Below are 128,602 nucleotides of genomic sequence, written 5' to 3' on the forward strand. Positions count from 1 at the left end.
AGCACTTCTCGACGGGAAGGGTGAACAATTGAACGAAAGCACTTCCGGCAATTTCCCGCAGGGGGACATTTCTTTGTGTTTTTCTAGACGTTCTCTTGACAGGGTCAATTTGGCATTTGCAGGGTGTCCACAAAACAAAACAGGCTTACAAAACAGGATTCCTGGAAACAGGCTCACTTAGAGCCATTGTACCAACACCACATATCCACAGCACTTATCCATGCCCACAGGCGAACAATAGAGCGCGCAAGTGCGGATGATGCACGGTCGTAACAGTCCCCTTCGTCTCCGCAATACTTAACTAGAGTTTGCAATTCTTCCAGACTTTCAGCTAGCAACACAATATCGTCTACATACATCAAACCGGGGAGGCGCTGCTCTACCGCCTTTCCACCTAATCTATATGACAGGTTAAAACCTAGGTTACTGTCTTGTATCCTCCGTTCCAGGTTTATCATATAAAGCATGAACAGCACCTGTGATAGAGGACAGCCTTGTCTTAATCCTTTGCATACTTTGACACCCTCCGTACTTCTTATCCCTTCCCACGTAATTTCTACTTTGTTCTCCCGGTATATTTCCTGTAGGAACTCTATTATCTCATAACCGATACCTTCTTCTTTTAATATATGTTCCACAGGAGTTCCATGCTTACGCTGTCGTACGCCCCGTTTATGTCCAGGAAGGTAAAATACAAAGGTCTATTTTCTACTCTAGATATTAAGATGCATTGTTTAAGCTTAGATGATAAGCGCCTACCATTTCTAAAGCCGTTCTGAAGTTCTCCGAGTATCTTGTTACTTTCTACCCATGCTTGCACCTTTAATTTCACCGCCTGCATGGCTAACCTGTACATAACAGATGTTATGGTAATCGGCCTGTAGGATTGTATGTGCATCCTGTCTCCTTTCCCTTTATAAATCAAATTCATTTTACTCTGCCGCCAGCTGTCCGGAATTTGCTTATTCGTTATGACTGTTTCCAGAGCTTTTAACAACGTTTCCTTGCTTTTTGGACCGAGTTCATTAATCAGCTTGATCGGAATTCCATCTTTTCCTGAAGATGTGTTTTTGGGAATATTTTTTTCTGCCTTTATCCAGTTTAGATTGGTCAGTTCTAAGCTGCTTTGTATTCTGCTACCTTGTGTTGCTTCCTGATTTGCGGAGATCACCGTATCGTCGCTCTTAAATGACTCGGCTATAACTGATGTAATGTAGTTCACTGCGTTGTCTCCCTTTAAACAATTTCCCTCGTTATCTTGAATCCGATCCTGCTTTCTTTGATTCTTCTTCCCTAGCCAGCTTATAGGGCTCCAGAATTTTCTTGCTCCGCCTCTAGAGGCATCGTGTATGTCAGCCATCGAGCGATCGGTGGACTGCCTTATTTTACTTTGGACGAGGGCCTGCACCTGAAGTTTCTTTTGTCGATATGATTCCCATTTTTGGTCGATTTCCTCCTGAGATACCTGTGCTTTCTTTGCCATTCGGTGTTCCCTTGAAGCAGCCCGTCGTTGTTCACTAGCTTCCCTGATTTCCTTATTCCACCAGCTCCGTGGCTTCCTCTATCCATTCCAGCGGTTTGCTACTTTAACCTCCTTAATTTTCCTCCTTATGAGTAGTTCTACCTGTTCATAATCCCAGTCTTCCATGGGGCTTTTCTCTATTGCTTCCTCTATGTCTGCTGCTATCTGCGCTATTTGATCGTCGTTTAATTTTGCGTTTACGGTTTGTGTAAGTTCCATTTTTCTTTTCATCAAGGGCCCCATCTGCAGACTAATACATTTATGATCACTTCCCAGATTACACTCCCCTTCTTCGTCTATTTCCATTTTTCTGACCTTGCTATAAATTTCCTACGACATTAGGCAATAGTCAATGGTAGTCTGCCTGTTGCGGAATTCCGACGTGATTTGGCCTTCACATTTGGTGCTCTATTTACTATAACTAGATCGTGTCGCTCACAGAAATCTAGCATTAGCTTCCCGTTACAATCCGTGTATCCATCCAGATCGTCGATGTGGCCGTTCATGTCCGCCAGTAGAATAAAAAAGTCGCAGTGGCGCCATCTCGCGGCATCCATGCGAAAACGAGCCGCCTGCGCGTCGGCGTTCGCGCCACTAGAATATCAGTGTACGTTAAGGTCCCCAGGTGGTCGAAATTATTCTGAAGCCCTCCACTATGGTAGGGTGGCTAGAAGGGGGAGAAGGAATTAACATTTATTAGGCCCGAAATAATTCGGTGTTGCACGCAGGGCACCAGACGGGGCGGTTTTCTAGTTGCGGGGTTCATGTGTTACCAGCAGCTTTTGGCGCCTGTCTGTCAGTGCGAGCTGAATCGATAGGGCGGGGCTGGATAAAAAGGTCTCCCATCACTCAAGGGGTTGGGGATTGGGGGTATTGGCGGGAAGGGGAGGGGAGGTCTTGAGTTTTGTGCATTCTTCAAAAACGTGCGGCAGGGTGCCCTTTTCTTTTTTTTTTTTGTAAAAAGTACACGGACAAGGACGCAGGGTACATGCGGTTTATCTGCACGGGAAGCTCAAGTGATCGGTCGAAATTACTCCGAAGCCCTCCACTACCCCCCCCCCCCTTTCTCTCTATCCACTTTCACTCCCACCTTCATCCCTTCTCTTACGGCGCGGTTCAGGTGTCCACAGAGCAAGTGTGACAGATACTGAGCCTTTCCCTTCCTATGAACCAACCAACCAACCGCCTGCGCTCGACACAGGATCGTCTGTTGTTGCCTGTTGAGACTGGGGTTTGGTTCTGGCAGTCTGCACCTTTCCTCTCAGTACATCCGGGTAATCTCCCGAAAGCTGGTAACCGGATGCGGTAGCTCTTCCGGCTCGTGCTCGCCCAGGATTGGCGGAGAGGTGTGATGGACGTTGCGCGCTACCCTCATGGAGAGGGGTGGCCCTCTGAGCGTGACAGCCGCTGAGGCCGAACGGAGCGCTGATTTATTCATGGGAAGGGAAAGGCGCGGTAACTGTCTCACTTGTTTTTGTGGACACCTCAACCGCGCCGTAAGGGAAGGAAGGTGGGATTGAAAGGGAGAAAGAGGAGCCGTAGTGGAGGGCTGCGGAGTAATGTCGACCACCTGGGAATCTTTAGGGCGATTTTTTTAATCTACACCAGCTACACCAGTGCAGCAAAATTGATTGTAGGTATTGAAGATTTCCTACATTGGTGTAGCGGGTGTAGGTTAAACAAATGGCCCTTTACGTGCGCTGACATCGCACAGCACACGGAAGCCTCTTCGTTTCGCCTCCATCGAAACGCAGCCGCCGAGGTCGGATTCGAATCCGGGTACTCCGGCACAGTAGTTGGGCGTCTTACCGCTGCACCACCCCGGCGGGGCAAAAAACAGAAACAAAACGGAGCACTGCAGTCTGGGCCGCCGTCAGCATTTCGGTGGAGACTTGAAAGCGTCTAAGGAACGCCATGCGACAGGAGCTTTGGTGTACCGTCCAAACACACTTGCCGCAGAAAGTGTATATTTCGCTTGGTGTTGCGACTGAAGGAAAATAAAATGCACGGGCCTGCTCCTCCGCTGCCTCGTGCGGACAGAAGAGAAAATAGAGAGGAAAAAAAAAGAGAGAGAGAAAGATGCGCGTTGCAACAGGCGTCATTTACTACCGAAACGGTAGCTGGTGCAATGACGGCCTACAATTCAGATAAAAATGTGATGACCTGCTGGCCCACGCCACAAGCGGCCGTGACCTACCTGTCTCAGCTCCGTAGGGCCAGGAGCAGCCCCCTTGATACGGCGCTTTTCCTTTCCTGTAAACCTATTATAATTATATGTAGCACTAAAGCGGATTGATTGATTTATAGGAAGGGAAAGGCGCGGTAACTGTCTCACTTGTTTTTCTGTGGACACCTCAACCGCACCGTAAGGGAAGAGAGGAAGGTGGGAGTGAAAGTGGAAAGAGAGAAAGGGGAGCCGTAGTGGAGGGCTACGGGGTAATTTAGAGCACCTGATATCTTTAACGTGCGCTGACATCGCACAGCATACGGACGCCTCTTCGTTTCGCCTCCATCGAAACGCAGCCGCCGTGGTCGGGTTCGAACCCGGGTACTCCGGCACAGTAGTCGGGCGTCTTACCACTGCACCACCCCGGCGGGGCATGTAGCACTAAACTGATTTAAAAAAACTGATTTATTTATAGGAAGAGAAACGAACGCCTTTAGAAGGCAGAAAAAAGAGAGGAAGGTAGAGGAAGGGTAGGTTTTCGTCATTCTCCTCCTAAAGGGGCACAGTGACATTCGTCAGGCCGCTAATTCCATTCAACCTCTAGGTTTTTTGCACCGTACCGACGCCAGTTCAAAAAGAATGACAAAACTCGGCTCACGGAAACGAGAGTTATTCGGTTTATAAAATTCTAAATACAAGATAAATAGAATGGTGCGTCTGAGTTGGTCTGAAAGGGAACCGTTCTCCCATTTTGCTCTCCAAGCGCCCGACTTGGGCGGAACCTATGAGAAACTCAGCTTTTTGCTGACGTATCGGAAGCTTTTCACCATGGTTGCCTGTCCAACTCAACCTGTAGCCGCGCTTTTTTAGCAGCATTGTTATCATGGTAACAGCAATTACTTGTACTACATGACTGCTAAGGTGTCGGGTTTTGCATTCCAGTCCTTGTTTACGCTGCCGATTTCGCCATTATGGCGAAATTCGCCGCAACGCCGTTTGTGTGGCAGATAATGCGCATTTCCTTTCTTGACAACCAATTATTAAGCCAGGAAAACATACACCTCCGGTTGGCGTGCTACACTGACCACGACATTGTTTTGCCAAACTGTTACAAAGTGTGATTCATATCCAACGCCATCGCCAGTAAAAGCGTCATTTAAGAAGACCGTCTCTCTCCGAAGCACGTGCAGTGTGATTTGGAAGCATTGCCGCTTAATTAACAGAAACAAATAACATGAAGAAATACTAGCCAGGCATCAAAGTGCATACAAGAAAAACCAGATGCGCAAAAAGAAATAGGCTGGACTACCAACTGCTTATTTGATTACTTGCTTATTTGCAAAATGGGGCTCAAATATATAGAGGCACTCAGTCACAGGACTTTTTCACAATCGCCATCACAAACTGCCTTCGTGGAAGCACAATTAAAATTCATTGAAACCATAATTCTACCTTCGCTTACCCAGTTATCGCTACCTACTTGTAATATAACACTATCTATGCAAAGCAGCGTCAGAAACAACCAGTTATACGCAATTCAGTGACAAAACCTTTTCCGCATGGGTATTCAACCAGAAATCAACGCCGTGTATAACGGGCACACACCTAACAAAGCCTGGTGATTATAAAACAGATTCAATGAACATCATTTCCTTACTTCGTAAGGACAGAACAGTCACTACAGCACGCATCTCCTTTCTTTGCTATCAGAAAGGCTTCAAGGACTTCCGCGCTGTTTTATTGCGACTTGTGCCAAGAATATTTGTACTTTCAAGCACCGGCTCACATATAGACTCTTCGCAATGAAGGGGCACATCAGATCCTGTTTCATTCTTTATCGATTTCGAGTACTCCAGTGCTGTGTCGTTAATACAACGACCCGTTTGGCCTATATAGACCTTGCCGAAGGTCAGTGGAACTTCAAAACCACACCGACTGCACATTCCACAAAAGGTTGGCCATGCTTCTTTTCGTTCTGGGGCTTCTTTTTTTCGACCGATGCGTGCGCACAAACCGCTCAAATTTCCCGGGGCAGTGAAGACGATAGGCACATATCATATTTGGCAGCAACCTTTTTCAGGCTGTGGGCGACACAGTGCGTGTAAGGAACCACATTTGGTCTCCCTTGAGGAGGTTTAGCTGTGAAGCTTTATTCCCTTTTCATTTTTGTAGCAGGATCTCTGCTATTGCAGAGACAACAGAGCACGAGAAGACTGCCTTTTGAAGTCTATTAATCTGATTATTAAAGCTATCCTCAACCATGTGAGCGAAGGAGTTAATCAGCGTCGATTCCAAGCAAAAAGAAGCGATGGCCCTGTTTACCGTATTATAATGTGTGAAAGAATAAGGCAGCAATTCTTCCTTTGCCCTGGGGAAATGCATCTTACAGGCATGCCCTTCAGAAAAAGTGATGTTAATGTGTATTAACTGCAGGCAGTGTTTCTCCGCTAACTCATGGGTAAAAGTAAGGTCTTTCCCTTGTTGTCCAAGCAGGCTTAAGATCCCTTCTACATTGCTGACTTCCGTCAAGTGACGGGTAGTACTTAAAATCACCAGAACACCTAAACATCCGCAGGACACAGCCGTTGTGAACAGAATACGCTAAGGCAGGGTGAACATAAAACAAAAATTTATTACACAGCACTGGTGCAACACAGGAGACCATGCAAATTTCCTTTTTTTTGAATGAACACCTCTGTTCCAAAACACACAAAAGAGGAGCAAAGGTAAAACTCTGAATGTGACAGGAAATATTCCACACTAATACCTGATGTATTCTGAAAGGCTTTAACCTCATTAAGATCAATACACTCACGTACTGCCTCAACCATTTCTGCCTGTGGTACGAAATAGAATAAATCATGAATATCAATAGAAAACAAAAACCCGATGTTCGTTTGTTCTTTGAAAATGCAGTCACATCTGTCGCATGCTTGGTAGCAAAGGGATCATTAATATTAAGCTTATTTAGGTTTCCGAGAAGAAAACAGCTAATCTGATGTTGATATGAGTCACGGTCGCTGACAATACATCTGAAAGGCATTTCGAGCTTATGCGTTTTAACAGGAAAGAACAGCTCCAGGTGACCCTTTTTACATTTGTTATTACCGTTCCCAGTCGAAAAAAACTACAAAACTGTATGAAAAATACGAGAAAATATCCTGTAGTTCTGTCGTAACCATCAGATTTTTCTGTAGTTCTGTAGTACTTTTTTGTAGTTCTGTATCGTTTCTATACTATATTCTGTTGTCTGTAGTTCTGTAGCACTTTTCTGTTGCAACTACAGAAATGTCCGATGTAACTACACAATGTTCTGTTGTCACAACAAGTTTCCCGTCAAAAACCGCACAGAAATTCTGTCGTAACATCAGAAAATTTTCTGTAGTTTTTTCTGACTGGGTTGGCTAATCTGATGAGCTGCATATCCTTACCCATATCTATCCCTTCTGTCTTCACGCTTCATGCTTGTCTGCTCACTTGAACAAACTTCTTTGATACCGCTAAGGAGGCCTTATTGTTGTAGGTTGAAACTGTCATGCCCACGAACCCTACTTCTTCATCAGCTTAGTAACCGCAGGCAGTTCTTTTCTAAGTAGCTTACTATTCGTTGCCTACAGTCCTTTAGTGAAAGGCCCTTCTTCTGTGCAGTCCTCAGGATGCTGTCCATCTCGTCCTAAAGGCACCTCTCAGCATTTTCCCCAGCCTTGTATACAAGCTTCCTGCTTAAGGCAAGAACTTCATGCGCAGGTATCCTGAGTGGGATGCTGTACTTCGTCCCTTCTTCAGGGTATTTGCTATATCGTCAGCTATGTTTGCATTGTCAAGGTTCTCACGACTGCAGTGTTGCACAGATGATTTTAGTGGCTTCCTCGGCAAAACAATCAAAGCATCCTACCGCATAAACTCTGTAGTTTGCGCTACAAGTCTTCTGAAAGTCTGCATTCAGTTAACAACGCTCGAATCTGAGACACCGGCACAACACATTACTCGAATCCAGTCGTACAAAAACCTCACTTGTCTCAAGAGCTCCGACTTCTAAATGCGGCAGATGGGCTTCACACGGCGGAGAGACGGACGAATCATTTCGAAGAAGGGATAACCTCAGCAGGAATAAATCCTTTCCGTAAACAGTAAGAGATGACTATTGTACGGCAGGTTGTAAATGTGATGTGTAAAATGCGAGTATGTACTTGAGCATAATGGGTTTTTAGACACCACTGCGCGAGAAAGGTAATTCAATAAAACACGTTGTTGGGCTAGTTGGTGCATATTGCATGAAGAAAATAATCTAACTAAGAACGCGCACAAGAAAATACAGAGACGCAGAAAGAAAAAGGCTGGACTACCAACTGTTTATGTGCAAGATCGGGGCTCAAATATATAGAGGTGCTCAGTAACATGACCTTCTCATAATCGCCATAACAACCTTCCGCCATGGAAAAAATAATACATTCATCCTAACATCTACCTCCGCTTATCCACTTATCGCTACGTGAGTCTAATACAACATTACCTTTGCTAAGCAGCGTCAGAAACAGCCAAAGTCATACACAATATAAAGAGTGACAAATCCCTTTGCACATGGGTATTCAACTATAAATCAACGCCATGTAGAACGGGCACACACTTTATATAACAAGGCCTGGTGATTATAAAACAGAGTCAATGAACGTGATTTCCTCAGTGCGTAGGGCAACACAACAGTCACTATATAATCCATCTCCTTTCATTGCTCTCAGAAAGGCTTCAAGAACATCACGCGCTGTTTTACTCCGACTTCTGCCAAGAATATTTATATCGTCAAGCAGCCGCTTATTATAAAGTATTTGCAATTATGGGGCAAATTAGACACGGTTGCATTCTTTGCCGAGTTTGTGTGCTCCAGTGCTCTGTCGTTAATAGAACGACCCGTTTGGCCTATATAGACCTTGCCGCAGGTTCGCAGAACTTCATAAATCACACCTACTGCACATTCCACAAAGGGTTGGCCATGCATTTTTTTTTTCTGCTGGGCCTTCCTTTTTCACTCGATGCGTGCGCACAAACCGCTCAGCTTTCCCGGGGCTGAGAAGAAGACAGGCACATCATACGTAGCAGCAACCTTTTTCAGGCTGTGGGCGACACGGTGCATGTAAGGGACCACTTGTGGTCTCCTTTGTTGAGGCTTAGCTCTGGAGCTTTTCTTCTCTTTCGTTTTTTGTAACAAGGTCTCTGCTACGGCAGACACAACAGAGCACGGGAAGCCTGCCTTTTGAAGTCTGTTAATCTTATTATTAAAACTATCTTCAGCCATTTGAGCGCAGGACTTGATCAGCGCAGATTCCAAGAAAAAAGAAGCGATGGCCATTTTTACCGTCTTGCAATGTGTCGAAACATAAGGCAGCAATTTATTTATTTCCATGCCCTTCTGAAAAACTGATGGTAATATCCAAAACCTGAAGGTTCTTCGGTAACTCATGGGTAAAGGTAAGGCCTTTCCCTCGTAGTCCAAACAAGCTTAGGATTCCTTCTACACTACTGGCATGCGGAAAGTTACGGTTAAGAAGTTTCACTTACCTGCGGCAAGGTGATATGGGCCAAACGGGTCGTTCTATTAACGACAGAGTACTGGAGCGCTCAAAATCGCTTAATTATGGAGCCGGGTATAATTTTTCCCTTCATTGCAAAGAGTGTATATGTGAGCCAGTGCTTGATGGTATAAATATTTTTGGCAGAAGTCGCGATAAAACAGCGCATGAGGTTCTTTAAATCCTTCTGTTAGCAAAGGAGATGCATGATGTAGTCACTGTTGTGTTGCCTTAGAATATAAGAAAATTACGTTCATTGAATCTGTTTTATAATCACCAGACCTTTATACATGGTGTTGATTTATGGCTGAATACCCATGTGCAAACGGGTTTGTCACTGTTTGTATTGTGTAGGACTTTGGCTGTTTCTGACGCTGCTTTGCAACTATAGGAGAGAAACACTTATCAGCAACCAAATTATTATTAGAACCCGACGTTTCGGGACCAACTCGGTCCTTTCCTAAGGGGCGACTAAAGTTCGGGGCCCGCAGTAGCTGGCAGCGGCCTACGCTTCCCATTTCTCCACACGCGGCGAAATCCAATTGTGTACGCGGTGCGCAGTGTCCCCGGTTTCCTGTTCATTGCTGCAGCTGTCAGCCGGATGAACCATGACTCGACGTGGCGTCTTTTGAAAGGGTTGGTCTCCGCATCAAGTACGCTCACCTCGTCAAAGGCTATTTTGTGGTTGGCGTGTTCGGAACGCTCCACGAGGGGGTTGCTTTCCGAGTTAAATTGACGGGCGCCATTTGTGTGCTGTACAATCCGCCCACGGAGATTTTTCGTTTCGCCGAAATACGAGTCCGGGCACTCGGTGCACGGGATTTTATAAATAACGCCTGGTTGTTTTTCTCTGAAGATACGGTGTTTTGGTAGTGGTAGAAAACAGCTGACTCTTAAGGCAAGTTTGTGCGACACACAGACATGTTTGCAGGATGCGTGCGAGCGCCTCACTGGTGCCCGCCACGTATGGGAGCACAATGCGAGGGCGCTTCGTCGTTTCCGTGCTGACGGACCCTCCTGTCCTGCTAGCTCGACGGCGAGAAGCACGTTAAATAAAGGCGCGTGTGTAGCCATCCTTCTTCAGATCGGCGAAAACGGCGGCCTCTTCCGCTTTTCTCTCCGCCTCGGAGGAGCAAATGTACTCAGCTCTCCTCAGAAGAGAGGAAACCACGGAGGCCTTGTGCGCAGCGGGGTGGTTTGAATTGAAATTTAAGTAGCGGCCGGTATGAGTGGGCTTCCTGTACACACTGAAGTTTAGGTCTCCTTCTTGTCTTGAACTTAGGACGTCAAGGAATGGTAACTGATTGTCCTTTCCCCGTTCCAAAGTGAACTGGATAGAGCACTCAACCGCGTTCAGGTGCGCAAGGAAGTTTTCAACTTCTGATTTTTTTTATGATGCAAAAGCAGTAGTCGACGTACCAAATGAAAACTTTTGGCTTCTCTTGGAAAGACTGGAGAGCTTTCTCTTCAATGGCCTCCGTCGTTAAGTTGGAAGCAGTAACCGAGATCGCGGAACACATAGCCGTGCCGCTTGTTTGTTTGTAAAATTCCCCTTTGAAGGAAAAGGCCGTGCTATTCAAGCAAAACTCCAAGAGCCGGCAAAGTTCTTCCGAGTTCAAGCTTGTCCTGGCACCGAGGTCAGCGTCCGCTTCGAGGGCTTGCTTCGCTGCGGAGACGGCACAGGGCACAGGAAAGCTGGTGAAGAGCAAGACCACGTCGAAAGAAACCATGCACTCATCTGCTTCCAGTTGTACGTGGGAAAGAAGTTCGACGTGGTGGCGGGAGTTGCGTACGTGCGTCGATGTTTTGTCTGTAAGGGGGGAAAGGATTCGATGGAGATAGTTCGAGACGGCTCGGAGTGTAGAAGAGGTGAAGTCAACGACGGGGCGAAACAGAATTCCAGGTTTATGAATTTTGGAGAGTCCGTAGAATGTGGGTGCCGAGCCGTTCCAGCATATCAGGCGTGAGTACACGTGTTTAGACTGAGGGTAGCGTTGGAAAATGGAAGCCAAAAGCTTGTTCATTCTGGTCTGAAGTTGAGTAATAGGATCCTTACTTAATTCGTCGTAAGCTGCGCTGTCGAGGAGTAGCCTGACGTTTTGCTCGTAATCCTGTCGGTCGAGGACTACCGTTGAATCTCCTTTGTTTGCCGGCAGAATGACAATGTTCTTGTCCCCGCGGAGTTCTCTTAGAGCTGATATTTCTCCTTGGGGGATGTTCGCTGGTTGGCGGCCGGGTAGCTTGGACAGGACCCCGATCACCTTTTGCCGGACCTCTTCACGGGCGGCAGGCTCAACGTGCCTCATACCATGCTCCACGGCAGCAATTAGTTTTGGGAGTGGCGGCACCATTCACGTGGTATTGAACCCGTGGCCTTTCGCAAAAGCAGAAGTTTCGATTCAAGATAGGGGTCTCGAAGAAAGATTTGTGACAAAGTTCGAAACATCACTAGGTGGTCTATTTGCCTTGTCATTTTACTGTCGCAACCAGGAGAGTTTCACTGCGTGGGAAGATGTCTGTTTTTAGGCGTAGGAGGAAGAGACACTATCGGCGAACGATTTAAGTGAGTCGAACACATCCGATACTCGATGTTCAAGCTGCCGACGCAAGAAGAACAGGTCCAGCTCTTTCTGCCTCAGGAAGTCATGGCTCTCATGTATCCTTGCGTGCACCAGTCGTCGTTCAGCTTGGGAGATGATCTTCTTGCCTTCCGGTGTGTGTACTGGACGCTTCAATCGGAGGCTTTGTAGAACCAGCTGCATATCACGGCAGGTCTAGGCAAAGTCCAGGTGGGTCCTGTATGCGGCCATGCTGCGGGAACAAGCGACGAAGCGTTTGGACAGCTGTGCAGTCTGCTGGCCGAAGTCGAGGCGCAGTGACTTGAACGAGGACATCTTGGGCGGAACTCCTTTTGGTTGGGTACTTGAAAAAGAATAGAAACACTTATCAACCAATTTATTTATTATAACCCGACGTTTCGGGACCAATCGGTCCCTGCCTCAGGGGCGACTAAAGTTCGAGGCCCTCAGTAGCTGGCAGCAGCCTACGCTTCCCCTTTCTCCACACGTGGCGAAGTCCAACTGTGTACGCGGAGGGTAGTGTTCCCGGTTTCCTGTTCATTGCTGCAGCTGTCAGCCGGATGAACCATGACTCCACATGGCGTCTTTTGAAAGGGTTGGTCTTCACATCAAGTACGCTCACCTCCTCAAAGGCTATTTTGTGGTCAACGCGTTCGCAGTGCTCGGCGAGGTGGTTGCTTTCCGAGCTAAATCGCCGGACGTCATTTTTGTGCTGTAAAATCCGCCTACCAGCGTTCTTGTGCCCTGTGCCGTCTCCGCCGCGAAACAAGCCCTCGAAGCGGACGCTGACCTCGGTGCCAGGACAAGCTTGAATTTGGAAGAGCTTTGCCGGCTCTTGGAGTTTTGCTTGAACGGCACGGCCTTTTCCTTCAAAGGGGAATTTTGCAAACAAACAAGCGGCACTGCTATGGGTGCCGTGATCTCAGTCACTGCTTCCAACTTAAGGATGGAGGCCATTGAAGAGAAAGCTCTCCAGTCTTTCCAAGAGAAGCCAAAAGTTTTCATTCGGTACGTCGACGACTGATTTTGCATCATAAAAAAATCAGAAGTTGATAACTTCCTTGCGCACCTGAACGTAGTTAAGCCCTCTATCCAGTTCACTTTGGAACGGGAAAAGGACACTCAGTTACCATTCCTTGACGTCCTGATTTCAAGACGAGGGAGAGACCTAAACTTCAGTGTGTACAGGAAGCCCACTCATACGGGCCGCTACTTAAATTTCAATTCAAACCACCCCGCTGTGCACAAGGCCTCCGTGGTCTCCTCTCTTCTGAGGAGAGCTGAGTACAATTGCTCCACCAAGGCGGAGAGAAAAGCGGAAGAGGCCACCGTTTTCGCCGATCTGAAGAAGAGTGGCTACACACGCGCCTTTATTCAACGTGCTTCTCGCCGTCGAGCTAGCAGGACAAGAGGGTCCGTTAGCATGGAAACGACGAAGCGCCCTCGCATTGTGCTCCCATAAGTGGCGGGCACCAGTGAGGCGCTTGCACGCATCCTACGCAAACACGTCTGTGTGTCGCACAAACCTGCCTTAACAGTCGGCCATTTTCTACCACTACCAAAAGACCGTATCTCCAGAGAAAAACAACCAGGCGTTATTTATAAAATCGCGTGCTCCAAGTGCCCGGCCTCGTATATCGGCGAAACGAAAAATCTCCGTCGCCGGGCTTTACAGCACAAGAATGATGTTCGGCAATTTAACTCGGAAAGCAACCCCCTCGCCGAGCACTGCGAACGCGCCGACCACAAAATAGCCTTTGAGGAGGTGAGCGTACTTGATGTTGGTTGGTTTGGTTGGTTTGTGGGGTTTAACGTCCCAAAGCGACTCAGGCTATGAGAGACGCCGTAGAGGAGGACTCCGGAAATTTCGACCACCTGGGGTTCTTTAACGTGCACTGACATCGCACAGCACACGGGCGCCTTGCTTTTCGCCTCCATCGAAAAGCTGCCGCCGAGGCCGGGATTCGATCCCGCGTCCTTGGGAACAGTAGTCGAGCGCCGTAACCACTGCGCCACCCCGGCGGGGTCGTACTTGATGTGGAGACCAATCCTTTCAAATGACGTCACGTCTTTTTTCGGTTCATCCGGCTGGCAGCTGCAGCAGTGAACATGAAACCGGGGACACTACCCTCCGCGTACACAATTGGACGTCGCCACGTGTGGAGAAAGGGGAAGCGTAGGCCGCTGCCAGCTAATGCAGGCCTCGAAATTTAGTCGCCCCTGAGAAAGAGACCGAGTTGGTCCCGAAACGTCGGGTTCTAATAAATAATTTGGTTGGTGATAAGTGTTTCTCTTCTGTTTCAAGTACCCAACCAGGCGGAGTTCCGCCGAAGATGTTCTCGTTCAAGTATTTGCAACTATAGTGTTGTATGACAAGTAGGCAGCGATAACTGGGTAAGCGAAGGTATATAACTGGTTTCAGTGAAGGTTAATTGTGTTTCCACGACGGAAGGTTGTGATGGCGATTGTGAGGTCATGTGACTGAGCGCCTCTATATATTTGAGCCCCGATCTTGCAAATAAACAGTTGCTAGTCCAGCCTCTTTCTTTCTAAGTCTCGGTTGTTTCCTGTGTGAGTCTTCTTGGCCGATTAGTCTTGCTTCACGCAATTCACCATTTAGCCCCACGACGTGTTTTAAGGAAAATAACGTTTAATAATTTAGACACAGCAAACACAGTCCATAAAAATGTCCGCTGCTGGGCGATATTCCGTGATTAACTGAAGTAAACCATCTGTAATTTTCCTAGCGAAAGCTACACTGCGCTAGCATTTCAAGCCCTCAGTGTGGCACCGTACCACATGACCGTTGCCTAGCAACTGTCACAATGTATACACCGAGAGCTAGGCCAGGAGTTGGAGGAGAAAATAAGATAAAGGAAAAGAAGGAAATGGAAAAGAACAAGAAGGCGAAAAGACAAAGAATAAGAGAAAGAGGAAGACAGGTAACTCGGTAGTTGGTAGATGCGAACAACATCGAGTTGTTAGGACAGAAGGTTCGTTCGAACGTTGTGACTGCGGCACATTTAACCCAGGTGTCCACAGAAAACATCGCTTCAACACTGACAGCTTTCTCCCTATCGCTAGGCTCCAGCCATTCTTAAACCCCATAATGTTTCCATCCTGACGAGCTTATATTACATTCTTGGTGACATTAAGCTATAATCTGTGGTCGTTTGCCTATTAGGTAATTCCCACGTCATCTGGCCTTCACAGTTGTTTCTCCATTAACAGTAACTAGGTTATAAACTGCTCACAGATTTCAAGCAACAAACTCCCATTGCCGTCGGTGTATCCATCCGGATTCTCCGTGTGTCCATCACATCACCTTATAAGACTAATTCGGCCCCGCCTGCAAACTGTTTGATATCTTCACCGAAACATTCGACTAGATTCCTGGTTTATCCCGTCTTTAAATTGGCTACCCCCAGCCATGGCTTTTATTGCACTTAATAACAGTGACGCCTGGTGTAAGGCATAAAGAATATGTAGATGACAGCGAATCGCATCTCCCATCAGATACTTCTATCAGTTATTAGAACTGCGGCGTTTGGAGTGAAGACAACAAATACCAATACATGATGACCAGAGAGCGGCTACAGGAGGAATAACAGGCAATAGTCAACAGTAAAAGATTGCGGGATCTCACCATTCGAAAACCCAATAATTCTCAATTTTAGCCACCAAGAAAAGACATCAAGAAAACGCAGACATATACATTTATTCAACACGAGAGAGTGGCGCTTGGGTCTGCTCGATTCAGGCAAGCAATTAGCGCAGCCGCGGGCCGGCGCTGTATGGTGACCGTGACAGCTGAAGGCTCTCTCCTTTTTTTTTTCTGTTGAGATAATATACAAGCCAGGCAGTAACTAAAACATGATGCTTATGCCGCTTGTTCATCCTACAGCAGTCCCTGTCACAGCTCACTGCTATGTTTAGCGATGGTTTGAGGCCATGGGAAGAGGGTAGCACTGGAACGTTTTCCCGCCGTTCACTATCATCGGGAGAAAAAAGAGTTGCTGGTTTCAAGGCATCACTATATACGTGGCCAAGTCCACTTGTGCTTCAAATTCTTCGTAATGAACAGAGTAAGCGGAAGCCCAGCTGTTACTTTCGCTTACGATGGTTAGCTGGAACAATGCTTGAATGTGTGAAAATTCTGACTTTTCTGATCAAAGATTCCTGGAAAGGTTAGACACTCGTTGTCCTGAATGCATCTACCGTGATAGTCCGGCAGGGGCGAGAACAAATGAAGCCCAGCAAAAACCAAGAATGCACAGTAACGACGTTGATACCAGCTGTGAACGATGCTTTGTAGACAGCGTTTCACTGCATAGTCGGGCATAGCTTACATCAATACTCTAAGTGACTTATCTTCGCTTCTTTGCCAGCACTGATGACTCGCGTAAGGCTTAATACACAATATCTTGAGAATCTGTCGCACGACCTCCAGACATCAGCGATTCTTCAAAATCACTGGTACCCCTGGCGCTTTCTCGATCTCATCCGCATTCGCTGTAGCGTGGATTCCAAAGTATATGATGAGAAACAGGCAGAACCCCACGGCAAAAAATATCCTCGCGACAACGTCCATCATTTCTGGCGTTGATCTTGAATGTTGCACCCATGACCAGATAGCATGTTGCAGTGTTGATGTCTTGGGTGTGGCGGAGGTGCGTTTACTGTCGACCTAGGAAAAATAAAAAGAAAGACATGATAATTTTAATTTGTTTTCCTTCCCCATGTTTCTGGCATTTGGCGGTACTTTAATGACAGCACAGACGATAACGCGGGAGAATAAATTCGCTGCCGTTAATTGTTTGGAGATATCAGACAATGAGTTTTATGTGCAGAAATTGGCTAATGATCAAGTCTCCTCCCCTCATTAAATAAAAAATAACTGTGCCTAATGCAGTTCAATCATTATTTGCGACTACCAGAGAACGTGACTGATTTTAGGTGGACAATTAGCCTGAAACACAATAGTCCGCAGTAATATTGTATCAGTATATCATGCATATATAAAATGACAATGCGAAAGAGAAACACATCGAGAACTCCTTGGCAAAAATGCAGTGCACATAAGCTCGAATCACGAGGTTGCGTTCATTGTTTACATGAGGAAATGAGTTTGCTGCCATGATGAATAGCGGTGAATGATTTTTAGAATGATTTAAACTAAACTTAATCTAGAGCCCTGGGCAGGTAATGCAGTTACGCACCTTTTTGGCACTCTGCGTGACGCGGAGAACATAGTCGGTGGCAGTCATGTAGAGCAAAATAAGGAAGACGAACGTGAGGCAGAACGCCGTCCACGAGTCCACCGCCTTGGTGTACGAAGTGTGCGGGAAATCGTATTGATTCATACTGCCCACCAAATTGTCCATGACCAGGAGAGCGACCATGGGCGCCAGGATGCGCACTTCTGTGTTCGTACTACTGGTCCAGAGTGCAGCCCAGGAGAGCAGCACGAGCCCAATGCTCGGAAGGTAAGCTCTGACCATGACCTCGCCGGGATGGCGCTCGAAGGTGAAGTCCACCTTGAGGCAGGTGTACTCGCCTGCGTAGGACACATGAACACAGAGCACACAAGTACATAGCAACAGGGCTCTCTTTTTGTCGGTGCTTTATGAGGTAATCAACAATGTCCAAACATTTGGAGCTCACCGCGGTCGTTGACGGAGCGGAACCGCTGCCGAGAGGTCTTCTCTACTATGAATGTTTTTTGCTTGTATAGGGACTGGGCCGCTTGTATCGCTGCCGCGGGGGCACTCACAGTCTAAGAATTTTTACACCTTCAAAAATGTAAGGCTGATACCATATGCGTTGAACAGCACTGCTTCACGGTGGAATATATTTTGCGGTTCGAATGTCCTGTGTTTGGCGTCGAAAAGCGGGTGTTATGTTCTGTGGCACATGGTACTCAGGTCACTCTTGACGCACCCTATAACTTTTAGATCTAACTTTCTCTTTTTCTCATATACCCCTGTTCTATTTCTCACTACGCAGGGTAGCCAACTTGAACACCCTGTTGATTAACCGCCTTCTCTTACCTCTTCTCGTCTCTTAAACGCGTAGGGTGCTTGCCCTGAAGCACTCGAGCGCCCTTTTTACATATAAAAAAGTGCAAACATTTTTACTGCGCATACTGAGCGTAAGATCCTATCAGAGCGAGAATATTTTGTCTTTGGCCGGTGCACTCCTGGTATTCATAAGCACGCCGATAATAGCACGATAATGCTGGAAAGCACTATCGTTATGGCTGCAATCGCGAAGGTGTACAAACTATTTTGCTCGTTAGACCAATTTGCAATCACATAGTAAGTGAGCGCTGGTTAGCAGTTACTCCAGGGAACCAGGTAACACATCGTTACAATAATTAATTTTGTTATACTCTATCCTGAAGCGATGGATGCCGAGAAATGTATCCAGTTCAGTCCACATCGGTATATGATGAGTGCAGAGCAGTTGGACTCTCTGCACCTCTCTGCAACTGCAGAGCAGTTGGAATTATCATTTGCTTCGAATTGCAGTACGTCGCTGCGACGTTCGCTGTGTCTAGCAGAAAATACATACCTGTTGACGTTGTGACGTTGCAGTAACCAGTTACAAACTTCGTCGCAGTGAATTGGTCAATATGGATGTTTCTGGCCACTTGAACATTGTCTCCTTGTTTCCATATGAACGCAACGTCATCGGCCGTATGACCATCTGGTAAAACAAATGCATCTTGCAGAAACAGCTTGTAAGCACTCAATTTTGCTTTCGAGAACACCCATTGTGTGCAAAACGTTCTGTGAATCAACCGTGTTGGACAAGTGGCAACACACTTTTAGCTGTCAAAGTATACGCTATCTAGGAATTCGGGCACCTCAAACACCAAAAACCGATATTTCCTCGCAGACATGTAGTTTAATAGACTTACTCCAGGCGCTGACTCGGAAAAACTTCATTGCTTACGCCGAAGCATAGCAGAAAAACAAGCTTCTATCGATCAAATTTTGCAGTGCAGGGATAGGTGGCCGAGTGCTTCGTGTTGTGTTACTTAGCAAATATATTTCGAACATTCCGTTCATTCGGCTTTCACTGAATTGAAACGAGCACCTAATAGCAAAAAATAGAAAATTAGAAGATATAAAAGTGCTATTCCCTGCACACATGTTTACATCAATGCCGTATTAGCTACTACCTGACGTGAATTTGTACCTGTGTAGAACAAAACAAAGGTGATATTTTTGTTCCAAGTATGTACTTATTTGCCCAAGTCAGTTCCTTAGGGACAAATATATAGACCTTTGCAACGAGGGCCTCCTAGGCGCCACCATATTGCTCGCTGGGCTGTTGTGTGCACCTGACGTCAACACGGTGGAGGCGGCAGCAGAACCGGTTTGCAACAGTCCAGAGAGGAGGCGTTTCGACAACCTCCTCGCCCGATGCAAAGGTCTATAGAAGCCACTAGCACCAGTAAAACACCACTCAGTGGAGCTGTAAAATGTTTCGAGCTTATCATTTCACTATATCACTTGTGCTCGCCATTTGATTTCATTGTTTAGTGGTCTTTATTGTGCTCTTTCGATGTACAGCTGCATTAATGAACAAAAGCAAAGGGCCAGAGAAATCGACCGTAAATGTACTGATTATTCCTGATTTCCTGTTATGCAACACATTTCATACTCAATAAGGAGCTCTACGAGCTACGTAGTTGAGTTATTTCGCTAAACTGTGCCAATACCCTCTATCACTACGTGGTTAATTAGGCGGTCTTGTACCATGGGACCTCTCGCTGTATATTCTTGTAAGTTGTTTTTTGATTAAAAAAATGAACTTACAACTTCAACTTCAACGTAAAGCTTCATCTTTTCTTTCTAACCATGCTATATATGCTAGAGCAAAGGCAGCGAAAACACGCATTATGCGGTTTGAGAAATAAAAATAAGAAAATAAATCTGGTGCATGTACACGCCTCCCGTATCTGCCGTTCCCACGCATGTCTGTGTGTATCAATTTAGCGCCTGACTGCCATTATAATGCATCACCTAGTCCATCTTCTTGCCCTGTACTGCAAGGATGCTAATTTGAAACTGAAAAATATCTTACTCATACTACACGTCTTACGCCTTGGTGTTCTCCGTCAACCGTTAGCTTATACTGCACCATGGAAATTAATCATCTTCAGCCGGATGCAGGACGCAGGCCTCTCCCATACTCATCAAATTAACCCGTCCTTGTAGTAGCTGTACCCACTTGACTCCCGCAAAATTCTAAACCTCATCCGCCCACCTAACATTCTAACGCCCTCTATTAGGCTTTCTTTACTCCGGAATCCAATTTAGAAATTAATACGCAGCCATAATGAACGAGCCCGCCATACACTTCTGTCGGGGTTTTTTTCCGTTCAGCCGTTGGAACATCTGAAATGGGATGCAGGAGGTTGAAGCAAGATGGGGAAATTTATTAAAAATAAACATACGACTTGTTCTGGTGTAACATCGACTGCTTTGTGCAAAGGCCCCAGCATTATCAAAGCATCTGAAAACTAATTCCAATCGGCAATGGGAGTAGGTTGCTTGCATTCACACTCCTGATGAATGCCAGCTTCTGGTCGAAACGTCGAGTCTAATAAAATGTTTCTTTAAATGAAGCGTACCCTTCGCTCTATAATTTTTTAAGCGGCCAAGTACGTTAAATGTTCTCGCATCCTATATATATATATATATTGTCACGTTCTTCGGGGCGTCAGGAAAGGAAGAAGAGGCTGGAGAGAAGAAGAAGAAACGGAAGACACAGTGGTGTGTGCTGGTGTTCCTTGCGTGACTCGCAGCGCTTTAGACTACCAATAAACACCCCCGTTACGTACTGAGTACGTAACAATATATATCATGCCCTCATCTGCACGCTTACTTTCAACGAATGTCTTTATATATATATATATATAAGCAGATCAATTAAGGGGAAATGAGGGTGCTCGTAGCGTTGGGGATGGTACTTTATGTTTTTTTTTTATGTTTACTTGGATAATCACAGAAATTAGTAATGTAATCTGTTTAGGGGAAAGATATTTAAACACAAAGTAGAAGAAAAAACAACGTGCCGATGGTGGGAACCGAACCCACGACCTCCGAATATCGCGTCCGGTGCTCTTCCAACTGAGCTACATCGGCCGCTGTCCCCCCTGCTACTTGCTTGGGTATTTATGTTGTCTGTATACGAACCTCGAGAGTGTTCACCAGCGCCACCCTCAACCATAGCGGCGGACGTGAAACGTCCTTTGTTACCGCCAGCGTCACATAGAACGTGATCAAGAGCGAGGGCGAAAGCTGTGCTAGAACCCTCTTACGCTACCTATGGCTTCAAGACTGCCAGAACCGAGACCCCCGTAAGCTACAAGCAGATCAATTAAGGGGAAATGAGGGTGCTCGTTATAATACATGAAGGAAAGAAGCCAACAGTCGGCGAGGCCAAGGAAAGCGTTGGGGATGGTACTTTATGTTTGTTTTTATGTTTACTTGGATAATCACAGAAATTAGTAATGTAATCTGTTTAGGGGAAAGATATTTGAACACAAAGTAGAAGAAAAAAACAACGTGCCGATGGTGGGAACCGAACCCACGACCTCCGAATATCGCGTCCGGTGCTCTTCCAACTGAGCTACATCGGCCGCTGTCCCCCCTGCTACTTGCTTGGGTATTTATGTTGTCTGTAATACGAACCTCGAGAGTGTTCACCAGCGCCACCCTCAACCATAGCGGCGGACGTGAAACGTCCTTTGTTACCGCCAGCGTCTCATAGAACGTGATCAAGAGCGAGGGCGAAAGCTGTGCTAGAACCCTCTTACGCTACCTATGGCTTCAAGACTGCCAGAACCGAGACCCCCGTAAGCTACAAGCAGATCAATTAAGGGGAAATGAGGGTGCTCGTTATAATACATGAAGGAAAGAAGCCAACAGTCGGCGAGGCCAAGGAAAGCGTTGGGGATGGTACTTTATGTTTTTTTTTATGTTTACTTGGATAATTACAGAAATTAGTAATGTAATCTGTTTAGGGGAAAGATATTTAAACACAAAGTAGCAGAAAAAACAACGTGCCGATGGTGGGAACCGAACCCACGACCTCCGAATATCGCGTCCGGTGCTCTTCCAACTGAGCTACATCGGCCGCTGTCCCCCCTGCTACTTGCTTGGGTATTTATGTTGTCTGTATACGAACCTCGAGAGTGTTCACCAGCGCCACCCTCAACCATAGCGGCGGACGTGAAACGTCCTTTGTTACCGCCAGCGTCACATAGAACGTGATCAAGAGCGAGGGCGAAAGCTGTGCTAGAACCCTCTTACGCTACCTATGGCTTCAAGACTGCCAGAACCGAGACCCCCGTAAGCTACAAGCAGATCAATTAAGGGGAAATGAGGGTGCTCGTTATAATACATGAAGGAAAGAAGCCAACAGTCGGCGAGGCCAAGGAAAGCGTTGGGGATGGTACTTTGTGAACACTCTCGAGGTTCGTATACAGACAACATAAATACCCAAGCAAGTAGCAGGGGGGACAGCGGCCGATGTAGCTCAGTTGGAAGAGCACCGGACGCGATATTCGGAGGTCGTGGGTTCGGTTCCCACCATCGGCACGTTGTTTTTTCTTCTACTTTGTGTTTAAATATCTTTCCCCTAAACAGATTACATTACTAATTTCTGTGATTATCCAAGTAAACATAAAAAAAAAACATAAAGTACCATCCCCAACGCTTTCCTTGGCCTCGCCGACTGTTGGCTTCTTTCCTTCATATATATATATATATATATATATATATATATATATATATATATATATATATATATATATATATATATATATATATATATATATATATATATATTATATATATAATCATGCGCCATGACAATTCCAGATGGCTTATTATATATGAGAAGGTCGTATGAACTGTGTGGTGCGACTTTGGTGCGTGACCTGCTGTGGAAATGCGGCTCATACGTGCCTTTAATGAGCTTATATTGCACTGTTCTTATAATCTTTGTGTCCAAAGTGTAAAACAACTAAAGGCACACTCACAGCTTTCTATCCTGAGTCCACACGTCTGCCGGTCGAAAGGAAAGTCCGTAAAGTCCATCGGACATGACAGCTTCAGCGACAATCTGCAGAAAACAATAGGCAGTTTCTGTACAGTTAAATACCCGTATCCAGTACAGCCTTTCGTTATTTTGCCCTCTAGGAATTACCGAAGTAACATCTCAGGTAGGCTTTGCATGCATTGGAGCTTGGCTGCCACAACTTTGTTAAAATATGTCTTATCCTTAACTGATTTTTTTAGCGGTACTATCATCAGCATTTGTGATGGGTACAAAGCAACCATAAAAATATTGATTAATATTCCGAACCGGCTCAGTCAGCGGCCCTCATCTGCATGCTTACTTTCAACGAATGTCTTTTTAGAATCATCATGGCGACGCTACAGTTGAGCAGCCATATATGTCCGTTTTACATGGGAGAACATAAACCACTATGCACCGCATCGGGAAAATTGTCCAATATTTTAGAACGACAGGAGCAGAAAGAAATGGCAGAGTTTAGTTCGGGTATACATGAAAGAACACTACAGACTCATAATAAGCCTATTCGGCTATTTAGAGCGTATGCGTGTTACTAACCGGTTTGACACCTTATACCTGTGGGCATCACCTTTTATTTTGGCCCCTGCGAGAGAGCGAACCTTCTTTCAAGTGTCTGCCGTTGCCTGACCCCTCATGTCCGCAGGCCTTCACAAAGAGTAGGGTGGTGGAACGATTACCCTAGCGAAAAACCCTATGAGTCACAATAATCTCATATAGATTTCCCATACTAAACTCGTATAAGCCTCATATAATCTCAAACAGTTATCATACAACGTATGAGAATTATATGAGATTGTATGAGATTTGTATGAGTTTAGTATGAGAAATCTATATGAGGTTATTGTGACTCACACGATTTTTTTCGCTAGGGTAGTCTCGTGGGTGGCACTTTTTGCCATTTTGTCTAGGTGGTCACGGAGAGCAATTGAGTGCACACCGTGGACAGTATACAGACTGAACGAAGTGCCATCAGTGCCTGTTACCAAGCTTTGAGCGACATCTCTAACACTGAAACCACTCCCTGCTGTGCAACGAAGTGAAGCCAACTTAGAGATCATAATCGTTCTGTGTCCTGGCTACTTTTCGCTGTTGCTTGCAGTGTATTTCGCTGCTGCAGCTTGGGTGTGAGCTAGCGAAGCGGTCTTGTCCCTAACCTCTCCTGAAGCCGCAGTATTAGGGCGCCCCACTTTGGGCGGCGGAACTTGTGGTGTCTACCGCTGCATGGGGGAACGCGCCTCCAAGCCAGTCCCAAACCATTTCAACTAAATCACTACACGCAACAGCGAGGAATAACCTTCAGACAGAGTTTATTATTATGCACTTCTCCCCTATCCCTCAAATTTCCTTCCTCACCAACCATCGTCGGAAGCAGGACTATGGACTGATTAGTGGTTCCCAAATTGAAACAGCTATCTCAGTATCGAATCCACACGCGCCCAACCGGTCAAGAGGCTGGGTTTCGAGTATTTGAAGGAAACCGACGGACTGCTTGAAAAGGAAAAACATCAGAGACGGTTTTTGCTTGCAAATTGATAAATGCGTGCGGAAAAGCTAATCCTCACGCTTTCTGGCACGGCGAAACTCCTTAGCAAACTAAATTATCAGTCCAGGCTGCTGTCCTTGTTTATCGGCAGATATGCGTTGAAGCCGAGTACGTTAGTAGCAACTCAGAATCTAAGCAAGTATGCCAGCGATTTTGCTAGGAGCGCTAGTGGTATAGCTCTTTTTATTATTATGTAATGATATTTAATATCCAGTCTTCTTGTCAAAAGTAGGCAAAAGTGCACAGCGGTTGCGGTGCACAAAAGTGCACAGCACATGTCCACCCTAGACTTTTACTGTTTTGCACTTGAGTATGTTATTTTTTTCTACGCTACACCAGATGCTGGAGTCAAGCTCATGAGGAGAACTGTGACGTATGCTGACCAAGCTGCCATGAGTGACATAGATATAAAGCCAAGTTTAATCAAGCCTTGAGAATCCGCTTGATTGGCCCTGCAGCAGCATGTCGAGCTAGAGATCCCAGGGTCCTGGAAGACTGGATTTCGGTCATACCCTACCATCTCAGTATCGAAGCCCGATTTGGCAGTGCTTTTCATAAGCTTGACCGGCACTGCAAATTTAATAACGATTGTGCACTTAAACTGCAGCTCCTTCCGCTCTCCACAGCGCTTCAGCTAATGGCATCTTCCGATATTCATTTTTATTGGTTGTGGGACTAATTTGCTTAATCCTGCCAATGCGACATCGTCGGGAGCAAGCCGATTAGCTGCAACTTAATGAGAAGTCATCGATCTCATTGGCTAGAGGAGCTGCTTTGAGAAATAATTACCGCTGTGGCCTAATGAGTGCAAGACGTGCTCGCCAGCGGCAAAGGTGCATACCTCGCGCATATATCAGGGCTTACAATACACGGTCATACCTGACGCTGTAGAGGACGGTGCCGTCAGGGTATATGCGGGCCAGTACGTTGGGTTTCAAGAGGAGATGGAAGCGCCCATTTAACTCATTAGTGAAAAATGGGTCTGGCAACCACAGCCTGGATGGGTCGTCCACTCTGACGTGCTTCAGCTGACCGGACATGTCGCCGAATACCAGTCGTTCATCTTTCCATCTCTGGCGGAGCGTCACCTGTACGCTGTACTCCTGCGCGCAAACATGGGCGAGGCTGTTTTTTGGTGCAGTAACATAGTAGGGTTTCCCCTCTACAATCAGCAGCGGTCTTACTCTTTCTCTTATTCACTTTCGGAGGAATTAATATTTGTTCGCAGCTGCCATGCATTAATCGCTTCTAATTTTAAAAGTTTACAGCGCACCGCTCGAACTACTAGAAATCAGCTGTCGTCCGAGTACAATCATCTGCTTTCATAAGGAATGTGTCACAAAAGCAGGTCATGGGAAGAACAGTACGAAACTGGTGTTCTTGCTACGTCGTGTCTTCTCGTGCCTTTCTCGTCGGAACTACATAGCAACTGGCTTATGTCAGCCGACTTCTGAACAACAGAACTCATCGTTTTATTTCTCTTTTAATTACGGCGGTCTTGAAATCAAGTCCGCGACAGGCAAATCTGGCCGAATATATAGACAACTGAATAACGTTTAAAATGGCGAGAATTGGGCCTAGTTGCTCCGCGTTCCGTGGTGTTGTGTTTATGGTCGTTCTAGGTGTTAGCGTGGTGAACCACTATGATTAACTCTTGTAATGGTCTTAACTCGCTCTTTTCTTATCTTTTGGTACGAAGCAACGAATGCACGACAGAAGACTTGCCAGTTTGTTCAATCGGGGACAAAAAGGTAATGAATGCTGTCGAGAACAAGCGACTTTCATGTTCACAAGCAGCGATTTTTGAAACAGTTGGAGAGACGTTGGCGCTATATCTAAAGAAGCATTGTGTAGCAAGGTGAAAAATAGTTACCTGACATAGCTCAATAACTGGACAAGTGGCGAACTTAAACTAAGCACTGCTTCTATATAGGGAGGCAGTATCATATTTTAAATTAGAAGTGCTTCAATTTCGTAGCTGAGCGCTGTTTTTAAGTTCTTCTAATGACAAATGGGGTTCCAAATACCGAATATTACAAACACGCCTTTGAAAGCTCGCTTAGGAGACTGTGTGTGATAAATGAGATGGCCACGCTTCGCCTGGTATTGTCACCAAAACCTGGCTAATTGCTTGTACATCATAAAACATAAAGACCCTACTTTCTAAATGCGGACGACGCCATTTCATTGATTTGCAACGCCAGAAATCGAAGTCAATGCGGTTTCAAGTGCATACATTTTATACTCCATATTTCCACCCCGCCGAGGTGGCGCAGTGGTTACGGCGCTCGACTACTGTTCCCAAGGACGCGGGATCGAATCCCGGCCCCGGCGGCCGCTTTTCGATGGAGGCGAAAAGCAAGGCGCCCGTGTGCTGTGCTATGTCAGTGCACGTTAAAGAACCCCAGGTAGTCGAAATTTCCGGAGTCCTCCACTTCGGCGTCTCTCATAGCCTGAGTTGCTTTGGGAAGTTAAACCCCACAAACCAAACCAAACCGATATTTCCAAATACGATGGGAATTAGGGAAATCTAAAATCTATGCTCACCTTTGAGATATACGCCCTCAAAGCCGAGCTCGTAAGGAAATATTAGCTGCGGCAATTAGTGTTTATGGTGGCAACCTGGAATGCTTCACCACTCTTGCTGCAACTGTCCCTTAGAAATGCTCAGCCCCGCATGGCTCACTTGTTGTAAAACGCTGCTACACCCGAAAGTGAAGCGCCGTCCACGCTCGTCGTTCTGCGAGCGTCGGCCTCGCCGGAATTTCCGTGTGAATACAAAGCCACCCGCTCTGTACTACCAGGTCTGCAAAGCGTCTCGAGCTACTCACCGTCTGTCAACATATGATTCGTCATGAGATGTCACTCAAGTGCCTGTCCAGGAGGTGTTTGGCCTCGAGGGTACGTTTAAGCTGCTAGTTTGGCGATAATGTCTAAAAAAATAAACTTGGCACATTGTTTGGTACTTACCATTTTCTTATCGTCGATGTCACTTATGGACCGGAAATACACGTCATTGCGGACAATCACAGGGCCTGGAATAAGAACACGAAAGTTTTAAAGGCCTGACCAAAATCGAAGAATCGTTACGTATTGGACGAGTTGGTTCTTCATTGTGTATTACAATTTCCGTACACAGTGCAGACGGGAACTAGAAAGGGGATACACGAAGGTGTCTGCAGCTATTGCACCTCACTCGAAATGTACCCGAGGTATCCGAGGAGAACAGCATTTTCTTACTTATATCGAAATTGTATTTAAGTAATGGCACGCCGGTTCTTCCAGCGGACAATGCGGTAAAGAACAGCCTTCTGGAGCCAAACAATGTTTCTGGTCGCTCACTTTGGCTTCAAGCTTAGGTCCATTACTGAGTCAGCCTCAAAGCTAAAATACTCAAAGTTCAGGAATGGCATTGGGAGGACTGCGCGGAAGAGAGGAGCAGGTGTTCTTTTTCGTCAGGTGAAGACGCTGAGAGACAGCCCGCAGCTGTCAAATTCGGCAGAAACCTTCAAGCTCCGTTCAGAAAAAAAAAACGCCGTCGCCTCATGGTCGGCGTGTCGCAAAATCTAAGTTACATGTGACGTGACATTAGGTGCAATCTGACTAATTTAAATAAAATTACGCACGATTTCCACTTAAAGATAATTTTCAAACTTTTCTACCTTCACTATAGCGTGAGAATTCACTATATCGCGAAAACGCACTCTTGCCGCAGCTTGGCGTTAATACTTGTGAAAAAATCGTGGGCTAGAAGCCAGTAAGATCAAAGTTCAGAGTACCTAAGGTACCATTTCAAACCACTGATCTCGACATATTAGTTGCATTTTTATATAAATTTCTGCTTAAACGAACCTTTTCTACAGCACCTCAACCTTAACTTATTTCCTACCTAGCTCCATCCTCTCCGTAATTTCAGCTTCATCGACGGGCCACCTCCTACAGACGCGCTCTTTCAGCCTTCAAGTTCCATCAACTTCGTGGAAAGGCGTTCCTCGTTCTTCCTTATAGCACGACCAACCAGATTGTTTCCCTCCTGACTGATATCATCTTCCTTCGTAGCTTGTTGGGCATGCTTATTTCTGCGCCTTTCATTTTCTGCCCGCTAGCCTTACAAACATTTTCGTAGCGGTTCCAATTTCGTACATATCTTCAACGCAGGTTAGTGACGGCTCGTACAATTCATGTCTGGTATAATCTTGCAGTGTTATCTTAACCTCGTGGTTCTTTAATTATTCCCCACTGACTCAACAACCGCCACGTCCCCGTTAACACCAGCTTCTACTGCATAGCACGAAGAACGGAAAAATTAATGAAACAAATCTTAACACTACAGTGTCTTAGATCACCTTTTTCAGACCACCATTGCTTTAAGACAACCGCTAAAACATACAGACAAAAATAAACAGCGTTTGTTTCTAGTTGCAGAACAAGATGGCCAGCTTCTTTCTTCGGGACACAGTAAAAAGCAAGAATTTTTTTTAGTGTTATTATTTTCGTTCACCAGGGAAGAGGTCATCTTTTCGTTGAGTACCTTCTTTTACCATTGCTGTTATCACACCATGCAGTCAATAAAAAAAATCTTCATTATCGATGAATATTTAAAATAGGCGGCGATAAATAAGACACAAATGATATTAAAGACCGCGGTAATTGTACTTCTTTTTTTTTAATTCTTAAGTTATGCATGCCTGCCTTTTTCTCGATGTCTAAATAATCATTATTATTTCTAATTGATAGCATGGTGGCTCTGGTGGAGGATGTCTTGAACATATTCAAGGCGAAGAATATATAAATCATTTTTGAAGTAAAAAAAAATGTAAATCGCTGCTGATCCACAAATGGCAGGGGTGCAGAAGGTATAAGCACAAATATTTTCGACGATATCTCTTGCCATTGTCATGTTCCGGCCCTCGTTACAATCTACTTCAGTTCTCGCACTAAGAAATGTTTGTTCATCATGACAAGCTTATGAGGCCGAAGAGCATGATCCCAACCTGTAGAGTCGTTTGTCCCTGCTGGCCGAAGGCGCTTGTCGTACTTCTCCGGTTTCAGGAAATCATTCAACATCCGGGCAGCGTAGCCTGCGACGTTGTCCCTGGCACGAGGTAAAGTCGTAGATTAGCCGCATGTGTTCTGATGGTATTTTACGTATCTAGAGGCACACTAAAATTTCTCAGTCTATTTTTAACTACATTTTTGTCGTGGGTTTACGTTCGTTACTTAAGCGCATTCGGGAGAGCAAACACAAGCGATTATGAGGGGGCGTGGCATTTAGAACTACCTTCGTTGTTAATGCAAGAAATGTACCAAAAACTTTCAGCGCCGTGAGACATTTTTTGATTAGTTTAGACACACATTCTATATTAAGCCAGTTTGCGTAGTAGCTGAGTAATAAAAATTAGCGCGCTCGTGAAGACCATTTGTAACATTTAAGTGGAGAAAGGCAGTATTGTTATCCACATATTGATAAACTACTCTTTCATGCAAGAAAGCTACTCCTTCTTCCTTTCAATACATATCACTGGTAAGAATAAAATGTAAATTCAAGCACGTACGTCTTCATGAAGAGGTTACTTACAGTTACAACTGTCAAACTTTACGCCATGTCTACACAGACAAATAGAGGCTTTTAATGCACTTCTAGTCTTAGGAATTCACTTCAAAAAAAAAAACAAAACAAAACTGAATAATCATTTTACTGTTGTTGACCACGGACTGCGCATAGGTTGACAAAAGATAAATGGAGAAAAGCTAAGAAAGCCCAGGAAATAAAGAAAAAACTTTAAAATTCATTTCCACAATGCCAATACCTTCGATTCAAATATTCGAAGGACTGAAACCTGAGAAAATAAAATTTGATTTCCTCACTTGACATGTACGTTTATCGCATCGTGGTTTGCTTTTTTTTTTTTTTGACGAGAGAAATTTGCCCATCGCAACAAGCGGCAGCCATGGTCCTGTAATATTTGGTTTTCATAATGATATAATGCGGTGGGACCTCATAGTGATAAACCCAGCGCTATTCTGGATGTTCCGAGACCACCTAAATGCGATACTGTCGTTATTGACGACGACACATCAAAAGCGAATAAAGTTTGAACTCTAAGCAATATTTTTGTGTTTTCTTTTATCACTGGACGAAAGAAGAGGGTCACAAAAATGTACGAGATATAGGAATGAAAATAAAGTAAGAATGAAATATTTTGCAAAATTCCAACTCCTCTTTGCCGCTTACCCCTTAATGAAGCTGTTTAAAACTGTGTGAACTGCGGAGCGACAATAAAAATCTAATTTGTCACGTTATTTTCATGCGCTTGCTGAACGAAGACCTTCTGAGATGACTGTTCAATGGTGCAAGAAGTTAAAACACCTCAGTGCAGATCAGCAAAAACTATGTATTGGCACAAGCCAATATAGGCACCCTGTTCTACCGTCGCGCAAGCTGAAAGCGAGAGCTGTATGGAAAGAGTCCTTACTGGGCGTGGCAGACTTCAATGAAGACAAAACATGAGGCGATGTAAATAACTTTCTTGAAAACAGACTTGCAGTTTGGAGGATTCATGTTTACACAACGAAGCCTGGAAAAGGAAAAGAAAAACTGTTACAAAGATCGCGGTGGAATGTTTGGAGAGATACGGCTCCGTTTAACGAAACCAGCGCGACGGTTAAGTATTCTGAAGGCAGGAGAACATACATTGCACTCATGACAGTCACATCTCTTTATATATGTAATTACCGCTAAAAAACACATGCAAGATTTACTGCGCCTTGCGTCAACACCGCTTCATGTGGCAGTGTGTAATGATGATAGAACAATGAAGCAGCACTTTGCTTTTCTAGTTGACCGTTTTTAGTTGTGAGCAATTTTCATACCGTGGCAATAGCTTCCTTTAATAAGCTTAAAGGTATGAAAGCTAATGAGGTGTGTTAAAATGATCCCTCCCTCCTGTCAGAAAAGTCTTGCGGAGTGTAACGTGGCTCAAACTGATTATAAAGTGGGAAAGCGAAGCTTTGCAATGTATACCATGGTTTTGATTGGAGATTTTTTTCATTGAGAGATAGCCACAGAGTTTTGCAAAGCGTTAAACTTATTTCGATTTGGGGGAAAATAAAGACGCTGCACCCGTCTCCCTTCTCGTTGGACGTCTACATCTACAATAAAAGCGTACAAGTAGAGAGATATATGTGGTCGTTTGGAACTTCTCTATAGTAAAACTAACCTTCTTCTTGACTAGCACGCGCTTTCCGAATGGGAAGAGGAATAGTATCACTCCATTTTGAACTCTGCACAAAGAACAGTCGCGTCACAGGTTTGCTACTAAATTACTTATGTATTTGTCGCCACATCCTGCTACACGTTCCGCTCAAGCCACAAATGAGGCAAGTAAGATTTTCGCCTTAAAATAAGAACAGATCGAGCTCACCACTCGCGCTTGCGGAGGAGTCCGCGCCGTGAAGGAGACCGGCGATGAGCAACGCTGCCGGAGCTGTCGTTCTCTTTCCGAGGTAACAAACCCTCTCCTCCCAGCCGCCACTCTTTGCTTCTTCCAATGCTCGCCTGTCCAGCTTTGACCCTGCGCCAAGCTCGAGGCGCCCTCGGGCGCCCTCTTTTCTCCTGTGGAACATACTTCTAGCACTTACTTCTTTATAGCTTTCAAATGGAGGCAGCGAAAACTGCAGCCAATCGTTGTTCCTCTTCAACGTTAAAAGATGAAGTGGTCTTCCTTTATGTTTGCTAGAAGAGTTTTATAAGCAACTGTCGTCTTGTCGGCTCGGCAAGAGTGTGCAGCCTTGTCCAAGGTTTCCGCTTCCTTTCAGCTGCAGCCCCTCCGGCCTTTTTGTGCTCTCTGCTTCGATTCTATTTGGCCGCCACCAGGCTTTGGTATACGGCTTTGCTTTTCTCCCCATCGCAGGGGCTCTACTCGGAGGGCACAGCCTGTCGTAGCACAAACAGGCCAGGCGCTTTAATATAAACCGGTGCTGCTGTTTGCGCTTCAGCTCCAAACCTGGGTCCAATTTACAGCGTTTGGACGTAACTGTATGTATGCACTCCGGCCTGTAATAACATTTATTTATTATTTATTTATTTCTAATAGTCCTAAAGGCCCTCATGGCTGAGAGCATTTCACTCTATTTCGGTATATAAACGAGAAAAATTGATAATTACGCAATAGATAGCATATATATATGCTGCTAACAAAACATACAAAAACCCTCTTGTATTTCTGTACTTCATCGCAGCGCTTACAACGCACCGTATATGAATACAAAAACAAACAAACAAATAAACAAACAAACAGCGATTTTAGCATGAATCTTGGACGTGCTTTAGTGCGGAACTCTCAACTTGCAGTACTACAGGAACGGGTGCTGAAATTCATGTTGAGGGGCTAAGTGTAAGCCCTTTTTGTTGTTTTCATTTTGTTTTGTTCTCTTATCTCGACACAATTTTGAACTAAGATATTGCGTCTTTTCTTCGTTCGTGGTCTGCAGGAAACCACTCCAGAACTAATAATTATGCGTGTTATAGAGGTTGTGCAAGGTATTGCTTAGAAATAGACAGCGTAATAAAATATCTTTGTGCTCGCTGTTTTTTCCAGTTTCTTCAATCCGTGTTATGTCGTTTAAAAATACAAAGCATGTTGGAGCGCAGCTCCAGAGCAGTAACTACGCACTCAGATGAACCCTTCCGTCTGATAGAGCCAGCTCATAACAGACTTGAAAGGAGTGAACTCAGGAATTTACTACACTTTAGTCAATTTCACTGGTTCGTGCTGGTCAGCGTATAAGACCACAAACAAATAAAAAATTAGGACAGAGCAGGCGTGCATTTTAGTATTCATTTTTATTTCAAGAGACGTAAATGTGGGTTACCCATGTGTTTATGTCCGGTAAAGAGGTTGGGGTAAATACACATAAGTCTATAGAGTCCGCGTAAAAATTGCGGTTTCCTTTCGTTTTAGACTATGTGTAGCAAACAAAATTCAATAGGAACTACCGCCAACTGAAAACATCATGTGGACACGTAACCTGCCCACATCGAGATCTCAACGTCGCTCAAGCACATATACTTCGTAGTATGAAACACTTATTATTGCTTCCAGAAAATTTCATTTCTGTTTTCTTCTGGCCGTCCTGTTCCAACTACCATGCTCCATATGGCAATTACGGATATTTCTCCTTCTCCGGTCCTGTCAATCAGTCCAGTCCTTGCCTCCCCTCCCTTCGACTCCCCTCCCCATGGCTGTGGTCGGAAATACTGGAACATCAATTTGCCGTGGTCAACCAGGCGTAACGTGTGTTGAACTCTTAATCTGCTTTCGAAGATACTGTCTCACCTCGCTCTTTCTTCTCGCTACATTCCGCTTCTGCTTTCTTTTCGATAAGCGCGGGAACTTGACGAAATGGTTGGTAGCAAAGTAGTTGGGATTGTGTGATATGTTCTTAGAAATGTACAACTGTGTTGCGCGTTTACGCATTCGTAATAAAATCCTCTAATATAGAGTAGATTACAGTGACATTTACCGCTACCTAAAAAAAAAGTAGGCAATAGCACTGACCAGCAGAGAAAAAATATCCAACAAGCAGTGCACCAGAAAACAAAGCTGATTGAGATATTGACACATGTAGACTTGATAATGTCACTGAGTTGAAGCATGCACGTTACCAAAACTATTGCCTTATGACACATGCGATAAGCTCGCACGTCACTAGTCTCATATAGCCCGGAGCCCCATGCAGAGTAATGATGTCACACCGAATGGAAAGCACCTACACTGGCCTTCGTTTGCTCGCCATCAGCGCGTTGCCGAGTTCCCTTCTGTTGCTGCATCTTAAACCACAGCACTTCGGTATCCTTTTTACCCAGAATACGTCAAGTTATGCTTGTTTTAGGTAAATTGAACGAACCTGAATAAAACTACTTCGTCAAGCACGTCACACAGCCGCTGCGGAAACACCGCGCCATGTCAGCTATACTAGAGCGAGTGAACCATCCATGCTGGAGCGTGGCCACGTGATTGTAAAAGCGGCGCGGCGCCGTAGAGAGAACAGCTGCGCTACTTTCAGGTTTCTAGTGATTTTGTACTCTGGGCCACCAATCGCCGCCTAGATCTCTGCTTGAGAAACCACTGACACGGGTCTAGCATGGTAGCGCTCTCAAGATTTCCGTAACTTGTGCTTTGTAAAAAGGCTTCTCTATTCCAGATTAGCCGTGAGGCAGAGCGAGAGATAAAACTACGAAAACGAAAAAAAAGGAGGGGGAGGGAGGAATGTCAAATGTAGAACAAGCAGCATACTATATCGACTTCTATACAAAAGTAAACTAACCTTTCCTGCCTGCCTGCCCTGCCCTGTCCTGCCCTGCCCTGCCCTGCCCTGCCTGCCTGCCTGCCTGCCTGCCTGCCTGCCTGCCTGCCTGCCTGCCTGCCTGCCTGCCTGCCTGCCTGCCTGCTTGCCTGCCTGCCTGGCTGCCTGCCTGCCTGCCTGCCTGCCTGCCTGCCTGCCTGCTTGCCTGCCTGCCTGCCTGCCTGCCTGCCTGCCTGCCTGCCTGCCTGCCTGCCTGCCTACCTGCTTGCCTGCTTGCTTGCTGAGGGTGCAGTCATAATCCGCGAATTGGCTCATTCATGCGGCAATTTGGGGCTCACACCGTAATTAATTACTAAAAGATGTAAGTGTACACCAAAGCACTCACGTGCCATCTGCTAGAAAAGTACCAGAAAAACGCAAGGTTAGGCTCTGGCGCCAGTCGCAGTCGAGCGCGCCCAGCTGAGAGGGAGACGACACGGAGGCGATGGGGGCTCAGGAGCCTGTATACAGTTCGGTGCGGGCAGTGAAGCGCATTCGAATCGCGTTTTGTTTTGCCATCATGGTACTAAAGCGGCGGCGGCGGCGCATGCTTTCGTGCGCTGGCCGTGGCCAGACTGAACATAGTGTTGCTAAAGATTTTACTAGCCGGAAATAATTAAGTTTGACTAACACGCTCGCATAACAGCATCATAAAAGGTACCGCTCTCATAAAGTTGTGCTCTCGCGAGAATGTAGGCTTAATTGGGTTTTCCTTTTAGTTTTTAGATCACAAGAGTAGCGGGAAATAGCTCAGCAATGATCAACACAACGACAACCCCTCCCCTCTTTCGTGGCGCACGCGACGGAATGAAACATTGCACGTGTCGCTCTTCATATGCGGGAGCTCTTGATTGCTAAAGCAAAGTCTCTCATAACATAAGAATAATATGCTTGTGATTTCATGCTTAAATAATACAGCGTGAAGAACATCGATTTCGCCCTTCTTGACAATGTTTGACGAAAGCCCGAAGCAAGTCCACTTCTCCGAAGATCATTAAAGCCGCTGTTATAGTGAAGGCTTTTCAAAGAAAAAGGAAGATATGCAAATAAGATCTTGCTTCTCCAAATAAAAACTCCCGCCGACCACCGTCTACGGCGTGCATGTAAGCACATCAGTGCAGCAAATACCGGGAGCAGCAAACGACGTGGGGATGATACGTCGATGTGACACCAGCGGCCAATGGTTGCCAGACAAGCAAGCTGGTTTTCCAAATAAAAAGAAATTAAAAAACCTGTTTTGTACCGAATAAGCTCGAATTTTGGGAAAATATAATTTTACGTGCGTGGAGTGAAATTATGTTCAAATTTTAGCTGTCATGACACCTAGAAGGAAACGCCACCGCGTCACCGTCTATTTCCAGTCTTCTTTTTGGAGCGCCCGCAAATGCCTTCAGGTGTAAAGCGACTCCCCAGAGCACAACCTGTAGATTGCGGCTTCATTCTAGCTGATTATCCAAAATGGTAGCCGAATTACGGTTGAAGGACAGTTCGCACTGTCGACAATCATTAAGCCAGACTCCTGAAACAACTGGCCTTGCCTGAAATTAGTGACAGGCGACTAAGTCTGGTTCTTGTCAAAGTAGCAGGTCATAACCGACAACACGCACATCGATATAACATGATTATTTATTGACATGAGAATAATAACACTTTGATGCATGCGAATCGAGTGCCATTTTCAAACGGTCACAAGTATCTGTATTGGCATGCACATATTGCCAACGTTTGCACTGGGCAAGTTGGTATTCAGCCATCTTAACGTAGATGTGAAGCTGACAAAATAAAAATGGACAGCGTGTGCTTTCCCTTCGTATTCTGCTAGCGCACCTTTACGTTAAGATGACCGCGCATTGCGCAGCGGTTAATATTAGTGACGGCCGCTACAGAACGCACCCGAGTTTCGTTCTGTGAACGCACTGCACATAGCTTGAACACGCCACATATTTGCGTGCTAGGAGTGAACTTCCTTGAACACCAAAATTTCTATTAAAATGCAAGCGTGGTGCCACTTCGGACGTATTGTTCGGGCGGTATCAATATTATCTAGGCCAAGCAACGGCGTTCTGGTCGACCGGAGGCACTCTTGCCGTCAATTATGGTGGTGGTGGTGATAAACTTTTATTGTCCGGAGGAGGCGACACCGGAGCTCCGGCACCACTCGCGGGCGTCCAGGGAGCCCGATGTCACCCCAAGAGGCAGGGGCTAGTAGACAAAGCGGTTCGCCGCTTCGGTTGCCAGACGGACAATGTTGGCCTGTGTCGCCGTTTCTTCGCTATGAAGCGCGGTCTCCCATGCTTCTTCGTCCTGGAATAAATTGTAGCCCGGGGAGTGGCTGCACTCCCAGAGGATATGTTTTAAAGTTCCTATATCGCTACAGAATCTGCAGAATTGGTCCTCCGGATTTCCAGTTTGCGTGAGGTATCTCCATCTGGGAGACATGTGGTTCTTGGCTTGCAGGTGGCGCCAGGTGACTGCCTCTGTGGATGTGAGGGACCTATCTGTGGGTGGATATTTCCGCCGTCCTAACTTGTAGTGCTCAATGACTTCGTTGTAGGTCGCGAGCGTCTCGACCTTAAAGTTAGGTTGAGGCCGGCGTCCCCCCCGGATAATGAGCGCTCGGGTAAGGGCGTTGGCCGCTTCGTTTCCTGGTATGTTGGTGTGAGCGGGGGCCCAGGTTAGGGTGATCCCTCTGTCTATGTTGCTTTTCGATAATATGTTCAACGCGTAGTGTGATATTTTGCCTTTGCAGAAATTCCTTGTTGCTGATTTGCTGTCATTGATGATCACCTTCGGCTTCGTACTAACGCACGCTAGGGCGATCGCCGCTTCCTCCGCTGCCGTGGCGTCTACTCCGCTTGTATATATCTTGCCTTGCTCTATTCCGGACCCGTCGACTACCACCGAGACAGAGTTCCCGTCATCGTCAAAAGCGGCGTCTGTGTAGGCAACCATCTCGGGTGGCATTCTGCTTAGTTTTGTTACCAAGTGTTTGGCTCTGTGCTGGCGTCTTTCCTGATCGTATTGTGGGTGCATGTTCTTGGGTATCGATGAGATCGTGAGGGCTTTCCTAATTTTGGACTCAATGTGGAACGTCTGGTGTTTAGTGCCTCTGTTCCCTTGTAGTCCTACCCAGCTTAGAATTTGCTGCCCTGTCTCAGTTAGACCTAGCCGTTCGAGTTGCGCCGTTCTCGTTGCTTCCGCTAACTCTTCCCATGTGTTATGCACCCCCATTCCCTCTAGTGCCAGGGTTGAGGTCGAGATTGGGAGTCCCAGTGCTCGTTTCGTGCATTTCCTTATTATGGCGTCTAACTTGTTTTTGTCTGCTTTTTTGATGTTAAGGAATGGGGTTGAGTAGCAGATCCGACTCAAGACAAAGGCCTGGACCAGCCTCAACTTGTTCTTCTCCTTCAGCCCTCTACCTCTGGCCGAGATTCTTCTAATGATGCCTACCACTTGGTTTGCATGAGCGTCTAGCTTAGCTATAGTCGTGGGATTGTTTCCTGTTTTGCTTATGGGCATGCCCAGAATTCGGATCTCATCTACTTGCACAATTTCTTTCCCGTTCAATTCTATTGAGATTCTGGGAGGAGATGCGTTGGCTGTCCTCGTCCGAGGCCTGATGATTAGTAGTTCCGACTTCGTCGGGGAGCAGCTCAGCCCCTTATTTTTGGCATGGAGGTCTATGATGTGGGGTGCCCCTGTTTCCTAATTTAATCTCTTCCGAGCTGAGGCTCTGCATATGCAGAGTTGCTGTTCTGTCTTTGAGAAATGATTTGATGTAATCAAAGGTCCTCTTCCCTACGCTAATCTCTGACAGGCCGTCAAGGATTGCCGAGTGGCTGACATTATCAAACGCTTTGGTTAAGTCTATGCCCAATATTGCTCTTGTATCTTTGGTCTTTTGTTTGTCTATTATATCGTGTTTGAGCCTTAGCATGGTATCTTGAGCGCTAAGGTGTGGTCTGAAACATACCATCTCGTGGGGCCAGATGCTGTTTTCTTCCGCGAATCGAGTTAGTCGCGTCTGAATTACCTTCTCCATTAATTTGCCTAGACACGAGGTCAGTGAAATTGGCCTGAGATTTTCTATACCCGGGATTTTGCCCTTCTTATGGATTAAAATTATGTTGGCATGTTTCCAGTGTTTAGGGACGTCCCCGGATTCCCAAACTTTGTTAAAATATGCTCTAAGGTGAACTATAGAGTTGTCATCTAAGTTCCTAAGCATGCCGTAGGTTATCTTGTCTGGCCCAGGTGCTGTGTTTCTTTTGAGGTCAAAGAGTGCGGCTCTGACCTCTGCTACTAGAATGGGTTCGTCCAGTAGCGGATTCTCCGCCCCCTGATATTCTTTATCCACTGCCGGAAATGCGGGGCCTATATATATGTCTTTAAGTCGGTCGATGAGCTGTTCATCGGTTCCGTCAAATTTGTACCTGGCCTTGATTTGCTCAATGTCGGCGTGGGTTTTGGTGTTGGTGGGATCTATGAGGTGACGCAGCATCCGCCACGTGTTGGGATGGCTCATATTCTTCTCTAGCTCCTCGCATTTCTGATCCCACCTTTTCTCTTCTAGTTTGAATGCGTAGCTCTCTATTTCTCTATTGTGCTCGGCTATTTTCTTCCTGAGCTTCCTGTTCCATCTCTGGCGCTTTAGCTTATTCTCGAGAATTGTTTTTCGGTTCCACATATTTCTAAGTTTGTTGTCTAATCGGAATGGGAGGTCATCTCCCTCTATTGTTTCGGTGGCCTGTTTTACGTGTGAGACAACGGTTGAAGTCCACTTTATTACGTTTCCGATTTCGCCTAAGTCTGCTGTTGATCTGATATCCCTGAATTTGTCCCAGTCAGTTGCGGTGGCCTGTTTTGAATTGTGTATGGGCACCCCTAGTTTCCTATCAATTTCGATTTCGATTATAAAGTGATCGCTGCCAAGATTTTCGCCCGTGTTCTTCCACGACGTTTTGCCCGTCCTGTGTCCTAGTGTTAGGTCCGGTGATGTGTCACAGCAGATGCTGTTGCCCGTTCTGGTTGGCTCGTTCGGATCCGTGAATAGCGAGAGTCCTGTCTTCTGAATCGCTTCCCATAGCATTCTACCTTTCCTATCGATTTTGGAGTAGCCTCATTCGTGATGATTTGCGTTAAAATCCCCCACTATGAGCAGAGGGCATGATTTTGCTGTCCTCAACGCTTTCTTAAATGTCGCCTCAAACTGTGCCTTTTTTGTGACGAGGGGGGCTATAAGCGTTCAGGACGAATATGCTTCCCCTATTCTTTTTGCATGTGAGAATTTCTACGAGTACGGCCTCCACTTCATCCGTACTTGCGTCATGTTCAATTGCCGCAATGTTATTCTTGACTAGGGTGGCTACTCTAGATTTGTCCCCTCTTCCGCTGTCGAATGTGCGATACCCTGAAATTTTGACTGGGGGTTTTCCTGTTTCTTGTAACGCCACAGCAAGCGGAGGCTCTCCTTGATTTAGAATGTGCTGTTGCAGCAATGCTTTTTTCTTTTTAAAGCCCCTGCAGTTCCACTGCCAAATTATGGGCCCTGTCTGCTCCATGATGAGTGAGAGAACGGGGCTTCCGGCCTCGAGGGATGCTTCGGATCGGGATGAGCTCTTTCTTCGCCTCCTAGCACGGTCAGAATTGAGTTGATTTGATTTGTTAATGCCTGGACTTTGTTATCTATGATATCGCTTAGCTTGCTTAGTATGCTTTCCTCGTGTTCCTTGAGGCGTGCTTCTAGTTCGCTCTCGTTAATGTTTTTGTGCACCTTTTTGTTTCTCTCGGATTGAGCCGTCTCATGATCCTCTGCCTTCCTCTTTGCGGTGCCTACCATATCTACCTCCATGCTGCCCTCGTGCTGCGCCTGTGGGGCGGCTATTCTTTGGACAGGGGTAAGCGGTCTTTTTTGCGCCGCCTGCGTAGCTCGCACTGTAGTGTTCGTTAGCTGCCCAACTTGCTCTTTGAGTTGGTTTACAGTTACCGTTAGAGTTTTAATTATTTCTTTTAGATAGCGATTTTCCTCATCTCTCTTTTCTATCTCTTTTTTAAACATATTGGCCTGTGCCTCTAATTCTGGTGTCATATCATGGAAGACCGCGCTTGCGAAGCTGACAGGCATACCAGAGTGGGTCCTCTTTTCTCCTGGTTCCCGCAGGTTCGGCCAGTGGGTCTGGTTGTCTCTGGGTGGCGGCTTGGGTGCGCTTGTGTCCCTGGACTCGGATCGTTGTTTTTTGGCCGCAGGTGGAAGCATGACCTTCGTTGGAGGCCTGCCTCTGCCCGTGGTCGCTCCTCTCTTGTCTTGTTCGACCCTAGCCTCGGCCTGGGCCGCGTCGCGTTGTTTAACCCAGTGAGGCTTCCTGTAGAGTTCCCTGCATGTCGGGTTCCCTAACTGATGCTTTTTCCCGCAGAGAAGACACTTCGGTTCGCAGGCATGCTCCTCTGGCCGATTTCTTAGCCCGTAGCCTCGGCAGCGGGTGCTGGTTGGATCTAGGCAGACGTCTTGCCTGTGCCCAATCATGCCGCATGCGGAGCACACGTCGTACTTTTTCTTATATAGGTTGCATGGAATCCATTGACTGAAGAATTTTACGGCCCTTGGTACTTCCAGTTCTTTGAAGTTAATGATGACTGTTTCGGACGTTCTTCCTTGTCTTCTTACAGCCGTATACGTTGGGTTCCGTGGGTTGTCCAACGCCTTGTGTATTTGTTCTTCCGTCAACTGCAGATTAATCCCGTAGATGACGCCTTTGCCCCCTCAGGCATCGCCGGGTGGCCAGTCCTTTCGACATCTTCTTCTCCGACTCGGATGTTCTTGATTTTGGCGAAAGCCTCTGCCCTTTCCTTGTCCGGGGTTGATATTAGGATCATCTGGTTGTTTTTGTTGAAGACAATGTCCTCTTCTGCCATGGGGGATAGAACGGCCGCCTCCAGTATAGCGTCTCCAGCAAAAACCCCCAGCTTCTTCTTTATGTTGTCGATTCCTCCCGCTGGTCGTAGGACAATCTTCTCTGTTCCCGATGGTAGGCGAACTTGCAGCTTGTCGACCATCCTCTCTGCCATGGCTTTGTTTTTCTTCAGGTTTAGTGTTTTTCGTTCCCTTCTTCTTGCTAATACTTCTGCCACTTTTTCCTCTGGAACGTATCTGCCGCCTATGGAGCGGCACCAGCCCCCTTGGTCTTTCCCTTTATCGTCGAAAGCGCCGACGTCCATCTTTTCGTCGTCCCCTTCGCCAGCGTTGGGAGCACTTTTTTCTTCTTGATTTGCAGCAGACAACGTTGACTGTTCGTCACTTCCGGTAGTTGCCGCGGCTGATATGGCTCCGTTTCTTCTTTCTGCTGGCGTCTCCGCCGATGCTGCAACCGCTGCCCGTGGTTGTGTCATGTTTGGGCCGGCGCAGCAGCTCTGCGAGCTGCTATGCCGTTGCGTTCCCTCGGTACTTCTCTGTTCTGCCGGCGTCTCCGCAGACGCTACAACCGTTGCCCGTGGGGCCTCCATGCTTAAATTCTTCGACAGCAAGCGGCCTCAGGTAGGGCCCGCGAGGACGCGGTCGGCTCCCTAGGCTTAGCTCGTCGAAGCGTCCGTTAGGCTTAGCTACTCCACGAGCGACGCGGGTCTTGAAAAGCCAAAAAATGGCGAATAAGAGGTCCACTTGCCCAAAATTGGTGTCGCCGTGGTCCTTGCGTATTCCGCCACTTGATTCGGAGAACAAATCCAGGTGAAAACTTCGAAAAGCTGCCAAAAAAGTCGAACGTACGCGGAGCCCATGTGAAATGCGTCCGCTCTCTTCGGCTGCATGCAGCGCCTCTCTGCCGTCAATTATAATGTTAGCGCAACGTTTTATATAAAGATGCGGGATCGAATCCCGGCCTCGGCGGCCGCTTATTGTAATCTTAGCGCAACGTTTTATACAAAGATGCGGGATCGAATCCCGGCCTCGGCGGCCGCTTTTCGATGGAGGCGAAAAGCAAAGCGCCCGTGTACTGTGCGATGTCAGTCCACGTTAAAGAACTCCAGGTGGTCTAAATTTCCGAAGTCCTCCACTACGGCGTCTCTCATACCCTGAGTCGCTTTGGGACGTTAAACCCCCCAAAACCATAATGGCAACGTTTTATAGGTTTCACGCCCCCTTAAAGGACGCTGGATGACTAGACAGCGAGTTCAGCGTTCACGTACGTAGAAGGGAGACCATTCGCGCTTATCAGCGCGTGGATTCAACGGATGCCGGCACGCCGCCTACTATGTCGCTCCGAAGATTCCTGTGTGGTTTCTTGAATAAAGGCCATTCGTGGACCGACATACAGAGTGCTCGTACGTTTTGCTAATAATGGGCGGCTAGGGTATGTGAATGCTCAGCACGATGCTTGAGAAAGGTGCATACAACCTAAGAAAAAAATCCTTAGTGACTCATTCTCGGTGTTCCAAATTCGCTAACAGCGTCTGCGTTCGCAGAACAGCGTAATGATTTCCATTCAACAAAGAACAGTTTGTACGCCTTCGCAGGATAAATGGGCGTCAGCGTGGCTCCTTTGACAATTATAATGATGCGTCCTTCGAGTGGTGAGCTGGACACTTGTGCAATAGACGGTATGAATTCATGCAACCAGAGAGACCCAATTTTCCCCTTTGAAACAGTGTTGATTAGGTGGCACTTCATAAGGTGAACTACATCATTTAGAAACCACACTGAGTGTGCCAATATCACACCAATACCACCGACGCCCACTGTATTCATTTAGCACGCAGGGTAGGCATAAACAAAAACAGCACATACATATCTTCGGGAACGTGGGGCCACAAAGTGTACAGCAGGAAACAACACTCAGCCGATGGCGAAGCTCGGGAGAACTAGGAAAAACTGCATTGCAATGCCACATAGCAACAGCTATCTGAGATCGAGATCATCATCATCATCATTAGCCTGATTATACCCACTGCAGGGCGAAGGCCTCTTCTATATTTCTCCACTTAACCCGGTTCTGTGCCAGCTGCATCCACTTGACCCCTGCGAACTTCTTAAACTCATCCGCGCACCCAACTTTCTGCCGCCCCCTGCTACGCTTTCCTAATTCCCTTGGAATCCAGTTTGTTACCCTCAGCGACCATCGGTTATCCTCTCTTCGCACTACATGTCCTGCCCATGCCCATTTATTCTTCTTAATTTCCACTAGAATGTCGGTAACTTCAGGTATTTCTCTGACCCATTCTGCGCGCTTTCTATCTCTTAATGTTACCCCTACTATTTTTCGTTCCATAGCCCTCTGGGTTGTCCTCAAATTAAGTTCACCAAGTAAGAGATCATTATATTGGTGCTCAATTTTATCTACATGCATGTGTCGATCTCGATATTCCTGTCGCTGTCGCTAGATGAAGTTTCGATGCACTTTATCTGAGCACCGCGACAGGCTACGTGCTGTACATCGCTTTTGCTTACAACTGTACGTACCGTCTTTGCCGAAAGTAACCAGGCTGCATGTTTTCCTTCTCACGTGTATTATAAAGCCAATAAAGATTCCCATATGATCACAACTATAGTAAACGAGTGAGGAAGGGTGCTCGCCTTTACACTGCAGGGATATAGAGCTTCGGAAGTGTTATGAATTCGCTACCACATGGCTGAGAAGCAAATCCTGCAGCCTGGTTACTTTTGACAAAGACGGTACATATACGGCCAATCCCTGTCAGAAAAAAACTACAGAAAATTTGTTGTTGTTACGACAGAATTTCTGCGCGGTTTTTGACGGGAAACCTGTTGCGACAACAGAACGTTCTGCAGTAACGCCAGAAAAGTGGTACAGAACAACAGACAACAGAAATATACTACAGAAAAGTACTACAGAACTACAGAAAAATCTGACGTTTACGACAGAACTACGGAATATTTTAACAAAACTTCTGAGATGAAGTTAGCGCATGTCCGGTGTGTTTCCTCTCTTGTGTGCGTGTTCTTGTGCGCTTGTATTCCATTTCAAAACTACAGAATATTTCCAGTCGAAAGAAACTACAGAGAAGTTTCTGATGTTACGACAGAATTTCTGTGCGGTTTTTGACGGGAAACCTGTTGTGACAACAGAAAATTCTGTCGTAACATCAGAAATTTCTGTAGTTACAACAGAAAAGTGCTACAGAACTACAGACAACAGAAATATACTACAGAAAAACTACAGAACTACAGAAAAGTCTGAGGGTTACGACAGAACTACAGGACTTTTTGTCGTATTTTTGACACAGTTCTGTAGTTTTTTCGACTGGGTTTTGTCGTATTTTTGACACGGCTCTGTAGTTTTTTTCGACTGGCTATTCGCAGGAGTATATGGCGGCCAGATGAAATGTGCGCGTGAATAACAAAAAAACAAAAACAAATCTGTTACTTGTCACTACACGCAAAATGTTTCATCACGTGCACAGCACAAAGTCGAAAAAAACTACAGAAATGTGTCAAAAATACGACAAAATATCCTGTAGTTCCGACGTAACCATCAGATTTTTCTGTAGGTTTGTAGTGCTTTTGTGTAGTTTTGTAGTTTTTCTGTAGTCCATTTCCGTTGTGTGTAGTTCTGTAGCACTTTTCTGTTGTAACTACAGAAAGTTCTGATGTTACTACAGAATATTCTGTTGTAACAACAGGTTTCCCTACAAAAACCGCACAGAAATTCTGTCGTAACATCAGAACATTGTCTGTAGTTCTTTCCGACTGGGACATACAAACTTCGTGTCTTTCTAATGCTCAAATTCGCACCTGAAGTAGATGTGATGTAATTCAGGAGCGAGAAAAAACAAATAACCACTTAAAGGCTCGCCGACTGGCTCGCTATAAGCACAAGTGGCAAGAAGGAATCCAAATTCTATGGTGTCAGTAACCGTGTGAGCATTTCTCTGCTCTGGGCCTCTGGACAAGCAGTGACATGACATACTGTTTATAAGACAACCGCTTGCCGTCATGAAAAGCTTCAGACATCAAAGTGTCCTTGTGTCGAAAAGCCATCATGCGTCACGTCACGGACTGCAGTGAAACTGACATACGCCTAAATATAATTTTTGCAAATGAAAAGCCGGCGTATTTCGAAAGAAATTGAACTTTGCAAAAGAATTGATTTTAGGTATAGAAAGGTATCCATAGTTTAGTCATGATACCAAACCACTACATTTGGTGCCCAGTCGCGCACGCTACTGACTAGTGAACGTAGACAGGTTGAATGGACTGAGGTAGAGGAGGACGCGCGGGGGGGGGGGGGGGAGGGAGGTATGTGCGTGGTTTTGCCTTATTTGGGGCTTAGCGGAGTAATACGGACAAACAATAGCGACTGGCTCTGAAAACACGCTGAAGGGAGCCATTAATTCTATCGAGACATGCCGGCCTTCCTTTAGTGCAGGATTACAATTTTGTAGCTCCACAGGCTTAAACACAGCAGATCGATGCGGCAGTAGAGGTAGTTTCAAATTTCTCCTCCAAAACGTGACTATACCTATGGACAACTTTCAAATTGCTTAAGGATTCTGGCAGCTTCGAGCAGCGGCTAAAAAACCTATCGCCTGTTTTTGTCATTGTCTCATAAAAGTATTTTGAATTATTCATATTTTATTTGTTATTTACTTTTTTTAATTATCAATTTCTTCTACGCACTGGTTTGTTTACAATTGTTTGATACTCCACCTGCTGCACTCATTTCGATGACAGTTGCTCGTGCATTTGTTGTGACTTAGGTTTTGTCACGTTGTAGCTCGGACGCAGTTTACATTAGTGACCGCGGTCGTCAGCGTAGTTCTTAAGAACAGTAATTTTGGCCACAGCGGACCGCCGTTACTTAATGCACATTAAACGTTTCACAACTGGGGAGATTAAAAAGCTCTGCATTCTTCCAGACCACCAGAGGCTCTATTGCAGGACATGCCACAAACTGCTCCGATAATATTTACGACGAGGCATTTGGAGCTAGGTTACCCTGCGTCGCAGCATGATTTTTATCGGTGTCTTGGGGCTAATCAGTACCGTCTGGACGATAAGTTCCATGGGATCTTCTACTCGTGAGCACGGCAGCAGTTCGTACCTCCTGAGTAGCTTGCACAGTGCAGCCTTTAGTTCCAGCAAGGCGAACCGGTTGCCAATGCAAGATTTTGGCCCTATACCAAACGGCATGTACGACCCCGGATGAATGTCTTTCGACGCTTCGTGAGCAAATCGGTCCGGACTGAAATGGAACGGATCGGGCCACAGTTGAGGGTCGTGATGTAGGTGCCAGACCGGTGCAAGCACCTCGCAGCCAGCCGGGATGAACTGTCCGTGAATGGTGGTGTTGACGCGGCAGTGGCGTGACACCAAGAGAATCACAGGAGGGTAGAGGCGAAGGGCTTCTTTGATGAACCTGTCAAGACTTTCGAGCTCTTGTAGCTGTCCGTAATCGAGGTCCTCGTCTGCCGGGTACCTTTCGATCAGCTCCTGGTAAGTCTGGAAAGAAAGGGACAACAAAAAATCATGAAGCATAAGCATACTAACGTATCTTATAGAAAAATAGCAAAAGTGAAATAACGGCCTGGGCCAGCTTTCCTCCTTATGACTTTGTTCAGGACTGTACCAATTGGCAATGTTATAGGGAAAGTATGGCTTTCACTCTCCGCGTCTTAAGCAGATAAAAAAAAGATAAAAATGAAAGATTCTTCGATCAAATTTTCCTTCAGAGAGTGTTGTGTGCATTTTCGAAAGAGATTCATCGACCCATTCTTCCCTTTCTCCTCTGCCAGAACATGCACCCTGCTCAGAGAGTGATTCCCAGGTTTATCGCTACCTCGCAATGGTAAGTACAATAATCTGTGACCGAAATTACAATTCATCACAATAGCTTCCACCTGGATGTAAGCAGGACATATTATTGCTTTATTGTCTCTTCGAGACACTGTCACTAGTATCTCGAGCTGGCGCGGCTATCAACTGGCTTGCAGTCGGACCTCTACAACCCTTTAAGCAAGACTTAGCCATAGCCAGCGTTTGTTCGGAGGATAAACTTTTCAAGTGCTCTAAAGTTTTTGTGTATTTATTCTTGCATAGTGCAGCCTTTCACATGAACGAAAACAGCAAATGTGCTGATCTTAGGGTTCAGCAAAATGGAATAACGAACGTCTGTAAATTATGCATGCATAAAAAAGATCGGTTAAACAACCCTCATGCGCAGCCGTTCACGTGCTTTAAAGGGCCACTGTCCAGGGAAGGCCCTTTTAAGAAAAGGAGCCCAGTGTTTCGATCAGGTACCGGAGATAGTCTGTGCAAAATTCTACAGCGACACGCGCGCCGCAAAGCATCGAAAATACAATTGAAAGCTCCCTCATGCTCTCCTTTGAGAAGCCAGCTTCACCGCTTCCTGCGCTGGCCCGACGGACCCCGATAATGACGTACGTACCGGGAACGACGTCCATTGGTCCGTCTCGCTGACTGACGGGAGAAGGATGGGTGTCTACCGCTCGCAGCGCGCTTTTCCCTCGCCACGGCCAGGTTGAATCCAGCGGCGCGCGCTCCCTCGACCGTTTTTTTTTTTTTTTCGCGCTCGCGGAGAGCCACGCCCCACCTCCCGCCAAACGCGGAGGAGGAAGGGGAATTTGTATTGCGGAGGCTAGACGACCTCGGGCAGGAGAGTGAAAAACCTTTGCGAGGGAACGGAAGGAGAGAGGCAGGATAGAACCGGGTGATTGCGGTGGCTGTAACTGCGTTATTAGTTACTCTTTTCAAAAACATTTTGCGGCCTTGCGTTCCAGGGGCGAAGTCTCACAGTCACCGGGGAAGAAAATATTTTCGACCGGAGGGTGGACAGTGGGCCTTTAATTACAGAAGCATTCTATGTGTATTTTTCGAAACCCAACGCTCAGTAAAGGTAGAAAAAAAAATAGTTACGCGGGTAGCGATGTGACCGGCCTTTCCGAAGAAACGGCAAGAGCACGCTTCAGAGCTGCAATTAGTTTGAATGACTTGTGTAGGGGATGGTAAACATTGCTGTATTGACTAGTAAGGGCTTAACATATGTAGATTTGATTTGCCAGGGCTGTTAATGCGTTCCTTGCAGCTTCTTAATGTGTCTGTATCACTGCTCAAAATCCTAAGTAAGATAAGCAACTGCAACATCTTGTAATCATCGAAGGTTTGGCTTCAGTAAAGTAGGCAGCTGGGCCAATTGGCAATGTTCCATGTTGAAACGGCGCACATAGAACACAAAGACACAGAGAAGAACAACACCGATAGGAGCCCTTCTGTCGGTGTTGTTTTCTGCGTCTTTATGCTTTATGTACGCCGCTTTAACAAAGTTTGCCTTGCAGAAGCGTAAGCCAGGCGATAACCGAAATATTTTCGCTGTTATTAATGCCATTTTAGCCCTTCCGCGTGTTTCTCGTCAGGGTCTTACAATAATTTATTCGTACATGCGGGGGCAGAAAAATGAAGAAATTACAAGATAGTCATACCACCGATTTCATGTCAGAATATACGACACGATCAACATACTGCAACAGGCTAGCTAATTGCTTAGAGAATCTATTACAGAAAGAGCTTCCCAATAAAGAATAATAACACAAAGTGCAAAGCTGTCTCCGAAATTAAAACAGGCCCCTAATTAAAGCATCTTGAAAAAAAAAATTCAAAATGTTGCATCAAGTTATTGCGCCAGGGTCGGAGAGTTGTTAAGTAGTGTTAAACCTATCCCGGAATTCGATACACACCAGCATACAGCGAGATTTTCCTCGCGGAATTTCGCACCTAACAGTGATTCTTTCATGCATACGAATAAAGTATTCTTGATATCGAAAATCTCAGTTTTGTATGCCAACGCCAACTCATTAAATAATGTTCCTCAGAAGAATGATCTAATGTGTTTCGCAAGCTGTTTGTAGCAGTAAAAAAAAAATAAAAAATTAGGTGTACATTCAAGCTCCGCCAGTAAAGGTATGGCACAACAGCAAGTGCTCTCACGGACGTTTTTTATTTTTTTTTTATGCAATAAAAAATTTCGCAATTATTTCGCAATTTATTTTCTCTTAGAGCGTGCCTTGAGATGGCGTCCCCGGTACACTCGGATGCCGCTTATTGCATGTGTCCCAGAGTGCGTTCAACAGAACGTGCTTCTTGCGTTCGATGCAACGACGATGGACTCCGCCATTAAGGTACGACTAAATAGCGTTTAACATATAGGGATATTGTTTTGTTTTTTTTTTAGATTCAGTTTGTTATTTTTTATAGAACGATACTCACCATCGGCAAACATTGTTATTCCATTCTGAGCATTATGACATCTTCGCACCCTTCTTTTTAAAATGTTTCTTCGTTCAATTATTTAATTATGATTTGATCAATTAAACACACTAAATTTTCTCAGCTGCCATAATCAAGAATTAGGTTTTAATTCAAACCATTTGACATCTCCGAACTGATTTTCCTATTCTATATTTTTCATTACTTCAAATAAAATTGATCATTAACACGCTAACGTTTCTTAATTATCATCCTCAAGCATTCCCTTTTGATTCTGAGCGTTTCAACACATTTGAGTCTTCAATTATTTGATTGATGAATTACACACTCTACAATTCATTTTTAGCCTCAGCTAGCATTGGTTTTTCATGCAGAGCAGTTTGATACTTTTGAAGCCCTCTTTTCCCTATTTTTAATTTTTTTAGGTATTTCAATTTCTTTGCCCACCAAATATTTTAGATTTTCAGTTGGCATCATCAAGGATTTTTTTCTCATTCTGAGAATTTGGCGCCTCTGAAAACACGTTTTCTCATTTTTTTTCTATTTCATTTTTAATTCATTATTAAATGCAATAATTTTATCAACTATTTATTGCCTATCAAACAGCAATCAATCATCAGCCAACAAAACCACAAACTGCCACTATACTGTTTTTTCCCACAACCCCCGATATATATATATATATATATATATATATATATATATATATATATATATATATTATAGGAAAGGCAGAGAGGTTGGCCGGAATGGTTAAAATCTGGCCTACTACTTTGCGCTGGGGAAGGGGAGAGGAAAGAGAATCATGATGGGAGATGATGCAGGAGAAGCCATATGAACATATTGTCAAGGGATGACAATAAAGGCACGGCAACTTTCCTTACAAGCTCGAGTCAAGTCCCATCTGTTTAAGAAGACCCTATCAAACACTGTCGTTTTATGCTTCTTGTGAAATCCCGCGCCACCATTCATGCTTGCTACATAAACTTCGTTTAGGCGTGGCTTTCACGCGCCGCTAGTTGAATTTAGTTGGACAAGCGGACTCACCGGAATGCTCAACTTGTGGCATCCCTGAGACTGGGGACCATATATTATCGGTGTGCCCAGAGTATGAGCGTGAACGTAAAGTGCTATCCGCTTCCTTGAAACATTTGGACTGGAGTCTTCTGTCGGAGGAGCTGCTGCTGGGCGCGTGGAAGGACAGGGAGAAGGGTGTATATGCAGTGCGGGCTTTTTACCGTTTTTTATGCAATCCCCGATTATTCACGACATGCTATGCTGATAACAACTACGACGCTGATCGCTTTTAGGGTGAATGAGCTGTATCAGTTATAACAGAAAATGATCAAACACATTCAGCACGGCGCGCACAACGTGGTTGCTCTCTCATGGCTCCACTGGCAGCGGCCCCGAACTGCAATAACACTGTCATACAGTTTACGCCATCCTAACTGGCCCCAATCGTCCTTACATTTTGTAATGCTCCAAACTGCTTTTGAAATACAGCACAGATAGGTAGTACGCCTCTGCCCGTGTTTTAAGTTTAATTGTAAAGCTTTCCTGCCAGTAAAACTGTCATTTTCTATCAGTTGCATGGATCATATTGGAAGGCAGCATTCAGTGCTACGACTCAGCCGCGGTGCTCTGTACTAAGGCTAAGGAATTGAGATCTTTATCTATGCCTATATTTATGGGCTTTTGCGACATCGCCCAGATGTAGCTGCGATTTCCGGCCAACGTCACACCAAGCTTTCTAGTACAAAGCATGAAGCACAACAAACACTTTCTCTGGTTTAATTTTGAAAACTTGGTTAATTTAATTGAAGACCCTATAGGCTGTGCCCCATGACATCGACGGTTCTGGAAGCCTGGAAGAACGCCAACTTTATCCTAATCCATGACAAAAGGGATGCTAAGTACTTGAAAAATTACAGACCAATCAGCTGACTAGTCCCTACGCACAAGGCATTTACCAAGATAATCGCTAATAGGATCAGGGCTACCCCAGACTGCAACCAACCAACGGATTAAGCGGGTATTATAAAAGCGTACCATGGGCATCGATCGTATTCATACTATAAGCCAAGCGATAGAAAATTGCTGGAACATAACCATACCCTACACATAGCATTAATTATTTACGAGAAAGCATTTAAATGAGTCGAAACCTTATCAGCCATGCACGCATTGCGAAATCAGGCTGTAGACGAAAAATATCTAAAAATACTAGAATATACCTATAGTGGCTGCGCAGAAACCATAGTTCTTCAGAAGAAAGTAACAAAATTGCAGTTAAAAAGGAGTCAGATCTCGCCAGTGCTATTCACAGCTTGCTTAACGAAAATATTCAGATACATGGAAATAGAGCAGTTAGGGATCAGGTTTGATCAAGAATATCCTGGTAATCTGCGATTCGCAGACGACATTGCCTTCTTAGTAACTCAGGGGATGAGTTGTAAACGATGATTGATTTAGATGGGAAAAACAGAGGGGTAGGCTCAAAAATTAGTATACAGAAGGCTAAGCCTAGGAAAGGAACAACCGTTTAAAGCAAACAGCTAAGTGCTGGAAGTGGTAGGCGAATATGCCTGCTTAGGACAGGGCAGATCCGCAATAACTAAAAGAGTAAGATAGGGATGGAGTGCATTTGGCAAATACTCGGAAGATTATGACTAGCAGCTTAAAACTATTGCTCAAGAGAAAAGCATATAACAGCTGAACCTTACCTGCGCTCACCTACGGGGCTGAAACGTGGAGGCTAACTAAAAGGGACAACGGAGAGGGCTATGATATGCAAATGGTAGGTGTAACGTTAAGGGACAGGAAATGCGCAGAATGGGTCAGGGAAATAATTTGAGTTATTTACATTCTAGTTAAAAAAGAAGTGGATATGGGCAGCGCATGTAGTGCGAAGAGAGGACTATACCGATGGTGGCTTATTCCAAGGGAAGGAAAACGTAGTAGTGGCGGCAAAACGTTAGGTGGCGGATGAGGTTAAGAAGTTCACAGGAATCGGTGTATGCAACTAGCACAGGACAGAGTTAATTGGAGGAATATGAGAGAGGCCTTCGCCCTGTATTGAGTATAATCAGGCTGATGATGATGACTTCGCTATGCAATGAATAAGACCTGATGGCCACGGGAGTAGCTTTTAGGTGCCAATAATTGGTTGGAACTCTGCCTGGAACCAAGGCAAAGTAGAGAGAAAAATGCGTATCATTCTAACCAAAACAGCCATTGAGAGAAAGCTCACATTTCAAGGCCTGCTGCGTATCTACAGGTGACAAGGTGGGGAAATATTGATGCTGTGGAACTCTCGCGTGTTCTTGTTTCTCAGTTTTTGAGTCTCCGGAATAGGGAAATGTGAGTCATATAATTTACTAGGAAAGGTTTAAAAAGGTAGCTTTTTCCTCTTCTTGAAAACGTTAGGCTGGCCAAGTCCCGTTGAGTTAATTTTAGCTAGAATTATAAATACGTCTAGCGTTCTAATGTGATAGCCCCTTTGAGTGGTGTTACCTTTTCCTGCTCCAGAGGATGCTGTGCCATAAGGTGCAGGATGAACGACAGCGTGCTAGCCGTGGTCTCGAAGCCAGCGAGCAGGAAGAGTAAGCTGTTAGCCAGCAGCGTCTCGTCGTCGATGGGTGCACACACGCTTGAATGCGGCTCCGGGCTTTCCTCACGGCCTTCGTTCTATCCCCGGCAGATACACAGAAAGAGGGAGGGGAGAAGACCAGATTACTTTCTCCCCAGGGCAGCCTTTTCTTAGACATAGTAAACGATTCCTCTGGTTTTATAATGAGGAAAGCACTAAACGAAATAAGCTTATGTCCAGTGCATGCAGGTAAAAGCATTCGATTATTTCATTGGTTGACCTGTTTAGTTCAGAACCAGCTCGCAGTCACAAAAAACTGCAGAACTGTGTACAAAATACAAGTATTATGTAGTTTCGTTGCAAAAGTCAGAATTGTCTGTAGTTCTGTAGTACTTTCCTGCAGTTCTGTAGTCTGTTGTTCTGCAGTACTTTTTTGTTGTAACTGCAGAAAATTTTGATGTTACTAAAGAAATGTATTGTTCTCACAACAAGTTTACTGTCAAAAATAGCACAGAATTTCTGTTGTGACAGTAAAAACTCTACTCTAGTTTTTCCCTTGCCATGATTTATGGCGGGCCTTGGCCACCAGAGTAAATCGCTGCGTTCACCATAACGATGCTTCCACACCTCCTACTGCTTCTGGTGCTTCTCGCTGTGGTTATGGAATGAAGACACTTGGCATGGGCAAAGGTTGCCTTTTCCAAGAACAGTTCTGCTGATATGCATTCAGCAAGACGCTGTCGCGGGCACCACGCACCGATAATACCGTAATCATCTGTAAAACTGACGCGTTTCGTCGTTCTGTACCACAAAATGATAGAGTCGCTGAAGTTTGGAAAACATGGCGTATAGTATTTCCCGTGCTACGGATCACTCTTTTGACCGCAAATGCTCACTTCTCAATCTACATCTCACAGGGCAAGGTCTTACGCTTACTGTTGCGGACATGTCGCAGGCTACGCCAGCCAAGAAGCAAGCTAATCTAGCTTCAGAACTAAACATAGTCCCCCTATGTTCAGTTCTGCAGCTAGATTAGCTTTGCTTCTTGGCTGGCTGAGCAAAAAATGAATTTTTTAACATCACTAGATTTGTCTCACTGTACTAAATTTTTTGTTTACTTCAATCCCTCAGGTTGCCTAAAGCGCATTTTGATGACTTTACCACAGAGTCGTTGTAACGTAACCTCTTTGCGCTCCTGATCGAGTTATTTGTTACAGTTTATATGTTTACCTGTCGCTCTTGTGTTTCTTTCTTTTCCGTTATTCTTATTCCCGCGTTTGCAAGTGTTTGGTTTTTTTTTCTAAGCGTTTTCACTTAAGACATGGCTTAGATGCGGATTTATATTGCCTGAGCATTATATATTTTCTCACTGGACCCCGTGTTAGTCCTTGGCTATGAGTGAAGGCTGTTACCGTACACTTTGTGCTGCTGCTAATAGGTATAAAGAAAGGGCGCCAGAAGGAAACTAGCGAAAAAGCAGATTAAACAGCAGTGCTATCACGTACTTTTTACTCGTATTTTTAATCAATTGTATATAGGAGGCACTCGGATAAGAGTATGAGGGCGCGAAATTGAACGCCTCAAAATGTCATAGATACGCATGCAGTTACCGCCAAAGAGGAAATAGCGAATGGCGCGGATACCAACTGAATAGAGATTAGTGACGTAGGATATCCTTCTACGATTTCTCTTTGTTATAATCAAGCAGGTTATAATAGAGGAACCATTCCAATGCATACTGGCCTGCATATTCATTCAGGGCAACGTTAAGAAAACTGCGAAAAATAAAACACGTATTTTTAAACGTTTTCAGTACAGTGTAAGCCTTGGTTCTGAATCAGCAAAACAAACCTGTTAGGAAAGGCAGCGCCATATGATGTTGAATCTCCATTGCAACTAAACAACCAGTAGCAGCTGAGCTTAGAAACTCTCAAAATGCAGTGCAGCCTTTATTGCATGGTGCATAATTTTATTTGTGCCCGCCTCTTGAGGCAAAGAAAGAGTAGCATTTTAACGTATTTAAACTGAGTAGGAAGAGCGAAAGCATTTTTGCGGTGATTGATGCTGACGGAGACGACGACGTACATTGCACAGCCATGTTCGCTGGCTGTTCAACACGCTTAACACGTGCGGCAATTGACTCCGATGTATACCTACAACATTCCGTTCTCGCTTTCCCCAAGAAATTTCTGGGGCTCGAATCTGCTTCGAGGTTTCCTTTTTCGCCCTAGCTCGGCATGTAGAAGTGACAGCATCTTTGGTTGGGTTTTCAGTGCGAAGAAATACTTCCCCATTATATGTGGTGAAGTGAAGGTCAAGACAGCTATTGCCCGTTACAGGACACGTGGGAAATGGCGTCGCGATTGGATGGGCCAATCACGACTAAGGCACAAGACAATTTTATTTCTTGGCTCAGACGCACGCGTGGGTCATCTAGCACTAACACGAAACTTCACTACCGGTCACTTGCCGCGAACGCGATGCTAGGCACGATGCACAAGCCGCAACAGATCAGTGGTTAGGCGCGGCACCCACAGCGGCAGACGAAGCCATGTTGCCCGACCCTACCATGCGTTACGGCGCCAGGAAAGTTTGCCACATTTTTATTACCTGCCCACGATTAAAAGGCTGTTCGCGTTCTGCACATGCTCTCCAGTGTCACGCTAGTCTCAAATTGTCCCAATTTATAGGGTCACTCTCACTCTCCATAGACTGATTCTTAATAGCAGTAATTTTTGCACAGGTGTCCTACTGTTATGCTCGTCGGCGCTACAGTGATAGGATTCGCTCGACAGCAGCGACTCGCTGTAAGCTGGAGGTGGCTCTTCGGAGCTGAAAGCGAGAACTGGCGAGCTATACCTGTGCATCCAAGAGGAGCTGCAGGATGTCTACCCTCCGGCCGCTGCTGAAGCCAGTTGCAGAGGCAGCCTTCTGAGAGCATCGGCGAGCCTGGACGACGCTACGGACATGGTCGATGATCTCCCAGGTGCGCCTGTGGGGGAATAAATAGCTTGAAGAGGCTGTCCAACAATCATAGTAGTAGTAACCTCGCACAAAACCGTGTATCAGGCTTCACCAAATTCAACGTTATGCTGCTATAATACAGCGGGTGGTTAAGCTAGTTGGTCGTACATGGTGGAAAACACAGTGGAAGAGACTACGACACAGAAATGCAGGAGAATAAAGAGACGAAATTTGCTGCTGGTTGATGAAGTGAAGAAAGAAGAATGTAAGCGGGTGTAAATAATTCAGTTGTCACGGCTGCATCATCCTTGGTTGTGTGTATGTTTTTTTCTGTGTCGTTTGTTCTGCTGTGTGTTCCATCATTACGCTGCTAGCACATGGCACTGGTGAATAGTATGACTGGACAATTATAGTCACATTTATAAGCAATGATTAAGGGGGCGTTCCTTATTAAACTGCAACATCTGCTCCCCCCCCCCCCCAAAAAAAAAAAAAAGAGAGGTCAGAGATATACTGAAATGCGAAACGTGTGGAGTCTTAAGAACCTCCGAACTGTCTACTCCGTAAAGTTCACTCGTTTTTCATACCTAGTTTGACAACATGGCCTTATTCGGCAGCAACACGTGTTTTCGACCATTTCTAGAAACTCAAATGCGTTGCTTTTTTCTGTAAAGGTCGGCAATGAGATGGTGCTACCTTAATGCCCTGTATTAGTAATAGCCACGAGAAGCTGGTGAAGTTGCTCTGTCAGTGGTTACAAAGCAGCAAAGGGCGAAGACTGTCAGACACAGTACTTTTTCCCGAACCAGTTTCAGGCTGCAGAAGTCAGTATTTTGCAGTACCTTGCAGGTTTTAGATCCTATTTACTATGACAATATTCTTCTGCGCAGCATGTCCTAGCAGGTGATCGACAAGGAGCTGCTTGTTGGCTTAGTTCGAATTCCCTGAAAGGCAAACATGTTTGTGGCATTGAAAAACAGTGCAGCCTAGTGCATCATTCTTCCTTTTTCAGGGACCCGTTTATTGTAATCTACGTGTCGTCGAGTCCACATGAAAAAAAAAAAACAGTTGCTGCTGTGCCTCGACTGTAAAGCAAAATCTGAAATGCCGCAGTTCGCTCTTGCTGAGTTAACTTTGCCTGATCTAGTCTCGCCATACATATCCGGAACAAACTATTAATGATGTGGAGCTTTAGTATCAGTAAAAGCAATACGCTCAGCGACAGGGAACTAGGATGGTCAAGGCTCTTAACTGGGCTCGTTGGTTGTCATATCCGGAAATAGCGTGTGTACTGTCCCCCTACCTTTGTGTGCGTCCTCCTTGTGCGCTAGCATCTATGTAGGAGCCAGGACAGGTGCTCGTCACTATACTGTAACTATGCGGTTTGTTGTCTTCAGAAAATCCGTACTCAGCGTTTTTCGTTATGGATGTAGCTGGTATGAAAAGCCTTCAAGAACCTAATTGCTTTTGTCGTACACCGGTTTACCATTGGCACCAGCAGGGTTAGGTGGCTTCCAGCGGCTTCTGCCACGAAGAGCAAAAGGCAACTATACAGGGCTAATAGTTGATTTCATATCATACAGCGGCAGCTACATGGGCTCGCAGCAAGGTTAGGTAAACATTTCAGTCTTACTCACACTTCTCGCGATCATCTAATCTACAGCCCACCATAATACCCCCTGTCCCGCTTTATTATGACCCAGTGTTGCCGTAACGTCATTTAACAGTAACGTTACAACACTCTGGAGTGAAGCGAGGACCTAGAGCAGATCTTTTCATCTTAATTATTGTTCACTTCGCAGTTGTTTTGTGTGTATATGTAGAGGGAGAATATAGGTTTTCATTAACTACCAGTGCCTGACCACGTACGTGGTAAAAAGGGGTAAAGCAGAGTCTTTCATCACGGAGGTTCGCGAGACGAGGATGGCTAAGTGCGCGACGCTTGCCTCCACATAAGGACGCACTCTCAAACATGGAAGATCCCCGAAGATGCAGGTGATGCAAAACTCTGCATAGACACGTATTTCTTTTTTATAGCAGTGCTAAAATGCAGCTCCCTGGAATGTTTCTTTAGGGGTTGTTACGAAATCTCTGGAAGATTTCTTTACGGTTTTCAAGACCGCTTTTGCGGCGAATACGTGCGGATTCGCAAGCCTGAATCCCGTTTAGTATGAGCTGATCGGGTGCCGCTGTGAAAACGCCGGTAGGCGAGAGAAAAGCTAGCGGTACCTGTAGTGCAGTGTTCTGGTATACATCCAGGATGCAAAACGTCCCAGGACGGGGAAGGCCACAAAACTGGTGGCGAATGCGGTCTCAGCCTCGTACAGGATGCCCCGCAGCAACTGCGCCAGCGGGTTGTTGGGCTTCTTCTGGCCGTCAAGCTGCACAAGGGTTGACCAGGTATATTTGCACACTGTTAGGACCGGAGCAGTGCTCGCAGGCATCCCCGTACGTTTCCTGAATCGCTTCATCGATCTGTTAGGCAGCTGTCACAAGTACGCGTAGCCGGAACAAGGCGATAGATCTGTTCAGCTGTTATTGCCCAATACACATCTAGCGCCCTCTTCTTGAAAAGTAGGGCCCGACAAATAACGGGCCGTGGCGTTGTTTCGAGCAGTCCACGGTAGTACATTACGCCTGTAATGGCGGGCCCGCTTCGATCAAGAGACCCATGGTCTCAATGCGCATCATTTCGGGGTTCTTATTCATGTTAACTAGGAAAACGGCAACGCCACGTTCTTCTCCGTTTTCTGCTCAGACATTTCAGCCCAGTGCCCAGTTACTATCTTTGTTCAGTAATTTGTACAGGTGACACTTGCAACCGCAATCGGAAATACATCATTTGCAAACATCTGACACCTGGCCATTAAAGGGGCGGAATCCGGCTTCTAGCTAACAGCTAATATTTCAACATACCTTTATTATTGAACTTCATTTCCCAGACGTTAAATTATAATTCTTCGCCATTTCAGCTCATTCGGTGCAGTAGATATTTTAAAAAGGAATTGTTTTATTAATTCAAAAGTAGCTTCCTGGTTTTGAAACCATTGCCCGCTGACATCACAACGGCATATTATCCCCATGTCGTCTGCTATTCGCGATGTCGGCTGCACTCTTGCATACACTCAGTGGACGGTGGTCACTGAGAGCTTTTTTTTTTTTCTTAAGCAAAAATATTTTTATTGCATATTCATTTTTTTTCCTTTGAGAAGGCTTCACTATATTATTAATCCTAGTGATCCTCGGAATTTATTTGGGCTTCCGCCTAGAAATTGTCGAGAGGGCTGAATTCAATGAGCTCATGCTGTGTAATTTAAGCCTACAATCAGAAGCAAATTATTTGTACGTTATGGGAGTTTGCTTGTTTTAGCAACAAGCGTTCCCGCATATAAAAGGTACATGTCCAACGCTTCCTTCTACACTGTGCGCCGCGAAAGGGGAGCGGTTGCTGAGCTATTGCCCGTCGCTTTTTCGGTCTAACAACTAAGAGGAAAAGCCAAACAAGCATACGTTGACGCGAGAGCATACCTTGCGATATTAAATGAGCAGACATAACTTTTGAACCAAGCGGTAACTCTTGACTTGCTGTAATATATGCGCATGTTAGTCAAACTTAATTATTTTGGACTGGTAAAGCATTTTTACAGAACTATGTTCAGTGTGGCCACGGACAGCGCACGAAAACATGCGCTACCGCAGCCGCCTCAGTCCCGTAATCGCAAAACCCAACGCTATTCGAATGCACTTCACTGCCCGCACCGAACAAGAGCCTCCCAGCTGCTGCTGACCCCGACAATCAGGAATTACGATTCATTCCTGCCTACTATTTCAAAGATATCGCTCTGCACTAACAATATGGCGATAGTCTTTATCCCCACCCATGTAAAGGCTTCAAAGTGGAGGAGCAGCTTCTGTTCTGTCCTTATGCTAATACTTTGCTATGCGCCCGGCAACTCTGAAACACTTTGACCCTTTTTTCTCAGGCAGCTGTCCGCACTGTGCGCAGTAGTCTTCAGAGATCTACCACATGGTGTGGGCCTGCCCATCCATCCATGCTATCTCCCCTAACCCCAACCCCACCCTGGAGGACTGGGAGGCGAACCTGCTTGGCTGCTCTGAACTTCAAGCCCAAAAGGCCTTGGTGGAGCGCGCCCGGGCAGCGGTCGACGCCACTGGGGTCCCGTACTAGGGACTGCACCTAGTGCTTATGAGGACCAGCACCTTAAGGGTTGATCCAGTCACACCTTCCTGTATATACTCATTTCGAGTTATTAAAGGACTTTCCCCTCCTCTTCTCAGTCTAAATCTCGCCTCACCCCAAAAGCCATATGCGCCGATTGCGGCCGATTCCCGAGCATATATCGTTGCGTTTTTCTAGTGCTTGTCCAGCAAATATGACTTCTGAGTGCTTCAACGTAAATATACACCATTTAGTATTTAGTGTGTGAGCCTTAAATTCTCGTATGAATGTGCCGATTTGCGGATTACGACTGCGCCCCAGCCTGTTTGTTTAAATAATAGATTTTGTATGTGACTGCATGTGGGCTGCTCGTTCCCGTGCATGAAAAAAATTGTATGAGGCAATAACCTCACATTTTCTCACACAATCTCACTCAATTCACATACGAAATCACATACAAGTCGTGTACAATTGCATAAGGTCTCATAGGTTCTTGTACACTATCATAAATTATGTACGATATTTTATGATAATGATGTCCACCGTATGAGAGAGTATGCTATTAGATGAGATTTTATGAGGTTATTGCCACGTAGAACTTTTGGTTTTTCAGTATATCGCACTGCACAAAATCCAAGTTGAGCTAGAAATACCAAACCTATCCATTTTTTTCACACTAGTTGCACCTTTATTTGTTTACAAATCGCTGCAAGAAGCACCGTGGGTACCCCCGCCTGCGCCGGGTACCCACAGGCGGCGCCGACAGCTGCCGGCTGCGCTCGCCAGACGTGGTCGATTCAACGCTTCCCGCTCAATGTGTACGCACTTTGTGATGTACGTAGTCGTCTATTTGGGGTCCACTATACTGCCAGAACTACACTAAATGGCCACATGCAGTCGCTAAAACTTGTGAATGCACGCTTCGTAATTGCCTCAACTCTAGACCCGAACCCCGCTTACTCGCGCTAGGCCTACTCGTCGCGGAACGGACCGGCAATTCGGTGACGACTGAAATTTCTGGCCAAGGCCATTGCTAATGGAAGGATGATAAATATAAAGTGTAGTTGGCTGTTTTCTTTTTTTCCAAAATGGTTAAGCTACAGACAGACAACCCCAACTGTTCAGGCAGTTGACTCATCGAGTGTCAACTTCTCGCTCGGCTTCCGATCTGACCAAAACAGATCGGGCGACCGTCCGCTGGTCAGTTCCTTCGGTGTTGCGAGGAAACCAGCCACTATGGTGATAGGCGACCTTTGGTCGTGCTGGCGTTGTCGCTGGTGTAATGCGACAGATTAATGCGTCGATAAGCTAAGGAGCCTAACCGCACAGACTATTGACTTTGACCGTACATTATGCTGAAGAACACATAACTTTATCTATATCGCTTTTGTCCAATAACATTTTCTTCAAGAACTTCAGCATGAGGTACGATCCCTGTGTCAATCTTCCGCAAAATAAAAAGAGACGTGTCCTTTGATATTGCAGCCTGCGTTTCAGACGACGCTACGCTGCCTATTATCTGTGACATCACAATAGCATTTCAAAATGGCGGTCGCTTTCAATGTGAGGAGTTTCCTAATTCCGATTTCTATCGCGTTTTTGAAATATGCTCCCCTGGCTAAGCACTAAAACTTCGCGAGTAGAATCACAAGCCTGCATATTATTCACAGAAATAAAACAATGGCAAATATTTTATTTATATTATATCGAACGACACTGGTCATCGCCCCTTTAAGCCCTTCGCTCCGAACAAGACAAAATGGTGCATCTTCCATATGCAAGAAATCTAGCAAATTTACAAAGAGCCTTGAAAACATTTAACGAAGATGCTACCATCACTAACATAATTACCAAAAGGGGACGCTCCCATAGTCCTCTTGTGGCCGGCTTCCCTTTCAGCGCACCTAACGAAGCCGGCTTTGAGATAGTCGTGCTTTCTGCCAAATATTTGAGGCTTTGTACACGCAACACCATCTGGTGGAGACGCAGTGCATCGAGCTCAGAAGCGAAAGGGCAAGAGTGTCCCCTCTCATTGGTTATGTTACTCTATAGTATCAGCCTGAAGAACTGGCACCACGACATATTGCATGAGATCGTGTCTGTCAAAGGTGATGAAAACATGATCAAAAGTAGAGTATTAAAAAGCGCTACAGAAGTAGCAAATAAAGTGCGCAGCGCAGGGTAGTCGGGTATGTGGTCGTTGCAGCTCAAACGTTAATTAGTAGAGGTTTCCGTCAGCTAGGAAAAAAAGATGTCCCAACAATCGGCATAAAAGAGCCCATTAACGCATGACCAGTGCCCACGGGCTAGTTGCGGGATGATGTGGAGTGAGCGGATGTTCAAGCATGGAGGAGGCCTTTCGCAGGATCATGCCGCAGATAACGTGTCTGTAAATAGTTGCAAACCGGGGCGGATAGTCGTCGCATGCCTACTGAAAAAAAATATGAGGCAATAACCTCTAATTTTCTCACACAATCTCACTCAATTTACATAAGAAATCACATACAAGTCGCATATAATTGCATAAGGTCTCATAGTTTCTTGTGCATTATTGCACAAGAAACTATTGTGCATGTGCATTGTGCATGTACGATATGATAATGATGTGCACCGTATGAGAGTCTAGGCGACTAGATGAGATTTTATGAGGTTATTACCCCGTAGAACTTTTGGTTTTTCAGTAGGGATTGGTGCGTCTATTTGCATGGCGGACAGTTCAGTCTAGGCCAGCGGTCACGACTCTTATAGAGATGCGGACACCATTGATAAAATTAATTCCCTAGCGAGTTAGGAGCCGGAAAATAGGAAAACATAACAATAAAAGCAATAAATAAAACTAATAAAGTAACGATGCTAACTATCAATATAACGAAAAATACAATCCAAAACAACTTGTTGCAACACCACACTCTCATCCTTCGTGGAAACGATAACCGCGCGCAGTGTCTTCTGCTGAAACTCTTATGGTTGCCACTTCAGAATGGCTAGGAGAAAAAGCTGCTAAAAGAGTGCAACTGAGAATACCCCTGTAACGCATCCTGGACAAAAAAAAATAAAAAAGATACTGTAGGCAAGTATATAGCAGACACGGCGCCTCGCTCTTGAAGGCAGATGACGTCAGCCCAAAGTTACAACACATTCAACGGTTGCCTGTTCTCATTTTGAGAAAGAACGCATACCATCAAAGGGCGAGGTCTTTTCATTATTTTTTTTTTCAAAACGTGTCTTGCGGTAAAATTGAGCCGTGAGGCTGGAACGTGGTTCCGAAACTAAGGCTGAAATTTCTGGAGCCGATGGGCCATATGGGGCGCGCGGCATGCGGCCCGCGGACCGTTTGTTATAAATCCCTGGTCTAGGGCGATGCATTCCGCTTCCTCAGGTACCAGACGTCAAGGACCGCCTCCACTACGATTGCACATGACAGTGGGATTCCCACTATCGCGGTGAATCACGGCGTTCGTATCCAGAACATTCAAGCGGCCCCCGATTTGACCGATCTCGCCGACCGATCTACGCATGCGCCCGTTTTCCGGAATTTGCACCGCCGCCATGTTAGTTGTAATTGGCTGGTCAGCGAGCGCACATGCAACTGCACTACATCAACCTCCGCTCCAAACGAACTCACCGCATATTTTTCGTACTCTACCACCGAGAAACAAAAATTCATTATTTTACAAAATTTGTTATATGCAGGGCGAACGTTCTACGGGTACTTCTGTTTCTTTAGAGATATAGAATGCAGCTCGCTCGGTCGCAAAGCCGTCATTTGGTAATTTTTAATCATGTAAATTTGTGGTTCTAGCGATTAATCATCGGTTGGTCTGACATGTAATGACGAGTAAAAGAAATTACTGTGAATAACTTTATTGACGAAATAAAGTAAATGGTTAGAAATGGGTTCAAAGGTATCAAAATGCTCAGATTGAATACGCAATGCTTGATGACGCTATGCAAGAAAATTTAGAGTGTGTAATTGATCAAATATTTAAAGTTATAGAAAAATATTAGAAAAGTTTTCAGAGATGATAAAACGTTTAGAACGAAAATTGAAATCGTTTTATGAAATGGAAAATCCATTAAAGGGTGCCAAACTGTTCTAAATTCTGTTTCGACCATCTCAGTTGTTTAGTTGATCAATTAACACCTCTAAATTTTAATAATTAGAACCTTCAAGCATTTTAATTTTTCCCAACGTTCCAATTAGTTAATCAAGTATTCTGTAAATTTCCTTTAATTAGCATCATCAAGCATTAGTTTTTCATTCTGAGCATTTTGACATCTTTGTGCCCTGTTTTTAAAGATATTGTCATTGCTCTAATTCATCAAATAATTCATTAAATACACTGCTTTCGTTAACCTGTAATCGCCTATAACACGCCAATTGTAGCTCAATAGAACCACAAATTGCATGATACGATATTTTCGCAGCCCGATTATTTATTACGCGAGATGTCGACAGCTACCGCAAACTACGACGAGGACGCAGGCAGTTTTTCGATCGCACGCAGCGTATAATTTGTCACTTAATAAATAAAACCAGTCATTTTCCCTTGAGCCGTTGCTATAGCATATAGGAAAATAACAGATGAATTTTCCCAATGCACTCTGGCAAAGTCACGAGTAAAAACCGTCCCGAAACGCGACACATAGGCACTCCGTGCGTTTTAACGTTAACTGACGTTTTATGAAAGGTTGAGCTGCAACATGGGTTCCGAGGGTGCCGTTGTCGAAACGATAGATTCAGAGATTGCGGGACGACGAAAGTCATTGAGGTTTATTTCCTATTTTTACGTGGTCACGTGTATGAGCCTCATACGTCATAATTTAGTTCAATGTTCATTTAAGCGTCGTGAGCCTCACCTGCCATGCCAGCGCGCAGTTTGCGATGACGTCCAGGGACAGTCCCTGCGATGTCTGCATGACATCGACAGCTTCGCCTCTCTCCGCCTTGCCGTCCAGTACGTCCATGAAGTCACCCACGCATCGGCTGATGATTGGCGTCATCAGCTTCATTTTAGCGGCGCTGAAGCTAGGGTTCAGCACTGTTCTCACGTGCTTCCATTCTTGTCCTGAATATGTTCCAGAAGTAGAGAGCAACAAGACTGCCTTGACATACCTACACAAAAAACCGCATCATCGGATCTTTTTTTCAGCGCACGTTAAAGATCCCCAGGTGGTCGAAATTACTCCGTAGCCCTCCACTACGGCTCCCCCCTTCTCTCTTTCCACTTTCACTCCCACCTTCCTCCCTTCCCTTACGGCGCGGTTCGGGTGTCCACAGAGCAAGTGTGACAGTTACCGCGCCTTTCCCTTCCAGTGAACCAATTTAAGATTTAAGAACCGCTGGATGGCGGCAATGACTCTACTGCTGCGCATTTGAATTGTGGTGCTGGCGAAGACTCTTGAGAGTCCTTGAACTGCCAGAAGATCAAATCAGTCGATATTGTCGACCATAAACTCTGACTGCTCATTGGAGGGTCAAATTCTAAAGTTAAAGCTCCGCTACTTTGGTGACCTGATGAGAAGAGAGGAGTCGCTGGAGAAAGATTTGATGTTGGAAAAGGTTGAGTGTCGCCGGAGAAGGGGTAGGCAGCGAACGCGATGGTTAGATGGCATCCTCGAGGCGCTGCAGATGAAGTTATGTGATGTCAGGAAGATAGTGAGAGACCGGAAAGCGTGGCATGACATGGTCCATAGGGTCACGAAGCGTCGGACACTACTGAACCGAACTCAACTGACTAAAAACTTATAAGTTTCTTCACACTATTTGAGATGACCCTTAAGCCTAGCTTATCAAGCTAGTGCAATGATCGACGAACACGTGCTCTTTGCAAACCATTGGTCGAATGAATTATCACCAGCAGCCTTACAGCACTCACTGTAGAACAGTGGTCATCCCAACCAAAGATCAAATAGGCAATTAGCCTGTCGTGTACTACTTGCGACAGGCGAGAGAAAGAAAAACACTTCATTAAAGGTCAAATAAAACCTTACAACGCCGCTCAAGCACGTAATAATGAAAAGGCATTTTCGCATATTCTCGATTAAAATACGGCTTGCCTAGACAATTTCACCTCACACTTAGCCAGAGCGGCGTGAGTTTGATGATGGGCACAAATAACCCGATGCAAATGGTATACAGAATTTTTAAGAAAGTATCAATGAGAATGCAAGGACTCTGAAACATGATCCCTGAAAACTGAATTACATTGCTCTTGCTCTGGAAACATTCGGTAGAAGTAGAGCTAGTAGCAACGGTGCATCACAACTAGCAATCTAAGCTCGAATAAGCGTACAACTGCACACTCGTATCCGGCTTCCTTAATTAGGCTCTTCATTAACGAGACCCAGGTACGTATGCACTGTCTGAGATCCGTTCACAATAACACTCAAGCGCTTGAACGGATTACCCTTGAGGGTGATATATTCATCTGTTGGAAATACCGATCAACGCAGTTGCCTTCTGTACATTCCGTGAACGCGGGGCTCAAACATTGCATGTAAGAAAAAATGTCAGGATATTTTTTTCTTCTTTTATAAAATGTAAGAATTCAGGAAAGCACCAAAATATTGACGTTCCATCATTTCCAGCGTCACGGTAAACATTGCGTCACAATGTTGACTCAATATTTTCATTCGCAATACAACTAACGTATTTAAATGTTCCTTTTTACTTACATCATGAATGGTTGGAATGATTTCTGTATGAAATCGCTCAGCACCGTAGACTGCACTGATAAAAGTAGCCTTGATCTATGGAATTCATTGCTTTTGTATAATATATGTCATCAGTGCAAAATATTCTTAGTTGTTCCGCAGTTTATTTCTCCTCCTGCGAGGGCTCAGAAGGACTGCTGTAGTTTGTAAATGAAAGTTATAAATGAATATGATAAAGGAAGAAATCGTATATAGCAGCGAATGCCATAGCTCTACCATTGTTCAAAATCTGTTTTCAAAACTGCTTTTCAAGCAGTCCTTTAAGCCTCCAAGTTCTCACTTGCGCAGGTTCTGATTCATTTCCTGGCCTTAAAACAGGCTTCTTAGCGCCCTCGAAAATCTGAACGCATGTGTGATTCAGTGAAGACCACCTGTACCCAGTGAGGCCCTGTACCTTTCAAGAAGAGCAGCATCTTGGTGTACGGTTTGACATCGAAGGCAGCCCTGGGTCGATCGTAGAACGCACTGGACTCCTTGATGAAGCACTCCTTTATCATGTCCACGTCACTCACGACCAGATACGGAACGGTGCCCTTGTAGAAACCGAACACTTTGCCGTACTTGGCAATCCATTCTTCCATCACCTGCGTTCGTGCATTTAATTTTTATCAAATGCACACTAGTGACATAGGGTAGAAACAATAGAAAATAAGGTTAGTTGCCCTGTTGATACGTTTCATTTGAGTTCATGTATTGTGGGACATATGAACCGTTTGAAAATTACATAGAAACCTAATGTAAAGGATGTAGACTGCATAAAGAAGTTACGTAAAACATATAGATATCAACAAATATCTCCATATCATGTAGAATTCATATTACCATATTTCTCTACGATCGCCTCATATGGAAACATTAAGCGTTGTAAAAGGCAGGCGCCGTTTTTACTATTCCCGAATGGCTAATCGAAAAATAACGCTTCGGTATCGTGCTGATTTAGATCCCTTCCCATGTACGGGATTTCTTGCATGAACATGATGATGTAGTACAATATCTGTCCTGTACATCGCCACGCGAATTTTAAATTTTGTTTTCTGAGGCCCGGTGAAACAGGACAGTACACGAACTAGCCTTGACGGAACAGCGTGGAAGCTTAGAAGTCTTTGTTATTAAAGAAAAAGTAAAAACGAACACAGGTATCTAGGCTCCAGAACAAAACCATGAAGATCAGGTATAAAATTCGCTGAAAGGGTGGCTCACAAAATCCCCTTCTTACACGAGCGCCCCCACATATAGGACAGAACCGACGGTATGGGAGAGCTAGCGAACATTAGCGAAATGCAGGAAAAAGTTACAAGAGTGCCTGGCTTACTCACAGTAAAGCGCAGCCGTCCTGCACTTAAGTTCCTTAATGTGAACTCAGGGCCCATTATTTTCGTTTAGACGCTTCGGCCTATTCTTTCTCTTTTTATCTGTTTTGTTTAATGATGCCTTAAAAACCTAGATGAAGCAATTTCGCTTAGCAGACTCTTAAAAGTGTGACAACTGAACTTCACGCAGCGTTCGGTGAAAGCTCGTTTCCGGAATACTTATTTGGGTCTCAGTTATCGTCTCTGGCATAGGATTCGGCGACGTACACTACTCGTTAATTTCCCCTGCTCACGTATTCGCGGTGAAGACCAGTCTCGCAGGAGCGAGTTAAACGGGGAAAAATGCTGAACAAGTCGGGCGCAAATTAAAGCTTCGGATATAAGCGTAGGATTCGGCACCATGCCGATAACGGCTCCTGTCGCTGGCCCCACGGCAGATTCTTCCTGTACTCGTTCAATTACTGCCTTCAAATTTTTTGCGTCTGTTAACCAACACACGCTCATTTGCATGCAGTCACAAGCTACCATATTACATAAGCTACCACCAAAAGTATATAGCTCGTTATAACCCAGCCGTATGTGCATGCGCGGACTAGGGGAGCATGTCTAAATTCCGATCCGAAGGTTCTGCAAGACTATTAAGGAACCGCTGGCACGATAAAGTCCGAGCTAAGTCCAGACTTAAACGGTGTCTTTAGTAATTAAGACCAGGCTTCTTTAAGATGTTTCGGTTTCCGAACGCTTCGGTTAGGCTCGGGTTCACCAGAGTGGCATCCCTGATGCCCTCAGCAACCACTTGGGGCATTTTAGCTCATAACACAATCTTATGCCGAAAAAAGCAATGACACGCAGCGCAAAACAGGGGACAAGGTCAACGCATCCCTCTATTTCTCTAATTTCTCTACTTAGTTACATGCGTCGTTGTGTCTTATAACTAAGGCGGCACTAGAGTCGTAATCGTGCAAGAGACTTATTCAAGTCAGGACTGAAGCCCAGTCTCGACTTCAGTCTTAAGCGGCAATGCTAGCGGCCTATCCTTTAAACTCAGTTAAGTATGAACTTAGCTAAGACAGTCGTAAGATCGTTTCGTTCAAATGGGCCCTGGTGTCACCCTCCCGTCTCAAAGGTAAAGCCAGAGATGGCAGCACCCGCCACCTCGGTGGAGTCACGTGATCTAATGACGTCACACAGCCTGACGACCAGCCAGTGCATGGCCACGTCACCAGTCAGCTGCCACCTGCCACAGCCGTACCGTGATTTTTCGCTCACAACAACGACCAAATTGGGTTTTATGAACAACGGGGCGTTTAACTCTGCCGTGTTAATAAATAAATTACAATGGTTCAATGCTGCTGAACCAAATATTCAGCGAAAGCATTAGCTGCGGGTGACCGAGCGTTCTTCTCTTTTTCTTCTTCCTCAGCCTACATATAAAGCCCCACTTTAACCAACCCATATGAACGTGACTTAGTGGCCTATAGAGGTAACGTGAATGCAGGCTCCTAGCAGGCTGATTCTGCGTAACCGTCCCATGTGAAACGAGAGACCCAAGTTGGCAGCTCCTGCCATCCCGTGTGTCACGAGGGATGTGACGTCACAGCGTCACGTGGGCAAGACGTAACTGCGGCCGGGTCACGCGAAGGCATGGAAGTGCGAGTAGTACTGCTTTCGCAATAAAAGTTTTAACTAAACGCTCCGGCCTAATTACAGGGCGATGCTTGAAGCGCACATGTGCTTGGGACGAGGAGCCTCGTACTTGTACCTTGGAAGCATACTTATCCTGCTCTTACTGTTACACCGGAGACAGAGCACGTGGACAGTGTGGCTAAACCGGGCATACGATGTGCTCGTAGCGTAACGTGGCCCTGTGTTGCGAAGGCTATGAATGGTTAACAGGGCCCTGCAACGCTATTTGAGCGTAGTATAGTACGCTCAATCACTAGGTTCTGTTGTCATTAACAGTTGACAAAACGAAGGAAGGAACCTACAGTCGCTCTCAGAAGATGGTGGAGATGATGGATAATGGTGGCCTGCGCCTTTTGAAACTAACACTAATATCCGCATGACCGTATGTCGATTAGGAAATGGCTATTTGTCGAATTTCTTGCACGTCATACAGCTGCCATTGCTTCTGGCACTACCTCGTCGCGCGGAATTGCCGCCTGCCTTTGTATCCCGGTCCTGGGGCCAAGAAGGTTGGGAGGGACAGAAGTGCCAGTTTTTGAGAGTCCGACAAATGGCGAGAAGGTAGGCAAAAACTTGAATATCCTGAAATCAAAATTTGACAGCGGGTTAATCAGCATGAAAAAGGCATGCTAAAAGCATGAAAGAAAACTTTATATGTGGGCAAGAACCCAATCGTGTTTGTGGCTGGACATAAAGTAATATTCAAGTGTGGTTTATCTGAGCACAAGCTGATTTAGAAGCCGTTTGTGGCTTTTCAGAAGCACATTGTGACTTTGAGCGCGGTTCAAAAAGCGCACTGCTAGATCAGAAATTTCCTACCTGTACGGAACGAATATGAACGAGTACGGTCCAGGGCTTCTCTAGCAACAGCTAGACAATGCCGGTGGTGCCTACTAAGTTATTTTGTTGTGATTATTGTTCGTAGCAATGCGGGTACTCCTTGAGGCATAGCGTAATTGACTGGTCGGCTAACCTGGCCAAGCGCCCTGCGTGACTAGCACTTGCAGGTTGCTCGAATAACATTTTAGTGCGGACAGACACAAAGGCGCGACGAAACAACTCTGCGGCGCTGTTCCTCGGAAGGACATCCTTGTTTGCGGCGAAATGAAAAAAAATTGTTGCCAACTCTCTAATGGTGCGGGTGCCCTTGGGCAAGCGTGATGCGTGCAAAGCCATTCTCACCGGCGACATTCCGACCGCTCCTTGTTCTTGTCGCATTCGTGGGAGCGTGTCTTAGGTGTTTTGAAAAACCCTCAGTCGTCTTGTTCGCACTTCAGCTTTGGCGCTTTAGTGTGTGTTCAGCTGTCACAGCCCAAGATCGCGCAGTAAACCATCGCTATGGCGCTGTTTGCGTGGCTCGTTCCACGGTCGACTGCTGATAATGGCGCTCTCAGCGTTCGCGCAAGCTTTCTATAGGCCATAGCGCGGAATGAAAAGGAAGCCAGCCAGCCATTACTGGGCCTAGTTAGTGTGGTTTTGTGAGATCGCATCGACAAAAAATTGTTCAGGTCTTTACCCTGAAATGATAAATGCGGTAATATTCTAAAGCAAGAAATCCGCTAATGTTGTCTTTGTAAGAATTGGAGCGAAACGTAAAGCTCCGCGTGGTCTACAAAATAACAGTAATTTTTAAAATTGCTTAAGTCGACCACTTGCAACCTGTGAGTGCGACAGCTCCTCGCGCGCCTTTCTGTTGATGTAAATTGCATTTTTGGATGCGCCCATTGATTGGACGCTCCTAAGTTACGCGGGTGGGGCACAGCACTGTGGTTTGTTTTCTTTATTTTAGTGCGCGCCGACGTGCGCTGAGTTGCGGAAAGGAAGGAGAAGCTTGATTTTCGATCGGTTGGTATTAATGCGGCTAGCTGAAAAGGAACCTCGAGTTGCGAATAGTGGTGGTGGACTACAGCTTCCTTATGTGGGCTTCTCAGTTTTAGCGAACATCTTTTCGTGGTCCCTTTAAGGCCATATATAAGCAGCGATGCTTACCATCGTTCATTCTTGCTTCGCACTAATGAACATTCAGCGTACTGGGCTTTCATTTTTTCGTATATCTGGGTGTTTGGCGTTATATACTTTGGGAATTCCACATTCTCCTCGCCCGCACGACGTGACGAACATCTCTCTCTCTCTCTTTCTCTCTCTCTCTCGCTTTCACGTGGAGCTCTCATCTTCCCCTCCCGGCCTCCTTCCCCCGGAGCTACTGCGGAATGGGCGGAAGTCAGAGGGACTGCTGTCGCGTGCCAAGCACATCTCTGCAGCGAGGAGACGACGCGACGACGGAGCGCGCAGATGCTGCTACCAGACCGAGGAAGAACATTGGGCACTCCCAATAAACCGCTTGCCCCCAGGCTGTGCCGTCGTTCTTCACGACCACTGCCGGCTATGGCCCGAGCTTGAGGTGTGACTCTCGGCTCTGAGAGCAGAGCCCAATTCCCGTAGAAACCCCACAATACGTTGGTCTTCTCCTACGGTCCAATTCGTCAGAGCATTGAAACTTGCTGACCGACTGAAGAACACTCACGGCTATTCTGTCCTTTGTGAGCTGCATCCAGTTTCCAAAGAGAAAATCGGGCTCCGGGCCGTCGATGCCGAACTTCCGAAAGAAACTGTGCGCCCGGCGACGACCGCTGATCCATAGCAGTAACCAGGTGGCCAGCAGCGCGGCCAAGGTGGCCAATAGAATGGTGACCGCTGTGCCTTCCATCTGCTCAGGGCAGGTGACGAGTTGAATCCCATCCACAACACGTCAGTGGCAACTGCGATAAAGCAACGAATGTTCAGTCAGCTTACTTGGCTGTTGTTGGTAGTGCGGTGCCCACGCGTGGCCCCAAAATCTTTCACCGAAAAAAAAAACAAACAGAAAGGCCGAAAAGAAGCATTGCTCGGTTTTTCGTTTCTGTTGGAAACGTTTTTCACGCACTGAAAGGGAGTGGGTCATCGTTTACATCGAACGTTATAATTTAAAATGACTACCACAGCTGCAATATTAGTGTTACGTTTAATCAGGTAAAAATACAAAACGTACTATACGAATAACACATTAAGCCACTCCTCTCCTTTCGGGCCATTTTTCCTTTAGGGCAGGAGTTTTAAAGCTTTTTTTGCTCAATAAGCCCCATGAGCAAGCATGGCAGTAATTGAAAACAGTAGTGGAATTACTGTTTTTATTTACTTTTCCCGACAATTTGTAATGCGATGAATTACTTTTCCGGTCTGGTAATTTAGTATGTTGTGACATAATTTTTGCAGTAATTTAGCAGCAAAAGTAGTCATTTCCATTCGAAATTGCTTTCAATAAATCGAAACACTGTTTTTTCAATAGACAACTTTATACAGTGCCGTGATAGCAGGAAGCTGAAAGGACAGATATGCATGAGATCCGGAGTTCAAAGCTAAATGGAAGTGCGCAGTGGCACTCTCTGTTGTGTCCGCTTAGGCACAGTGGTGTCTGAGTACACTTTTCACCGCAGCGCGAGAAAGGGTGGGGGTGACTAGAGACAAAATCTGTGGGGTCCATGGCGTGAGCATTGCTATGCCTCCGCAAGGTGCCGTGGTCGATTCTTGGGATCAGAGAAGCAATAAATAACCTGGCTTCTTCGGGTCCTTCAAAGGGTGGTGACAGCTCTTGGCCAGCAAAGTGATGGGTTCGCCGCATAATTCACGAGCGTTTGACCATGCTTCTCCTTTTGTTGTTTTGTTTCCGTTACCTGCAGCCAAAGATGATTACCTTTCTAATAGTCTAGCCAACTTCTTAAATCGCTATCCCAGCAAGATCTGTGATTACATAAATCATAAGCCACACAAAACACCGGAGCCTCTCAAAAACAAAACCTTGAATTCGCGACCGACCTAAATAATTACTTCCAGTCAATTTTCACAGTTGATGACAGCAACCACCCGCCCTTAGACCAACATGATGGAAAGTTGGAAGACCGCACAATCACCAAGACCTGAATCTGGAACCGCTTAACTTTTGACCTTATGAAAGGCGTAGGTCCTGACAGCTTACTCAATATTTTTCGTAATAGGTAGGCAGAACTGGTAGCATGATACTTGTATGCTATATTTAAGAAATCACTATCAACTGACATCCAACCTAACGAATCGAACACGAATTAATTATCATATACAAATCAGGCAGTAAAACTGATGTTTTCAACTTCCACGTCTTCTCGCTAACCTGTACAGCCTGTAAACGTCTTAAGCATATAATAATCAAGCACATAACAACGTTCCTTCAACGCAAACTTTGCATGCTTTCACCCATCCAGCATGACATCTTAAAAAGAAAAGAACTGTATAAAGTCACTCAGCTACCTGAACTAATAAACGACATATACTTCTGCATTAACAACCAGAAACAAGATGACCTCATATTTCTAGATTTGTCATGGCATTTAGACCAGGTATCGCGCCAGAAACGTATTCACAAGCTAAGGTACGCATTAGGTAATGATGTAATTGTCAGCTGGATAGAACACTTTCTGGCTAGCTGATTACAGTTTGTAGTTATCAATACCAAGCTATCTGCACCAGTGCCAGTCACGTCCGGCGTTCCCGAAGGATCTGTTCTGGCTCCTATGCTACTCCCAATCTTCGTTAATGTTCTGGCTTCTTGCTTCGGTGTAGACATCAGTCTCTTTGCTGATGACTGTGTATTATATTAAAAATTCACTTTTTCGAAGACCATTTAACACTAAACAGCTCCTTGCTGATGGTGTCAAAATGGTGCACCCACTGGCAAATGTTGCTAAACGAAAAACAAAAATCAGCTGTGTTAAGAATAACAAGGAAAAGAGAACGTTCACATTTCCAATATCGTATCAATTAGGCCTTTCTGAAAGCGGTCCACGAATACAAAAGCATTGGTGTGATCCTGTCACAAAGATTTAGCTGGAACTCTCATACAAGCAGCATCAGATCTTGCGCCCTAAAACGACAACTATTGCTTAAAAACAAAAATCAGCTGTGTTAAGAATAACAAGGAAAAGAGAACGTTCACATTTCCAATATCGTATCAATTAGGCCTTTCTGAAAGCGGTCCACGAATACAAAAGCATTGGTGTGATCCTGTCACAAAGATTTAGCTGGAACTCTCATACAAGCAGCATCAGATCTTGCGCCCTAAAACGACAACTATTGCTTAAAAGACGCCCATGACACGCACCGTCTAACGTAAAATTACTAGCATAAAACACGTTCATTATATCCACCCTTGAGTACCCTAGCATCATTTGGTCCCTGCTTACTGAAGAACACATTCACAAGCTGGAGCGAGCGCAAAAGAAAGTAGGTACATTCATTTTTAACAAATGCAAATGAACAGATTCCCCTACTCAGCTACTTCAGAACGCTAGCATTTCAACTTCGAAAACAGAGTCGAACTAACGTGTTCGAAGTTCGTGTATCAGCTCATAAACAAGCCGGGTAACATAGATTCTTCAAGGTGCATGAGATGTGATACAACAAGAACCACAAGACATAAACGTTCAAAAACATTTACCGAACAAGAATTTCACACTGACTGATTCAAATTTTCATATTTCTTCAGAGCCATAAGGCAATGGAATAACCTAGGCCTATCATTTCGTAACAGCACATCAATTGATAACTTTGTTTCATTGCTTGCGAATCCTATATGAGATATCATCGTAAAAACGAAATCCAGTTTCATTACTATTGCCTGAAAATTTTTCTGCCCTATTTCTTTTTTTTTTAATTTCTAAATGTATAAATATTATGAATATATGTATTTGTAAACTCATTCTCTCCTTTCGCGTTTTATCACCCTGTTATGCAAACCGCTACAAGTTAATTGTTCGCACTAATATGCTGCCACCTGGCGCGTTACAGTGTGTTAGATGAGCCAGACAATTTTATACCCCTTCCCTCAATAATGCCGCATGGGACTGGTAGTATTTGTAAATAAATAAATAAATAAATAAATAAATAAAACATGACACGTGCTCTAGGAAAGGGGGGTGGAATAATTGTTTGGGACGGAATATGGCGAGAAGGGGAAATAATATGCTAGTCGCGTCTGGACAGAAGTTGTTTTGTTCACTACATTTACTTAGTTTTTGCATAGATGAAAACTAGAAAGTAATATAATGTAATTGAATTACTTAGTGGAAACAATTGTATGCTAATTTTCTTACTTTTGGGAGGAGTAATTAGCCATGTAGTATATTTGTTTATATATTTATTTGATACATACATTACCTACAATAATTAATTAATTGTATGCTGCAATAATAAATAATTAATTTAGTAAATAGTGTATTATTAATTATGAAATAATAGGCCTTGTACATGGCGCTATGCCGCGAGCAATGAACAGAACATCCGAGGCTCACTCACAGCATCTGTTCAGCACACGCACGAGCGTCGGAATGAGCGTTGTACAGTTGTCGCCGTCTTTCTTGAGCGTCAGGTCCTGAACATTCTAGAGCCGAATGCCTGTCCTACTAATTTCCCTCAACGAAAAAACGTCATCCTGGCGGTTTAAAACGATGTGTCGTAGTATGGTTTCAGGCGTCTACTGCGTACTACTTCATGGCTGCGGCGACGGTGGTAAATGAAGAGCGTAAGGGATTCGATGAGGCAGTTGGCCGGGAATATTTGCTTGAAAATACGGTAGGGGCCCTGATACTTCCTCAGACGTTTTGAAGAAAGGCCGAGTCTGGAAGAAGGTACCCATAACCAAACCAAAGGTTCTGGACGGTAAGCAGGAAGAAGTTCAGATGTATCCCGGGTGGTTTTCTGCTGCTTCTGGGCAGGAGAAGTGAAGGACGGCGCAATCTGACGGCATTCATCAGCAAAAGTTGCTGCTTGGGAAATAGTCGTATATTCGGAAGAATCCGGTCGGCATGGAAAAATCGTTTCCATGATACAGGGCTCACGGCTGTACAGGACGATGTATGGCGAGAATCCGGAAGTGACAGAGTTATATAGGTGACGAATGGGGGAACGCAGTCCCAGTTGGAGTGGTCACAAGCAATATACATTGCTAGCATGTCGCCCAGAGTGCGATTGAAACGCTCAACCATCCCATTTGTCTGCAGATGGTACGCGAAGGTTCTGCGGAAACCGAATTTGTATTCTTCAAGAAGAGCTTCTATAATTTCCGATAAGAAGGCGAGGCCTCTGTCACTCAGCAAATCTTTGTGAGCCCCGTGCGAACAATGATACGATGGAGGAGGCAATGTCGTGGTCTCTAGCCGATGACAAACGTGTGAGATGGTCCATTGCAACGCTGATCTAGCGATTTCCGGCTGATGTCCTAGGAAGTGGGACGTAGAGGTCAAATCTAACGCGCTCATACCACTGGGCTGGATACGTCAGCGGCTGCAGAGAAGCGGCGGGTTGGCGAGGTCGATTGATTTCACGCTGACATTCGGGACTGGACTGAACGAACTGGCAAGCATGGCGGTACGTCCCAGCCTGCAGTAATGTCGCTGTTGCAGGAGGGTGAAGGTTTTCAATAAACTGGCCTGGGCACACTGTGGATTGTCGTGGTAGCGCAAAAAAATTTACAAAGCGCAGGTGTGTTAGAATAACAAGCAGCCACTTTCGATCATCCAGGAGGTAATTCATAGAATCAAGGAGCTCGCCTCTGATGGCGATATGGTGGGACTGGCGATAGAGAGCGCGGGAACGAGTTCGTGACAAAGGGCCAGATAAGCGCTCCAGGATTGAAGAAACCTATTAGTTTTTGTGCTGCCCGGAAGTCATATCGGTGGGTATATCGGTGGGATGCGGGACGTATATAGGAGTGGCTTGCAGTGGAGAATGTGAGAGGGCATCAGCATAGGCATGTGTACGGCCAGAGCAATATACGATGTTTCTGTCATATTCTTAGACCTTCAAAGTCCTACGGGTCATTCGACCGGAGGGATCTTTCAAAGGCAGCCAGCAGAGGGAGTGATGATCGGTGACAACATGAAAAGAGCGGCCATAGAATTTGACTGTTGCCCAGAGGATGGCTAAAATTTTTTTGATGACGGAATAGTTAGCTTCAGCCTTTATTAGGGTACGATTAGCATAGGCGACAACGTACTCGTCCAAGCTAGACTTCCGCTGAGCGAGGACTGCACCGAGGCTAATGCCGCTGGCATCAGTGTGGATTTCCATGGGAAAGAAGGGTCCAAATGATGCAGAATTGGTGGAGTCGTTAAAATGCGACGGAGTGTCGCGAAGGATTCATCGTCATGTTGAGACCAGGCTGAAAGGTCGTGGCTCGACAGAAGCTTGCTCAGAGCATCGATGATAGTTGCGAACCTGCGAACGAAGCGGAATAAATAGGAGCAGAGGCCGACGAAGCTGCGAAGTACTTTCACAGTAGTGGGCTTGGGAAATTCTGTCACAGAGTGCAATTTTGCTGGATACGGAAGGATGCCATCATTGGAGACATGTCCGAGAATGGTGAGCTCCCGAGCTCCGAAGCCATACTTCTCTAAATTTAATTGGAGGACAGCGCGGGTCAGGCATCGCAGAGCTGTCGCAAGGCGCTGGAGTTGAAATGAAAAATCCTAGGAAAAATGACAACGTCACCCAGGTAACAAAAGCACGTGTGTCATTTGAGCCCTCTGAGCAGGTTATCTGCCATGCGCTCGAATGTGGCGGAGGCATTGCACAGTTCGAATGGCATTGCATTAAATTCACAGAGCCCATCGGGTGCGACGAAAGCGGTTTTTGGGTGGTCGGCCTGAGCCATCAGCACCTGCCAGTATCTAGAACGCAGATATATTGAAGAAAAGAACTCAGCTCCGTGCAGGCAGTCGAGGACGTCGTCGATACGAGAGGGTAAACGTCATTGCTTTTGATGTTGTTCAATCGGTGGTATAGTCAATACAGAATCGTATGGAACCGTCCTTTTTATTGCGTAAGCAATACTACGCTAAGTTTCAGGCCGTCGCGTAAACCCGGCCGGTAGCCACGTGTGACCTTTAGAGCGACCACAGATGGGGCCCCTCTTCAAGCCGTCGGTTAAACCCGGTCGGTAGCCACGCCGAGCCGCAGAAGAAAAAGAAGAGAGACTGCGTCGGCTTTGCTTACCCAACCTACCGGGTTTAACTAAAGCTAAGCCCCAGCTAATGTTTTCTTTACCAGGGCAACAGGAGAAGCTCAAGGGGTGTGAGACGGCTGGATCACGTTGCGCTGGAGCATGTTGGTCACTGATCGTCAGTGATGCAGCGCTTAGCGGCTGAGACGCGGTATACGGACGCTGGCGAAAAGGGAATGTGTGCCGGTGCGAACATCCGTAGCACTTGAGCTACGAAAACATCTCACCACAGCAGGGGCACCAAAACAGATTTTTGGTCAGCGCATCGTAACGAGGGACCATAATTTACAGTGGCCTCATACAGAGCACTACAAGAAAGATGCACAAGCACTGAAGAGAAAGGCGGAAAGTCGGCATCCTGTCCGACGTGTGCGGCAGCGGCAGCAGCACCAGACAAGTCGTAGGGAGTATCGATGAGGGTTGATTACTCAAGTTTAGCACGGTCGCAGTGTATTATGGCATGATGATGAAAGAGGAAGTCCCAACCAAGGATGACGTAGTGTGATGAGCGAGTGATGTCGATTAATTATATTGCGTATGGAAGTTTTCGATGAGAAGGCGGGCGGTGCAAGCGGCTATGGTCGAATGTTCTCAGCGCTGGCAGTGGGAAGAGAAGCGGCAGGAAGGTGGCGTCATCACCTTTACGAGCCTGCGAGAGAGGGCATAACAAAGATTTGAAGCGGCTGCTCCAGTGTCTACTAGTGCTTCGACGGGAACTTCCTCAATGAACACGGTAATAATGTTGGCGGGTACAGAAAAAGGTATTGAGTTAGTCACAGACGGCGCATTTCTTGCCACCAGAACTGTGGCCGTTAGTTTCCGTGTAGACAGCTGGTTGGCAGTGGGGCATCGTAAAAGAAGAACGACGACCCGGGTACGGCGAGCGGTGTTAGCGTTGATCATAACTAGAAGAGAACTGTTGAAGAGGCTCAGAGAACACGGATGAGGGGGGCGGCGGAAGATAGTATACGTCGGCTCACGCGTAAGGTCATAGGGACGAAGGCCACGATTACGGTGTGAATGAGCCACATGGCCGGCGACTTCACAGACGTAGCAAATTGACCGGTTGTCTTGATTGGGCTAGGGGTTGAGGCTGCGGCTATGATCGACGACGGAGATCCGGGCGATAAGCGGGATTTGCTGAGATCGTTGGGGTTCGTATAAGAGGAGGGGAGGCTGTAGACAGTGACGACAGGTGAGGGCCATAGCCTCACCAAAACATCAGCGTACGTGAGAGAAGGCGCGACCAGGGACTGCTGAAGAGGACGTTACAGAATCTCGGCTACCTGCTTCTATATGACACGCTGGAGGGTGGGAGCGAGCGGTGGCGCAGGCGCTGACGGGCAGGTAGATAAGAAAAGCTAGCATGGGACTTCTTCAGGAACACACTGATGAATGTGCTCAAAGAACAAGTGGTGGTATAGAGCACCATTCTCTGCGAGAGCCAAGCTGGAAAATGTGGCCTGCTGAAGGCCAGCACGTCCTGTGGGAAGCCGCTGTTTCAGCATCTCCTTTCAAAAGTAATTTGGTCATGCATGCCCAAGAGCCATCGATGTGTGTCAGGGAGTCCTTCTCTCCCCCAAGCCGCCACTATCAAATGATGTTGCATGTTGTTACAACCGCGTCGGTGTTTTTTCCTTGCCGGTTTTCTTTCTTTTAGAAAAACTTCTAATGAAATGCTCATCTCTTACCCATGCTCCAGCCCTTAATTCCAAAACAAAAAGAAGACTAGTCAAAGGAACACCTCATTTCATTCACATGCTGACCAGCGTTATTGTCTGACTGGCTGGACTGACTGCGCAAGAGTCGGAAAAGAGCTACGATAAGAAAAGCCAGCTCTCCAAAGTTGGTTTCAACGAACTAGGCGTAGTGTCTGGCCCGCCAAAAGAGAAACGAAGGGGGGCCAGTAGGGGGGATCGCGAAACCGGAAAACCGTCTTAGAACCCCTGCTTTAAAGCTTAGATCTTATTGAAACTTTGGCAGACCGTGTGTGTAACCCGCGTGCAACGGTGCAACCTGCCGGGCGAGGTAGTTGCCTTGGTTACCGAGGAGAGAGGGCGGTGGGTGCGCGGTTATGACGTGAGTACAGATAGAGTAAAGAGTCATCGGTCGTGGCCCAATGGGCTTGGAGCGGCGAACCAAGGGGAGGGCTGGTCGAAAAATGAGTGTGTAGGAAAGCAAATTCACAGTACGATTATCGTACTCAGAAAAGAAACATCTGGCGCACAGTATTCCCTATATTAGTATACCTCTTCGTACCTAACCCTACTATATGAATATACTACTATTAACTCCTGCCGTAAGTCCACAAGGGTTACGGAACAGCTGACCACAGTGATGCTTTGACCTGTGACGCAGAGGAGGGTGCTCGAATCTCTGATTCTGGACAGGCCGCCACTTGAAACTGAGTCTGGTTACGTTTAATGCTGGATTCTTACCTATAGTGAGGTTATTCTAGCAGTGTTGGTCAGAGGACAATAGGGCAACAAATAGAATATCAGGGGGTGTGGCGAGATTAGGACAAATACAGCATATGCCGCAGTAAAGAGCGAGCGCCTGCTGTGTAGTTTCGTGGTTTAGCAGATAAACGAGCACTGAATGCACCATTTATAGTGATTGAGCATATAAGTGGTAGCATAAGGCTCGACAGCATTCGCGAGGGTGGTAGGTGTCATCATTAGACTTAATACGCAGTATAAAATAAAGGGTGTAGAAGCCCATGTACCTGCACCTGCACCTATGAAGACTTAGATTCAGCAATAACTAAAAACTCACTATACAATGCTGACGGGCGACTTCGCTTTGGGAGACTTGCCCGGTGCTTTGGCCAAGGCTCTACAAATAGTAGTGGGGGTACTGGTAGATCTCACCGACATCATGAACACACCTGAACATGAAAATCGAAGCACCGTAGCTTGTGTATAGAAAACCCCAAAAAGGAAGGCTAAAAATGAAATAGATTTTATATTTTGCTGCAACCATTGCATTGTGAAGAATGCGGAGGTCATAAGAAAGGTGCAATGCAGTGACCACAGAATGATAGGGTGTGAAGTTTGTCTATATTTGAAGCGGAACAGAAAAAATTCTAGTAGTAAAGGACACAATCAAATAATTCGCCACACGAGGGACTGTACAGAAATTTAAGACCTCGCTGTAGAAAAGACATTCGGCTTCAGCCGAGTAAGTCGACCTTGAATGGAAATTTAAGAAATGTCATTAATGAACGCGCAGTAAAAAACCCGGTTGGGTAGTTGGACAGGGTACTGCTAAAATATCTAAGGAGACGAATGACATCATTTATAGCTAATCATAAACTGTGAAGAGTCCGGCATAGGAAAATATATTATGTAGAAAACGAAACATGCTTTCTAGAACAACGGCAGCCTAAGAGCGTTCAAAAGAAAAGTATGCATAGACGACAATCATGTGCATGTTTTCACCTTCAAGGGGAAATTAAATGACCACTGCATCTACTCACCTCTAGGACAGAAAAGTGGATGTTAACGGGAACGGGAGAGCTTTACTCTGAGGGTAACGCAAAGAGCCACGTAAAGGAAAATGATAGGCATAACGTTAAAAGAGCGGAGGTGCCCACAGTTGGTTTGGAAAAAAAATGTGAGTTAATGAAATTTTAGTCAAAATGAGGAAACAAATAGACATAAGCAAGGAACGTATTGCGAAGGCGAGATAAGTGACGGTCGTTAAAGTTGGCAGAGTGACCTGCCAGGCCAGACAAGTAGACGGACGGTAGTAGGAAGCCTGCAGGGTATGTGAACGCAGCTGGGACGACAGTGGGTTAATTAACGGGCAACGAGGGAAGCCTTTGCGCATGTAGCGGCTGATGTCAAGCAGCTGCTGATGATGACTCACCAGCTCATTTCCTTTTGTACGTCTGCCATGAGAGAATTACGTTTTCATTGTTCGGCTGTGAAATACTACAAAGTGTACAACCATGTATACATTCATAGTACCTGCCTAAGGAAACGTACAAACCTCACTTACTATTCTAATTTTTCTTTCTTTTTTTCCCTTTGTTCGCATTCTCTCGTGCTGGGCAAAAAACTTGATTTAGTCTTGGGTAACCTATTTACCTTTAAGTTCTTCCTTCTCTATCTCTAGCGAAGTTTTTGATGCCATAGACAATCGGTTTCAGAACATAGTGACCAAAGACGACGGCAACTGGCTACTCTTCCTTGGCCTGTGCTCGGAAAGCTGCTGCTGCGCAGAGCTGCAGACGAAGTGCGTGATGACACTCTACCATACCGGCTGCGCACCTTCCTCACCCCCTCCCCGCTCACACTTTGGCCTTACCAGACTCCCTCAATAGTCCCAATGGTCATGGAACTCCCGTCCAAGTTTGGTTCGCTGACAAAAGCGGCCGCAAGGGGCGCCACCGCCGATTGAGGGGCCTCGAGCGGCCAGCCGTCCCGGTCACGTACGGTGTGTATGCACCGAAATTCTTTCTTCCCCACTTGCTGTTTTGTCCTGTTTATGTTACTTGGAGCGAAATTGAAGCTGTGGTCATGTAATCGTGATCTGCACATTCGTAATCGTACTACAGTTTAAGCTTATATCAAGAAAGCGTGCCGGTAGAGCCACGTTCAGATTTCTCCTTAGCATTGATTTTCTAGCTCCTGTCGGTACATTTGTTATGTGGCACACAGACATTTTTGCCGAAGGGTGTGGTGTGTTCATTATTCTACAAGAAACGAGTGACTGTGGAGCAGTGCACGGCAAGGCGAAGGCAGTGTTAGCAGACAGCACTCAATCATTTCGTATTGCGCCTGTTGCTAGCCTGAATTCTTCAAGTGGTCATCCGACATCAACAGTTTTCACGGTACGTCATCTCATCTTGCTGCTAGATGGTGTGGAATCCTAAATAATGGTTGAGAGCTTAGCATCTGAGACTGTAGCGCGCGCATGCGTGGCAAGATACTGCACTGGTTGCTGCTGTGCTCAGCATTCAGGCGCTACCAGTGCATTTTTGCTCACAATACTTGCACAGCGGAGAACATTTTCACGTGTTCTTCCTTTGAGTTTCTCTTTGTACATTTCGGCGCGCATAGGCTAACTATTTTGACGCCACGGTTCCATGATTTGTACATTTAAAATGCTACGGCACGGTGTCGCTAAATTCTCCCACCCCGATCAAATAACACCATTTTGAATTTCGAATTGCTTAAATAGAGCTTAGAGCATTGTACTGAGGTGTTAACTATAGCAATGTAATTATTTTCCTCCATCTTAGCCACTTCTGGGATCGGCGGTGCACATGCACAAAATAAAAAAGCGGGCTCCTTATACAAAAGAACAATGTATTCACATACTCTCACGTAGTTCGAAAGTGGCGAAAAGAGCGAATGGTTTTCCATAGAATAACTTTGTTGGGTTGAAACGCGGCAGCAAAGCAACGCACACTCGGCAGCGCCGATATCAAGAAAGCACGAGTACAGAGTGGTAATACCTATGCTTCACTCACGGTATTTAAATTTACCTTCGTTTAATTATCGACGCGCATTGGGTTTAACGTCTTGAAGCGACTCAGGTTATGAGAGATGCCGTAGTAGAGGGCTCAGAAAATTTCTACCAACTAGCGTTTTTTAACTTACACTAATCAGTCGATATTGACGGGTCAAATTATAAAGTTAAAGCTCAGCTGCTTTGGTCATTTGATGAGAAGAGAGGAATCGCTGGAGAAAGATTTGATGTTGGGAAAGGTTGAGGGTCGCCGGAGAAGGGGTAGGCAGCGCACGCGATGGTTAGATGGCATCCTCGAGGCGCTGTAGATGAAGTTATGTGATGTTAGGAAGATAGTGAGAGACCGGAAAGCGTGGCGTGACATGGTCCATAGGGTCACCAAGAGTCGGACACGACTGAACGACTGAACTGAACTGACATGGTGTACGCAGCACAAGCCGCCCTGCTTTTCGCTCGAACAAAGATCGGCCGCCATGGCCAACATTCGATCCCTCGTCCTTGCGCACAGGAGTCGAGCGCCATAACCACTGCACCTACACAGCAGGGCAGGACGCAAAAACAAATCCTGATAAGAGTAAGTACAGTTTTAAAGTAAGGAAGTAAAGTAGAATTAAATTCGTTTACATCAGAAGAGCAATAAAATGCAGAATTAACTCAGAACGGAACTATGGCACGGAACTCGTAATGATTTCTTAATGCTTAAAAAATATCTTGGTTACTGCGTAAACCAGTAACAGTTCCTTTACTTGGCGCAATGCTGCACATTTTTGCGGCGCTTAATTTTGATGTCATTATTAGGTCCTAGTATTCATTAATAGGCAAAGTAAAGACGGATATGATGAACGTCAGGTACGAGATTTAATGAATTAGACACGCTGCGTCAAGCGCATGGTACACTATTTAATGGCCGATTAGCGGCGCTTGTTAGCAGCCGCATATGTAAATATATTGTAGCGAAGAAGAAGATCGGCAGTGGCGCGAGTGGAGCCCTCGCGCTAGGCCAGACATTAAAATCATCGCTCATCCTGTCACCATGCTGTGGCGTCTATTTGCTTGTCACCATGTAACAATATTGTCATTTTATCTAACGAAGCGACCGCTTTAAGCGCTCACTTTATAGCGTTTCTGCCTATTCCAACTGTATACTCCATGAACTATGTCATCGCCACGACCCAACCCATCGTTACGGCTGTGCCCTAGGAAAGGGGGGGGGGGGGGTGCTTTAAACATTGGGGCATTTATTTAAGCATCGCCTATTATACCAGAACGCGATTACGCTGTCTGACCCCGTTCGCATCGCAGATTCAGTATGTCTACATTTATTCACCTTGAACCGCGAGCCTTCGCAACCTATGATCGCATGTCTGTCACGCAACACGAAAGTGCTAGGTACGAATTCCTCCCCACTCAAAGGTGACTCAATTATAATTTCTGCTCAGTCACCTTCCTTTAGTTACTGAACTTTCTTGAAAGGTAGGGTAAATGAGAATACAAGGACAGTATTAATTTGTTGAAGTATATTTGATCAGTTGATGCAACATACCGATGTAATGTAGGGCTCAAATATAGCTGGTCATTTGGCGCTTGTTTGTAGGGGGCACCTGGCGCGTGTACGCATTAGTTTCTTTAAGATTACTGCATCATCAGTGCCTTCGCCTCTACACAAAGGCCGACGTTAACTTTACGCTTCAGGCCGCCATAGAAAATCTCGGCAAGAGCTGAAAAAGAAGTCGCCGGCGCGAACATCGGCAATGGTCATAGCGACGCATGAGCAGCCGAAACTCGTATTTATCCCGGAAAGGCTTTTCAGAACGCTCGCTAGGTGGATTCAAGAGGCGCCCCTATAGGTGGTGCACGGAGTGCATAGAGTAACGGAGAAGTTTAATTACCATAAAATGGTACTGAAGGACTGTGGCCGTACTCTTCCACTTTCTTTCTGATGCCAAGCTGTATTCTCTACTTTCGCTTTCAACTTCGTTCTCTCGTCGTCATCGGCGTTAAGTTGATTTTCTGCTCTGCCCCTAGATTCACTATGCTTCCTACAAGTTCGAAACTAATTCCGCCTCTCAACAACAGTGAAAGAAACGTGATTCAACGGCGCCGCGAATGGCGACCACTTATATACCCATATAACACGGGTGCGCTTAACAAAGGTCATGGTAAACATGGTTTTCGGTAATCGCGTTTACCGATATTGGCAGAGCGAACCAAAAAAAAAAAAAAAGGATAACCGATGATCGCTTAGGGCAACGAACTGGATTCCAAGGGAAGGAAAGAGTAGCGGGATGCAGCAGAACGATAAGTGGGCGGATAATATTAGGAGTTTCACGGGGTTCAAGCGGATGCAGCGAGCAGAGGATCGGGTTATTTGAACAAATATGGAACCGGTGTTTGCTCTGCATAGAGTGAACTCAGGCAAATAATGACGCGATTATTAACCAACGAGAAAATTAACAACGAAACAGTCGCTTGTGGTTTAATGTTCGGACAGCATGGCGTATTTTCCCTGGCAGGCGGAGATCTCCGAGCTAAATTTAGGCTGCAAGCTAACGTCATTAACATAAAAGAGTGTGACTATATAGGCCAGTTAGTGGGATATCGTAAATTTAAAACAGCAGTAATCGAGTCGAACGTTGAGCTAGTTGGTCAAAACATAAGAAGCACGCACAAACACAAGGACAACGCTGCCTACTCCTTGTGTTTGTGTGTGCTTCTTATGGTTTGTGTTGTTACCTGCTCTACTGCCTTCTTCCAAGAGTTAAAACAGCAGAAACGTAAGGACGCAGGCAAGGAGACATCCATCCTAGGTAAGGAAAAGACTATCCTTACCCACATTCTGTCGTTTCCGCCGTTTTAATTTAGCGATATCACTAGCATTACTGACAATCTATCCGCCACTATCATATAGTATCAGTGGTTTCATTTCCAACTGGAACCGTAAGTTATCTTACAGGCGAACGCACCATGGCGAGAAGGGCATCGCGAGAAGAAAGATATTTTTTAAATACTCCTAAAATCAGCTCCACTCGATTGCCTCGGGTGTATCGCAAATAAATTTCACAGTGCTTTTTATTTCTTACTATTAACTCGTCGTTCAAACGGTCGTTCTCGTTTATGCCCAAAGGTTCCTGTTTTCACCACTAGGTCTGTTTAGTTTGCAATTCAATAATTGGCCTTGCTTTTTCCTATATCCGCAACGCAGTAGTGGGGAAAGTGAGGCTCTGTTTTCTACATGACCGCTGGGCCATGTAGGAAACAGAGCCTCATGAGCCGAGACAGCAAAGATGAGGATTCGACGAACCACGAATTATGTGCTATCCTTAGGGAGACAGAGAAAAACAGAAAATCAGCCAGTTTGATTACTCCGTTCAAGTGACAAAACAGATTGGGGCCCATTTTTATCAACACGAAACGTCCTAACTCTGTATCAAACTACGACTTTATAGGGAGAAGAACACTATACAGAAAGCCAGTGCATGGGTATAATTAGGGCTTCACAGACCAAGGCACAATAAAGAGGACGGAACCAGCCGTGGACCACACTCATGAATTGTATCTTACGTACTGCGCTGTTGATACACACTAGTGTACTGCCACGTTGTAATCCTTCATTGTCACCTTTGCTTAGCGCCCCCTTCCAGTTGACAGGGGGGTTTGCAAGGGTGCAATTTGAAATTAGCGCCTTGTATCTGGCCCGCGCCGTAAAAATCAAGAGCGCCAGATAAGTCTAAGCTCATTTGGTACTTTTATCGCTAGATGGCGGGAGACGCTTGGGAACGATAGGGAACGATAGAGTTGCTGCATAGGCTTTGCTACACACTAACACTAGGAAACGAAGAACAAGAACGTAAGTAACATAAGCTCATACGGCATAAAAGTGTGCATGCCCCGAAACCTGTGAATAAGAGAGCGAACAACACATAAAAACTCGTCCACTTGGTGAGATGCAAATCCCTGAAAAGGCGAATATTTCATTTCTTAACGGCAGACAAGTGAACAATACACCAGGCACAAGAGGCCGCGATGGGAAAGAACAGCTTGAGAACCACCTACGACCGTCGTAACATTGTCACAAGGCTCCATCACAGCACACACAAAAACCACGGGTATTCGGTTTTCTCCGCTCACCAGAAGTCGGATGTGCCGCTACCGACGGACGCGACGGGGGCGCAGCTTTGATATCGCGGTGACAATACAGGCGAAGGTCAGCGGGCAACGTGGAAGAGAGGGAACTTCACAAGAAGCTTGCGCAATAGCGTGGGGCGGTCGCAGCTACCAAGGTCATGCGGAGTCGTTTGTTTGTTGCTTTCACAAAAGGAGGTCGCTTTTACACGCCCTCGGCTCTAGGTGACGTCACGCCTAGCTTCGCAGCGTGCTTCGCAGTGAACGCTTTGGCTCCGTTGTACGCGCGCCTCTTCCGGGTTGTCCGCGGACGTTCAAGTGCCTCCCGTCGCCGTCCATGTCCCGTGAGGGCTGTGTTTGCTCGAATACGAAGGATGTTTGGACCGGAAGCGTATTCACGTGTTTCCTTTACACGCAAGTTTTTAACGCCCTGTAGCACGTTGTACGGTTTTACTTGTTGGAATATTGCATTACAGAAGCTTTTAGTAATGCGCGCTTCCGCAGACCTCACGACGCCGTAAGGGGACAGGAAGTCATATTGACAGGATTCGGCGAATTGTTCGGTTTCCACTCGGTGCAGTGTTGTCTTGTCAACATTTCGCACCTCTCAGCAGGGCCCAGGCTGGAATAATATAACGATTCTCTTCCATCTCAAAACTATTTATTTTCTGTCGCCTTCTCTGCCGTTGCCCGTTTAATTTTTAAATCTGTGCATAATAAGGTTGTGTTGCAGGACGTCACAGGTAAGTTCCCGTAGTCGTCACCTCATGCAATCTTGACGCCATCACCGCGATAATGGAATAGATTATGGAATCGCTATATTATTCCACCCCTAGTGTCCAACGGCCACTGCATTGCTTGGCCGCTTTTATTAATACTTACTTATCTGCCGGCTTCCCAACCAAATCCGAGCGAGAGCACTGCCTTTAGAAAGATGACGGGAAAACCTGCTGCCATTACCTTTCCATTTTTCTGATTTCTACGTGAATGAATGGATGGAATATAGGAGCGTCCCCTTTGAAACGGGGTAGTAGCAGTAGCTATCATGCTCATTTTTCTCCATATATCTTAATTATTGATTTAGAATGGTTAACTAAACCATCATTCTATTTAATAAATTTCGCTCCTACATTACTAACATTATGTCCCTTCTCTGCTTTTAAGCTTTTAAGCCACCAATCTTCCAGCCGTTTTTTGCTAGTTTCCACCGCCGGTTTATTCACCCGGCCACTGTTATCTCTAAACCCCAGAGCTTCAGGAACAGTGATTGCGCCTGCATCAACTTCCGTATGGATACCATTGCATTCGAGTATAATATGGTCAATTGTTTCACTGGAGTTTCCACGTACAGCACATGCGTCATCTCCATTGTTAAATTTCTTTTTGTAGCTGCGTGTTCTAAGGCACCCTGATCTAGCTTCAAAAAGTAGGGCACTGCCTCTTGAGTTATCAAAGAAATCTTCCTTCCTGATCTGCATTTTACACTTTCGGTATAATTCCACACTCTTTTTTTTTTCATCGAATTTATCCAATTTTTACCTTCTGTGTTTTTCACCTGTTGCTTAATGCTCTTTATTTCTCCATCCTTGTTACTAGCATATTTACTAGTTAGTTTCCTAGTTCTTTTCCTCCATTGTGAGTCAACGCTTTTTAGGTACAGGTATTTAAATACCTTAACTGCCCATCTGTTACTGTCCAATTTCCTCAGGCGTTCCTGATATAATATTTTACTCTGAGCTTCCCGTACTTCGAAAGATGCCCAGCCCATATCTCCCTGTATCGCCTCATTTGTAGTTTTGCCGTGGGCACCTAGTGCTAATCGTCCAACGGATCTCTGATTTGTTTCTAATGTCGACTGTACCTCTGATTTTAGGCACAAAACTGCATTTCCGAAAGTAAGTCCGGGCACCATAATTCCTTTCCAAATACCCCTCAATACTTCATACCTATTGTATCCCCACAATGCCTTATGCTTCATTATCCCGGCATTCCTTCGCCCTTTGGCCTTAAGTGATTGCTCATGCTTTCCAATGTATGCCAATCCTTCGTTTACCCATACCCCCAAATATTTATATTCTGCTACTCTAGGTATTTCAAGGCCTTGTATTTTAAGACCCTGATCAGTTGAGCCGTTGAAAATCATCAGACCCGACTTAACTGCGCTGAAACTGAAGCCTAGAGCGTCCCCTTCGTCTCCGCAATACTTAACTAGAGTTTGCAATTCTTCCAGACATGAGGTGGTATCTAGCGATCCGTACGGCGCCCGCCTGCAACGCGCATTTGCTCATGCGCTTTCTAGACAGCCGTTCCCGCTTCGACACCGCCCCACCCCAACCCCCTTTGCAGAGATAGGGGCGTATCTGGCGCCATCTCTCGACGACCGCGCGCAACTGAAGGCACACTGGCTCCAAAGGGTAAGCGAGCGATACCGCAGGCATTTTTCTAGAGGAGGCAACGAAAATTAAAGAAAAGAGTAGTTGTGACGCGTGCGCATCAAGGCATACAGTGTCGCCGCAGAGAGCCACTGACAACCGGCTTTGAGTTGCCATCTTATGATGACGGCGAGGGATATTAGCTGTGACACCGACAGAATTAAAAAAAAAAAGTTCGAAATATTAGAGGCATTTTTACAGTTGAGAGAGCCAGAAAAGTTTCTTTTAATTCAGTGATTCATATAACGTGCGAAAACTTCGCATAGTGGTCCCTTTTGTCGTAAATATAGAGAGAACTAATTTAAATAATATTTTTCTCATATAGTCTTTGCCGTCCTTAGGCTCTGCCATATTACACCAGTTGCAAGCACTGTTTACAATCAAGCGGAAAGCGCATATGCGTGCTGAAAAAAATACAAAACAAGCTGCTTAATACTGAGTTGGAATTTCGCTTCAGAACATGCGCACATGGAAAAGCGGCCCGAAACCAAAGCAATGCACTATAATTTGCTCACTGCATCTCTGTTAACGTTCTTTACCGCGAAAACCTTTCTCCAAAAAAATGCTAAATCTTCTCAGATTTGTAGTCTAGTCGAGCAGCCTAGGTAACGTATCAAAGCAACGGTCAAAAGAAAGAGGAAGCTCTCAGCGCGGAGCGTAATCAAATGTTGTCATTTCTCGCAAAGAGTGAGCAGGGAACCTCTCAGCTACCGTCGTAGCTGTCGTAGCTATCGCCGCAATCCTCTGTAGCGAGGAGAGACTCATGGCTCAGGTAGTAGAGACGTTGAAGCGTTGAAAGCATGCTATAGTTGTGTTTATCGCGAAAGGGATAACAGCTGTACGAAGAGTGGACTTTGCTAAGAATTAGCCCTCTCGTTGGCCAGGCACCCACTGTGGCCAGGTACCCACTGAAAGCGAACTTCTATAATATGTGGCAGAATAAAAGGAAATGAAGGGAACGGCGAAACGGATTATCCGTCCAATTTTCGAGCGCTGTCAAGACAGAACAGCTGTCTATAACTATAATTACCTTATCTTTTTTAAAAGCCAACTCAGTAGCGAGGGACTCAGCTACAAAAGTATGGGTATAGTCAGAGGCACGAAACTATAAGTCCAATCAAGAGTCCGGGAGTATATACCAATAGCTGCATTTTCATTTTGCAGGTAGACATCTGTAAAAATGGCATTACGGTTAGGAAAACAATATGATTAGGAAAAGTTTCTAGATACTCTTCTATAATACATCGGCAGGCAAACTCGTAGCATTCCCTGGGAGAGAGTCGTCGAATGAGAATGCAGTATCAGGCCGCCAGTGGTTTATTCATACTAAATAATTTATTGATAGGGTATAAGCTTCGACAGTAAGGAATTGGTGAACACATCCCGATGAAGCTAATACATAGGCGAAATATTTCCAAAGAACAGAGTTGGGGGTCGTTCGAAATGCAGGGTAAGCGGCCCTAAAAACGTTTTCACAGTGGCATGCTGAAAACACGAATTTAAATTATGTATCCGCGCCTCCAAGCATTAGCGGCTGTTTTGAGGTAGACCTAAGCACAGGCGCAGAGCGCTTCGCCCGAACGAAACGGGGGTTCAAACTTGCACGTCGGGCACCCAGAAAAGAGAATGAAGCCAAATTCAAGCATTGACCGCACGAAAGTCTTATAAAGAGCTGAGTGTCCCGACGCATACCATACTTTTGTTGCTGATCCTCTCCAACCGACCGAGGGCACGGTTACCCTCAAACACCATAAGTCTAATCTGTTGACACCCAAGACCAAAGTAACTGCCCACTGTTGTCTACTCAGAAACCCCATATAACACAACGCGAATTGAAACTCCCAGCCAAACTACTTTTAAGTTATTACGCAGTAAAGCATCTAGCTCTTCTGTAGTATGGATACCTGCGGGGCAGTATATATTTGCAACTTAAAAGGGGCCTAGTGAGGAACAAGGTTTTTAAGAAAAGAAACGGAGTCAGATGGCGTAAATTCATGAGACACTTTCGCGCGATGGCAGTTTCGTAAAAATCGATGGTAAGTTCGCACCTCGGCTTTTAGGGTGATCAGCTCTAAAAACAGGGTAATTTGTAACTGAAAAATACGATTAGGAGAGAAGCCAGGTTTCCTGTAATAAGTGAATGTCCTGATTAAATCTCAAGAATAAGCTCTGTAAGTCGTGGAGTGAAGCTGAGATAGAGCGACAATTCTGAGTACAGAAATTCCAGCCATGATTATTGCTTTCAAAATGAGACTGCAAAAGCCTCTTTCAATACATCTTTGCTTCATTAACCTTCACATGCCGATGATTCGATTTAGCAGGAGAGAAGCTATCACGACCTTCCTAAGGAGGACATGTCCCCTCAATGTGTGACAGGCAAGCGTTTGAAGGGGAGAAGGGGTCAAACACTCATTTAGAGGCAGAGGTGTGGACGCAGAAGAGGTGGTTGTTTGAATGCCGTCTAGAGTTACACAGAAGGGAGGACGGGAAGGTGGGGTTAGGATAGCTATAGGCTATTAAGTAGCCGGCGCGGAAATTACTTGTGACAAAGCATCGCTGGATGTGCTGAGCATGCTGTCAAGCACACCAGTAACAGCCTTCTCCGCCCCAGCAGTAACTTCGTCAGGAGTGGCCTTACGGACAATATTTGCGCACAAACTCTGCCTTCTGTCCAGTACGGCAAACAGCATCTATTCGCGAGCAACTGTCACATTTAATGGTGTCTAGCACGATGTTCATGCTCGCTTTGGACAAGAGAGCCCTACAGCTAGGTGTGTTATCGCAGTGGCAAAGTCAGCAGCTAATCGACTCGGAAGTGCAAAGATCTGATCCATGATCACCTCCACATAGTCGACACCTCATGGCAGACTTACAAACTGTCACTGTGACCACAGTGACAGTTTGTATAACAGCCAGTATAACAGCCATGAAGACTAATTTGTGCCTCCCTCTACTGACATCGCGCAGAAAAGTTTTCCGCATAACCCTGTTCCACAAGTTGTACCATCATCCCGCTCTTCGTGATCGCCTCATTCCCCATCCAATTTATGTATCCCATCGCATTGACCATCAACACAAAGTTGGAATTTTATCATGTAACACGAAATGCTTCTCACAATCTTTCCTGCCGCGAACCTCACGAGACTGGAACTACCTTCCCGCAGAAATTGTTGGCATTACTAAATATGAGCAGTTCCGCGTAGCTCTAGCTAACATTGTATACTCAGGTGCTATTTGACATTCATGTACATACTGTACTCTTTTCATTTTTTGTGTATTTACCACTCCCCCTCTGTAATGCCTCTGGCCCTGAGGGGTAATGTAAATAAATAAAAAATAAATAAACACCAGCCATTCTTACACTTAATGGTCGGGGCTGCAGTGGGTGAACAGGGTATAGTAGCGGCCATACTCTGATTCTGCGCAGACAAGAGGATCCCGCAAATGTTGCTATAACTGACTCTGTTGGCACACGAGAACCGCCAGCCTCTCTGCTATACAGCGGTAAACTGAGAATATGCCAAAACCGGCATCACAGAGGTCTTCTAGAATCTCTCCTGAAGTAGCGGAGGAATCAACACCGCGCGGAGCATTATTTGTATGTCAACGTTTTCACCAACTTCTACCCGGACGCACTCGGTCCAAACACATCTCTTTTTAACTTCGTAAGGTGCGTCAAAACTGAGAGACTGATTAGCCCACTCTCTACATATGACACTGCGCATTTCGGGAACTGAAGTTCGAAAAATTAGTTTCCCCACGTTCGAAACTGACTAGTCCCATCGCCACATAATACTTGACCTACTTCTGAAATTTAGATGGCCACACCGTAAAATTAGGTCATAACGTCCTTAAATATAGATAGACAGTCGAGATTTGGACGCTTTCCTTCTGCCATTTTCTAGACGTGGCAGACATTGCGCGACTTCTGTTAAAGACAGAGAAGGTGATCGTTGCGCAATCGTACTGCAATGTAAACGGCACTGGGGAAGAAACAGAGAATATATGGAGGTGATGGAAAGCTTTGAAAAGAGAAGTTTTGGCAACGCGACTTAAAGTGCGCATTAAATACGTGCAGGTCTAGAAAAAATTAAATACTTTTGCCTTGATTCTGCTCTGCGCAGGTGCGGAAACTGTCATCACCATATAAACATGCGACTTTTTTCCGTTTTTATGAATTCAAACTGGAGGAGAATTGCTCCAGCAGTGAAGGCGCTGCATACTGCGCGAACAAACGTACGTTCAGAGAGCAAAGCTTGCGCATGATATCTATAACAATAACTAATAAGAAGTGGTAGCGAGCCGTTTATGACGCATTACGAACAAATGGAAAATTCAACCTGTACAGCTACGCATTGTGACGCTGGTGTAGCTTGTGCAATGAATCTAAAACAAATGCAAACTTTTCGGCTGAGAACACACGAAACGCATCTAACAAGCAATATTTCTATCTACTCTTCAATTATTTGTCTTCGTTAAGTGCACATTTAATACCAGTGCCAACATAATATGCGACACAGTACAGAGCCGTTGTCACCAGAAACGGAAACCAACATCATTAGAAAAAATTAAAAGTCTGGTCTCCACCAGAAATCGAACCACCATCCCTTGGATTCCCAGCTTGCAACTCCGTCGGAAGAAAGAGGGGGCTTATTTCTCGGTGCCAGGCTTCAGCTTCTTTGCATAAGTCAGAGTAACGAACAAAGTCTCACACGCCGACTATTATTAGAAGCGCGGTAAATAAGTGCGGCCCTTTGGGATGTCCTTGTGCACCTGGATTGTCGAAACCAGTGACAGCGGTTCAGCTCTGTAGACCTCGCCAATGGTTTCCAATTCGCTTCCTTCTATCCTGACCAGTCCCAGCTCTACGAGCATTTGACTGAAGTCAGTATCAAACTATGAAAAATGCACAGGTTACTATGAGCTAGAGATATCTCGAAATAACTTTTCATTCGCGCACCGTCAACATTGCTGCTGGCGGCTTTACGCACGAACCGAGAATAGCGCCGAGTACAAGACAGAAATGGTGACAAAGAACCTCTACTGCGCTCAAAAAATTTCTTATTTACCTACTTTATTAGGTACTGTAGTGTGCGTAATCCATACGTGTCCAAGTGTAAACATTTTGTTGGCGATTATGAACAGCAATAACGCATGGTAGCCTAACTGATAAGTCCGTATCAGTGGAGTCTCATCCAATCAATCTAAACCCATCCCAAACCATAGCAACTCCCCAATTGTGTCAGAAGTGCTTTTCATCATCTGTAAGTGCAAAGGGAATAGTCTAGTCAATCGGTCGTATCGTTCTTCATCAGGAAGCGGCAACCAACAATTTCAATCATGGCACATGTGCTCCCACCATTACCAAGTCTGAACCTTTACGCCACTGATGATACCAATATTGGTTATGAGTGGATATGGATCAAGCGGATAGAATGTTTCGAGAACTTCTTTCGCCTGTGATATTACGGCAGCGGCAAAGAAGAAAGCTCTTCTGCACTACGTCAGTGAAGACGTCTACGACATTTTTCCCTCACTCTCTGACAGCTTCCCGCAAGCTGCAGCTGCAACAGCACAACCTAGATCGCGCAGACCACATCAGCGCCGCTATACGATGCCGCACGAGCGAAACTGGGTGCCTATTTTACTCCTCAAGTGAACTGGACACTTACAACGTACAAGTTTCGTCAAGATCAGCAAAACGTTGGTGAGTCACTGGACGCCTTCTACGCGCGCACTCGGCAGCTATCGCGCTACTGCAACTTTGAAAACGTCAGTTATAAAGTCAGAATAAAAATCATCCTCGCCACAACATCGTCTCGCCTCCGAAAATATGTCATGCTTCATTACCTTGCTGTACCAGACTTAAAGGAAAAATGCTCGAGGACATCAGACGTGATGTGTCTGAAATCGAAAATAATGTCGACAGTGACGCGACAGTCCTTGCAGTGCACAAGGAAGGGAAGCACATGGTGAGCACCCAGGAAGTGGACGACCAATGCCAGGAAAGATCTGCAAACCGCAACGACTTCGTGTCTCGTCAGCAGACTGGGGTAGCTGCGGCGACAAGTGGCCTCACCAAGACGGAATGGGGCAACACATGCAAGATGTAACAAGATTGTTCACTGCGCGATTCTGCAGTTCAACGAAGAGAATTGTCTGAGCAGTAGATTACAGCAATGATCCCAGCAGGAACTCAAAGGCAGTATGTAGTAATGCCACCTTCGTAATCGACACATGTGCGACCGAGCCAATTCTCAGCGAGGATGACTTCAAGAGCTTTTGCCTAAAGGTGTTTTCATAAAACATTCATCGGAGTGTTCCCATAGAAAGACACTGAAGCCCCAAAAGAAGTGAAGAGTTCGCTAGGAAGGATCAACTAATCGGACAGATTTTTGAAAAATATTGACGACCTCACGCACCCTCTACATGAACTGACATTAAAAAATGCTGCATGGGAATGAACAGAACGACATCAGAATGCTTTTGAGAGCTTTGAGAGTTAAAGCAAACCATATTCGACCCCTCCACTTTTGCTTATTTTGACCCATCCAGACCGACAGAACTGGTGGTAGGTGCAACTCATGGACTGTGTGCCATCCTCACTCAACGGGTCAGTGAGCACATTGCAGTGATAGTTTGTACAAGTAGAGCAATTACACCAATTGAAAGCCGCTATTCCCTGATAGAACAGAAAAATCATGCAGCTGTGTGGGCTATGGAACACTTTCGTCTTTACCTTTATGGAGTGCACTTCCTTTTGCTTACTGATCACAAGTCATTAGTGAGCATACTGTGAAAGCCGAAATCATATTGATCCACCCCCATCGAGCGCCTAGGTCTCTGCATTCAGCATTACGCGTTTGACGTACATCATTACTTATACGAAGTAGCAACCCTTCCGATTGCCTTTCCAGACATCCAGTTCCTCAGATGAAGATACATGCCCCCATCGACAAAGTGCCAAGTGAATATGTAAGCTTTCTTTAGCGCCACACCATTCGAAAAACGTTTCTGGGTTCGAGAAGTCGCCGATGAAGCTAAAGTAGGCAAACGCTACAGAAACCTATACGAGTTATGCACCACCCTGCACTGAGTAGGTAGATGTGAGCTGAAATGAAGCCTTTCCATCGATCAAGACGGAACTGACAACACCTGAAGGCATCGTTCTTCGAGTAACACGCCTAGTTCCCACGAGCCTGCAGAAGCAAGCAGTGTTACTCGCTCACAAAGGTCATCAAGGGATCGTCAAAAGAAAAACATTGTGAGAAAAGGTGTGGTTTCTAAGTATGAACTACCGTGTAAACACTTTGATCAAAAGCTGCCGACCATACCAAACAGCTGTTCCCCAAGTTAAGCATGAACCACTTGCCACCACTGAACCACCAAATGATCCCCGAGAAGTGTCAGTTGCTTTTGTGGTCTTTTCCCAGATGGAAAATACGCTATGGCGGTAATATTTCACTCCTCACAATACCCAGTGGTACAAGTCATACACGCTCCAAGTGCGAATACTGTACTTCACTCCCTGCGACGAACGCTTTTCCAGTTCAAAATCCCAGCACAGGTAAAAACTGGCAACGGGCCACCATTCTAGCCAGAGTTTGCTTCGTTCTCAAACGAGTTGGGATTTCTATGCCATCGGATCACACCTTTATGTGCTCCAGTTACCGGTGAATCTGAACTTTTCATGGGAACATCGAAGAAGCATGCTCACACGAGTCAGCTTGAGAACACTGATTGGGAACCAGAAGTCGACACTTCTAATGTTCTACAGGTCTGCTAAATACAGACAACAGAAAGATCACCATATGAACTACTATTCGGTAGACCAATGAGAAATTTTCGGCCCCATTATACTGAAGCTCCTTCAGAAACAAAAATTTTAACAGGGTTAAAATTAACCGTGATCAATAAAAACGCGCACAACAAATGTCATGCTGATGCACACAGACATAATCAACCTCATCGCTTCTTTATCAGTGAGAGTATTGTGCAAGCGAGACAAACACAAGTTTACTCCATAGTATTATCCAAATCCTTACACTATTGTTAGCTTCTTGGATCACTAATCAAGGCATCGAGAGGAAGCAAAGTACTAACGCCCAGCTCAAGCTTTTTCAAAGGCGCCTGCGGCCTTACGCAAGCACCAGCCAAAACACCGCAACTACTTCATTGTGGTGACATACTTCCACCACCTCATCTGGATAGTCTGGACAGTGCACCAGATGCTGCGCCATCTGCTTTGCACCAGAGTTCTACAGTGAAGTGCTACCCAAGGAGAAACAGAAAGCCTACAAGTCATCTTTCTGACTTCATGACCTGACTGACTGTTGAGTTATTCATAAGCTTTGGGCAGTGAACTGTTTTCTGTCTGCAGTTTTTTAATTATTGTGTGTTCGTTCAATCTACGTTTCGCTAAAGAGAGTAATGTAGTGTCTATGACCCATATGTGGCCAAATGTAAATATTCAGTAGGCAGCTATGAACCACAATGAAACATGGCGGCCTAACCGAGAAGTACGCATCATTGGAATCTCGCCCAATCAGTTCAAGCCCATCCAAACCCACAGCAATATCACAGGTACGAATATGCTATCCGTTGGCTGAAATTTAGGACCACTTTAATCTAGTGCTGGAAATCCGTGCGGCTATTCAACCTTGAATGGGACAAGTAGCGATTTTTGGTATGGCTTGTCATACGCACAACCGAGCGTGTTTACGTTTTTAGCTTGCTGTGCAACCGCAAGAGAGCGGTATTCCTTTACCTCACTTATGCTGTTACTGTAGACGCCTCATTCGAGGTGCATTAAATAGTCGTTTAAAATTAAATAATGGGTGTCGGTGGAAATTACAGCTTGAAGCCGCTCTTCGAAACAAAAGTCTAAAACCGCGGCAACAGTGTAAAAACCCTACTGAAAAAATTGTATGAGGCAATAACCTCACGTTTTCTGACACAATCTCACTCAATCGCACAAGAAATTACATACAAATCGCATATAATTGCCTTAGATCTCATAGCTTCTTGTACATTATCATATATTATGCGAAATATTTTATGTTAATGATGTCCACCGTATGAGAGACTATGCGGTTTGGTGAGATGTTTCGAGGTTATTGCCCGGTAGAACTTTTAGTTTTTCAGTAAGACGTGGCAACAGTGCAAAAATAATTTTTGGGAAGTACTGTAATCTTCCCGCTGGCCTGCAAGAACATTTCTGTGGTGTTCTGTTTTCTATTTTCAGCTGTCATTTATATAAAGTTTTTTTTTGTCCTTTGGCAGATTGTTTATATTCGATAAACAAAACATAGGGGGTTTCCCCTAAATATTTGACCAAAACATACATGTGCCTTATTTTCAGTTTAGGTTCGTTAAGTGTACGCCATGCTTTGAGATAATTTTCGCTACATTTTTATTCCCAGACGCTAGGTAAGGAGACATCCTAAATATGACGCTTACAAGTTAGGTTAATAGCTAGCACAGGCGCTTTTGCTGATTGACATTGCTGGTTAACGCAGGGTCTTCCTTCATGCCGCTTCTGGTACATAGCTACATATTTGGTGGCTCTCCGGGAGCGAAAGCAGAAGGTCGCGATTAGCATGAAAAACTGTTAAACTGTTTCGGTCCATTAGTTAAAAAACAAGTATACAAGCCCAGCCTTCAGGGACCCCCACCTAATTGTCACGTCCGTTAGGGATATTGCAAGACACTATTATGCATATATCGTTGGGAATGGGTTATGCTTCCTATGCGTAGGAAAAAGTTCCTTCAAGAGGTTCCTACCGGCAGCGTGAGAATTAGTTAAAATTTCCACACAAACCAATTATATGCGTTTGAAAAACTCTTAATGAGGCAACTGTGAAATTTTGTGACACACCTTCATTAGTATAATGATAGAAACGGTCTAAAGTTCTTAAGCACCGCGATCATTTGCTTCGATATTTGTCCCGGGCCAGCAAGGGGTATAAGGACTGCCGAAGAAAATCTCTGGAGTGCGTTTTTAAAGTAAAGGATATGAGTTAGTTTTACGAAGATCTAGATAAAGGGGCTTAAGCTTCCGATGCGCAAAAATGCTGCTTCTTCTAAACATTGTCCAGCGTTCAGAACGAGTAATAAGGCTTTCACATATAGAACCGACGGGGTGCGATTAGGCAAATAATTAGCAAAAGCTCCACGCTTACCAAGAGAGGAGGTCCGGATATATTGATTGCTGGGGTGAACTTTACACTATGTAAAAACGCTACGTTTAAACGTCCTTTCGAATAATTTGTACAACGGCCAACACGTCAGTGTAATAAAATGACTTCGGTGAAAGCCTACACGACATGCACAGGCTGAAGCCCACGTGAAGAACATAGGGGCACCTAACGTAATTCTATGAGGTTCTGCTAAAAGGAGCCTAATGAACAGGATTCTAGTTAAACTATTGCACCCTTTACATATACATAGGGTCAAGTAATCTAGTCGCCACAGATTAGCTTCGAAGTTTTTCCTCGCATTTTTGTGAAAGGTGCACTTATTGTTCATATGAACTGTTGACTGAGCTCAGCTGGTTTCAGTAGGTTTTTAACGGTAGAGAGCGAGAACCACTAAAAAAAAAGGGTAAATCCACTACTGAGGCTCTCGATTTCCCGTCAAATTCGAACAAGATTGAACACAATTATACAAACAAATAAACGACTCTAGCAGACGAAGCGAGATGTGCGGACGCCAACGACTTACGCGTTCCGTCGTCAGTTGGGGCTATCGCTGGCACACCACAAGGCTTCCTCTTCAGTTCGCGCTGCGCAGTCAAGCGATGCCCTCGCCTGTTGAAAAAAAAAAAACACAAAAACCTACGTGCTCTCCCGAGTGCACTTTATCGCAGATCCTCTGTTATGGACACCTGTATCTCAGCCGTTGTCATTTGCCCACTCAGCAAGCCCGCATAGAGATACCGTTTGCCATCACTATCGCACTCGGTGCTCGTTCACATCTCTCAGGGGTGCATGGCCATCAGCTTCATGTACCAAAAAGCGAAGAATTGCTTATTCAGCAAACCTTTCGCATCTTATTCATGACGTGTCTTATTTCGAACTCTAAGCATGGAAGAGCAGCGGAATTTAGGAAGTTTGTTCCAGAGCATACAATCCAGCCATGCTGACGGGCTCAGAGATTCTGCTTCGTAGCTCCTAGTGGTTGACGCCGGCATCATAATAAGCTGCATGCTGTACTGGTAGTATGATAATGGTATCCGCCAGACATTTTTGTTGCACTGCTTGTCTAACGAGAACACGTTTTTGCAGGCTACGTTCGTGTTCTCGTATCATCCTTGTCGAGGACAATGCAATCGCTGGTGGGCCAAGTTCTGTTTCACGAATGCGCAAAAATATTAAAATACTTTTAGAACGTGTAGTATGCGTGATGGGTTAGCGTGATGGGTGATGGGTTAGCGTTTTGTTTTCTGGCGCACACAAAAGTGGTCCGAATAAATTTTACTCTCACTTTTCACTTTTTCTCTTGTACCGAGTCATCACCCGTATGCAAATTATTTATTTCCCTCGGGAACCCTGAGTTGCGTTTGGGTCTAAATTAGCCTTTGAACTATTCTCTCAAGAGTTATTTTCAAATCATTTCCTTTAAATCCTAAGTCAAGAATTATGTGCTCAAAAATACTCGTTATTTACAATTTTAACGTGATTGGAGATACCTTTTAGGTAGCGTAATTAGATGTTTATTGATCAAATGCGTCGTAAAAGACATTACTGGGGCCACCTGGTGTGCGAAAATGAAAGTATGTAGATTGCACCTTTGCCTTGGCGCTGAAAACAAGATCGCGCCCCTATGGATTTCCGGTTTGTTGTTGCAGTTCTTACCCCGATGTATAATGACGCGTACCAATAAAGCGACTGGACATGACTCGATTTATTGGTTTTCCAATTCCTCGCGGGTTGATGCCGTAGAAAAAGTGCGAGCACAAATAAATTATATAGCCCAAATTTAGTAGCCGACTCATATACAAGGATAAACGTTCATCCTGCATTAAACTGCGTTCGGCCAAATGTAACAATGCCAAAATCGTCTCAAAAGCTCCAATTTGTTGTTTTATGGGATTACAGAAGCGGATGAAATCTGCTCAGAGTCTTACACCCATGCTACACAGGAAAATTAATGTCAGTCCCACCGAATGACATTTGTTCAGTTTAATGTCATTCTAACATATTGTGTCGGCTTGAGTTATGTAGACCGCGGAAAGCAGCGCAGAGAGAGAGATGGAGGGAGAAAGAGAGAGTCTTCCACACACGCACACACGCGAAGTGGTAGGCATACGCTGGGCCTTACACTTAGTCGGTTAAATTTTCATGCGCTGGCGTGCGAGAAGCTCTTGTGAAACGCAGATGTCCAAGAAAGAGAACGAAACAGAAAAACAGAATAGCAGGAAGGTTAATTAGGCGATGCCCAGGCTACCATACACGTACAGAGGGGGATAAACGGACAATAAGAAAAGAAAGCTAAAGGTGACTGAGCAAATCATGGTATGAAGCTAGGGCGGCTCCGCGCGCGCGTATTCCTTACTGTCGAAACGGTAAAATGCAAATCAATAAAGACAGATTATTTTCTGGCTGTATTAAAAAAAAGCAATCAACACAGAATCTCACTCACCTACATCATATGATTAGAGCGTACCATTGTTATAACGTGCTTTGTATTACTTATTTTCTTCTATAAAATAAGCAAATGGCGAGCTCGCACGCATATTAAAAGAAAACTTTATATATGAAACACATCACATGTGGCAAGCAAACATGTGCCATGTACATTGAACATATATTCCATTATTAAAGTAGAAGCTGTGAGTATTTTTTCTTGCTTTTCCCATCGTAGAAATGCTGTTGAATCCATTAACATTGCAGTGAGTGCATAGTGCAAGGCAAAAAAGGCAGTGTTTAGGGCTGACGTTTAAGACAGTCTTTGGTGATCCCTCGCAGCCTGTCGCACGAAGTACCTGCACAGCAATTGAACCATATGCCCCCTCAGGTTGTACTCACGAACTGACCAGAGAGATAATTAGAAAGCATCGCGGTGCTCTCAGAAATTCATGATGGTTTGGTGGGCGCTGTTTAACACAGAGACAAAGAGAAGACAACACGAGACTGGCGCCTTTATTTCTCTCCTTTTCTTTGTCCCTGTGTTAAAGAGCACCCACGAACCGTCATGAACAACCTACAACTCGCCCAACTTTCCCTTCTGTTGCTCTCTGAAATGCCTCGTCTCGCGCAGATCAACCGCTTGAGTAAGCTGGCCGCATTGCTGCGCTTGGCAACGACGGCGCGGATCGATGGTTTCTCTATAAGAGCAAAGCATTGGCAACGGGAGGGTAGTTACGACCCTCGTGCGGCTGTAAATCTGCGTCTTCATTATTAATCCTCTAAAAGATGACGCAACTGAAAAGTTCCCTTAAGACGTCGTTTCAGTAATTTTTGCAATTACAAGAAGCTGTGTCAGCTTACTTCACCACCCAGCAAACTCTCTACCAAACTGCAGTAAGCTAACAGCCGCCTGCACTGCACGTCGAAATCGCCATGTTTTTTTTCGCGGCAGCCTCAAGTGGTCCAAAATGCGGCGCCCAACCTTGGCCATTTACAGCAATGGCAGAACATCCTTTGTGTAATGAAACTTCATTTTGACGTCATCATTAAATGTTTATGCATGACGTATATCCCGCCACAGACCGTCAGCCAATCAGATTTCAGGAGTCAACTCTTGACAGTGGGCGGTTCATTTCAACCTGTTTCGCTCTTGCAGCTTGGCGGTCGGCATGCAACCTAAAGGTGTAGGCGAGACTGCGGCAGTGATGACATATGACACCTCCAGGTGATAGTAATAGGCACTTGTTGTGTCTCCATCTCTTGTGGCAGTCGACGGAAGCACACTCCGGATGCACACTCGGAAAGTCCATCAAACTCGGCCCTCCCAGGCACACATTAAGGCTATCAGTAGTTTTGAGCATAACTTCAATTTCAGATGACGATGCGGCAACCGAATTTATACCAACAGCAGCACAATCCAGAGGTCTGGCGAAGACATACGCCTGAACTGTCAGGCCACTCTTCACATGCAAAGTCTTTCTATTGAAATTTTCTGAAGAACCGTCCCTTTGCCTGTGTGTTACCTGTGCCTCGATAAACACAATGTCCTTCACCTCTGCAGCATCGGTGCGATGCACTGCCCACGAACTCTGAGGCAGGCAAATGCTTCGTGCTTCGTTGAAGAGGGTTTCAAATGGTGAGCTAACCGTGACAGTCTCACAGGATGTCGCAACGTCGTTTTCATCAGGACGGTTTTCCGCAGGGAGAGTTGTGTCGGTGGGCAATGTTGATCCGACGCCGCTGCTGCTTTGAGAGACTGAAGCTGCACTATCAGGCAGTCGCTTCGCTGTCTTGCGAGGACTCTTGATCCGCTTGGAGAGGTAGCTCGGCGCCCCTACGAAGATAGACGGAATGGCGTCTTTTGTGAGGCCAGCTCTTCTCCTCATGGAAATTAGCACACGGCCATCAATTTCGGCTGACCACGGCTTCAAGATGAAGTGAAGAGCAAAATGTATTTCGCAAACACGATCGGTCCTTTGCAGTAGACGATCTTTGCGAGGTATTGCTCGCCGCCACGCTTCAAGCCTTGCTTCGTCGTTCGGCGGCTTGAAAAGCGAGTACTTCTCCTCGCACGATTTGTAGCCGCTATTACAAAAGGGCACAAAACACTTCACCATGACACCGCCGCATCAAATAACTTGATCAAAGCAAGTCGCGACAGACAAAGAACACGAATGGCGCGAAGCGCGCGCGAAGGGCGAAATGGGACAATAGTTGCGAGCGCCATCTGTTGAAGCTCCGCGCAAGCAGAATCTCGCGGCCTCGTCTCTACGTAGCGGCTCGCCCGCGCCGTTCACTCACCTAAACTACTCTTACACTGTGCGCGAGACCGGCCGTGCCACACTCACGGCCGGTCTCGGGGGAGAGCGCGCGCTCTTTCTTACGGCCTTCTCAATCGCCGCGGGAACAATGGGAACGTTTCTCCTTGAGTTGCGCTCTCCGCCACCGCAAGGGGCGCGACCTGCTCACTGTTCGCTCCGCGTCTGCTTCAGCGGCGGCGGGTGGCTTTTGCCTGGTTTCGCGCTGTCGCTCCCGAGTTTCGTGGTGAGCGCAGCCCCGAAATTAAGAACACAGAAGGTAGATGCTGCAGCGGCATGTCGTCAACGTACTACATACGTGAACGGATATAAAAAACACTGTCGTTCAGCAAACGTTCGACAAGCATGGCATACATTGCGGCACGGTAGCTACTTTTGTCCATTTTAATCCGAATTTTTCCCAAGCCTGTACAAGAATAGGAACAAAAAAAAAAACTGAATAAGAAGTGATCACATCGAAGCTTTTTCAACGCTAACATGACAGCAACTCGTCTGCTACAGCAAAACCGTCTTTAGCGCTAGATGCGAAGCCATTCATGTAACACCGAAGATGAAAATAATTTCATTAAAATGTAATGTAAATTGCAAAATGCTTGCTTGATATAAAGTATTAGTATAACAGTCAAAGTAAACGTTGTAGGGCTGAGTTTTAAAAGTTATTACAATTCATATATTAGCCAATGTGTGGAATTATAAACATTATTTTAATTTTGCAAATAAACATTGTTTCAATGATATTTTTACTTGATATTAAGCTTGTTGTGAAAGCAGTAAAAAATGTTTGATATTCATGACACCACTTGCGCTCGAAGTGGTAAAAAAAGGCCAATAAATGATGAAGGTGATATTCGATGCAGTGACTTACAAATGAGTTCACCTGCTATATCGCAAGTATGCAAGAAACTTCTAAAGCGTTAAAGAAAGACACTCTCACTGAAGACTCATTTCAAGCCCTATATAGCGATCCATTGAGGCTCTCTTCGGGAAAGTAAGGTTAAGTGCGGAAGGGAATGCCATATGCTAGATGCGAGGGCCGTAACAGCTAGCGGCACATGACTACATTGTCAAAACGGACGTTTCATCTGAGAGCAAAATCAAGGCACTGAAGGAAGTGATGGTATCTCCTACCATCCCATTTCCCACTGTCACATATTCCGGTTTACCTTACGCCGCTGGATATATCGTTTAGTTAATCAACTTCGAGTATGACGCTTGCGCTGTTCTTCTTAAAACTAGCGAAAGAAGCAGCCCCATGTAGTACGCTCTTCTACGAGGACAATATTCTAGTGGACTGCATTATCCGAAACCGGAGCTTGTTGCCCTATTGGACAAGCTTGCTTTTTTTTTTTTCGAAAAAGCTGCCATGCACCTATTACACACACAAATGTTTTTGAAGTACTTAAGATCCTGATTCAGTCAGCATTTCACAATTCAACACTGAGTTGCGAAAGGAATTGACAACAGCTGTGTTATTGGGTCCGCTTCTTTGATATTTGAAACATTTCTCAGCATTCTTCTTCTCAATTAATTATACCAGGAAAGTGACAGAGAAGACCGAGAGGCCAACTCCTTATGTGCACAAGCCGTGCAGGAAGATTTTGAGACTGAATTTTCTAGACGCAGGTCGCATTTTGATGAATTGATGAACATATAGTGCAATGTGTAACTTTGAAGGACAATTTTTTTATTGCTTGCCGCTCTTTTCGACTCTGCCTAACTGTTTATGCCCATTTCTTTGATTAAAAGTAGTCGCGAGACTACATATACATCTTCGGTCTTTCAACCGACTGATATGTTTTGAGCGAAGCTAGAACAGCCCACTCCACTAGACAAGTGAAATTTTTACTATATGAGTAAATTTTTGTTCTTTACTCTGAATCTGAAACAAGCCATGAATTTTTGCCGGTGCCTCTTCTGATCTAAACGTAAACGGTAGCGGTTGACAGAATCTCCACCCAACAGTTCACCGTGCACTCACGTCATGTCACGCTACACCTGCCTAAAACATTCAAAGGCACATTGCATAGCCTGGTAAGTTTATTTTTGTACAAAGCTTAGGGGTAAAAAATGTTGAAGTGTGCCCGAAGCTATATTCGACCGTGCAAGGCCGCACTGACGAAGGAGCGCGCGCGTGAGCGGATTGTTGACTATTTTATTCCTCGTACACGATAAATGTTCGATGTTGATTACGGACTTCGTATAAACCATAAGGGGCGAAATGTCAGGACCTGCCGGTTGCAACTGACGCGGGCGAAGCTAAAAGCGAGCGCGCGTTTCCCTTGCGCGTGAACGGCAGTAGCGGAGGAGCAGCAGTGGGGCGGTGGCGACCCCACCGAGGCGCGGCGGGCGGTGGAAACAGACCCCATTGGAGAGGCCGTAAGAGAAGAGAAGCGCTCTCTCCCTCGAGACCGGCCGTGTCACACTGAGTAGGGTTCACCGCAGAGCCGCAAGGTGGCGACTTTGCTCGATCTCGAGGGTTCTGCATCGCGTAGGAACGGCCAGAAAAGCAGTCGGGAGATAAAACTGACACGCTCACAAAGCAGGTGTCTCGGCATCGTATCACACAGGGGAAGCAACCGCTGCTTTTTAAACACTCGGCAGTTATGAGGGAAAGGGAGGATGCATGTTAGAGCAAGCTTTGCTGATTCAGTCACAGAGGCGTGGAGGGACCTCCTTTTACCGGCCGGGGGCGACGATCTCTCCCTTCAGCGCTGGGCTAGGCCAGCGTTTGCCCCCCCCCCCCCCCCCCCTTCACACACACACACACGCGCGCGCACGCACACACACATCGACAGTCAGACAGACACGCACGCACGTCGACCCGTGTGGCTTGAAGACATCGAAACACGCAGGCGGGAGGATGAAACGTGGGACGTCCGAATATACGGCGCTAAAATGGCAGAAATGTCCGTTGCTTTGACCGATGCTCTTGCATTAGTTGCAGTTCGCTTCGAGCGCGTCGGCGGTCGCACATGACGGTGGCAAATCGTAACGACATGCATTCTTGAACTGCTGGGTGACTATATTCCACTGGGACGTACTACAGCGAACACTAAATAAAGAGTTACCCTTGGATTCTTTTGGAATAATTTGTGCCTGTAATACCACGGAAGGCGTACTATACGATCTTGTCATTGTCATGAGGCTGCACGTTTTATGGAGAACACTAATGGAAATTAGAAACGCCGATATTGTCGGTCGCTCTGTTCGGGAGCATTTCAATGAGACAGCACTGCCTGATCCACTACAATTAATGGACGTGTGCAACGGATGAGTTGCGATGTTGAAAAAAATTTCATACCTTGCTAGATAATGCATACGGCTCGCACGTTTTATGTTTTGTATTGCTTGTTCTTTTGGACGTCGAAGTCGGCACTAACGAAAAAAAAAAACGCGATAGCGTGCGTTCGTTCGCTTCATTTATTTCTTCAGCTACGAAGGTCTACGTCAGAATGACTCGGCACTTATTTGTCTGTTATTTCTATCGTTATGGTTCTGAAATTCTTTTTCGTTCTTTAATTTGCGTTTTTAATTTTTATTATTTGATTATTCAATTATTATATCAATCAAACGACGGTCTACGACGCAATGACTCGGCACTTCCTTTTCTGTTATTTCTATCCTAATGGTTTCGAAATTCTTTTTCGTTCTTTAACCTACACTTTTAAATTTTATTCTTTAAGTATTCAAATATTTTATCATACATTTATTTTGAGCATAAATCATCCACCACACTTCTCATCCATTGACTAGCCCTTATTGATCAAATACAGGCCTCCGTTTTTGCTCCCACGTTCCTAGCACTTCCGACAACTCCCGACAACACCCGAGCCGGAACCGGGGTATACGGCAACGACGTTTGCACCGAAAGAGCTGTGGCGATCAGGCGGTGACTATTCAGCTCACGCAGCAAAGCTACGGAGATGGCGTTGCAGAATTAGTAAAAAAAAAAATGGTTGATGGTTAACAAGAAAAGCTAATGACGTGCACTGGAAACACGTTCGATGTAGGCTGCACTTCCTTTTCGTTTTTTTTTTTTTTTTCACGAGCTGTATACATACAACATGCATAATATTGCTCCGATGAGTAAGAGATTTTTGTACCTATGTGGACCTTGGCAAGAAAATGCTTTAAATATACAAATGTTGCGTGCATAGCATTGGTGTGAATTGTTTAGACCGTGCACGTCGCTATTAATTCACCGACCGGCCTTTTTTGTCCGCCATTGTTGCATTGACTTGTGTCGCTGAAGCAGATGCAAAATCACGTCCTCCATAAGAGAAAAAATGATTTTTCAACACCGCACCGCAAAAATTACCCTATTTTAAATATGGAGGCAGGTCAAGTACTCTCCAAAGACATGCTGCGTTTTTATGAAGGCAATCAATACGCGTCGCAATTGACCTACATTTAGGCTTGCCTTCCTCTCCTCCTGAAGCAGTTCGCAGGAAATAATTTGCGATAAACAGCAATGGTGCCATCTATCGCGATAGATGCGTGTTATTTGAAGCCTTGAGCTAACAATTTTTACCCCGGTATCAACTAGTTGCCACCTTGTCCATTTTGTGTCGCTAGTGCTCAGGTAGGCACTTCCTGAAAGAAGAAAAAGAATTACTCTGTACTGATGCTATTCCACACTCCCAGTGCGGTTTCCCAGTCTCATTTGACACCTCAATTGTGCTGGGAAGTTTTTTATACCACTTTCTAGTTCATTTAGGCCACCATAGGGTGTTACGAAGGCCACCACAGGGGACCTTTATATTTCGATCGTTTCTACCGGAATGCCAATTTCATCAATAGATGTAGTCGCGTACAAGAAAGAGCTTCCGATTTGAAACGCGTGCAACACGTGGGAGGGACGAGCTTCCACAGTATCGATTGCGAATGCAGAACACCGGCTTGATGAAAGCTTCCACTTATCAACAGTTTCAACGACCAATTTTTTACCCACCTGGTGTGTGGTGGAGCAACCGCGTCCTTGTTTTCCTGTGCCGCATAGATCAAGTCCCACAGTATACAAGTAGGGATTCAGCAAAGACGCTCTAAAACGCCATGTTTATTTCATTACGAGAGCGAAAATCGTTATCACGGATTTCTATCGGCTTGTAAACGGTTCCAAAATGTGCGTGCGCCAAATGCAAAGCATACGGAATAATTTTCACATATAATTGAAGGAACTGCCACTTGCCACTAATGTGAGTTGTTTCAAACATCGACTCTAAAGTGCACGTCCAGGCGGCAACACAGGTGTCCCAGCACCACTCGTCAATACAGCGCCACCAAACTTTTCAGAAACGTTCTCACAGTGCAAATGCGCTTCATCCGTGTACTGTGTGTTGTAAAAATAGGCAGCGGAGTTTGCAACGCCACAGATATGAGTGGGCCAGAACTACAGCTATCGCTTAGAAAACGGAACTTTACATAAGTGGAAACTCCATCAGACATTTAAGTCGTTCATCATCATCATCATCATCAGCCTGACTATATCCACTGCAGGGCGAGGGCATCTCCCATATTTCTCCAATTAACCCGGTTCTGTGATAGCTGCATCCACTTGACCCCTGCGAACTTCTTAACCTCATCCGCCCACCTAACTTTTTGCCGCCCCCTGCTAAGCTTTACTTCCCTTAGAATCCAGTTTGTTACCCTAAGCGACCATCGGTTATCCTCTCTTTAAGTCGTTAAACCTTTTTTAAGTCGTTAAACCTTGCTCAAATTTGGCATTCCTCCGTAAGTCAGGTTATGGCCTTAAGAAACACACTGAGGATGTTTTTGATTGCTGTTAAATTGGTGCCCATCTTTTCTGTATTTCATACTACTGTAGATGACACACATACAGTGCTACTTAGTGCCATGGCTGCCTCAAACTCTGGGTCATCTGAGCCAGTCGTGATGTACGCTTCTTTTGACAAGGGAAAAATTTCCGCCATTATAAGGAAGCTCCCATTACCCGTAAAATTTGTTGGCATTAACAGCCCAGGAATAGCGTGCGAGTTCTACTTACTCTTAACGTGTGATCGATATAAAGTTCAAGAGCGCCCTTTTCTTGCAACACAAAAGGCAGTGTTTGTACTTCATTTCTCAAGAATGAGCATGATAAACAAGAACCTTATCAAGAGGTTATCCCTTATACCAAAGTATCGATTTTTCATTTTTTCTCTATCTAACCAGGAAGACACCCTGCGTGAATTCTCGTCAGAGCTTTGTCAGACTGTAATCGTCAGCTCTAGAGACATCAACGCTCCCGTTGACCGCTTTCGGAAATGCGGAACCCGAAGGATAATTTCTGCTGCCCGACTTTTTTATGGTGATCACGGTTCTGATGGGGTTTTCCCCCGTGGACACAGGTACTATGCATCTGTCTACCCCGACCCATCGCGACTCATCTCTTCAAAGGACCTTAACAAAAGCCTCGAGGCATTAACCCTGCTTGAAGCCTACAGAACTTTGAACAACACTTTAGAGTTTGACGAAAAAAAGGGGATTGAAGAAGTGGCGGTAAAGAATTTAGACATTGTTATTATGCCGATTCAGAGCACCTTTCTGAAATCTGGATACTTCTTTGAATATGCCCAATATTTGCCTTCACAGTTCTGCTTCTTTACAAGCCGCCGAACAGCTGTCCAGATAAGGTTCATAGACTCCTGGCAGTCACTCGTGTCGATGTTGATCTGTGTGGTGGCGTCTGGAACTATGGTGGTGATGTTCCTGCGCATTCGCAATCACTTTGTCTTCAAGCGAAGGACAAACGCACAGCAGCCTGAGATGCTATTTCTAGTGAGCACCTTTCTTGGCAGGTGCCCTTTCGTAACCACCCGGAATGCTGCTGCCTACCGCAGCTTGTCGACAGCTTTCTGGTCCCTTTCAATGATGGGCCTCGGATGTTACCTGCAGACAAGTACAACAGCCATTCGATCAGCGCCAACTATCTCCCGTCACCTGAAGACCTTTGAGGAACTTGAGCCTTACCTGAGGAAATGTGCAATAGCTCCCTGTCTTTCAAATGACTGGTCATTACGTTGGCTCTTTATGGAATCGGATGGGCAATTCCTAGACTACCTTGACAAAATTCAAGAGGCTGGAACACGGTGCACAGAGACGTTCACTATGCACGAAGAACCGTCACATTGCTATGAAGAAGCTCAAAAAGGGGCGCACGTGGCCTTCTCGGCTGACTGCAGCGACGAAGAGGTAGCTTCTGCTTGCCTGTTGGATCTTGCTGCCAGTGATAACATTTGCAGCATTGCCCAAGTAGCTGCCATTCACATTTCACATCCGCTAAGGTGCGTACGGATTTCTACTCTATTTTTCTATTTCGTTTCTACTTTTCGTTTTTCAAGCGAAAGATATGCGCTGCGTTCGGCTCTGGACCATCTTGACAGCCGTCCTTTCACAGAGAAAATCCTCGGCCCATGGCCACAGAAGGCGTCTAACGGCAAAGCCTTCAAAGCACTTATGTATTTTATGGGAGACACAAACTTGATTGAGAAACTGTCACTGTGCTCCTCGCCGCCTTACCTTTCCTATCATTCTCTTCTATCTTTCTCCTTTAAACTCCTCATTCCCCTTCCCCAGTGCAGGGTAGCAAACCGGAAGTTTTCCTGGTTAACCTCTCTGCCTTCTCTCTCTTTCTCTCTCTCTCTCTCTCTCTCTATTTTTCGTAGATAATACGTTTACACCGGCTTGTTCCAAGTTAATCATGCTAGTTTTTTCTGAACGTCAGGTTCAGACAAAAAAAAAAAACGTGGTTACTAATGCAGTATGAACGGAGTATGAAAAACGGTTCGGAGTAAGACGGCACGTGTATCTTTGGGGCGTTGCTGAGTTTTGCCTACGCTGTAAAGAAATTCTACATTTTATAGCGGATTCCTCAATAATTAGGCCTCACAAGTGGAGTAAAGCAGAAAGTGGATATATTATCGATGATTGGACGGAGTTGTTTTTGCGTCTTCAGTACAATTATTATTTGTATATTAACTCGATAGCATTGACAGCCCTCACCGCAGGGGGCATCTGCTAAAGCAACTGTTCGCATGTATACTCTGCGACACCACGGAACCCCGAGCACCCACGCTTAACCACGCATGGCACTGCCATATCTGTGGAAAAGGAGACGCTTGTGATTGAGCTTATGCCGAGCGTTTTGCCCTTTAAGGATCCTCGGCGGTGACAACACACCACTTTGGGCCACGATTCCCACAGACGCCGCCTCCGGGCTGAACTACCCAGGGATAATCGGCAGTCGCATTTTCATATCTTCAACTCGATCTTTCACTTTCTTATCTCCTTTCCTACAACTCTCCTCTGCTCTTTTCGTGGTTTTTCCTTCTTCTGGCCGACTAGGGTTAACATTATTTGGCGAACGACGTTATGCTACGCCAAGTTTGGTTATTGCCAGGGCACACGACTGGCGGTGGCAGGACTTACGGCTTCCTGACTCGTCATCTTGTTGCGCTCTGTGGTGGTTGGCTGCGGCCCTGACCGAAGATCATATAGCAAACTGCGGAGAACCAAGCGATTGCCTTAGCAAAAAAAGAAAAAAGGGCGGACCGTTGTATCAGCTCAGTTCCTTTCACCGAAACATGAAGTCTTCCCGAAATACCATGTAATATGCAGTGAAGCCACTGGCAAACAATCTCGCCTAAATCACTTTTTGTGGTGTCCAAGTTCCGCACATGTGTAGTTCCGCACATGTCCAAGCTCCGCCCTGTGTAGTGATCTGAATAGCGGGACTCAACTATTTGAATTTCAATGCAAACACCAGTACAGCAGCCTTCAGAAGCTTGCCACATTGGGGAACACGCCAATAAAAGTTAGAGCGCGCAGATCTTTAAACACGGCTCAAGGTGTAATTTAAGAAAACGACTTCTTGTCACTCAACGAGGAAGAACTACTAAAAGGCCTTCCCGAATAAAATGTAATCAATGTGCACAGGATCGAAATCGGAAAGGAAAACCAATAAGTACCAGTAAAACACATAGTCCTAACTTTCAACACAAGTAAACTCCGTGGTTCTCTAGAAGTAGGTTAGATCACAGCAGACATCCGACCTCCCGAACCCACGGCGTTACTTCAACTGCCACAACTTCAGTCATGGTCCTCAGAGCTGCGTGGACAACAAATGTGTGCAAAACATGCTTTAAATGGCCATAAACCTGACAAGTGTGAATACGAGTAAGGAAATCATCACAATAAAAGTAAAGTTAACCTTGACATTTAAGGGCACGACAGCGATGGACACTATTATGAGCGAGGCCAAACCAGACTATAGCAATGGAGTAGGGGGGGGGGGGGGGGGAGGGTAGCCTAGATCAGGAATCGGCCCTTGCAGAAGCAATGTCCCAGGCAGGACCATCTCTGCCCTAAGCAGGAAGGGCGAACGCCGCCCTGCCATCAAAGAAACAGGGCGTGCTGACCCCGCAGCCGGCAGCCCAAAAGGCTTCTTCGCATAGGAGAAGCCTGCAACTCTAATGTCGCAGAGAATTTATAGCGAGGTTACAAAAATGACAATAGACGAAGAAGGGGGGTGTATCTGGGAAGTAATCATAAACGTACTAGTCTTGATGAAAGAGAAATTGAACTTAGACAAAACGTAAACGCAAAATTAAACGGCGATCAAATAGCGCTGATAGTAGCAGACATAGAGCAAGCAATACAGAAAAGCCCCATGGAAGACTGGGATTATGAACAGGTAGAACTACTCATAAGGAGGAAACTTAAGGAGGTCAAAGTAGCAAACCGCTGGAATGGAAAGAGGAAGTCACGGAGCTGGTGGAATAAGGAAATCAGGGAACTCATTGAACAACGACGGGCCGCATTAAGGGAACACCGAGTGGCAAAGAACGCACAGGTACCTCTGGAGGAAACTGACCAAAAATGGGAATCATATCGACAAAAGAAACTTGATGTACTGGCCTTCGCCTAAAGTAAAATAAAGCAATCCTCTGATCGCTGGATGGCTGACATACACGATGCCACTAGAGGTTGCCTAAGAAAATTCGGGAATCATATAAGCCAGCTATACGTAGGAAGAAGGACCGAATCAAGATAAGGGGGGAATTTGTTTAAAGGGAGAAAACGCAGTGAACTACATTACATCAGTTATAGCCGAGTAATTTAAGAGCGACGATAGGATAATCTCTGCAAATCAGGAAGCAAAACAAGATAGCAGAATACAAAGCAGCTTAGACCTGACCAATCTAAACAGGAAAGATGCAGAAAAAAAATATTCCTAAAAACACATCTACAAAATTCGTGCTTACCCAATGCATCAAAATATCTAGAGTGGGAAATAGTCCTTTGTATTTGGCCTTCCTGGACATAAACGGGGCGTACGACAACGTAAGCAGGGAACTCCTGTGGAACATATTAAAAGAAGAAGGTATCGGTTATGAGATAATAGAGTTCCTACAGGAAATATACCGGGATAACAAAGTAGAAATTACGTGGGAAGGGATAAGAAGTACGGAGGATGTCAAAGTATGCAAAGGATTAAGACAAGGCTGTCCTCTATCACCGGTGCTGTTCATGCTTTACATGATAAACCTGGAACGGAGGAGAGTAACCTAGGTTTTAGCCTGTCATATAGATTAGGTGGAAAGGCGGTAGAGCAGCGCCTCCCCGGTTTGATGTATGCAGACGATATTGTGCTGCTAGCTGAGAGTCTGGAAGAATTGCAAACTCTAGTTAAGTATTGCGGAGACGATGGGGACGCTCTAGGCTTCAGTTACAGCGCAGTTAAGTCGGGTCTGATGATTTTCAACGGCTCAACTGATCTGGGTCTTAAAATACAAGGCCTTGAAATACCTAGAGTAGAAGAATATAAATATCTGGGGTATGGGTAAATGAAGGATTGGCATATATTGGAAAGCATGAGCAATCACTTAAGGTCAAAGGGCGAAGGAATGCCGGGATAATGAAGCATAAGGCATTGTGGGGATACAATAGGTATGAGGTTTTGAGGGGTATTTGGAAAGGAATTATGGTGCCCGGACTTACTTTCGGAAATGCGGTTTTGTGCCTAAAATCAGAAGTACAGTCGACATTAGAAATAAATCAGAGGTCCGTTGGACGATTAGCAATACGTGCCCACGGAAAAACTACAAATGAGGCGGTACAGGGAGATATGGGCTGGGCATCTTTTGAAGTACAGGAAGCTCAGAGTAAAGTATTATATTAGGAACGCCTGAGAAAATTGGACAGTAATAGATGGCCAGCTAAAGTAGTTAAATACCTATACCTAAAAAGCGTTGACTCATAATGGAGGACAAAAACTAGGAAACTAACTGGTAAGTATGCTGGTCACAAGGACGAAGAAATGAAGAGCGTTAAACAGCAGGTGATCAACACAGAAGGTAAAAATTGGATGAATTCGGTGGAAAAGAAACAGAGCGTGGAACTAAACCAAAAGTGGAAAAGGCAGATCAGTAAGGAAGCTTTTTTGATAACTCAAGAGGCAGTGCCCTACTTTCTGAAGCTAGATCAGGGTGCCTTATAGCACGCAGGTACAAAAAGAAATTATGCAATGAAGATGACACATGTGTAGTATATGGTAAATCCACAGAAACAATTAACCATATTATACTCGAATGTAATGGTATCCATCCGGAAGTGAATGCAGGCGCAGTCAATCTTCTTGAAGCTCTGGGGTTTAGAGATACCAGCGGCCGGGTGAATGAACCTGCGGTGGAAGCTAGCAAAAAAACGATTGCAAGATCGGTGGCTTAAAAGCAGAAAAGTGACATAATGTTAGTAATATAGAAACAAAAATTCAATAAATAGAATGATGGTATAGTTTACCAATCTAAAACAATAATTTAGATATAGGGAGGAAAATGAGCATGATAGCAACTGTTACCACCCCGTTTCAAAAGGGGCGCTCCTATATTCCATCCATCGTGAGTATATAAAGAGCCGTCTTCTCGGGAGCTCAATTTTTTTCTCAGCATAATAAAAGATAATTTAATTGTGAACAGGCGAACGCATAGAAACTGATTCTACTATTTTTGCGTAAGTAAAATGCGAGAAAAACCAAACATCTGTTATCATTTGCAACGCATATTCGTTTTTTGGGGGGCCAGAAGGGTAAAATGAAATAAACATGGAACCGGACATATCAGCACATAAAAAGCACTAAAGGAATCATGAGCGAAATCACTAGCAAGAAAAAAATCTGACGGAGTCAAGCTACGGAGCTAAGGTCTCCCTGAGAATTTTTGAGGATCATCCGTATATATTTCAGCCAGTAAACCCATAGTTAACATAGTTAATGTTTGTAAGGATTGCAAATGAAGCGTATAATAATCCAATAAAACTCCGAGAAGTAAACAAGGTTCTATCTGCCGGCAAAACGACAGCACTTGGTCCGGATAAAATACACTAGGATATGAAATACACCAAGCTGACGTCTTGCAGTGTTAAAAGTGTACGCACGGGGGAGGACACCGTTGTTGCTAAAAGCGCTGACTCAAGGATCTCAAAATCCACTTCCGCGTTAGGAAGAAAAGACGTGCCGTCCGCGAAGGCGCCACCCTGACACAGATATGTGGAGGGAATAAACCTGAATAAGCATTTAGTACTAGCATTCACGGCATCGGGAGATTATCATCACTACTCCACGCCCAGAGAGCGCAGGTACTCGTCTATGTTTTGCCGTGCACCACATTCGCTATGCTTCGAAAATATTAGTGAAAATATTAGTGTGCTGGCTGATGACGGCTATTCTCTATTTCCTTCAGTCATATGCAACTGACCTTTATTCCAGTTTTCCTTCAAACCTTTGTAGTGCTTCCTGCACCTGAACTTGTACCTGCTTCTTGAAACTGTCTGGGTGGCTTAGACACTATTACATCTGTGGCACAGGTACCAACACCGACGACTCCTCATGGCCATCGCGGAGCACGGCCTTACTGACCACCGCCGGCGCCGAAGACCAATAGTTCACCTGAACGTGGGAAGCAACGAGGGAACGCAGCAATTTCAGTTCTACATCGCCATATACATCGTTTGCTGCGCCATATCCTGTGCAGCACTCTTAGGGGAGGTCCTCATAGGCAGATGCTCCATCTGGCAGTGTTGCCGATGGCAGTGCGCTGTAAGACGCCGCGATGTCTGTCCTCATCCACTGTTAAACTGATGTTTGTCCGCCGTAAACCATACACTAAAATAAGTGTTAGCAGTCACTCTTAGCACGTGACGCTAATGATATGACAGTGTGCGAAATATACATACATCGGCCCAGCAACACAGCGCACTCTATCGAACTGTCTCAAGGTAGGAGGGAGCCGCTTTGCTGAATTCGCTCGTAACAGCAATATGAGACTGGAGCGCGAAGTACAGTTACAACAACATTTTCCCGCCCAAGAAGAGAATACCGTTAATGGTTTTGCCGACAGTCCGCTTGGACTCACATAAAGCATTTGCTAATAGCTAAATGAGTTTACCCAATAAAAAAAAATCATTCGTAGCCCACGATGTTCGGATCAATGTCCTTAAAGAATAAATTACGACAGCATTTAGATTCCTGGTTACGGTATCAGCATTTTGTAGGGAATGTCGTTCCTGCGATTAAGTAACATCATTCGTTCAACTTTATATCGTGCAAGGTATTCAATGTATTTCAAACAACGGTCTGCGGTGAAGTGAAATTTTGCAGACTGATGCTGTGCGCCCCGGCATCGCTTATAAACCCCCGTTTCTCGCCTAGAAACAGCTCGATCCACATTTTCCCACCCCGTCAAACCACGGCGCCGGTGCCCCTCCATTGTTATGGTTGGATCCGATTCGACAAACAGCGCCTTAATTTATGCTCCTTTTTGAATGTTATGTTGCCTTCCACTGGGTTATAATACCGGATTATGCTAATACAATCTAAATCCACCCAGTGCCCCCCTGCGGTGGTGCAGTGGTAAGACGCCCGGCTGTTGTTTCGGAGTACCCGGGTGCGAAACCGACCGCCGGCGACCGCATTTCAATGGAGGCGAAACGGAGTGGCGTCCGTGTGATGTGCGATGTCAGTGCCCATAGCATGAGTTGCTTTGGGACGTTAAACCTTGACAACCGAAATCCACCCAGTAGCATGCCTTAATCCATATAAGTAATCCCTTTAAACAGGCTAAAGTGGAGCAGTGAGTGAATTAACGCAGAGTCGTAGGTCGCGTTTGTCTCAGCTGGCGTTTGGTCCGTGCTTGCGGCATTTTGGAGTTTTTGCGCGTTTTATAATTTTGCGGCGCCCTTTGTTTAGTTTTGTTTTTCATTCAAGGGGTGGGGGGGAGGGGGGGGGGGGGGAGGGGGGCTGGCCATGATCCAATCATCTTCGATCAAGCAGTGAGTTTAGTTGGGGAGTTCTGTGCATTTTAAAATTTCGCGTTGATCCTCTGATTATTACTTTGGCCATGATGTGATCTTGAAGTCAGCACGCTCTCAACAAATCAGCGAAGCTTATTATAAAAAATATTTTTAGAAGTCAACCCTGTTGCAGTCATAACACGATGTTTTACAAGACACCTTAAATGCAGTCTCATTAGAAGGAGCACCGGTAGTGAACAGTTAGCCACATGCGTGCAATTGCGGTGTAGGATATATATCTGCGCTTAAGACAAACGTTAAATTCTTGGTCCGCACTATATATTTTCGCTTTCAAGAGTATGCGCAAAGGTGGACTACTCCAGGCGACTCATTGGATTCGACGCGACCATTAGGCTCACTCTAGGGTCTCCTGATGCAGAGGGAATAAATGAACACTCATTATCGCCGAACTACATTACTACATTAGGATTATTTTGCCCCCCCCCCCCCCCCCCCCCTTTTTTTTTACCACCGCACAAGACCTGATGTCTAAAAGCATCGTTCTCTGCCTGATAGGTTTTTGTTTCTGTTCGATATATTGCAGCATTGTGCCGAATTTTCATTTCTCAATTTGCTGCTGGTTCATGAGCGCAGGCAACACTAGAGTGCTGTACACGAGAGACAGGAATGTGGGCACTTGAGCACTGAAGGTGTGATACTCATACTGCAAAGGTTTGGATTACTATTAGAGCTGACCTTATCCATTGTGGTACGTTTTCAACTCACTGCACTATACGAGGAGCAACCCTTTTATTTTCTCGCTTAGAATATGTGCTCATTAGAAGGTCGGTTTCTGCATTGAATTTTTCAAGACTGAAACTCATAAGTCTGATAATATCACTTATTATAACGTAAGCAAGATGTATAGGAAGAGATGGATAAAAGTAACCTAAAGTGACGATGGCTGCTCGAGCACCTGGAGAGGTCTACCAGCGATCCAGGAATCCTCTGACCAGCGCTAATTGCTTGGCCCGGTCGATTAGCCTCAGCTGGTCGCTTGGTTTAGTTGATAGCAGGGCATACGTGCAGGAAGAGGAAAAACATTGTCACCTGGACATGGTCTGTGAGCAATATAACGCTTGCAGTTTTATTCAAATCATGTCGTATTTGGGTAATTGTCGCAACTCTCTACAACTCTGCTCAGTGCTTTCAGTAATTGAGAACATCACTTAGACCGTCTAGTCGCTCTATAGTTAACAGCCTTGGACCATATAACGGTGGCTCGAGCGGCTGTTTACGGTTTGGGCAGTATGACACGTGCGCGGCAGCACACGCCTTTGACCCAATGCTAGATAGTGTTGGCAATGTACTGGCTCTATGCTAGGTTGGACATTAATTTACTCTCAAGGTACAAAGTACATTACAGAAGGGAGGGATGATTCACTGGAATAAAACGCGCGCTATGCATAATTTATACAATAATACAAAACAATCGTAGTGTGCAAAATACGAAGCCACCAACGCACTAACAATATTGGGCACATATTTCGTGCTGCTTTGAATGGAACTTTATGTGAGTGCACCTCCACACTTTGTAGACTTTTTGCTGCATATTTGTTGCAGTTTTTTGCGCTCTACTAGGGTATACATAGAAAAATGAGTAATCAAACATTTGCCAAGAACAATTAAAAAATATCTTGTGGATGCAACGTTTGAAAGCATATTCTTGCTCCCTGTTGTGTCCATTTAGAAGTGCAGTTCTCGCGCAACAAAAAAAAGTGTGTTGGCTCAAAGTTAGAATCTTAACACTTTACTCTTTGACTTTTTACACTGGCAGTGCACTATTATATATTCATGAATGATTATAACCTGATGTTAACTAAATTTTGAAATTTTCTATGCGCAATTTCAGAAATAAAGTTTGTAAATTATCCACCGTGGTCGTCTTTGTGTCCTTAATTACTTGCCCGCTGCACGTGGTTCTCTTCAAGTAGCTTTTAAAACTGCCATTCTGCTAGAGTGCGTTTATGAAGTGAATGCAAATGTGAAATACTTTATTTTTGACGATAGCCTTTTGATACATTCTGACCAACATGATGTCGTACAAGTTGGTTTCATTCGCTCCCAGCAAGAAACATCGAAAACAGTATACACGGGCCCTGGCAAAGGTTTTATGTTTTTGCGGTTTCTCTATTGTGGAAGCTGTGACAGATTTTCTGTTCTTGGGCGCCAAGATTACCTCGGAAGGAGACTGCAGCCATGAAATTAGGAGACGCCTGCTTCTGGGAAAGAGAGCAATGGTTAGCCTTGACCGCCTAGTAAAGAGCAGAGACATTAGTCTGCCAACCAAGATCCGTATAACCCGTGCTATGGTCTTTCCAGTTGTGATGTATGGATGCGAGAGTTGGACTGTGAAAAAGGCTGACCGCCGAAGAATTGACGCGTTTGAATTGTGGTGCTGGCGAAGACTCTTAAGAGTTCCTTGGACTGCCAGAAGATCAAATCAGTCGATATTGTCGACCATAAACCCTGACTGCTCATTGGAGGGTCAAATTCTAAAGTTAAAGCTCGGCTACTTTGGTCATCTGATGAGAAGAGAGGAGTCGCTGGAGAAAGATTTGATGTTGGGAAAGGTTGAGGGTCGCCGGAGAAGGGGTAGGCAGCGAACGCGATGGTTAGATGGCATTCTCGAGGCATTGCAGATGAAGCTATGTGATGTTAAGAAGATAGTGAGAGACCGGAAAGCGTGGCGTGACATGGTCCATAGGGTCACGAAGAGTCGGACACGACTGAACGCCTGAACTGAACTGAGCTATTGTGGGTCGGTCACCATCCGTGTTGCAGTCCAGTGCAGTGTGTAGTTTTCAGAACATGAACATACATAAGCTCCGCAACTCACGATACTTATCACGATGTACATGGTGATCTAGCTAACGGTGAGTATACAATATTTATTTGTACCCGATAGGCGTACAGTAGTCCGGGCAAACGTGCATCTCCCGTGCATAGCTGAAACATACATGATGTAAAGACCAGTAAACAATCATCCACACAGGAATATATTTTCGATTGCGTAGAAGAATTTCGATCATGCAGTGCTTTTTTATTTTTTTTTTTTTATTTTACTGGAAACGTAGAACCAGGTCCTTTCAGCCCTGACGTAGTGGTGCAGTAGTTGGGAACGAATTACGGCCGCGGCTGCTGCTTTTAGACGGAGGCGAAAAGCAGGGCGCCCGTGTGTTGTGTGATGTCAGTGCGCGTTCAAGAACCCCAGGTGGTCGAACTTTCCGCAGCCCTTCGATGCGTTTCCGGCGGTGGTAGCCAGGATTAAACCGAGCTCCAGTCCTATAGTAGTCCTTAGGCAGGTGGATCTTTTTTTTTTTGTTTTCTTTTTCGGTGGACCCTAGTGCGGCAGAGGAACTCGAACCGCGCTTCTTTCTCACGCGAGGCGGATATTATGTCTCTAGGTCACAGCTTTCGCAATTACAATAAAACGAACGTCTAGAATTCTGTTCAAGCAACAAACGTCACACGCTGAAGAGGTGATACTTTTTCACCCATAATATACAGACATAAAAGCAGCTACACACGCAGAACTCTGAAAAACTAAACAATGTGAAATTCGTTTATTTGAAATCCTGATCCATCCTACCAGTTCATTTGAAAACACTTCTCCTGTCCAACAATTTACCTTGATAATTTGGCCATTTTGAGCAGCCAGCACACAGCTTCCAAATGATCCGCATGATTTTGGTTTTGGTTTCTGAGACTCCTGAACACAGAAAACATCGCGCCAGTTCAGTACCGGTGCCGACTGTGAATGCTGGGTAGTTGGAGTGTTTTACACTCCAGTGTTTAGTAAGAGTTGCTCGGTTTGTGGACAAATACCCTTATAATTTCACAACATTACTAGCAGCCTTCACGCCTTCGGGTGCATATGAACACCATGCCTTTCGGAAGTAACGAAAATTACGGTGCCTATTTTAACAAAGGTTTGCGCACCAGCACACTACCTAGAAATCTTGTTGGTTCGACCCAGGTTAATAGAGAAATGTGGATCAAATGAACTAGGAAAACGGTCCCGGCAGACCGCAATGTAATTCTATTGCATCAGATTCCTATTAATTCGGATGTGGCCGGGCTCACGTCGGTTAATTCGGACTGGGCGTCACGTCCAGATACGACCTACGAAGCTGCCAGTCACCCAAATGATCCTTAAACCTGAATTCCACGGAACTGTGCCATGCGATATGACAGGCGCGATGACGATCAGGAGTTCCTCACTGCCAAAATAAAGGCAGGCAGCATATTTTCACTTCAGCCCCCTGACGCCGTGCTGTCGCTACCATCGTGAGCGGGTCGACCAGTCGCACCTTTTCAGACTCTGTATTGCGCGTCACTGGTATTTTAATTTTGGGTGATGGCATCGCACCCTTCTAACGACTCCTCACCTTTCTCTCTTTTGCAACGACCGGCTTCCTCTGCTCTTGGAGTTTACGGAATCAGTGTGTTTCGAGGATGCGTCAGTCAACGGATCAGGCACTGAAGCATTGTCAAAACGCGACGGGGCCCTTCGTGAAGAGGTGCCACTGCACACTGCGTCGCCCAGTGAAAAGGGCAGCGGGGGCGCTTAATGTATTTTTCAGCGATTCTTCGATATTGAAGATAGTGTATCAAAGCACTTGAATAAACCACGAAATATCTTCGGTATACCTTAGTTTTAGCCTCAAACGTATCAACGGGAATATTCCATTAGATAAATCGGCCTACAGCTGTGCAGAAAACCATTTCGGCAGTTTTTTAAGGATATTTGATATATCGAACTCTCGGATCATTCCAGCTCTTCTTCTGACCGCTTGAATACCGAAATAAAGAAATTTACTGCATACGCGAACTGTCGCAGTACGCAGTTTTTACCGAAAGCAAACTGTAGATGTGCCTAATTATTAAACTAAAGATTTCAGTGAATGTAAAAGTAAAGCAATAAACAGTACTATCATCATACTATCATCAGCAGGATTATGCTCCGTGAACGACAAATGCTTTTTTCATATCACTTTAACTAGCTTTTTTTCTTTCTTTGCTAACTGCGGTCATCTAACCCTGGCAAAGCTCCCGTCTTCATCCGCTCACCCTAACCTCCGGTACTCCGGTACGCTGGCCTTCTTTTGCAATGCACACCGATACCCTAGCCACGGCCGCTCAATGGAGGCGCACTTGGTGCGGCCCGTCGCGTCGCGCCTCAATGGCTGGGGAAGCGCGTATTGGGAGAAGTTACAGTTTCCGCCGTCATTCTCCGCGGGGGCGCCACCACTCCAGGACAAAGCGCCGCCGGCACGCCGGGCACGGACGAGCAGACGACGCTGAAGGAGCGCGCTGGCTGGGTTGGCGCGTGTTGTCGTTTTGACTACTAAGCATAACCGCGTGGTTCTGATAGTTCCGCATGCGTTTCATCGGTGCCTGTGTCAACAGCGTCCTAAGCGTATGCAGCACCATGCCAGGTAACTGCTGCAATTTCTGGAGTTGATTTGCGAGAGAGAAGACCGCAGTCACACTATAGGGACCTAACCAAACTAATGCGACCACTGCTGACCTACTGGACAGGCAACACCAATTAGACAGTGGAAAAAATCACGCTTGCACGTAAACCTTTTTCGAGAAAAGTTCTTCGCTTGTAAAATAAGCTTGCATGTATTCTGTGCATCACGCGGCTTCATAATCAAACGAGAAAAAAATTGCCTGAGACTTCGGGCGTGTCGTTCAACTGGCTGTCTTGTGTTGTTTCTTTTGCAACAGTTTGTGTTAGCTAGTATGTTTTGGTGATGGTACCCACTTGAATATTATTTCCAGTGAAAACGGAGGAACAGGCTGAACAATAATGTTGAACGCTACTTCCTGAATTGTAAGTTTCCAGAAAAGTGCACGCTGAATAAATGGCCCCAGACCATGTCCCGATTTCAAGATTGCAATATCTAATACGTTATTAGAGTGGTTGAAACGCAACTAAATGGGTGCGCACTCAGCGAAGCACACGACTGCCTCGTTCTCGTTGTAAACGGAAGACCACGAATGACTTGGAAAAGCCTAGTGATGATGACTTGCCGCTATCACCTTATCAATAGCAAACTTGCACATAGCATCACATAATGTGTGAAACGCCGCTCATAATCCTAAATTGAGCAAGCGCCGACCACGCGGACGCCGAAACGAAAGCACAGCCACGGTGGCTGCGCGCAGCTCTCCGCCCGGACTCGTCCCGGAGCGGTGGCGCTGCAGCGGTGGCGATGAGAACTAGGCGCAATACGGCTCTTCTGGGCGACGCGACGGGCCGCACCCAAGTGCGCCTCCATTGAGCGGCCGTGCCCTAGCAATCGGTCAAATTACCTTTGCATTATATGCCGGGCCGGTGCCTATTTCTTGTTCTTAATTACTGCTAATCATAAAGTCGAGTTTGTTCTCTGATCATTCCGCTATCTTCCAGTATCTTAACGTTATACTTACCGTTTAACCTGACGTGGTTCGTTGTGCTGTTCATTATTTATTTTTATTTTTAACGCGGATTTGGACACACGCCGACACCATGCGTAGGTTTTAATGCGTTGACACCAAGTTTTTATATTTCTTTTTTTTTTTTGCGAGTTAAATAGGATGCACGAAAATCACTCTTGCGAATATTCTGGGGAAGGGGCGATCGAGAATTCGGCGAACAAATTTCCCTTGAGGTCGACGCACTATTGTTGTTTAAAATTAGAAATCCGAAATCCAGCGGCCTCCGTAGCGGTTGTCTTCCTTTAGAGGTTCCAAGGTCTAAGAAAAAAAGGTTCATACATACGAACGCAAACGCAACAGTATTGTGTTCCAATACCTTAAGCGCAGTCACATGCTAATTAAGCGCCTATACTCGTGGCAGACGAACGATATAATTATCAACAGTTGATGCCTTCACATCAGAAAGTCTTCCCTTCCTTCCCCTCCTCCTCCAAGGTGGGATGGGTGTCACCCCATCTTGACCTAAGTAAGTCGGTATCGCCATCGAAGCAACCCTTCCGCACACTTCCGGTCTGTAGCAACCCTTCCGGTCTGTAGTGGCCGGAACGCGGAAAATAAATACCGTAACGCTGATCATTGGCCGAATACATGACGTGGTCTCTGATTCCTGTATAGATGATCTACTCGCTCGAGTAGCTTTGTCACTTCTGGGAAAGCGGCGCGTCCGTGGCGTCTGGCCAGCATGTTTGGTGTAATTTAATTCGGTATCGTAGGACGTGCTTCGAGCAAGCCTAAACCGTATCTGGGTCGCAGAGGATGCCGAAATTTTGCGCTTGCGCTTACAGCAACGGAGGATAATGTGGCAGAAGCTTTCATCGCAACCGCGATGGGAAGTTTGCAAAGGAAGGCGCGACCAGTTCAATCTGCAGCTGGGTGAGCGAGATAAGTGCACGAACGTACTATATGTGGCATAAGACGGTATTTTTCTTTAATCCGCATTTTGCCTCTTATACGGCATTAACAGGCCTCAGTACATATAACGTGGCTCTTTCGAAATTCTTGTCCACAGTTAGATCGTGTCGGAGAGGGGAACGCTAAGATACGCTACAGGATCCTAGGGATTAGATTAAAGCAGGGTAGCGTAATTTACGCTGGTTACGAACCATGTCATTTAACAATCCAGAAAAGCTTCGCACTATGGAACTGGAATCTTTCTCGCAGGAATGTCATTTTGCGGGCAGAAAGCAGCCATTTACCATG

The 128,602-nt window shown here is 45.4% G+C and overlaps 2 protein-coding genes and 1 pseudogene across 2 annotated transcripts; 1 reads left to right on the top strand and 2 right to left on the bottom strand.

The window, feature by feature from the left end:
* Positions 1-12,742: 12,742 nt before the first annotated feature.
* Positions 12,743-16,229, top strand: LOC146188859 (uncharacterized; annotated as a pseudogene).
* A 59-nt stretch (positions 16,230-16,288) lies between these two features.
* On the bottom strand, positions 16,289-41,366 carry LOC146188860 (glycine receptor subunit alphaZ1-like). The gene is made up of 10 exons (XM_084605137.1): positions 40,970-41,366; positions 39,138-39,325; positions 31,070-31,134; positions 29,491-29,591; positions 27,467-27,531; positions 25,376-25,599; positions 22,895-22,977; positions 18,409-18,543; positions 17,055-17,392; positions 16,289-16,522 (listed from the first exon to the last, which is right to left on the bottom strand). The coding sequence occupies exons 1-10, from the start codon at positions 41,364-41,366 to the stop codon at positions 16,289-16,291; spliced, it is 1,830 nt and encodes a 609-aa protein (XP_084461263.1).
* Positions 41,367-45,906: 4,540 nt separating this feature from the next.
* On the bottom strand, positions 45,907-89,538 carry LOC146188861 (cytochrome P450 3A29-like). The gene is made up of 8 exons (XM_084603185.1): positions 89,195-89,538; positions 73,046-73,280; positions 67,920-68,109; positions 65,669-65,877; positions 58,858-59,009; positions 56,524-56,656; positions 53,589-53,762; positions 45,907-47,291 (listed from the first exon to the last, which is right to left on the bottom strand). Exons 2-8 carry the CDS (start codon positions 73,226-73,228, stop codon positions 46,779-46,781), a joined length of 1,554 nt encoding a protein of 517 aa, XP_084459311.1. The 5' UTR covers positions 73,229-73,280; positions 89,195-89,538; the 3' UTR covers positions 45,907-46,778.
* Between the last annotated feature and the right edge of the window lie 39,064 nt (positions 89,539-128,602).

Source organism: Amblyomma maculatum, chromosome 5 (genome assembly GCF_055883805.1).
Source record: "Amblyomma maculatum isolate TAMU_Amacu chromosome 5, ASM5588380v1, whole genome shotgun sequence".
In the NCBI taxonomy this organism is placed as follows: Eukaryota; Metazoa; Arthropoda; class Arachnida; order Ixodida; family Ixodidae; genus Amblyomma; species Amblyomma maculatum.

Bases quoted from the DNA above. Each gene is read 5' to 3' on its own strand.
- LOC146188861 (XM_084603185.1), bottom strand. From the start codon at position 73,228: ATGGAAGGCACAGCGGTCACCATTCTATTGGCCACCTTGGCCGCGCTG. The intron at 56,657-58,857 runs GTACCGCTAGCT...ATTCCCCCACAG, and splicing joins ACCAGAACACTGCACTACAG to GCGCACCTGGGAGATCATCG. The intron at 47,292-53,588 runs GTAACACCACTC...CTTTCTTTCCAG, and splicing joins ATCCTCTGGAGCAGGAAAAG to ACTTACCAGGAGCTGATCGA.
- LOC146188860 (XM_084605137.1), bottom strand. From the start codon at position 41,366: ATGATTGGGCACAGGCAAGACGTCTGCCTAGATCCAACCAGCACCCGC. The intron at 29,592-31,069 runs GTTGTGTAAACA...ACCTCGTGCCAG, and splicing joins CTTTTCCTTTTCCAGGCTTC to GGACAACGTCGCAGGCTACG. The intron at 16,523-17,054 runs GTGCGTAACTGC...TATTTTTCCTAG, and splicing joins TCACGCAGAGTGCCAAAAAG to GTCGACAGTAAACGCACCTC.